General features: G+C 42.8%; 4 protein-coding genes across 9 annotated transcripts in view; 2 read left to right on the forward strand and 2 right to left on the reverse strand.

Moving 5' to 3' along the window:
* Positions 1-24154: 24154 nt before the first annotated feature.
* On the reverse strand, positions 24155-42282 carry LOC116244152 (protein POLR1D). 2 transcript variants are annotated; one of them, XM_031615692.2, is made up of 4 exons: positions 42143-42278; positions 40377-40466; positions 33797-33871; positions 24155-25544 (listed from the first exon to the last, which is right to left on the reverse strand). In XM_031615692.2, exons 2-4 carry the CDS (start codon positions 40388-40390, stop codon positions 25259-25261), a joined length of 375 nt encoding a protein of 124 aa, XP_031471552.1. In that variant the 5' UTR covers positions 40391-40466; positions 42143-42278; the 3' UTR covers positions 24155-25258. The 2 variants fall into 2 exon arrangements, with proteins under 2 accessions (XP_031471552.1, XP_031471551.1); XM_031615691.2 differs by lacking the exon at positions 40377-40466 and having other exon boundaries at positions 42143-42282.
* A 105-nt stretch (positions 42283-42387) lies between these two features.
* On the forward strand, positions 42388-101582 carry LNX2 (ligand of numb-protein X 2). 5 transcript variants are annotated; one of them, XM_090133754.1, is made up of 11 exons: positions 42388-42641; positions 43977-44057; positions 76191-76711; positions 84725-84951; positions 86597-86796; positions 90099-90479; positions 92179-92325; positions 93921-94098; positions 95623-95854; positions 97527-97685; positions 99832-101582. In XM_090133754.1, exons 3-11 carry the CDS (start codon positions 76311-76313, stop codon positions 99965-99967), a joined length of 2061 nt encoding a protein of 686 aa, XP_089989880.1. In that variant the 5' UTR covers positions 42388-42641; positions 43977-44057; positions 76191-76310; the 3' UTR covers positions 99968-101582. The 5 variants fall into 5 exon arrangements, with proteins under 5 accessions (XP_089989880.1, XP_031471499.2, XP_089989879.1 ...); XM_090133753.1 differs by lacking the exons at positions 42388-42641; positions 43977-44057 and adding exons at positions 62084-62495; positions 62604-62741; XM_031615639.2 differs by lacking the exon at positions 43977-44057 and having other exon boundaries at positions 42389-42641.
* Positions 101583-134716: 33134 nt separating this feature from the next.
* On the forward strand, positions 134717-140086 carry MTIF3 (mitochondrial translational initiation factor 3). Its single transcript, XM_031615722.2, has 4 exons — positions 134717-134793; positions 137394-137857; positions 139046-139191; positions 139877-140086. The coding sequence occupies exons 2-4, from the start codon at positions 137395-137397 to the stop codon at positions 140084-140086; spliced, it is 819 nt and encodes a 272-aa protein (XP_031471582.1). The 5' UTR covers positions 134717-134793; position 137394.
* Positions 140078-143543, reverse strand: part of GTF3A (general transcription factor IIIA) — a 4313-nt gene continuing 847 nt past the window's right edge. Inside the window, exons 4-9 of the mRNA XM_031615721.2 lie at positions 143314-143402; positions 142646-142719; positions 141340-141423; positions 140724-140953; positions 140596-140649; positions 140078-140358 (exon numbers count right to left, since the gene is read on the reverse strand). Coding sequence (XP_031471581.2) covers positions 140197-140358; positions 140596-140649; positions 140724-140953; positions 141340-141423; positions 142646-142719; positions 143314-143402 — 693 coding nt within the window. The 3' untranslated portion in view covers positions 140078-140196. The remainder of the gene's footprint in view (positions 140359-140595; positions 140650-140723; positions 140954-141339; positions 141424-142645; positions 142720-143313; positions 143403-143543) is intronic.

A 143543-nucleotide genomic window follows, 5' to 3' on the forward strand; every position in this document is an offset into this window, starting at 1 on the left:
TCTTAATTAGAAAAAGTCTAAAATCTAAATGATGTTAATGACGACAAGCATGAACATTTATTGCAAAGACGCTCTATCCTTGGTCAACATGGATGATTGATAGTCAAATCTGATAAACTTCCTTAGAAAAAGCTGAAACGATTTGCTATGCATTTGTCCAATCCAGATATTTCCATGCATTTTATCAAATGAACAATACTAGTGTCACTATTACTCTTTTGGCCAAAGCTTAAATATTTGTGCAAGTGATGTGTTGTTCCACACCGTCTCCTCATGGCTTCATCTGGTTTGCTTGGAAAGCCTAGTTACAGCTCTAATATAAGTAAGAACACTCTGGATTATACCTGCTTTCACACTAATCTTGGAAATGATAATGTTTCAGAACAAGTGTAGCAATCTCATAGAAGAGCAGCTGATGGCATGGAAGAGAGAAAATTTAACTGAAGACAAAATACTGTTTCAGCAAGCACCCTTATTTCATGTTGTCTTTCTAGAGGGTTATGTTGTCTCTAACAACAGGGTGTTAAAGCTCTGGGTTTGTCTGAACCAGCATTTCTGATGCAAATCCTGGGAATTAAATGCTGCAACTTCAGTAGAATTACTTCTGATTTATACTCATACAGGAATGTACATAAATCTACATTAGCCTCCTGGATTATTGGGCACAGGAGCCCACATTAGTGTACCATACATGGCTTTAGCTTTCTTGATGACTGTCTCTGGGGAGATGTGATAAAAAGAGTTTGAGGTAGCCAAAAAAAACACATGATGATATGGGTGGTGTGACAGGTCATGCAGGAACTGAACAGTCTGGAATATTTCCCCTCCTGGTTCTTTGAGGATTTCTGTTGGCTCAGCTTGTCTCAGTTCAACTGCCAAGCAGTATGGGCTGCATGAGCACACCACTGAGGTGGCCCAAACACTTCACCTGCTGCCTGCTGCAAGGTCTTGGTCTTTGTCCAAGGTTTCTGTGACTCAGCCACAAGTTATCACAAGGATTAATTGCTCTCATGGTTATGACAATCACAGTTGAGATTTGCTTTTATAAAGTTTACATAAAGCACTCATCCATAGTCCTCTATGCAAAGCAGGTGGGAATAATTTATATTTTCAGCACAATCAGAAGTCTCACACTGCTCTTAATGTTCTTGTTAGCAGTTCAGTAGCTAAGAAAGAAAGGAAGAATGAATGAGGGCAATTAGCTCAATTTCCTGATCTGGCACTTTAAAAACCTAGGGCAATCTATAGAACAAATATTTAAAAGAGTGCCAAGACTTATGTAATTCTGAAGTCCCACTGCTCAAGATATAACACCATAAAATCATACCTGAGAACAACAAGGCAACATAACAGCCACTGTCCTTGCTGGAGGTAGCTGAAAGAGGTGATCTGGCACTGCAAGCCCTTGACTTATCTTCTTTGAAAAGCAGAAGAGATCAGCGCTTTCTATGTGGCTTCCAATACCCCATCACTGTACAAGGGAAGGATGCTTATTATGGGCAGTGCTTCTCTCATATAGGTTGAGTACCATCCCTGGATGTGTTTAAAAACCGTTTGGATGTGGTGCTCAGGGACATGATTTAGTGGAGGGTTGTTAGAGTTAGGGTACTATGGTTAGGTTGTGGTTGGACTTGATGATCTTGAAGGTCTTCTCCAAACTGAGCAATTCTGATTCTATGATTCTGATTCTGAGTAGGCCATGTAGGAATGCACCTTTCTTGCACAAATGAACAAGCAGAATGAGTAAGAAGCATTTTTTGTTTGTCTCCAGCCTCTTATATGGGAGACTGGAAGTAACAGGACATGAAAGAACATGGTAGGAAATAGGGAGTATTCAGATACACTAATTACATCAACTTCTAAAGCAACTGAAACACCCCTGAGAATGTTCTGAATGTTTGGACAGTTGGACTAGAAGATCCTCTCCTCTCCTCTCCTCTCCTCTCCTCTCCTCTCCTCTCCTCTCCTCTCCTCTCCTCTCCTCTCCTCTCCTCTCCTCTCCTCTCCTCTCCTCTCCTCTCCTCTCCTCTCCTCTCCTCTCCTCTCCTCTCCTCTCCTCTCCTCTCCTCTCCTCCTCTCTTCTGTCCTTCCACTTTCTCTTTCACTTTATTTCTCTTCTGCTTTCTCTTTTGCTTTTTCCATCTTATTATTTTAAATTGTATTTCCACCTGGTTAGTATATAGTAAATTATACGGCAATAAATACTACTCATAACATCAAGCCAACTTTTAGCCACCCAAAACCAAGTCCCCTCCCCTTCCCCTTCCCTCTTCTCCCCTCCTCTTTCCCTTCCCTTCGCTTCCCTTCCCATCATTTTCCCCCTGTACTCAGCTCTGGTGAGGCCGCACCTCCAGTACCGTGTCCAGTTCTGGGCCCCTCACTGCAAGAAAGACATTGAGGCCCTGGAGCGTGTTCAAAGAAGGGCAACAAAGCTGGTGAGGGGTCTGGAGCACAGGCCTTATGAAGAGCAGTTGAAGGAGCTGGGATTGTTCAGTCTGGAGAAGAGGAGGCTCAGGGGAAACCTTATTGCTCTCTATAACTACCTGAAGGGAAGTTGCAGTGAGCTGGGTGTTGGCCTTTTCTCTTGTGTAACTGGTGATAGGACCAGAAGGAATGGCTTCAAGCTGCACCAGGGGAAATTCAGGCTAAACTGGAATTTCAGTTAGGAAATACTACTTTTCTGAAAGAATGGGCAGGCACTGGAATGGGCTGCCCAGGGAGGTGGTGGAGTCACCAACTCTGGAGGTGTTCAAGGAACGTTTGGATTTTGTGTTGAGGGACATGGTTTAGTGAGAGCTATTGGTGACGGGTGGATGGTTGGACTGGATGATCTTCTAGGTCTTTTCCAACCTTGGTGATTCTGCGATTCTGTGTGATTCTGTGATCTCTTCCCAGTGGGATTAGTAATGGCATCACTGCAGGCTGCTCCCTTATAAATAGCACTGCTCAGCAGTGAAATGGACTGAGGAACTTGGAAAGATCTGGATAGATATTCAATACTGCTGGGATAAACATGCTGATATGGGTGATTCTTTCTCCTCCAAAGTCTTTCCAGTGCAGACACAACCCAACTTTGCAGCTGAATATAGGCTCAGTACTAGAAATGAGCATAGCAGAACCTTATATCAAGGCTGTGCTGAAGCTACATTTTCATTGGTGCCTGAAACCTACATGTAAAACCAAAACAATCTCATCTTCATACTGACAAGACACAAAAAAACTTTGGAGGTGAACTTGCAGTTCTAAGTGTTACCTGTACTGCATTGACCCAGTGCTGTCCCACAGCATGGATGAGATACTTCCCACCAAACTGCCTGCTTCACATTTCAATGTTGCATGAAATTTTCTTGTCATTGCCACCCTCTGGGGGTAGCTGTGGTCTGTAGATGGACTGAATTAAGCTTGAAAGTCCTGCAAGATGCCCACAGCTGGGTCAGGACAGAGGATGGACTGAACTTATTCTCAGATTCATCGTGATCATGAAGGTTATGCTGGGAGAGTTTGGTTGAAAGAAACAGACACTGAAGATAATATAAGATTAAAAAAAGAAGACACCTGTGAAAATCAGCAATTTCTTTAGAAATTATTTGGCATAGTTAATAAGATGCACCATCTTCTTGCCACACAGATATCACTAACAGGGGTTACCAGAACACAAGCAGTAGCTGCTTATGGAGGCAGAGGAAAGATTCGGGTCAAAGCATGGACTGCAACCCTTAGAAGAATGGTTAGGATTAAAAACGAGAAGCTGTCACATAAACTGAGAACAATTTTGGACTGGTGAATCAAGTTGACTCTCACTGCAGGACTTCTAATGGAGCTGTTTTTTCCACTAGCCCATTTCAAAGCATTTACCACATTTTCCTTGAAGACTACAAAAGCCAAAAAAAAAAAATGCTGTTTGCGCTGAAACCCTGAGAAGGTCTCAGGCAAAACAGGAAATGTTTATCCAAACATCTGGTGAGGAGTGCTACAGGCTGTGCTGGGCCCCAGCTGACTCCACACTGCTGGGTGCTCCATGAGGCTTGGTACCAGCCTGGGTCCCACATGGCCAGGACTGAGGGGGACAAAAGAGTGAGAGCACATCCAGAAAACATGCTGCACAATGCAGAAATTGGAGCTGTTCTATTGTGCGCTAGGGGTTTCCTGATCATATTATTCAAATACGCCAAGAACTGCTGCAAAGATTGAAAAAAATACTCTTCATGACTATATATGACAAGAAATGATACATTTAACTGCAGTGAGAAGGTTTCAGTGAGAGACCAAAAACACTTGCTAATGATATAGGCAGTGAGGTGGAGGAGTTGTGCTAGAAACGTGTGCACTCTGTGTCACAGGAAGTGCTTAAGGACAGCATGGAGAAGCCTCCATTCAAAAGGTGAGAGTGGTCTTGTCTTGTGGTGATGGTCTGGACCAAAAGACTGCTTGAAACCCTTCCAACATTACTCCTGTGCTTCACTTTTTTGCAGACTTTCAGAGCAAGTTTACTTTGGTGACTTCGACTGCCCAGAAATTTTTGTCTTAATTGTGTAGAGTCACCGTATACCATGCATAAGGATATCTGCACTGGTTCGTCTCCGAAACAAAAAGCAACAAAACAACCTACCAACGAAATACAGTTAAATATAGAGCTGCAGCACATGGTTACAACTCAGCTGGGTATAATAAATCTGTGAAGTCTTGCAAAGAATTTGGTCTCTGCAAACCAAATGCTTTCTTTGTAGAAAAAGGTAGACTCGTAGAACTGGTAGACTAAAGGCAAAATATTCCAAAAAAAAAAAACCCAAAGTATTTCAGCAGAAGAAAAATCACACTACAGAACTCTGCACATTAGTTTAAAATTCGGCAGAAAGTGAATTCATTAGCAAAGTCACTCAAGCTTGACTAATGAGAGTTTGAGCCAGAAAATCTAGCAATTTAAAGTAAACCTTTGGCTGTGAGCATAACTCGATACTTATGATGCCAGCTGCAGAAATTGCCATTTCAAACCTCGCTCTGATTGTTGGCACAAAGGGAACAAATAGCTCTCAGCTGCAGGTGAAGCCTACCAGACCTTTCTCCTCAATCTTTGTATAGTGTCAGTTCTTCTTAAAAAACAGCCATTAAATTATCGCCATTGTCTTGGGGGAATGGTGATTGATGCCTCTTCTTTTATGCTAACTCAGCTTGTCTCTCTGCTCTAAATGGCCTTGTCTTTGGCGTGGATGTTGGTAGTACATCATTAGGTTGTGGTCACAGCTTGGCAAATGCGGCTGTTGGGCGACGTGGCCATTAAGTGGATTAATGCAACTCTCCTGAACTCCCTAACACAATAAGCCATGAGCTCCCACCTGTTCAGGCTGTAACAGGGTGCTTTGTACAGGGTGTGAAAGAGAAGGTGACAAGGTAAAACAACCCTCTTGGCACTACTTGGCAGCATCCTTGGGGCTCCATCCCAGCTGCCATGGATGGACTGGAGCAGCACTATGGGAGATCCTCAGAATGGCAGCAGAGCCCAGTGAGCCATTCCAGGTGCTTATGTCCAGAACAGGCACTACTTCTCTGTTGTCCTCTTGCAAATGTACTTCTTATGTTTCAGCACACCATCGTGGATGGCCCTTTTTTCATGCATAGCTGGTTGCAACCATATATAACCATATATATAACTCTCCTTTGGACCCGCCCCAACAGCTCCACATCCTTCCTGTACTATGTCCAGGCCTGGGTTCCCAACACAAAAAGGATGCAGAGCTGTTGGAGCAGGTCCAGAGGAGGGCCACGAAAATGATCAGGGAACTGGAGCGCCTCTTCTATGAAGAAAGGTTGAGGGAGCTGGGCTTGTTTAGCTTGGAGAAGAGAAGGCTCCTGGAGAAGAGAAGTGAAACGTCATTGCAGCCTTCCAGTAATTGGGGGGAGCTTACAAGCAGGAGAAGGACTGACTACTTACATGATTTGATAGTGATAGGATGAGGGGGAATGGATTTAAACTTAATGAGGAAAATTTAGGTTAGAGGATAGAAAAAGAATTGTATGCAGTGTGTGGTGAAGCACTGGCACAGGCTGCCCAGAGAAGATGCGGATGCCTCATCCCTGAAGGTGTTCAAGGCCAGGTTGGATGGTGCCCTGAGCAGCGTGAGCTGGTGGGTGGCAACCACCTCATGGCAGTGGAGTTCGACCTAGATGGCCTTTGAGTTCCCCTCCAACATGAGCCATTCTGTCATTCTATGATTCTATGAGTTTGTGGAGCAGTTATCCTCATGTCACCACAATGGGTGTTTACCATATGACTTCTGAGAGCAAAGGAACATTCCTAAAAACTGCATAATGTTCGACAAAAAGATTGGGATGGGGTATGGAGGGAAAAGATAGGAGTGTTTGCAGATGTTTCCGTTGTGTGAAAAACCTTCCTTCTCCAAACTATGAACTTGGAAAGTGAAAATACGGGTTTTACATCACCCTGGTCCTCTCTATAACATCTCCCTTCACTCTGCTTCTTTTTCCCTTTTCTTTTATGGCTACAGGCTTCCTGACATGTCGGAGCTGACATAACATATCTCTAATGCTGACTGTGCTTTGTTAAGGTAGAATGAGTCTTAAACAGCTTTATCTTTTCTTTTCTGCTCCTTAAACATGGAATTAGATGGTTAGCAGGCAATATCAGTGGTAGGTGGATGCTTGGACTTGGTTTTAGATATCTTTTCCAATGATTCTATGATTCTAATTAGCTATAATCTTCACAGTGGATAGACTGCAGACTCGAAAGTACAGACACTAAATAGTGAAATGAATACACATTGATATGTTAGGCAGTTAAAGAATGAAGAGAAACCTAAAGCCTTATTTCTCCCTTACAATGAGTACTGGAAGCAGATGGAGTCTCTGCATCTCAAGAAAGGTGTAGCAAAGTCAGAGGACACAGTAAAATCCAATGAAAATAATTGCAAGGAATTGAAATGTCCATCTTCTATGGAGCCTAAAAAGACTCTTCAGTTTAGGGGAGGTTATGTACAAATCCCACAAAACCATGGGGGTGATGGGAAAGGCGAATCACTACTCACAGATCCCTCAGTGCGAGCATTAGAGAACACATGGGAAATCAGTTTAAACACAGTCAGATAGTACATGGTTGATGGTAACTGTTTGGAAATGCCATCCCTGGGAGGCTACATGGGCATATTGTATCAGCAGCTTCTGAAGGAGATTAGACATATTTAAGGAGAGCAGGTCCACAGAATGGCTCTGAAGCCCATACAGGTACCTAATGTTGAACATCTCTTCAACATTAGGACCTGGGAAATCTCCTAAGTAATGCAAAGAATGTGATGAAAATCCTGTGCTCTGTATTACAGCAGCTCCTACTGCCACTGATAGTGACAGAGCAGAGGGTAGGATACCACTGCTCTGAATCTTGTAGGGTGTTCCTCAACCTCACCTTCTGTGGTGCTCCCACAGCGCCCCAGAAAAAGCTCTCACTGCAAAGAGACCACCATGGGCTGGCAGGAAGGGGGAGCATGCCATGAACTAGATGGTTCCCACACCACTGGATGTGGCCCTGGAGTTACTTTTATTCTGCCTTGGTGGCCGGGAACAATACCCCTTTATTGGAGACACTCAGTTTTAGAGTGACTCTGTTTACAGACAACTCCAAACAGATTTTTGCAAATGTTTTTCCAAATACAAAATAATCGCTCTGCTTTGGTGGCATTCAACTCCTTCATCTCATTCCTTTCCAGAGATGTGAGAGAACATGGTTTACAAGGATGCTCATGGACGCAGAGGCTCTGGCAAACACGATCCTCCATGAAGAGTCACAGTAGGAAGGGATCATCTGGTAAATCTTCAAAGCACCAGGAATTGTCCAAAGTGACTTCAGAAAAAAATAAGTCTCTAAGTTACCAATTATGGCCCACTCACAAAACATAAAAAAAAAAGAATCTTAGGAATTCATAAAACAATAGACGAGGAGTCTGCAGAACATCCAAAGACTGTCTAACTGTTGATCAAATAACTACAGGTGAATAAGAAATAAGAAAATAAGATCATTTTATAGATATTTTTCCAAAGAAGGAAACGTCACATCAACTCTCCTTGGCCAAGAGTTCTGTTCTATCTTTTAGAATCTAGAATTATGCCTGTAGAATAAAGGGACAAAGACTTCTGTAGTTTTCTTTGGTTTAAGTTTTCTTTTGAATATACACTGTGACCTCAGAAGATGCCAGACTAATCCTTCTCTTCTTTTTAAGGAACACTTCTTCCAAAGGCTAAAGAAGCCCTTTTGCCTACGTTTTTCCACTCAGACTTTCTATAAGGTGACAATCTATCAATACACAACACTGAAGGCTTTCCCTGTGTTGCTTCTGCTGCTTCCTCTCCTCTAGACCTTTTAGGTGGTGAGGTTCAAAAAATCATAATTACATGGTACTAGAAATGATTTATATACTCTTATATTCTTCAAAGCTCCTGAAAACACTGATGCTCCAGAAGGACATAGCAGGAGAGAGAGGAGATAGCTTGGGATGGCCGAACTCATTGAGCAGGAGTCAAGACAGTACTCACTCCCATCTTGCCTCTCTGCCTGCTTTTAGAATCATAGAATCACTGAGGTTGGAAAAGACCTCGAAGATCTAGTCCAACTGTCCAGGTACCACCAATGTTGATCACTCAATCACATTCCTTAGTACCACATATACACATTTCTTGAACACCTCCAGGGGCAGAGATACCACCATCTCCCCGGGCAGCTCATTCTAGCACCTGACCATTGTTTTTGGAGAAGAAATTTTTCCTAATATCCAACCTGAACCTCCCTTGGCACAAGTTGAGGCTGTTATCTCTTGTCCTATCACTGCTATGTGGGAGAAAGGGCCGACTCCCTACTTCATCACAATGTAGAGAGCGCTGTAGAGAGCAATGAGATCACCCCTGAGTTCCCTCTTCTCCAGACTGAACAATCCCAGTTCTCTCAGCTGCTCCCTATAAGACTTGTGCTCCAGACCCCCCTCATGGATTCACTGCCCTTCTCTGGACATGTTCCGGGGTCTTGATATCTTTGTTGTAGTGAGGCGCCCAGAACTGAACGAATTACTTATGGTGCAGCCTCACCAGAGCTGAGTGCAGGGGATGATCTCTTCTCTGCTCCTGCTGACAAGACTATTTCTGGTACAAGCCAGGTTGTCTTTCTTGGCCACCTGGGCACACTGCTGTTCAGCCAAGCATTAACCAGCACACCCAGGTTCTGCACATGCCGTGTGATCTCACTGAAAATGATCCTGCCTCCTGGTCTATTGCTACCTGCTTGCCACCACATCTCTGAATTCTCTACCTCAACTTCTCCTAGCTTCACAGCTGCTCACTCCCACAAAGAGATATTGGGATAGAAGTGGATAAGATGTGACAAATGAAGGGTCAGGTTGTAATATAAAAGTTCTGCAGACCCAGTGGAAGTGCACTCTGAGAGCCATTCTTTCCAGGCACCAGTTGAGAATGGAGCCCATAAGTGCAAAGGGAAACAGTAGAAAGGGAAGAGTAGACCAGATCTCGGCAGGAATATATCATGATGGTATTTCTGCCTTTCAGTATGAAATATGACAAAGAAAAAGACACTGAAGTCACACAGTAAACTTTTTCTGCATATAGTTCCTTGTAATTACTTTCCATTGGCATTCTCTCCCTCTCCTCTTCTCCCACGGATTACAAGACTGTATATTATTTGCATCAAATAATAATAATAAAAACCTGTGTAAAAAAAAATCAGATTTTCCTCAGCTGTCTGCAGAACAACCTTCAGTTTGTCTCTCTGTCCAAAATCCATACTCAGCAGCTTCTGTGAGACTTGTTGAAAAGCTCCACAAAAGATTTCTTCAGCAGAAAGGATCCCCCACGTTTCTTAAATGCACTCATCCCTCATCTTTTCAGAGCCTGCCCACCAGTCAATCTGTGTGCAGGCTGATGTGCAAGCTGGTGAGACCCCAAGGGGACTTGTCTATGGGTCACTTGAAAGGGGAAGTACAAATTTTGCAATTTTGGTATGAGCCTTTAATCACATAACCTTGCACCTCTAGGCAGCTGAATCCCACTCCTTATGTCAGTCATGAAAATAACAGCTTCTGGAAAGCTGTATCAGGTATCCCAATCCTTTTTATTTAAATTACAATCTTGCAGACCTTCTCAAAGAAAGTTTTTGTCTTTGAAAATATACAAGAACTGCCATTTGACTAACATTTACTTTGATATTTCTAATTTATTTTCCTTTTATCCCACTGTTCCTGAGCGCTGAACCTCAGCCATATGTGAGGCAGGATATAAAGTCACCAGTCTGCCCCAGCTTTGCACAAGTAGGCCCTTGGTCTGCCCATTTTTCCACATCCCAGCAAGGCAGGACCTCTCTGGTCAGCCTGGTCTGTCCCTGCTGTCTGACCGCCTGTCCTTCTGAGGGGAAAAGCTGCACTGCATGTAAAATGCATCCTTACCTTTAGGAAGGCTTATTCTTATCCTTCTCACACTCACAGCTTGGGATGGGGTCAGCCACGTGCTGAAATGCATCTTGCATCAAGTGATGAACTCTTTTGTAGTGATGAATGAAACCTCCAGATTTTGAGCTTTTTGATGTTAAGTCCTAGTTTAAAGCTATATGAGATGCAAACCTCTATTTTACCTCTAAAGGCCTTGGGTTTTACCTGCACTCCTAAACACCGGTGCTGAAATTTAGTCTCCATATGCAGAAGAAGGTTTATTTCTTCACACATTAAAGTTCTTTTCCCCCAGTATTCAGTTGACCATGAGCACATCAAGAGTCTGATGTAAAGCAAGGACCATCATCTCTGCCTCTCCATGTGCTGGAGATATAAATATGCTCTGCCCTGTTAAAAAGATGCCTCTGAGCAAGAAAAAATGGTAAGTAGAACCGTCTGCAAGACTCAACTTTTTGTCCTCATTTAAGAGAGAGAAAGCTCTGATGAATCTCTTTAATGCTCTTGAAAAAACTGGACAAAACTGCCACTCCAGCAATAGCCCACATTTCAAATGGCCATGAGATGGCCTTTTCTGAATGTTACACAGTTCAAGGAGGCAGTGAAGTGCTCGGTGGAAGATTTTGTATGGGAACTTTAACTTCCCATTCCATTTGACTTTTGGTCTTTAAAATACAGGTCAAATCAATGAATTTAATGAAGGCCGTGGAACACAAAGGCTTTGCCTTGCATTTTGACCTAGATAAAGGAGAGTCAGTCCAGGTCAAAAGGCTTTAGCAGCACTTTAAGTGGTTAGTACACAAATGTGACAGAATGTTTAGACTCTCAGAGACTTGCAAGACCCAGTGACAAGCCGTTAAAAGTATTTGAAATAGCTGCTTGAATGAACTTCGATAAGGTAGCGTTATTGTCTTCTATTGTTTCTTTCTTTTCATACCAAAACACCCCCAAAAGAACAAGAGTCAATGAATGTATAATGCAGTCCAACTTTTACTGGATTTGGGGATTCTTTCGGCCTTTTGGACTTTTTTTTGGGAACTTTTTATGCCATTTTCATTCATTTTCCCTCATTAAACCTTTCTCAGACACTAGTGATTAATGTGACTTGTCAGTAAGAGCTTTTAAAGTGCAATGATACTTTCAGAAGCTATGACATGTCAGTTGAACCCAAGATTAAGATCAAATTAAGATTAAATTTACTCTTACTGAATCTTCTTGCCAGATGGAACTAGGCTCATGAAGGTGGTAATAGTGCCTCCAAGCTTCCATGCTCCACAACAGGCATCTGAAGCAAAACTAGCACAGAGCAGCAGGCCCATATGTCAAATTCTGGATTCACACCCTTCCTCTCCATGGGATAAAACTGCCTTCTGAGATAGTCAGACACTTAGCACACGTCTGTGTACTTTGCACAGCATCTAAATCAGAAGGTGGAAGTCAGCTGGCCGGTAAAGGTAAGTTTCTGTTATCAACAATAAACATACTTTAACGGTGGAAAGCATAAAATCAGAAAAGCCACGATTGAAATACATGCCAGAAAACAAATCTCCATTTAAATACATAATTATTCTCCATTACTAGAAAGCAGTTGTCTAAGGAAAACTGGTAAAACGTGTAACAATTCATAATGCAGAGCTAAATTTTGTAGAAAGACCCAAATTCTGGTTGATTTGTCCAAGCAAGAAAGATTTAGTTTTGTTTTGCTTTTCAATTTTGCAGTAAAAAGTCTGCTTCTTGAAAGCTTTCCAGGCCACAGATCAGGTTCCTCCTTTATAATGGGAGCTATTAATGCCTGAAATGGGCCGCTCTAAAGAACCACATGGCGGTTTCACATGGTTTGATAGTTCCAAGATTTTGCTCACTGTGCTTTTGGGACTTTTCTCAGTATTCTCTATAGCGAGATTTTTATTGTATTTTACCCTTTTGTCTGGTTTTTGTGTTTGAAAATTTTCCCTTATTCATTGACTACTAACTTTCTGTCACCCATCTTTGACTTTTCTTCTTACATCTGCATTAAAGCTGTCATTTACTTCTGCTTTTTCCCCTCTCTCCATATTTGACAGCAAAAGCCTTCATCAGCTTTTATCCCTTTTTGTTCACATTATGACATAACCTGCGCAAAGTGGCACAGCTCCCCAATTCTTGTATATAAAATTTGCAACATTTTTTGAGACGGGTCAATGCCCATTTTTGGGATCCTTTTCTTTATCTGAGTACCGTGTTAAAACTTTTTGCAGATGTGAGCTATTCAGGAGCAGCCTGCGGCTGCATGCAGAGATGGGGAAAAGAAGAAAAGGCCTTCCTATTTTGTGATTGCCATAGTAACTCAAACATTGCCAGTGTGTTTGTCGGTTTGGTAGGGCACAGCCAGTGAATTTTATTTCCTGTGCAATCAAGCCCTCTACTGGAGATCATGGCTTGTATGACACAGGGTTACAGAGAGGACAGTGTGCTTGTTAGGCCTGGTATTAAGCATTTCACTTTAAAATAATACCCATTTGTATCCATTTTGTTCAACGTTAACAACAGCTGCTGTCCTGGGGATGACAGGCTTGCCTTTTTAGCCAAAGTCTCATATGACATTTATGAATGAGGCAGGCTCCATTCATTTCCACTCTGAATTCTCAGTGGTTATTTTGGGTTGAGTCTTTTTTTTTTCTTTTTCTTTTCTTTTTTTTTTTTTTTCCTCCTAGGCGTGTGGAGATATTCAGCATTGTCTCAAGTAATTACATTCACAGTTTATGACAAGGGAAAATTCACCTTTTTTCAGTGTCAAGTTATCACTTTCATTAACTTTCACGTTAAAAAAAGAAAGAAGAAAGAAGCAAGAAAGCATCCTGGGGCAGTGGAATGGAAGCTTTTCATTTGGTCAAGAAATAGGGATGAAGAAGCCATACAAACCTCCCTGCAACAGGACCTGTGGGCTTCAAGTTCAGCAGTTTCCTGGTTCTTTTGGGGTCAGAAGGAGGACTTGCTGCTCCAAGCAACTGCACGTTTTTCTCTGCTTGGCAGATGCCTCTGCTTCTACTGCTTTGCTTCCAGCCCCAACCACCCCATCCATGGCTGCTGCCACTCCACAGCTGCACAGCTTTCACCTGCCCATGGCTTAAGGAAGTGGCGACATCTCTACAGACCTCAATGCCTGGCCACCTTCTGCAGCGGATCCTATCAGAGGGCTGAAGATGGACGCACTGGTGAAAAATCATAGAATCATTTGAGCTGAACGGAACCCTTCAAGGTCATCTAGTCCAACTCCCTGCAATGAACAGGCACATCTACAGCTAGATTTTGAGAGTAGCTAAAAGACAAAAGGAGGGAAATAACAGCTTAAGGGGAAGCTCCATCAGTCTTGGTCTCAAAGGGAACTCAGTTTTCTGCTGCTTGATGATGGCCATGCTAAGCAGCTCTAGTAGTTACATGCCCATCAGAGCAATAGGAAAAGGATGAGAGATATCTTGCCTTTTCCATCATTCAAAGAATGGCTTGCTGTATCACTCTGCGTCTTTTCTTGAAGCAAGTAAAAAAGCGAGGACCACATTGACCCTTGCAGTCAGTTTTCTACCTGGAGGAAGCAGGAGAGCTCCACAGCTGTGTCTCTTGTGGCCGTCAGCCATGCTGAGCACTCACATGGCTTTTGGGTAAGAGTACACCACTGTTTTATTCAGACAGCAATTGCACTCCTACTTCACACAGTGCAAAGAAGCGAGGGCAGAGTGAATCATGCTGGTGGTTGCATTTTCCAACCTGGGTTCCTCATTCCCACCCCTCATGCAACGAGTCCCAAAGCTGGGACTGCCCTGAAGTGCCGAGGAACTCAGTCCCATGTGTTCCACCAGCTCCTCTACCAACCTCCCTGCTCCTGCAGCAAGGCTGCCAGAGTCTCCCAAACCCTTTTTTGATGCATCTTTCCAACCTCAGACTTTGCATTCCCCAGAGACTTCTAGCTCCATCTAAATGCCAAACAAAAAAAAAAAAAAAAAAAAAAGTCAAAGTTCTTGAAATCTGGCACACTGTGAAGGTGTAAAGGAAGCCTCCCTTGTATAAATTCTGAGGTGAATCTTGGTTTTGCTTTCTCCCAAGATATATCCCAGGGAAGACAGTCACACTGATACTTCACTCACCACCAAAGTTCTAATTCACAAGCTTTCCTGACCTGGGTCAGAGAAATTGCGCAGCTCAGCAGAGCCTTCCTGTTGACAGAAGTTTTCTGCAGTGCCTTGCAGCTATCTGGAGAAGAAGCAAGTAGGAGTGAGGGGAAGGAAAGTGCTCCGTCAGGTAATTGGAAAGCTACCCCTCTGCCTTTGCTATCCAGGCTTTTAATTCCTACACCATAAAAGGCCTTGTACAGAGATCTTGACAAATTAGAGGGCTGAGCAGTCAGCAACCACAAGAAGTTTAACAAGAGCAATGCCAGATTCTGCATCTGGAGGGGGAGAGGCAGCTGGAGAGCAATCCCACAGAAAGGGGTTTAGGGGTTCTGACTGATGGCAAGTGGAACATGAGCCAGCAATGTGCCCTGGGGCACCCCAGGCACAGAAGTGCCACCAGCTGAAGGGATGGATTGTCCTGCCTGCTCTGCGCTCTGCAGCCTCACCTCCAGCACTGGGTACAGTTTGGGTGCCACAATGTAAGAAGGACATAAAGCTATTAGAGAGTGTCCAAAGGAGGGCTACAAAGGTGGGGAATGGTCAGCAGGGCAAGGTGTGTGAGGAGCAGCTGAGGCCCCTGGTTTGCTCAGCCCAGAGCAGAGCAGGCTGAGGGGAGGCCTTGTGGCAGCTGCAGCTCCGTATTTTTGGCTCAGAGAGGGATTTTCTCTTGCACTATACATGTTGTAAAGAGATTTGAAATCTGATTTGTTTTACTTTGTCATTCCTGAGTGGATTTACAGCTGTGAGATTTGTAAGAATGTCCCACACTGCCATGTAACCAGAAAGGGGAGCAACTACAGCCACTATCCAAATGAGCTTTTGGTGATGGAAATGTCTGGACTGAGCAGATGTCACCCAATAGCTGACAGTCTCTATGGTTATTTACCCAAATAAACCCCAGGAAATACTCCACTGTGTGTCATGGGATGCTCCACAGCTTACCCTGCAGGCTAGAGTAAAGCTGGTGTAGAATGAAGAGAAAAAGAAGGATGATGGAGTGGATGATCTTAAGTCTTTCTTTCCATAAAGCTTCTGTTTTCAAAATAAAAAGGTGAAGATTAATACTCATCATAGAGGGCAGCTTTGAAAGAATGCCTTCCGTTTTATGATGTTGGCCCACAACATCAGAGGCAGATGTTGGTGGTACAGCAGTAGAGGTTGAACCTTCCCATCAGTATTCCTTTATATGCTGTTACCATGTGACAGATGACAGCAGAGGGGCAGTGTGACAGAATGGTGTCTGACATGCAAGTGTGTATGGAGCAAAGGTATGTCTGAATTCCACCATGCAGAAAAGGTGGCACCCACTGACATTCATTGATGCTTGCTGAATGTTTATGGAGACCAAACCTTGGATGTGAGCACAGTGAGGTGATGGATGGTACATTTTAGCAGTGGTGACTGTAAAGTGAAGAACAAACCATATTCTTGGTGGCCATGCACAGCTATCACACTACAAAATGAAGAGTGTCTCAATCAGCTCATCCACGTGAACCAGCAGATTATGACCAGGATGCTGTGTACAGAGATGAACATCAGTTTCAATTTGGAAATGGTGGTGGCAACACTGGAATATTGCAAAATTTGCACCAGATAGGCCCAACAAATCTTCACATAGGAACAGGAAGAACACAGTATGCAAGTTTGTCAGCACCTATTGAACCAATAGGAGACTGAAGGTGACAGTTTTCTGGACCACACCATGTGACCAGATGTGGTGTCATCACTACGAGCCAGAGTCAAAACATCAGTCCATGGAGGGGCGACATGCGAATTCCTCATCGAAGAAAAAGTTCCAGGTGCAGCCCTCAGAAGGTAAAGTGTTATGGGATAGGAAAGGGCTGATCCTTCTGGATTTCCTGGGACCCAGACAAACCATCATCTCTGTCTGCCACATTGCAACACTAACTAAGCTGAAGGCTAGAACTTCCAGGATCAGGTCAGAGAAGAGGTCAGTCTTTCTCTTGCAACATGATAAACAGGGCCCCATACCAGTTTGGATACCATGGAGCACATTGTCATTCTTGGCTGGACTGTCCTACCACACCCACTGATAGTCCTTCTGACTTCCATCTGTTTGGGCCAATGAAAGATAGACTGCACAGGTAATAGTTTCCTAGCAACTATACATAGCAGGTGTGAAACAGTGAAGATCTTTATGACTGCAGCATGCAGGCTCTTGTTCATCACTGGCAAAAATGAATAGATAATAGTGATGACAATGTTAAAAAATAGGATTTGCACAATGAAGTAGCGTGATTGTGCTCTTTGTAGCTGTTGCAGTTTCCATGGAAATAAATAGGAGGCATTACTTTCAGAGCAACTTACGTATTTACACACAGTGAAATCAGCCACACTGTTATCAATACAGGTTTTACCAATAAAAAAACATCACAATATAATAACATAGCACTAGGATACTATGCTAAAGTCTATGGGTTTCCACAGATGTAAGATGGGAATCCTGATCAAGTCACATGGTTCTAAAATAAGAATATTTTTAAAGGCCAGTTAAATACAACAGTGCATGAAAAAATGCTCTTGTAGGAAGTTTCACATGCATGCCATGTCATGCCATAAATAACTTACGTTATTTACAACAAACTCAAATTTCTTTTTTTTCATGTGCAGCTTAAGTTTTACTTAAGTTACTTGCAGTTTAAGTTTTACTGGCCCAAGAAATTCAGAACATTTTGTCAGTGTGGCTGCTTCCACCTTGCAAACGTGGCTCAGGTTTGGTGGGACACTCCTCTCTCCTGTGAGTCTCAGCTCACTGGCCAGCACTGGGCACTGGGTCTGCTCCTTGCCCTTCTTCCAGCACATGGATTGGGATGGTAGGCGTGTGCATTTACCCTCACAAATAGGTTAGAAACAAGATCTAGAGGGTGGGGATCTTTGACAGAGTGATGTAATATGTCTTGTATATGAATTCCCAGATCTGCTCTGGAGGAACAGCTCCATGCAGCTTCATTGCCCCTGCTTGGGAAGGATGCTCAGGAACACAGAAGAAGCAGCCTGTGCACTATCTGTGGCATTTTTGCAGCCAGATCCGGCCTAGGAAGGGTTAAGGGCTTTGTGGTGAGGTGGGACAAACTTCACTTTCCCTCAATTCTGTGGTGAGCAGCGATTGTTTTGACACCTGCACGATGTGAGGGATGGCATGGGCTCCTTTGTGGCACATAATGGCACATCTTCATTATTGTTCTAATACTCTTAAGAAAGATCCCTAATCTTTCTGCGGTGCCAATGACTGTAACAATGCTGGGACGTTTTATTTGCTGCTTGCTCTCTCTTTCCCTTAACCCGCTATTGTTGCCATAGCCACGATGGTGTGGTACTGCTGGTTTGGGGAAGTTTCTGTACTGTACCGCTCTGAGCTTATTGTTTAAATCTTTATTATTCAACTGTTCTGAAGATTTACATTTTTAATGGCTCATTTATGTAATCCCATAAATAAAGTAGCAGAAAAGCATCCCACACAAATGAGTGAATTGGGGTTTGAAAAAAGCTGCTGAAGCAGGTCACCCAGGGTCTCAGCTGCGGGGCCTTGATTGGTATCAGCGATATAGCCACTGTGGCAATGGACTTAAGACCACCCAGTCAGCTCCAAAATGGTGCATTACCAAGGAATAGTGGAATGGTGCTATAGTTCAATCTCCCCTATTTATCAGGGAGCAGAGTTCTGCCGCAAAAACCATTTCAGCCCCAGACTCATTTACCTTATTGCTTTGACAGCTGCACCTCTCCCGCAGCAAAGTTTGGATGATTAGCTTTGCCCTGCTAGCAGCTGATGTAGATAGTTTCTTTCTTTTTTTTTTTTTCTTTCCTTAACCAGTATATTCCTGGGGCTGATAAATTCCCTCTAAAGAGGCTGTGAATTCAAGCACCTGCCTGAAGAATTTGTTTTATAAACCAAGTGCTGGGATGGAGAAATGTCCGAACAATTTGCTTCTGCATCTCCCTCCCTGTGCACAAACCCTCAGCAAACTGTGAGTCCTCCATAAGGGCCAACACAGTTCTAGCTGGAGCTGTGGTCATGGAACATGGGGAAAAAAGATAGCTTGCATCAGTTCTCACCCCAAAATTATGCTTTTAGTTTCTAACTCAAAGAGTGGCCTCATAGCCCCTGTGCGTCTGTGCCATAAGGCATAGCTTCCTCTTGCTTGGGAGGACAGGGAGGAGCGTGGGGCTGATGCCCCACATCCAGCACTCTGATACGAGCTCGTCAAGGTGTCTGGCAGGAGAGACCCACCTTGTTGGTCCAGCACTGTGGTTGGCTGATGCCAGCACTAATGAGATCAGAATAATTATAATAAAGTACCGGTGGTGTGCATTTATTTATATATCAGCATAGAACATAGGGAGGTAAGGGCAAACTGGATGATACCATCTTGGGTGAAAAAGTGAGGAGATGCTTCCAGATTTGAACTCAGTCTGCACCTCGCCCACATCACACAGACAGACAGACAGACAGACTGGCTGCCTCCCACCAGTCTCCATGTCACTCATCTTAAGCAGGGACGTGGCCCTGCATAGGCAGCGTCCCCACAGCGGAGGTCCCCAACCTGGCTGCCCCACCACTGGACCATGTCACAGCCACCATGCCCACACGCAAGGAACGAACATTTTCAGTGCAAAGACCCCGTTCTGCCCGGCTGCATGGCACAGAGTCAAAGGAAGCTGCTTGGAGAAGGAGAGGGAGAGGAGACAAAGGCGGGAGAGCAGCAGCCGGCCAGAGGAACAGTGGGGATGCCGGTAATTGGGCTGCCTGCACTCGGCTTTCGCCAGGCCCGCAGGTTTGTTGTTCCCAGGCTGCAGCTAGGGCTGAAAGAGAGGTGAAATTGTTAAAGATCTCAACCTAGAGGAGTGTAAAAAGGGGGTGGGGGGGAGGGGGGGGGGAAAAAGATGTTGGTGGTGGCTGGAGCTGAGGGTGTTGTGGGGGACAAGGGCAGGGCTGGCTGGGAAACGATTTTCATCAGGCAGAGACAAATGGAGTTTGAGTAAAATTCATCCCTGTGGATTTTAATTATTGGTTTAACACGTGTTAAAGCTAGAGGGGATCCTACCAGGCAGAAAACACTAGGTCCTGCTATGGAAAGATGGAACTGTGCTTCTCCAGCCCCCTTCTTGTTCAGCACTGCGTGCAGCGATCGCAGTCCAACAGAGCGGCTGAGGAGGCAGAGCTGGGTGCCTTTGGGCACAGGGCTCTGTGTCAGGACTTGCCCCAGGCAGATGCAGGCAGGAGCCACACGTCACAGCAGCTACATGCAGGGGTACAGGGTTGCATTGCTCTCCTTCAGCTCAACACTGTGCTGCTGCCACTACACAGCATCTGGGAAGGCCGGCAGAGATTGATTATGCCAACCACTTTGCTTGGCTTCCTTTTGGAATTGCTATTACACAGGTGTCTACTAACAGGAGGTCGGAAGAAAACATTAAATATGAATATAATATCCAGAATAAAGAAATAGCATATACAGAGCTTTGGTTTTCTTCATACGTTGTGCTCCTCTCCTATATTTTTCCTCCCATGAGCGCTGTTGCTGCTGTCCCTTATGAATCAGCTGCTTGCTGGCATTTTCCTCTGTCTGAGACGTTTTGAATGTCTCATCCTGTGTGAGATGATATGAAAGACACGGGCAGTTCCCCTCCAGAAGAAGCTGAGAATTCAGATGACACAGGATATCATGCAGAGCACCAATCCACATTTCCCAAAAGCAGACTTCCCTTGTTTTTACCCTATTAATTTTCAGCTGTATGTATTACCGCTCCTTTAGCAATTCCTGCAGCATTCCCCATTTCTGTCCATGCGGACAGGAAAGCACAGGAGGCCAGACAGACCAAGGACATGTATGGCAGGAGGTGAATGTCAGAGTCAGCTATCGAATGCCCAGGTTTGTGCTCTTCTCTTAAAGCTGATAAATATGAATGATTGCCTTTGCACAGATCTGCTGCGCAGGAGAACATGAACTGAGTGGGATGTGATACCTCGGGCTCTTCCCACCTGAAGCAGAATGAGCAGGTAGATGGGAGAGAACAGGAAGAGCAATGCTACCTTTCTTCTCTTCTAGCAGGGGTCTCTGGGGCTCTCTTGTTGTACTATCAGCTTCAAGTCCAATTAAACCCTGTTAACATTGGTTTTCTGAATGGTCCAGAAGCCTTTTCTCATTCAGACCATCAAAGGTAGCATTGCCTTTACTTTCTGGAAAGTTCTGATTAGGATTTACTAAACAGTCCTCAGCAAGTGATACAGAACACCTGAGATTACCAGCGTCATTACCAACGTGGTGATACAATTTTCTCACAGCGTTCCTCAGTATCTACACCTGTGCATTCTTACACTTCAAATCCCCATTTACAGCAAAAAAGTCAGCCCAGAACCCATCCTGATCATTGCCTGAGCTGCGGTGCCCCTGGCTTGCCCACATCCACAATCAACTCTTGGGTCTGGAGGAACCCAGATGTGGGACCTTATTGTACACCAACATGGCAATATCAGCACGTTGACAGCCACCTGCAGAGCAGCTGAGAGGACCAAAAATGGGTGAGAAATACAACGTAGAATGTTTATGATCCTGCAAAATCTTTTATCTAAGGTAAAAATATATCCACACACAAGAAATCTGTAGACTAGAGACCCTACAGGGGATACAGAGATACCCATCTCCAGGGTATCAGACTGCTGCCCGCACTTTTGTTTGTCACCGGCTCCACGTGTGGCTCTTGGAGCTATCTCAGGGCACAACATGCAGGATACTATCAGAACAATGTGTAACTTACACTGTACTTAGCTTTAACTATTTGGCTTGACATTCTAGTCACACACACACACAAATATTCATTTGTTCCTTAATTTCCTTATGAAAGTCTATTTTATTGCAGATAGGTGGAAATTCAATGCTTTCCATTTATATATACAGTCTTCCAGAAGCATCTTATAAGGTACAAGGTAATGTCCTGACAGTTACTAAAACTGTATTAGATATATAGACTAAGCAATACCAAACTGATCTATAAATTAAAAACAATGACATATCTACAGTGTTGATTTGAGACATTGAGAGGCTGCTAGATATTTGACATAAAAGTGCTTGTGTTTTTTTCCTAACACTACTCTACCTAGAAAACTAAAAATGACTGTGCATATATATATAATTTGCAACTTTTAAAGATCTTTTTTACTTAATTGGAACCATGTCCTCTTTAACATTTACTATTGACAATTTCCTACTCACAGTCAATAAAACAAAGACTGTATATTAATGCAGAAAAGAGTTTCATTCACAGAGCATGAGCTACAACAGGATTATTTGCAAGAGCAAAGATCACTCACATGAATAAAGATTTGGTGGATCAGTTACTCTACTGATAAAATGAATGAAATCCTTCTCCAAACACCATCCAAATATGTTTTCTTGTCACTTACTGAAGCGAGTTTACTTCTGTGTTGTCCCAGCTTAATTAACTGAAAACACATAATTATTAACGAGAACTCTGATAGGGCAGAAGTGGAAACATGCTTCTTGGTGATGAACTTGCAGCCGAAACACAAAAAACAGTTCTGTTTGTGCAGGAAAAGCAACCCCCTCCTGCTACATTATCCCATTGATCTAAAAACATTTACATCTCCTTTGTTAACTAGTTGTCAGCAGAAATTTCATAATCACTCAGGAACGCCATTACAAGTGCACCTCAAGAGATCTTCTGTGAAGATTCTATTTTTGCCTCTAAGTTTTGTACATCGTATATCTTAGGCTTTTATTGCACATTCTGGGCTTTCATGATTCATCACAAATAATTCAAACTGGATTTACAAAAGGGAAGAGGGTGTACAATGAGCAGAGGAAGTGCACATTATGCTGCCCATTTAGTCAAAACCAATTAAAGTACTTCGTAAAATCCAATCATAAGGTATTTTCTCCTCCTCTTTTACACTTGTAATTAATGCTTTGTGATTAATATTCAGTGTTGGCGTGGTGAAAATGTACATTTTGGAAAACTTCTGTCCAAGATAATAATGAAGTCTGATTAAACAGCTCTTCTGACTATGGCAAGAGCAATACTCTCACCTGAATAAACTTTGTTATCTGTACAATACACATTGAAACTAAACAAATACAACATTAACAGCTTACAGATAAACAAGAAACTCCTTTGAAGTATTTACTGCAGCAACATTAACTTAAAGCACTGGGCTGCAATGCACTACTATGGGAAGCTGACTGTAAGAGACAAAGAATAAACTTTATTTTATTAAGAACTAAACACTTTTAGAGGAAACAAGTGTTCAATTAGAGAAGTCTATAACAGGCTTTGAAAAGCCATGTTCAGCTTCAACCTTTAGCCTTTAAATCCTATCTTCAACATACTTCATAAAAGTGATGGTACTGTCACATATTATGAGCAGACAATTAATACAAACCTGGCTTCATATGCCAATTTTGATTTTCAAAAAGTGATGAAAGGATGAAGGTTTTCCTTAAGAACAGTTAAGAAGCAGCACAGTTTTTGTTTTCACTACGTACTTCTGGAAAAGGAAGCACTGATATATGGGCTAAACCTATGAAAGATTAACACTTCATAGATGTTCTGTAAGTGAGAAGAAAATAGCACTGCATTAGAAACTACCTGCACAAATGAAGACAGGCATTTTTCAGCTATCTGATTTGGTTTATGTCCCTTGGAAGCACTGCCTATCAACAATCCAGGTTAATTTTGAATGAATAATTTCCCTACCTCGAAAGTCCAGTTTACATTGATGCAGAATTAACAGCAGGCCTACACTGGGCATACGAAGGCTCACACATGGAAGGCTCTGAGGAAACCACCATAAGCCTGACTGGCAAAAGTTCATGGGAATTTGTCCTGCAGGACATCTTCAGACCCAATGCTGAGCAGTGGGGAAAGGAACTTGCTGCTGCAAAGCCAAACATATCCAGCACTGGCATTGCAGCAGAGGCTGGTTGGAATTGTAGGTGCTGCCCCTCAGAAGAAATCGCTAAGGAGACAAAAAGCAATGTCCAGAAAATAAGGACTACAAACAACACCTGTCAATTTAAACCAAAGATAATCCTTTGTTCTTCAAAGATATTACTTTTTCTTTGGTCCCACTTAAGTCATTAGAAATTTTCTGAGGTGGTGGGATTTCTACTGTAGTGCTGCAGTTCCTGAGGAGAAATATAGGAAAACAGCTATATTCTTCAGTGGAAATTCAAAAGTACTCCACCTCCTTGGATGCACTGACCCTGGCAGCAGCAGCTGGCCTCAGAACCAGTTTAAATACCTTCCTATTATTCAGAAGAGTAATTCTCAGCTGGTACATCAAAATTCAGACACGCTAAATCTCCACGTTGATTTCCCCATCTCCTAGTTAAACACGATCCTTCCAAGAGGGACAGGTATGCATAGCAAGACAAGGTATAGATGTGCCCATAGGTGGCACTCTTGTCCTGACACAACACTGAAGGACCACCAAGTGTCAGTGCTCGTTTCTCTTAGTCGACAGGGGCCCAATTCAATTAAGAAACTTACTAACACCATAAATATCACGAAGCATTTCTAATGAACAATTTAAATTTTATTGTCAACACACTCAAAAACCAAAACCTATGTGCAAAACAAACATACTTCTGAGAACATCCAAAATACAAAATATTTCACACCAAAGTTTGTTACTGTAAAACAAACAAACAAAGAAAGACATAGAATATGCTGATGTATATTGTACATGCTCAAAGTCACAAGCTTAAGAACTGTACTACAAAAAAATTGCCACACAGTTTTGGAAAGCGAGCATTTGATTGTTTTTAAACATCTCTGCATTTCTAGTTCTATACTTTTACTTGGAAACTTCTTAGCAGTGGACAGAGACATGATAATTTTGTCTTCAAGGTTTGTTTTGAAAGCACCATGACAACAGACTGTTCAAACTACTTCCCTACACAGGGAAGTCTAAACAGAGACAATTATTGCATTTATGGCTTTTTAGGGATAACATTTATTATTATCTATGATAGGTTTGTGAATACACAACACACAAGATCAGTATTTCCTAGTAGTCCTTCCTGGAAAGCAAAACTTGTGCTTTCCAGTGTTGCCCACTTAAAATCTGTTCTTTTTATATACTGTCTAAAGAAACCAAACTCTCATACTGTATACAAAACATACGTGCTTGGCCAGGCATTGACCAATTTTCCCTTCTTCCAGATACTGTAAAACTAAATGAATCCAAACAAGCAAAACTTCTCAATTGGTTAAGCAGCAAAGAAGTTTTGCTAACTTTATACAACAGATAGACTTATGCTTAATTTAAACTTATTTCCAAAAGGGTAATACGACTAAATAAATTGTATCAGACAGTGACACACATATTATGCTCCATTACCAAGACCCTAAGCTTAGTCAGAAAGGGAGAGAGGAAAGGAGCAAAGGGAAGGGAATGTCTGTTCTCAGAGAACTGAAAGATTTATGCTGCACTTCACTTTTCTCTTAAAGGTCCTGAAGAAAAGTTTTATAAAGCTACCTCTAACTACTTCTCACACAAGAAACCAGTTCAAAAATCTATTCTGAACAGAATCTCCTTCTGAAAAGACCAAAACATCCCTGCAGTCTGATGTCTAATGACATTCTTGGCTTGTAACAACACATATTCACCTCTCTTCATCGTTTGCTAGATCGCTTCTCATACTTATCCTTTGTGTGCTGGCTCCTGCTTCGGTGCCTAGGAGGAGAGTAGCTGACTCTCCTTCTGGACTGAAAGCTGGGTGTGTATGGGTGAATTCTGTGTTTCTTTGGTTTTTCTTCTTTCCTGCTTTTGTTTGCCTCTGGCTCCTTGCTGACTTCCTTTTGCTCACGTTCTTGGTCTTGTTCTTTCTGAGACGGTAATGTGTTTTTGATGGTATTAATAAGAAATCTTTTGTTTGCACCAGCAAGAGGACATTTCAACCTGTAAAGACATATAAAAGCAATCAAAAGACAAGATTTGTCCTGAGACAAAACTGAGAGTTTAACTTCAATAATTTTAAGACATGTTCGTGTTTTGGCTTTCCTTGCATGCCACCTAGTGTAAACTCTCAGTACAGAAAGATACACTCAAGGTTGTCTCCATTCTTCCTTTACGTTATTTTGTAGAATAAAGGTTATTTTACTTCAATGCAATGAAAATCCACGATTTTCACAAGGCAGCAGGAAGCAGATGGGGCAATGCTCATGTTTACCACACTGTTTGTAAGGTGCTAATGTATTTGTTTGTCAGTGCTTAACTTAGCTATTCAGGAATCAAATATTTAGTAACATTCTAAGTCAAATGAGAATGTTTTACAAGACTGTACTGTAGTAGATTAAATAAACTGAAATATTTAGGAAGTAAAAGAAACATTTGCACGAAGAATCCAAATAACTGTAGTAATCAAACAGATAAAGGAGGCATGCAAATTTTTACCTACATTTAGCAACCACCAAATAAAATGTTTTATTTCTTTTTCTTGAATAGAAAAGATATGTAGTAAATTCTTTCCCATTGTTTCCAACTTCTTTTCCTTTTTGCACGTAATTTATTAGCCTGTTTTAGTAAACACATACTCTATACTGCATTTATCCTCTTGGTATCATTCTACACTACTTATTCCCAATTTTTCATCTCTCAGAGAAAGGAATGAAAACCATACAGCTTTGAATATATGCCTTTGAACTGGACATTGTATTTACCTCAGATCTGCCTATTAAGCACTACTTGTTCTTGTCCTCAAAGAACTTAGAGCCATTTTAGAGGTATGCATTAAACAACCAAATTGTTTCATTTCTGCCATGTTTCTTGACATTTTGACATCGTAGTTAGTTTAGAGTCTCATAGATTTTATCCATATAAATCTACATTATTTTCATAGAGTAAAAAAATGCTTTGGATTGGAAGGGACCTGAAAGATCACCTAGTTCCAACCTGGGGGCAGGGCTGCTACCCACCAGCTCAGGCTGCCCAGGCCATCCAGCCTGGCCTTCAGCACCTCCAGGTACCCACAGAACTCTGGGCAGTCTGTGCCAGTGCCCCACCACCCTCTGAGTAAACAATCTCCCCTTGTTTAGTGTCAAAGCTGTTCCCCACTGTCCTATCATTTTCTGCCCAGCCTAAAAGTTGGTCTTCCTCCTGATTATAAGCTCCTTTCAAGTACTGCAAGTTCACAGAGAGGTCAAATCTAGCTTAAAGAAAAAAAATAATAATTAAGTTGCTTTGTGTAGATGTTTTGTAAACTAGGGAGACAGTCATTATGTATTAGGTGTATTACTGAATGCAAGTACACAGCTAACATTTGTCAGTAAAAGAGTTTCCATTTCAAGCTACATCAGCTAAGAACATGGCAAACAAAATGCCATGCTACACAAACACCAGCCAACATTCAAGTCCTCTGTATGTCTTATGCCAGCATTGAACTGTTGTATTTCAATGCTTCCTACCAAGCAGCTTTCCCTTGGATGCATTAAGGTACAAATTATTTTACATTTGTCTCTTTCCTCTTCCTTTTCTTAAAAGCCAATGTATTGATTAAGCACTAACATATATAGCACCAGAATGAGATAGTCTGCCCCAAATAAATCCATTTTGCTGAAGTATTTATTTCTTTTTGGCACTAGGAGTGCTGCCTGAGCTATACTAAGAATGAAAACTGATGAGAAACGCAGGAATTCAGGGTCGGTTAAGAGATGCCATTAATTCACTATCACAGTGATAAAGAACGAGCCCCTGGGTTTTCATGGAGCAGCAGTAAGTCATGGCACTGAAGAGAAACAGCAGTTTCACTGACCTCAGACTTTAACAAAACGTATTCTGCCATTAAGTCTTGAAAATAAATGAGATCATGGCATATGAGAAACACTACACATGCACACTCATAAGTCCAAAACGTTTACATATATACATGGCACATAGTAATGGTGAAAATTCACAAAGAGCTGTATTATTAACTCATTGATGTCCTTCACAGCATTTCCGAAAGTAAGAAAATTGTAGAGTACTTCTACAGCACACTCCTAAAGACAAGCCTTTGGCTTGCTGCAGCTCTGATCCTGCAGTGCTCAATGCCACAGCTTTGCCCTCCATGTACATTGTGAAGTATTGGGAAGAAAGCTCAGCCTATGCAAGGTGGATCACAATCTCCTGGCTAGTGAACTGTGCCACAGAACAAACTGCAAAAGCTTCGAATAAGTAAATAAAGGCATTAAAAGAGCATTAAGATTTCAAACTCAAGCTTGCCTGAAGCAGAACTGCAGGCATGACCATGAATGCACACTACAATTCTAAACAATCTAGTTTACAAAGCAGACTCAATTTTGCAGCAAAGCATTCACTCAGTGTAACAGTTTACCTGCTGTATTTACACGAAGAATCCTATTTACCTCCAAAGACAAGTCTTACATCCCCTCACATTTCTCTGCTATGCAGTGATGAAATGGCAACTTCACAGTTTAAGCAAGAAAAAGAGACACAAACCATCCTTGCATACATACATCAAGTCTTACTCTTCCTTTTGATGTTTTCAACCAACTTCTATGTAACAATCATCTTACTTTTCAGCCAGTGCTGCCATCAAGTTTAGCACAGTAGTTCAGTACACAAGTGTACATTATGGCTGCTTCTCAGCAAAACTCACTAATACTGCTTAAGATGCTGAAGTACACTGCCAGTCTCCCCTCTGCTGTGTAACTGAACATGCCAACAGGCTTGGCACAGTCAGCCTCAGTATACAAATCAGATCATCAGATCTTTCAAGAAAACAAAGTTTTTTATGCATGAACTTAGAAAAACATTTTTACCACTTCCAAATTGCCATGGAAAATACAGTATTTAACAGAATTATAACTGAAAGCACAAAAAGCAGCTAGAGGTTGTTTTACAGAGCAGTTTGCCAAAGCAAGTAATCTAGGCTGCTGTCCTTTCACAGGGGATCTCACAAAAGAGGCTGCCTGGAAGCACACTGCAAGCTCTTACATACGGTCTTGGCAGCCAGATGCACCAGGCAAGACTTTGCATGGGAGGCTGTGCTCTGATCCTAACAGTTTAAAATACTTATGTCACAATGTCCATCTGTACCTCATTCCTCCACCTCTTCATATCCAATGAAAAAGATTCTGTGGAATCACATCGCAGAGTTTCTGCATTATGACACAACGCCCATTCAAAGACAAGATGCAACATAGCGTATCTCTGTTTCTGTATCCTCAAATCTTTCTTATACTTATTATTTCACATTCTGCAATGTTTCTGGCCAACTGATTTGGAATTGGGCAGAAAACTATATATAGGCATGAAACTAATCTCAGGAGTACTCTGCAAGAAAGAGAGCTAAAAATAATTTAACGCTTCCAACATTTATCTATTCCTTACAATTTCATCTGCTCTGACAACGCAGAGCTGAACAAGCCATCCTAAAATATCCTGTTTTCCATATCTTATCTTAGGAAGCCAGTTTAGCCTTAATTCACTTGATGCCAGGATCCTTGAAGAACAGATCCATACACCAGAAGAAAAAAAAATAGAGTCTCCAGAATGTGTCCCCACATTTTTTTTTTTTTTTTGCAGTATTTTAATTGACATTCTCAAAGTGGAAAAAGCCCTTAAAATGAGACCTGACTCCACTGCTATTAGGAAGCTTAAGAATTACATACATAGGATTGACAAACTCTGTAAGAAAATCTGAGCTTATAGCTTGATTCTACCTGAAGACACACAGTGCAGATCTCCAGATAGAGCAGTGTGGGGTACTCTGTCTGTGTCAATCATCCTCTGATGAATCAAGAATATCTGCATGCATCAGCACAGGTTGGGGGCTGACCTGCTGAAAAGGAGCTCTGCAGAGGAGGAGCTGGGTGTTCTGTTGGGCAGCAGGTTGTCCACGAGCCAGCAGTGTGGCCCTGTGGCCACGAAGGCAAATAGGATCCTGGGATGCATTACAAAAAGTGTGGCCAGCAGGTGGAGGGAGGTGATTCTCCTCCTCTACACTGCCTTGGTGAGGCCACATCAGGAGTGCTGTGTCCAGTTCTGGGCTCCTCAGTTCAAGAGAGAAAACTTCTAGAGAGAATCCAGTGGAGAGCCACTAAGATGATTGGAGCCTTGGAGCATCTCCCATACGAGGAAAGGTTGAGAGACCTGGGGCAGTTCAGCATGGAGAAGATAAGACTGAGAAAGGATCTCATTCATACTTACCAAATACTAAAGGACTGGAGTTAAATGGATGGGACCAGGCTCTTTTCTGCAGTGTGCAGTGACACAAGGGGAAATGGGCAGAGACTGGAACACAAGAAGCTCCGCATGAACAAAAGAAAGAACAACTTTACTTTGGAGGCGACAGAGCAGAGGAATAAGCTGCAGAGAGAGGCTGTGGAGCCTCCTACTCTGGAAATACTCAAAATCCAGCTGGATGCTTTCCTGTGCAATCAATCCACTCTAGGGAACCTGCTTTAGCAGGGGGCTGGACTACATGATCTCCAGAGATCCCTTCCAACCTCTATAACTGTGTAATACATTTATCTATTTCAAGTGATCCAACTCTATTTGTCCCTAACTTCCTATCTTGGATCCAGCTGGTCCTTCAAGTATTAACTTCCAAACAGCTGCTCTAATGTCTTTTCTTATCTCAAAAATTATATAATCCTAACAGTATCACATAAAGTTACCTACTTTACCTACCCATCTTCACATGGACATCTTCAGAAGAGGATCCTCCCTTTCCCTACACATTTTCTTTCTTGTGATTAGGTCCATTCATGTTTGAATCAGACACATCACCAGCAGGTTCTACAGCATCGTAAGAATCAACAAGAACCACTGAGGCCAGAAAACACATATGAATGGATGACTGAAGGAATTAGTAATAGTGTAGTGCTAAGAGCAAGAATCTTTAGAACATCCAAGGAATAAGTCAATGCTCAAGAGTCAGTAAAGCAAAAGCAACAAAGAACATCAAGTATTTCTTGAACAAATCTGTCATGGATCTACACACCACCAATTTTAATTGAAGTGTGGAGGCCAATCAGCTAGATCTCTTAATCAAGAGCTGATGCAGACCATGTTGTGGTGGTTTAAGGCCAGCAAATACCCTAGCACCAGCACACTACTCTCTCACTTCCTTTCCTCAACAGGACAGGAGAAGAAAATGTGATGAAAAAGCTCACAGGTTCAGATAAGGACACAAGTAAAACAGACTCAGTGTAAGGGAAATTAATTTATTGGCAATCAGTAACAAACAAAAGTAGTGAGAACTTAAAGGAAACTACAAACACCCTCCCTCCCAATCTAACAGCAACATTCTCAAACTGGAAGTAACCAGCAACAGTGTCCTATATTTTCAAGGCTGAACTGTTGTCTCGGAGGCCCTAGGCTGAAGGACAACCACTTCACACATCTTTCTCCTGACTGTCAGCTACACTATGCTTGATGTTTGCAATTCAAGCTCAAACAGCAACTGACTACCCACATCATATGAGGAGACTGCAAAAAGCTAGGTAGGGATGCCTGGGGATCTTCTTTAAGCACTATACTTGAGCTGTGGAGAATTAATCACTGTGTACAGTAATGGAACAGTTGCATAGATCTGAAAGCAGTCCCAAAGCAGTGTTCAGAGGCTTGCTAAGGTTTTGCTTCCAGCAACACCCACCACGAGACTCTACTCATTTGTAATGGTATGCACAACAGTTTTCTGTGAACAGCACCTTGACACACACTTCCCTTTACTAACTAATTCCTGTCAAATACCACTGATGTATATTTCCCCATATCCAACAGCTGCTGGAGAGCAACATAAACTGGAATCTGTGAAGTATGAGCAGCAGCTGCATTTGCCTCTACTCATCCAAAGAAAGATGGCAAAACCAATCTTCTTTCCATAGGTCCAGTCACTTCCACTGTCCAGTGCCCATGCAGGATTGATGGCCTTATGGTAGATCTTTCCAGAGGTTCTACATTGCTCCTCCAAGACTCCCATGACAAAAGATTGAGGCAATCCCACAGGTCTTTGTGTGTGAACCACACCTGTAAGCATTTTGAGTTTGGCAAAGAAGGGAGGATCTGTGTTCCACCCATTAAGACTGTGCTTTAATCACGTTGGTGATGATCTCATCTGTTCGCTTCTACCAGTTTATGCTTTCCTGGATTCAGTCTTTGAACATATGTTTTCACAAAATTTCTTGTTCACTTCATTCAGCATTCACAAAACTCAGGACAGCAGCTATATTCTTTTCAGTAGTTTACTGTCGCAAGAGTATACATCAGTACTGAATGTAATCTCTGAAGCCCTTTGGGATTTACTGTTTAGTGTTGTTTACATCTGATGGTATTTTGCTGCACTGCAATACTCAGCTTAGTACAGTCTCCAGAGATTTTTCTCTCTTTGAGAGAATTGTCATATGCAAAAATATCACCTGTCAGAGCAAAATATCCTGAGCTGCAGGCTGTTAGAGCTGGAACTGTAAGGTGAGGATGTACTGCTATTTTCTCATATAATTCTTACCCCGTTTCCTAGACCCTAACTATTGGTCACCGATGGAGACAGGGCAATGCAGAGATGGATCCCTTGTTTGAGTCAGTACAGTACAGCTATTCTTACATTTCTCCACATTTAAAAAGATCCTTACTTCAACAATCTCAGTTCAGGTTATCACTGTGCCAAACCTCATGTCAATAGCTTTCCTCTTTGTGAAGCCTTCTTGGCAGTCGTCTTCTACGTCTTGAGCACAACTCTGGCCCAATCAACTGCTATTCCAAAGAACAGGTCACCCTCTGCTACGCCTCTGGGCACTGGGTGTTTGTAAACCATATGTTAACCCCCTGTACCAATAACTATAGCTGTGTGGGACCTTTGCTCTCACACAGACAAGGAATAAGAAATGGCCAGGAGTAGAGGCCCACACACACTCCAGGAAGATATTCCAGACTGCACAAACGGCAGCAAAGTCAAGGAGGTATGCCAGAGTATCGTACAGAAGAAATCCTTCACATCTGGAATTAACTTGCAAATGTTTGGGTGCGTATAACTCTTCATAGTGCTAATTATCTGCATAGGTTTACCTGGTAAATTAGCAAGGCTCACAGAGGACAAGCACGCTGCACAAGAAAAACTATAGCCACTCCGGGGGGATTAAATCAATTTAATTACTCTCATATAAAGGGTGTAAATTGCATCCCTAGCAGAAATATTGGGTAAAATACACACACACACACGATTTGTTTAAAAAACATAAAGGATTGTCTTTTTTGAGCAAGACAATTTTCATCTCTTCAGAGCTGCTAAAACAAACGTAGCTAAGAAATTAGCCAAGAACATCATAAACAGGACAGGCTTATCTTGTAGTGCTCTTGGTAGAGGAAGCCAGACCTTATCTACAAATGAGTTTACCACAGTCAATTGGTGTACTGCTTGCGTGAACATCCCTAGATCCAACAGCCTCTTATCAAAGTCATATTCATTATCTTAAGATGAATGACCCTTTTCACAATGTTATTTTTTCTTTAATTGCAATTATATTCATTATATTCCATTATAATCTACCTGTAAAACCTGAAATATTGCATTGAAGATTTCACATTGGATTTAAATACTGATACCTTTTTCCCCACTTGCTATACAATTTAGCCTCAGCATTATAGATTTTTTTAGTACTAAAAAAAAAAAAAAAAATGGTCTCCTTCCAAAAGCCAGGTTATAGATTCAGTTCATTTTTTAGCTGAAATTTATACATGGATTCTGCGCTAGAGGATAATTTATTACTTTTATTGTTTGAGGCTAAGGCTTCTTTTTCTGTGCTATCAATTTTTTTAATTTAAGCAGGATCCAACCAAGTAACATATGGCCAGTATGAATGTAACATATATATAGATATATTCATATTTATAAAGACTCAGAGAGTTCTGATCTAAACTTCACACCATAATTCAATCTATGGTAGTAAGGAAATACCACTCCAGAAGCGACACCCAGCTCTCCAATTACTTTGCCTTCAACACATTCAGCCAAGCAATTTTATGCTGGCAGAATTTTCTTCAGCTTCTTTATTATCTGGGCTCTAATTTTGCCCAGACAAATTAATACCTGGATGAAGAAAAGAAAATATTTAAACGCGATGCAAATTAAAACATAAAGACTTCTGTCACCCATTAAATACAAAATCTATTTTGGCATCAGTCATTCACTTCCTTTTGGCACAACTTACCAGCCCATCGCTCCCATTGTTTCAGCTCTGGTTCTCCCACGTTTTGCCTCCTTCAGTAACTCTTCCACAGCCTTCCTAAACATGAGGAGAGGAAAAGAGTTACCACTTGAGGAAAACAAGAACTTACTACTTCACGCACTTATGTAAATAAAGTGGAAAGCTTTTTGTTTAATTCATTACAGGGAAGAAAAAGGAAATGTAAGCACAACAACTGCAATACTGACTTCAATTCAAGAGTAGAAATAAAGTGCACGGAACTGGTACACTACTCTAAAAAGCACAGTCCCCAAGGCTTTTGGGAACACTCTCCCCTGCTGTCAACTTTGGTTCTTCCTCAAGTCCTCCAACCATAGCACATCTGTTTCAAACACAAATAGACACCAGCAAAATACCAAGCAGCCAGCTGACAGTATTTCTACCGGTTATTAAACCGCACCAGTTCTAGTTCAGTGGTGGAAGAAAGAAGCTTGTCTATGTGCTTATGAACAGCTGCCATTCAAAAAGGACTTCATATTACCAGGATCTTCTAGTACAAACCAGCCAGATTAACACTAAAGCAATCAAATAACCACGCTCACTTAAAAAGTCATTGGAGAATGCAACTTACTCAATTATTAGCTAACTCCCGCACTGTCAATCTTTTCAGTTTTCTTTACACATTAATTTCAATTTCAAATAAAACTTTAATAACTGCTCAACAGTACATGGTTGAAGTCAATGGGAAAGCCAATAAGGAGATAAAATGAGTCATTTATTTCATAAATTGGATGCATAAGCTAACAATTGGGTTAGTTAACTGTAAGCAACTATAGATGCCATCCAGTAAGAACTGTGAGACAGAACAGGAGAGCTATGCACCTGGCTGTAAACCCACAACATGAACCTAAGCATTAGCAGCACTGATATGGGTAGGACTGAAGGTTCAAGGAATTAAAAGCAGGAGGTAACTGAGAGGGTATGTACTGCTCAGCTCTCCCAGCTGTAGTGAGGCAGAATGGCTGCTGGCATCAAGCCAACCAAGAGCATCACCATTCGCCTACTGCAAGAAAAGAAAGGGTGAGTTCTTGAGCTTTCAACTCAAGGTGCAAAGAATCCGTGCCCTATCACAATGTTACATCCTAAGATTCTGCTGCTTTTCTGTAACAGATTACAAAGAAGAAAAAGCCCTGATTATAATTTTTGATGTCAAGCCAAAACTGGGACTAGACAAGTCAAGGCTCATCATCTAACAAGCAGCAGAGCCAAGACAAAAAGCAAGCAGCTTCTATGGTAGGTCCACATGAGGATATATTGCTGGGCTCTAAACATCTAACACAGTTGTTTGTTACCATTTAGGTTACTGAAGCCTGCACAGAAAAACACAAAAGGTCTTAGCTTTAATTGCATACACTGCACATGAATGAAATAAAATGCACAGGAATTAAAACTAAATAGTACCACATTTCCTTCAATATCTAACAAGAAAACTTGATGCAGTCACACAGCAGTCAAACTCTACCCCTCTTCAGTTTGCTATGGTCTTAACATATATTTTCCTAGCTCCATTCATTAGGACTGGTTGGTGACATTTTGTATGCACACACACACATTTTCTTTTGTATTGCTTTTGGGCGTGTTTTGCTTTTTCCTGGTGAGAGAAAACAAACTGCTAAACGGGTACAGTGTAACATGTACCAATGTACAGCCACCCTTTTTACAGCTACCCATGCAGAACTGCAAGCAGAGTTGTCAAATTTTACACTTACAGTAATCATTCATTGAGGTAATTCCTGACTTCAGAGCAATTTACAGCAAGTACCATTTTTACTGAAAATTTCTAAACAAACTTCTGGAATCTGCCATCAATCCTCAAAGAGCATGGAAATAATCCTTGACCAACCTGTCTGTCTGAATAGAGTCCTTCATTTCAAGGGGAAACGATTCCATCTAGAAAAAGAGATCTATGCCAGGCAGATACACAGATACTCACAGATTACAACTTGCATTTGAAGGGTTTGCAAAACAAAGAGCCCACAGAAACAACAGCAGGGAAATGCACCACAAACTGTTGTGTTATTTGTCCATTCACTAATTTATTAATGCCACATTGGCTTAAGGTCTCTCACAGAAGTGCCTCCAAGGTTATCAATATGATCTGAGCAGCAGCTGTGCTTGGGGTACTTCAAGTCCCTTTTTAAGCACATATTTCACTGCAATGACATTCAGCACATCTGCTCATTCAAAGAAATGGAGTATCAGCACAGTAAGCTGTTGTGTCAGTTATGTGCACCTAGATGCAGCACTGCCCTCTCAAGCCAGCCAGGTACAGCTGCACTCCCAGGCGAGAGCAGAGAGACATGTGGCACTGCAATGCCCTTGTACTGCAAGAACTGTAAGAAACACAGGCTCAGCCACCAAAATGTAGCAGATGTCACACACTTTGTGAAGTCGAGGCAAAATGCATTTTTCCTTCCAGACTTAGAATTTACCACCCGAGCAGCGTGAACTAGCTCAGAGAGAGCACAGCAGGAGCACACAGCCTCTGAAAGCCTGTCCTGAGCCTTCAAACAGAAGCACCAGACAAAGGGCAGGAAAGAGGAAAAAAAATCCTCACTGTTACTACTGTAGCTGCCAGATTTTGTGATTGTAAGAAATCTGTATAGCAGTCTGTACAGATTAAAAGCCTCTATATCTGCCACTATTTTATTTAAAAAATCATAAACCAAAGCATTTCAGCTATAAAACACTAATAAAATGCACACATAAATATTTTAAACAGCTGCAGTTCAGCTTTAGAGGAAACATCAGGATAAATTAATATGGTGACATCAATTCTATTAACTTGCGTAGGAATTATAAGCCATAAACTATGAGATACTATTTTGCAATGTTTATATCATAGATCAGACTGACTTGGCATCTGCCTCAGCAACCTGAAATCAACATCTTCAGCTCTAACAGAAGTTATGGCATAATACTGTCTTTTCCTATTGTTATTATGCCTAATCACTGCATCTTTACAAAGACCTTCTGATGTGCACAGACCAAGGGAAAAAATGCTCAGATCATCTTTGAAATGATGTGTTTCCACTCACAGAACCCACATTCTCTGCATAAGTAAGTTAAAAGCTATGCAAACAGGGTTTTTGCTTTGCTTTTAAAGGCCTCTTGGGACTCAGCATTCCTTGCTGTCTTCATTTTTACAGCTTGGTTACAACTCAAGCATTCCTGCAGCCAGCAGATTCAGCTCCAAGCACACAGCTTTCACATGAGAAGAAACTAAAGAGATGGAAATCAGGAGTGGAAAATGAAGCGCAGAGGCATATTTAAGAGCACAGTAATCATTCTGGCACCTTTCATAGCAAGGATAGCAAGCACTACTTTGAACTTGTGGCAGTTCTTTTTGAGCAATCACGTTTTGCTAAACAATACAGTAACGTGAGAGCGCAGGTGTACAGATGCTTTATATCTTCATGAGTATTGTCCAAGATCTTATTTACATTTCTGAAGGATAAGACTTTGTCATCTATATTCCAAGGCCACAGGCAAAACTTCCACCTCATAAACTCTAACAACTTGCATTATAAAATGCACATGCCCTAAGAACGGAAGAATGTTAAGCTTCGACATCAGGCAAAAATCACATCTGTTTTCTATTCTTCATCCAGGGACCGGGCTTCATCATTCTTCTGAAAGAGCAAATTTATAAACTGAAATATGAACTATGGATAGCAAACAAGTACATGAGATACAGCTACAGGCAATGAAAACACCATGTAACTAGAGACTATCAAATGCTTTTAATTATAGACAAAACTGTAAGGGGAAAATACATCATGCTGGGTCCGACAGCCTGGGAGAGCCTCACAGCTCTGTGCCCCAAATCCAACTTGCAGCAAAGCTGAAAATCTGTACCCAGCAGGCACACACATACACTGCAGGCATGTGGGTCCCTTTCTCATTGCAGTGGCTGCCATCCAGTGTCACCCACTACAGCCTCCCCAGGTGTTGGGAGCAACCTGCCAGCTCTTGGTTCCAGCCCAGCTGCTGGCACCACAGACACAAGGCCCCTCCAACCCTGCTCTGACTCAAGGTACTGCACTCTCATAGCCCCATAGAACAGAGTCCTCACCCAGGAAAGGGCTGGAAAGGAATTTCAGGCAGGACAGACTGTGCTGGTCAGGCACAGGGCACGACCAAGCACGTGTTACTACCAGCAGCCTGTTCATAGGTGACCAGTCCTTTTTATTCCTTTACTCATTTATTTTTTCCACTCCTCCCTAAATCATCTATATCAATCCCTTTCCCTGTCTTTGGTTTCTTCCCTAAACATCCCATAATAAGCTTTGTGCAACCTTGAAATGCTCCTCCTCACCATCTCACAATGTGTCCCATATCCCAGACAGCAACTTCCTTCAGTCCCAAAGGTGCTGCAGCACTGAGTCACTGCAATAGGGCACCAGGAAGGAGATGCTCATCCTTCCAGACCTGGCCTGGGGTTCCTGGTGTCCTGCACCGCCTTGGGCCTCTGTCAGCTGGTGGCACCAGGAGTAAGGGAACTGGAGCAGAGCTGTGTGTAAAGCCTCCTGCTGTTGCTATGCCTCTGCAAGCACACAAGTTAACTAACCCTGCCATTGCTGCTCATGCCACCGTCTTATTGGAGATCTCAAAGAACTGCAACGGCAATGTATTTACTGGAACTGCTTCACACCACACAGCTGACTATGAAACACACAGACATGCAAGCAGAAAGGCAATACTGGCATTCAACAACTGAAGGAAGAGAAGGGACATCTTACCACATGCAGCTCTGCCAAAGACCTTCAGAGCATCGCTAACTACTTGCAGTCTATACCATAACCTGAAAGGGCAGGCTGCTTCGCTGCTGGACCCCCACATCACTGAATGCTCACACCTACCTGCTGGGCTCCTGGTCCTGACAGAGAGCTGCAAGACCCAGAGAAAACAACAGGGCTCTTTTTAAAATAGTGTTATGCTGACAATATAACTTATTTCTGGTCATGTGTGGGGCTGGAAATAGAAACAGATGTTGGGTGTTATTATATCCAAGTAATTGTCACCCAGACCTTCAGTTAATCAAAGGTCTGAAGATACTGCTTTCTACAATGGAGGAACAGTAACGAAGGCCAGTGTTATTCATAATGAACTCTTATGAGCTAGTTTGTCCTGTCTGCACACTTATTGATGAAAAGGGATGCCAAAAAAGAAGCCTAAGCCAGACCATTCAGAGCAAGGATAAAGAAATACACAATACAAATACACCCCAAAATTCTCAATGTAGAGCATCTTTGCCTTTCAACATTCACGGGGCATGCTGATGCTCTCATCTTTCACAGATCAAGATTGTAGCTTATTTAAATATTCTATTTATCGGTCTCACAAGTGCTATTTTCAGGACATTTCCATGCTGATATTCTCGATGGCTCAACCTGAAACAATGGTATCAGCTTGCAGACCAATTTCTGCCATGGGAGATATGACAAAAATGGGAAATAATGACCTAATTATGACATTTCTAATTTAAATGTTAAAAACAATAGTAAGAAATGTCAATTTCTCCAAGGTGCAAAGCTTACTTGTTAAGGAGTGTAATTGGGACATCCGTGCAGCAAAATAGTGGGCTATCAATTCTCAACTCAACAAGAGGCCTCTTGTTACAAAACCCAGTAATGGTCTTTCTTGGAATTCAGAACAGTATCTCCTTTAGGAAACACTTATTTCCAAGATGATGCTCCAAGCAGGCTTGGTAGGCAATTCTAATAAGATTCTGAAATATTTATAGCTAATGAGAGAAAGACTTGACTATGGAACAATTTGGATAAAATAAAATCTCTTCCTTTACACTGCCAGGGGAACCTCATTTTTTTTTCTGTGCTTCCAACACAGACACCAAGAACAAAGACCGTTCAGGAAGAAGAAAAAAAAAAGATGGGGATATTTAGTAGAAATTAAGTAGCAAAAGCAAGTACACATGCTTGCAGCAGAAACAAACAGTTCCTGGTAGCTGATTTGTAAGGCTTTTCTTTACAGTGCTGTCTGTTGGGTCATATATCTTAACATCACCATTATACACTAACAGAATTTACCCCAGGATTTCCAAGGGATCACAAGATACCTCTGGCTTACAGTCTGGATCTGCACTGACATACCAGAAAGTTCAGAGGAAAAAACACCAGCTCAGGCTTCCAACAAAGGTTATTGGGTAAAATGCGAAATAACTCAGTAAAATGCAGGGAACAGTAATATTTTACTGATTTTAAGACTAATTCATTTTTTAAATCCATAGTATGCAACAGTTGCACAGTAACCTGCAGGTCAGCATTCCCCTTCCGCAGCGACTCCCGGTGAAGAAAGCATCAGACACAAGATGAAGCATGAGTCAGACACACAAAAACGGGGCAGTAGGGACAGAACAGGACAAACTGGATAAAGACTCTTCCTAAACAATTACAAACAAGTAGCACAGTCTGCTTCTCTTAGCAGATTCCAGTCTGAAATGCTAGGAAACAAAATTCACTTCAGAACTGAAAAAAAACATACAAAAACAGTTAAGTTCCACAACACAGCCTCATGACCTCACCATTCCGTGCCCATTTTCTAACACGCTGCCATGGAAAGAACAGTGGGTCCCAAAGCAGTCTGAAGCAGGATGGAATTTCAGAAGGGGTTCCTAGAATAGAGGGCAGCCTGTTTTAACCACTGTATGGGGACACAAGTCCCCACCACAGCAGCAGCAGAAGGCAGGCAGCACAGAGTCAAAGAATCACAGAATGGCTTGGGTTGGAAGGGACCTCTAATCCCATCTAGTTTAACCTCCCTGCCAAGGGCCAGCTGCCACCCAGCAGCTCAGGGTCCCATCCAGCCTGGCTTTGAGCACCTCCAGGGATGGGGCACCAGAAGTTCCTCTAGGCAGCCTGTGCCAGTGCCTCACCGTACTCTGAGTAAAGAATTTCCTCCTAACATCTGACCTAAGTCTTTGCTCTTTTAGTTTAAAACTGCTCCCCTGTCCCACCACTACCTGCCCGTGTAAAAAGTTGGTCTCCCTCCTGCTTATAAGCTCCCTTTAAACACGGGAAGTACAAAATACTGGCTGCAAGTGAAAAGTGCTTGGACTGGCACAAACAAAAACAGCATTCGTGCCTATATAAAAAGAAGCTTTAATATTTAAACTGGTGATCTGAGAAAAGAAGTGCCTTACCTAGAATTAAAGGCTTCTTGGAAAGCATTACACTCTCTATCCTTCCCACCATCCCAGCAGCATCACATGTATCTAATTTCAAAGATGTGTCAGATCTAAGCAGAAAGAAGCGACTTAACATAGAATCACTTCCACTGGAAAGGACCCCTAAGGCCACCTGCTCCAGCCCCCTTAAATAAACAGGGACACCTAGAGCTATATCAGGTTGAACAGAGCCCTATCGAGCCTGGTCTTGAGTACTTCCAGGGACAGAACATCCACCACCTCTCAGAGCAACCTGTGCCAGTGCCCTACCACAGTGATTGTAAAACAACTTCTTCCTTGCATCCAGTCTGTATGTCAGCTCTTTTACTCTAGAATCATGTCCCCTTGTCCTATTGCAACAGACTGCTAAAGTCTGTCCCCTTCTTTCTTACAGTCCCTCTTCATATACTGAAAGGCCACTCTCAGGTCACCTTAGAGCCTTTTCTTCTCCAGGCTAAACAGCCCAGCTCTCAGTCTGTCCTCATAGGGAACTCGTACCATCCCTTGGCTCATTTTTGTGGCCCTCCTCTGGATGCACTCCAACAGCTCCATGTCTCTCCTGTACTGAGGACTCCACATCAGGACGCAGTACTCCAGGTGAGGCCTCACAGCACAGAGCAGAGGGGCAGGATCACTCCCTTGGCCTGCTGGCCACGCTGCTTTGGACACAGCACAGGATACGGTCGGCTTTCTGGGCTGCGAAGGCAGCCATGTCCAGCTTGCGATGCAGCAGCACTCCCAGGTCCTTTTAGTCAGGCCTTCCACTCTCAGATACATCTCTTCGGAGTTATGAGACAGAACCACGGGACCACTTTGCTGTAACGGTCCCACGCAGCTGCTTGCAAAAAACTCAACCTCTTTTCATTAAGCAAATAACTTTAACCACCCATTTATAAGACCTTTCGCTCTCGCCTCTAAATACCACCCCAGGAACGCTCACAGCAAGGATTACGCAGCGATGTACGCTATCGCCCAGCGAGGGCTCAGAGCAGCGTGCAGGCCGCACACGCCGGGCCCTGCAGGCCAGGAGCCGAACCTCGGGCCGGGCCCGAGGCCCCACAGCCCCACCCGGCGCCAAGGAGAAGCCGCAGCCCGACCCTCAGCACAGCGCGGCCGCCCCTCACCTCTCCAGCTCCGGATCCTCCTCCATAGCGGACTGCTGCGCGGCTCGTCACGCTGATGCCGGCGCCATTCCTGCTCTCAGCCCAGCTCCTCAGGGCGGAGCGAGCAGGCGCAGACGGCAGCGAGGATCCGGCGGGGAGGGGCGGGGCGGGGCGGGGCGGGGCGGGGCGGGACGAGCCCCCGGGCGGCCGTGCTCCCCGCCCCGCCCCGCCCCGCCGCGGGTTGCGCTCGGGAGGGCGGCGGTGTCCTCCCGGCCCGGGGCTGTTGTATGTCCCGCCCCGGCCGCGCTGCCATAGGCTGAGCTCGCCCCGCGCCCGGCCCCGCGCCCCGGGGCTGCCGCCGGAGTGGCGGAACGCGGCGTCACTTGCGCTGCCCCGGGGGAGGCGGGGAGCGGAGCGGGGCCGGGCGGCGGGGAGGCGCTGCGCCGAGTGCCGCCCGGAGTTCGGCCGCCGCCGGGAGGAGCCGGGTGTGCAGCCGTCGCCGCAAGTCCGTGCCGCCGCGGTGAGTCCGCGCCCCGCGCCGCGCTCGGTCCCCTCGGGGCGGCCCGGCCCCGCGCTGCCCTCCGCCGTGGCCGCTCCGCGGGGCGGGTGCCGGGTGCCGGGGCCTCCCCCGGGGCAGGGCCCGTAACAAGTGCGGGAGGGGGGGAGCGGCGCGGGGCCGCCGGGTCGCTCCGGGGCACTTCGCTTCGGGAATCGCGTTACCGCTGCGCGGGGAGGGCGGGGCGGTTGGGACGGCCGAGGGCAGCGCCGGGCTGTGTGCGCGCCATGCCGCCGCCGGAACGCACGCCTCGGCGCGGTGCGGGGCTGCTCTTCTTTCCCCCGCTCGGTTACGCCGAAGGTGCGGCTGGAAAACTTGAAATGCGGCGCCTTCTGAACTTTCCCAAGGCGTGCTGTGACGCTGCCGGTGCTCCTCGCTCCGTGCTCGTGCTCAGCCGAGCGGGGAACGAGCGCTGTGGCACCGACGGGCAGGACGGCACCTGGGGCTTCTGTGACCGCGCGGGGCGTTGGTTGTTTGCTGCTGTGGGAAGCCACTATTAAGTACGTCTGAGCTTTTTTTAATTACGTGATCTCGTTGGCTTGAGTTGGTCTCTGTGTGCGAAGTGAAAATGTCACGGATCAGCTTTGGGGCGTGTTTGATGGTCTCTGGATGCACATTCGTGTTCATAAACGCATCAGAGCTCTCGCTCAGCATAGAACCAGCTCTGAGCTGGGCCTCCGTTAAACAAACAGTGTAAATTACTGATTTCTGTGCATCTGCAAACCATTGTCTTCCTTTTGGCTCCACGAAGCTTTGCTCTAAGCTTCAATCCCGCCGCAGATCAGGGAGCTTAGGGGGAACATCAGATGGCTCCAGTTAGCGGCCGTCCGCTTGGGAGCAAACCCGGCTGTGCCATATGCTGCCATGGCTTCATTAAAATCCCTTCAAATGGAAACAAGATTTACGAGCACCTTTGGGAACCACAAAACTGATAGGGATCTTCTTGCGATGACTTCTAGAGTGAGGAATTCCCTCTTCCCCGAAAACAGACTCCAAATTCAGGAAATTGTAAGGATTGAATCATAGAATCACAAGGTTGGAAAGGACCTACAAGATCATCTTGTCTAACTTCACTACTATTGCTACCACAAACTACTAAACTATAGAAAAAGCCATTGCATTGTGCTCAACTATGTGTTGGTTTGTTGGCTTTTTAAATTCTTTATTTTAAAGAAAAATGTCATGCTTTTAAGTGCTTGTATTATTAAAATTCTAAAATCTTGGAATAAATGCTAATAAAATGCACAGTTTTTTAACAAGAGTCTTCTGTAATGGACTTCTTACTCTCCTGGCTTCTAGCTCTAGTCTGTGACTTCAGCAAGAGATAGTCCAGAGCCTTGGACTCAGGTCTATAATGACAAATCAACATTATTGCCTAAGGTAGGTTTACATCTTTCATTAACCAAAGCATCATTTAACATTAAGCTGCAGCTTAGGGATGGACTTTGCCAGAGAAATGCCAGCAGCTTCCTGGGTGAAAAGTTTTGTCCTCTTGAGACAGTGAGGTTCAATTAAAAATTAAGCCTGTGAAAACCTATCACGTACAATTGCATAAATGCTGGCTTTGATATCACAGGCTTTTGTGTATGATGGGCATCTGCTCTCACAGGAGCCTTGGTGACCTCAATGAAACTGGACGTTGTCATGAGCCTTCACCTGTACTGCATGACCTGTGTGCCTCAAACTGGGTGTCTGTGAGCTTGCCTCACTGAAAGCAGCAGAGGTTTGTTGGCTTCCAGGTACAACTGTCTACTGTAAAACTCCAGAAAATTTCCCCCCCCATTTTTTAAAAACCTCACTTTTTCCTGTGCTCTTAAAATATGGCTTGATGTAGCTGAAAGCAACTGTTAAGGAGATGTGGTACCGATGATGTCATTTTAAAAGTGAACTTTGTAAGCATATGATATGTATTAGATATTGGATTAATATAAATTGGTGTCATAAATCAGCCCGATGCTGCTTGCTTAAAAAGCTGTGAGATATTATGGTCTGCAGTGGGTAAGAAAGCAGCACTCTGTGTAAAATGCTCCCTGCTGTAAGAGGTGCCTGGTGACAGATCAGATGCAGCAATGGCCTGTCTCTGGTATTGGAAAATTCTCCGTTTGTTTGGTCTGCAGAAGCAATTTAACATGGCACTGTCAAGTCTTGTGGTTCTTAATTGTTTTATTAGGTCAGTGGTGTTTGCTGAGGAACTGCGGGCGTGTTGCAGATGAAAATTCTTTTAAATATCATGAAGTATGTACTTGCTACACTGCAGTGTCCACAGAGCAATAAAACCCCACAGAATTGTGGTGTGTGCTTTTTCTGTCCCCAATTCTACAGATCTGTGTACTTACATATGTTTAATTCTAAACATCCAAGTATTTCTTTTGGAATTAGTGGGCCTGTTCTTAGGCTTAGCGCTAAGCCTGCATGTAAACGTTTTCAGGGTCAGGATTTATATTCACAAAGTTCATAGGCTAAACCTGTCGGGTGTTTTCATACTGACCGTGTTCTCTTTTGCATGAGACAGTACAAGTGGCTGGTGGCATCTGGCTTGGCACCGAGGGATGCTGCCTGCTCTGTGGGTGCAGGTGGGGCTGTATCAAGATGCTCTGCAGTGCTGCAAGCAGCTGCTGCATCCATCAGGTGGTTGTGGTGGCACAGGCTTGCCTGGATGAATGCCCCTTTTGTTCTCTCAGCTCTTCATTTTATTCAGCCCATCCCTGGCGGTGCTCGAGGCCAGGTTGGATGGGGCCCTGGGCAGCCTGAGCTGGTGGGAAGCAATCCTGCCCATGGTAGTGGGTTGGTACTTAATGAGCTTTGAGGTCCCTTCCAACCTATGCCATTCTATGATTACTGATAGTTTTTGCAATTCCTTTTTTAGAATTTGGGCTGAAAAGAGGAGAGTCTCAAGTTGAGTCTGTTAGCTGTGCATGAAATGCTGAAAACATAAGATTGTGTATGTGTGTAGTTTAGTATTGTATAGAAACTGCTAGGGCACTGCCTGAACCAGTGATTGAGAACTTGGAGGAGCAGCATGGCCAGCCCTGGGATTACAGGTGTGAGCAATTCACTGTGGGTCCACCCCTCCCTAACCTTATTTAAGGGCTGGCTGCAGGAGGGGAGCTCTCTCTACTTGGTGATCTCTTCCTTCTGAGAGTTTTACAGTGAGCCGTTATCATGGGAATGGGATAAGCTATTTCTTTCTTATTACTAGCTTGCAGTTAGTATCTTTATTGGGTTATCCTAGAACTCCTCAGAGGCAACTACATACCTCTATTTCAATACAAGTCTAAAATCAAATAATCTGAAAAGGCAAGATTCTAAGTTACGTTTTCCCATTCTGTGATTTGTCCCACCCAATTCACAGCAAGACTTTTTTTTTTTTAATGGATCCTTGTGGTAGCTCAGCTTGATATTTTCCATTTCCTTTTCGTGATGTTGTTCTGGATTCCCAGTGTTTTGTTAAGAATATCTAGATGATGTCGTTACAGCAAAGCAGACCAAATCCCTCAGTGAAGCAACTGTGAGGTTATAAATGTGTTGGATCAAGGAAAATATTTTTTACGATCAGGCTGGTGAGGTACTGGCACAGATTGCCCAAAGAGTTGGTGGGTGGCTTGTCCCTGGAGGCATTCAGGGTCAGGCTGAGTGGAACTCTTAGCATCTGATTGAGCTGTAGGTTTTCCTCCTTGTTGCAGAGGGGCTGGACTAGATGATCTTCAAAGGTTCCTTCCAACTCAAATAATTCTGCGATCCTTTGAATATTATGTTCTAAGTTAATATTTGCCTGCTAGTGTGTGGAAAGGTGGAGTTGCTTTGCTTTGAGTTGAGGGGTGGGTGTTACATTTGTCTGGCAGTTTTCCCTTCATTCCACAGTAAGAAGTGTCTTCACATTTCCTTGCAGGTTCTCCAACGCTTAACTGCTGTTCAGTGGAGTGCACAGAATGGTTAGGAAGAACTGTTGCTTTTAGAGCAAAAATCAGTCCGACTGAGGAATATATCCAATGCTGTTTTAAAATGCTGTAAATAAGTTGCTCTAGATAATGAAGAACATGGGAGTAACCTTATTTGTTCTCGCTGCAGTGTTGCTTGGAACAGAGCACAGTTGGAGGTGATGTACATTACAGGAGCACACGCTCTCATCTGAGCAGAGAGCAGGGAACTGTGGCTGAAGAGTGGGGTTTTTGGATGGCATTGACTGTAGAGGTGTAGTGCTGTCACATTGGTCAGTACACTGGGGAAAATGGGTGGCCAGCTCCTGCTTCTGCAGTGGGACATTCTGTAAGGGGGAATGATTTTACAGTGTGCTCCCCCCCATTGCAGCCCCTGGGGATAACATTACAGTCTTGTGTTTTCATGATTATCTCCCAAGAGCTTACACGAGCCAGCAGAGCCCACTGGGATGCTGTTGTTGGTCACCTATGGGCTGGTGCTCTGAGGTAAGCACAGGTACCTACAGTAGTTGTATGGTATCCAGGTAAGCCAGCTTGTTCTGCCACAGGAATTTTTTTCGTTCTGTAAGGACCAGCACACGGTGAGCTGTTCTGATACACAAGCAATGCTTCAAAACCCTAATGTGTCACGAGTCTTCTGGCAGACATTCTAGGAGATAGGTGTGTGGAGATTGGTTGGTATCAGTGAGCCTTCTTAGTCAGTCCATTTAGTTTGTCACAATGTGAGTGTGCTTCTGTCTGGGTACCTTGTTTTACTACCACAGAAATGAGCTGCATCAGCAGATGTTCTGTGTTTATGTAATAGACCGATACTGACTTTTTTGCTGGCCTAGCGATGTCATCAGGATCATTCCCCTGACATTGCCACCTGCTACACATGCAAAACCAAAGCAAAACTAAGAATCCCCCCCTCTTAGGATGACCACATCCCAGTTGCAGCACAGGTAGCTCCTCATACGGTCTGCGTTTATGGATTTGATTTGACCTGCTTCTACACATTTGGAGGCTCCAAGTTATTGGGGGGGGAGGGGGAGAAGGGAAAGAAACAACTGTCAGTATCAGCTGTACTAACTCATTCAGGGGATGCCTTTTTGCTGCTTTGCTTATCAATGGTCCATCATCTAATGCATTTTTATTCTTATTTCCCTGCTCCACATCAGCATTTGCTCCAGTTGTAGTTCTTTTGTCGAGTTTAAAGTTTGTTTGTAACCAGACTGAAGCAACTATAAGTGAAAGCTGATGCATCGCCAGACCACAGATCCTCATTTCTTCCAGAGGCTTTTTGGTGTTTTTAAGAGTTTGCTGTGAACTCCCTTACATTCATATAGCTTTAATCATACACTTCACCCAGTGTGAAGCTGCCCTTATTTTTAATTGAAAGAAGGTTTGTTTGTTGTTGTTGTTGTTGTTTTTTAAAGCTTTTAGACACTTTTTTAAGTCAGGCATCTTCGAGAGCAGGTTGACTGGGACTGCCTGCTGTGCAGCCTCTTTCCTGTGTTTATTACTTGTTTGTTCCAGAGGAGATCTCTCAGCCTTTTGGGTGAGTAAATGAAGCTTACCTAACATGCAGATCCTAGTGAATCAATAAAATAGTTCTGCTTCTGTGCTAGATTCTACTTTTATGCTAACTAAAAATGAAAATAAGTCCATTGCAGGACTATTTTAGAAGTAGTCCATTACTGAGCTCTGATTGCTGCTTCTAATTAAGATGGAAACCTTAAAAATCACAAGTTGTCCTGCCTTATAGCAAAGGAGTATGAAATGCTCTTTGTTCAGCACTGTCTTCATTGCCTTTTGCTTCTGAACTATTCTAATGCCTTTAAAATGCTAAAAGCGAAGCTATTCTCAAGGTTATTACGTGGAGCTAAACATGCAGATATGTTTGTGTGCTTATCAATCTGTTGTGCATCGAATCTGAATGCCTTACAAAGATGTTTATTGGATCTTCACGTGGACATAATAAAGCTTCGTAAGAATTCAGAGACAACCAAACAAATGTTTCCCTTTCAAATCCCCTATTAAAATTCCACTTAGTCTGGCAGATAACCGCTGTGCAGTACCTGTTACCTGCTGGGTGGCTCAGCATGTCTGCTCCATGCTGATACATCATATCCTGCAGCTTGTGCGATGTATCTGTCCAGTTGGAAGTGAGAGGTGCTGAATTAGGCATCACTATCTGTAAAGCAGTAAGCTCTCATGGTGTATTCTAACAGTGTGGGCATGGTTCAGTATAAATAATACTTGCATTTGTAGCTGTGGGGAGTTTTCCCCCTCTGAAATCCATTTTGATTGATAGCTGCTGACTTACCTATTGACTGTGGTTCTTCTGCTTCTGCAGGGAAAATTAACTTTCCAGTTAATTTTCCAGCTGTTGTGGTTTAACTCAGCAGGTGGCTCAGCACCTCGCAGTTGTTCACTTACTCCCCCCACTTCCCAATGGGATAAGGGAGAGAATTTGAAAGAGCAAAGTAGAACTTGTGAGTTGAGATAAAACTATTTACTAAGATAGTCATAACTATTAGCCTTTTTTCTGTGTGTGTAGAACAAGTGATGCTCAAGCTATTGTTCACCCTGACCAATGCCCAGTTCACCCCCTGAGCAACAGAAAAGGGCCAGATGAACAGCTACCCCCTTCAGAACTTCTTCCACATGACATCATATGTCATCTTTGGCCAGTGTAAGTCAGCTTTCCTCATTCTATTCCCTCCTAGCTCCTTGGGCCTTTTGCTGTGAATGGCCTTGGCTTTGTCCAACACTGCTTAGCAGCAGCTATAAGCATCTGTGTTATCAAGCATTGGTTTTCTCCTAGAACCAGAACATGGCATCACAGCAGACACTCTGAAGAAAACAATTCTGTCCCAGCTGAAACTAAAACGTCAGTAAACCAAAAGCGAAGATAAATGAGTAGCAGTAAAAAGGAGAATCAGCAGCCCAGAGTGTCTGTGCTCTTGTCCTGAACTGTCCTGCCATGTAAGCAGAAAAAGAGAATCTATGAGAAAATTAACATGAAAGTGAGTGGTAATGCAGAATTCCCGGTTACTGGAGTGTGAAATGAAACTGTTACAGTTCTTACTTCAGCAGTAAGAGATGTGTGCCATGCTAGTACAGAAATGCCACAGAAGTGTAATACTTTCCTAAATAATATTTTGAAAAGTTTGGAAAGCTGTGAAGCCAGGAAATTTCATCGCTAGGTGTCATGACATTATGAAGTGCAGGATGTTTGATGAAGAGCTTTTGGATACAGTTTGACGTGTTATTTCCTATAAATTATTACAACAATACAGATCTGGCAACAGCTCCCATTTGTCTTTAAAGAGCAATCTCAAGTTTAGTGAAGGCAACTTGCTTTGCAGAGCTGCAGTGCAGTTAGGGTGCAGTAATGACAAGATGCTGTTTCAAAGAGGGAAGTTCTGTCTGAGCTGCAATATTGACTGAGAGTAGAAGAGGGGTTTTGCTCTAGTAGGTGAAGCAACACATACTATAAAACCTTTTTAGGCTAAATGAGATGGAAAGAGGGAGAGACTTCCCTACAACGTACTAATAGGTGTTAGGAATAGCTGCTTTCCCATATTATATATGCAGATTTTTAGATGATGCATCACATACTGAATAATACTCAGTCATCCCTGGAATTTGATTGTACAATTTAATCCACATCTGGGACTCCATGAGATCCTTTTGTGGGCACAAGCATCCTTCTGTCTGGTCCTGCTTTCTGCAGGAAAGTCACTGAATTCAGCCTCGTTATGTAATTATAGCAAGGCACCCATTATAGGATCCCTTTGCTAGGGCTGAATTGCTGCTGGTACAAATCTCATTAGCATTCTACGTTTATTAGAATTTTATATATAGTAAGTTTCTACATATTTATATATAGGCATTTGTTAATAAAACAAAGATCGTGAATGAAATTAAAATATAATAGGTAAAGGGACTCAACAGAAATGTGATCCAGACTGTTTTTTACCAACTTAAGTGCTGTTTCCACTGTAGCTTTGCTTTTACTTCTAGTTGTGGAGTAACTTTATTCCTCTGGTGCTGTCAGCAGTTACAGTGGTGAGGAGCTTCAAAGACGTCTTCTTTAAATAGGTGATCTGTATAAATATTAGCAACATTGATTGTAGAAAATGTCATTAACCAGTTTTATTGGGGGAGGAGGTTCACATAAATCTCCACAACAAAAGTTTGGAAAACAGTAAATTAGTGATGGGAAAAGTAATAAACTTTTTACGAGGTAACATAGGAATTATTCTCTTCATTTTCCATCTGATGCGTAGGTGCTTATAAAAAGACATCGGGTTGCTTTTGTTAGGAAAATATGTAATATGATGCTGTAGTCCAGATGTTAAGTTCTGTCTTAAAAAAAAAAAAAAAGATAAGCTTTGTAGTCTGACTTAAAATAAACCTGTTTTTCAAATTCGAAATAAAATTGAAGCAACGACAAAAATGGTGAATAACAAATTGTTTCATCAGAAGCAGTGGATACTGGTCACAGTGGCTCAGTGACCAGATGGAGACCAGTGATAAGTGGTGTCCCTCAGGGTTCAGTACTGGGACAGGTGCTTTTCAACATCTTCATCAGTGACACTGACAGTGGGATCAGGTATATCCTCAGTGAGGTTGTGGTTGGCACCAAGCTGTGTGGTATGGTCAACACACCAGAGGGATGGGATGCCATTCAGAGAGACCTAGACAGGCTGAGTATTGGGCCCAGGAGAACCTCATGAGGTTCAACAAATTCAGGTGCAACATCTTGCACCCGGGTCACACCAACCCTTGCTATCAGTACTAGCTGGGGGACAAAAGGGTAGAGCACAGCCCTGCTGAAAATTACTTGGAGTACTGGTGGATGGCAAGCTGGACATAAGCCAGCAATGTGTCCTCGCAGCCCAGAAAGCCAGCTGAATCCTGGGCTGCATTCAAAGCAGCATGGCAAGCAGAGCAAGGAAGGTGATCCTGCTCCTCTGCTCTGCACTGGTGAGGCCTCACCTGGAGTACTGCATGCAGATGTGGAGTCCTCAGTACAGGAGAGACGTGGAGCTGTTGAGTGCATCCAGAAGAGGGCCACAAAAATGAGCTAAGGGATGGAACAACACCTTGTGAGGACAGACTGAGAGAACTGGGGCTGTTCAGCCTGGAGAAGAGAAGGCTGTGGGGAGACCTCAGAGTGGCCTTTCAGTAAAGGGGGGCTGTAAGAAAGAAGGGGACAGACTCTGCTAAACAGTCTGTTGTGGTAGAACAAGGGGTATGGTTTCAAAGTAAAAGATGGGAGATACAGATTAGGCATAAGGAAGAAGTTCTTTTACGATCAGTGTGGTGAGGCACTGGCACAGGTTGCCCTGAGAGGTGATGGATGCCCTATCCCTGGAAGCACTCAAGGCCAGGCTGCACAAGGCTCTGAGCACCTGATCTGGTTGTAGAGTGTCTTTGTTCATTATGGGGGTTGGACTAGCTGATGTTTAAAGATCCCTTCCAATTCAGTATGGTTCTGTGATTCTATGACAGTGAAATATTAAAATTTAAATGTGTTTAAATATTTATTTATGAAATTGTATTTAAGTACATTGATAAAACTCTTTAGTGGAAAAGTGTTCTGCTTTAACATGAATTGGAGAGGATTAGGATTTAATAAAGTGAAATACTGTTTGTGTTTGAGGGGAAAACTATTTTTCCCCAAGGTTTTGATTTTTAAAACTACCATCTTTCTTCCCAGATGTTCTAGAATGCATTATTCATTGTTTTAAAACAACTCTAATCTTTAATACGATTATCTGTGAACTTCCTTTGTTTACTGAGGGATTTTTCAGATTATCAAATCATGCTGTGTACAAATCCTACTCTTCTTGGTGCGCACTTTTGAGTCTCCATTACATTCACCAGGCAGTGCCCCAAATGAAGTTGACTAATGTAAATTATTGATGATTATTGTATTCACACTGGGAGGTGAAATTGAGTCTCCTGTCTTGATTCACAGCTCACTTGCAATACAGAGTAATGAGAGCAGGTACACCAGGGCACCAGAGCATCCGAATTGATTTGCAGTGTAAATATAGACAAGTCATTTATGAGTATAAGGAATTCCAGAGAGAAAACAGTTGCAGCTGAAGTTGTCATTTGTTTTTGAAGAATATGCTCAGTATGTTTTTCATAATAACCATGCACTAAAGCGAGAATAACTATTGTGGCAGTGTGGTGTTTCATTATTCTGGGTCTTGTCATAATGCTTAATAAGTGAGGGGAATCTCTTGCATCCCACTTCTTCATATAAATTTTTCAAATACCTGGGTGGAATTTCTTGGAGGGTGCAAGCTATGCAGGCACGAGGGTTTTCTCTTGCTTGAAACTGTCAGAATCTGCTGTGGGGGAAAAATGTCAGACATTCAGATGGCTTCTTCTCCAGCAACATCTGTCCTCCACATCCTTCCTCCTTGTGTGCAGGAGTTTGCATGAAAGGCGTAGCAGCAGAAGTGAGCACAATAGGATGCACCTTTGAAGGGCAAATCAGTATGGTGATAGCTGCCTTTGCTGGCAAAACCCTGAGTAAGCAGGTGGGCTTGGCGCTGTGCCCATAGGTGAATGTGTTCCAAGCCCTTGGTTCTGCCCGCAGTCTTGAGAAACATTCCTGTGAGGGCTTTAGCTGCCCTCTGTTGCTTCACCTTGGATGCCGAGAGAAAAAAAATGCCCTTTGGTAGCTAGGACCAAGGGTATGCATGGCTTTAAAAAAAAAATAAAATCAATTTAGGTAGTATCAGTTGCATTTAGAAATGTCTCAGTTTCTTTTGTGCGTGCTGAGTGGCAGGAGAGATGGCATTCTGTGTCTGTATTTGGCACTCAGGGCAGCGGGAAGGCTGGGGCAGGACCTGTCCTCTGTGCAGCTTCATTCTTGTTCCTTGGCCTCCCTCCACACTAATTCCCTGGCTCTTCTTTGTGACATTCCCTTATGGTCCCCCCTCAGGCACCAAAGCCAGAGCAAGCGATTAAAAAGCAGTTGGACACCCAGCTGTTTTTGGAGAGGAGAGCAGAGAAATAGCAGATGGAAGGACAAGCTGCTCTCCCCAATGCCCACAGCTGTTCCCTGTGCCTTTCAATGTAGTGGCTGGCCCCAGAAAGCCTTCACAGAATTGCTGAGGTGGAAGGGACCTCTAGAGGCACCCAACCTACTTGAGCAGGGACACCCAGAGCAGGGTATCCAGGTGGCTTTGGGAGATCTCCAAGGAGGAGACTTCACAGCCTCTGGCACCCAGTGCCAGTGCTCCATCACCTCCACAACAGAGAAGTGCTTTCTGATATTCAGAGGGAAATTCCTGTGTGTTCCTTGCCCACAGTAATGGTACTGGGCACATCTGAGAAGAGTCTGGCTCCTGCCTGTTGGCACTCTCCTTTCAGGTATTTAGACACTGATGAGATCTCTCTGAGCCATCTCTTCTCCATTCTAAACTGTCTCAACTGATGTGTCTGCTAAGCCACTTTCCATTGTATTCAGAAAATCATGGCTTGAAAGTCCCTAGTGTCTGGAAAAAGGGAAATATCACTCCCTTTTTTTAAGAACAGGCAAAAGGAAGAACTGGGAATCTACAGGATGTTGAGCTTCATGTCTGTGCCTGAAAGTCATGGAATAGGTCCTCCTGGAAACTATGTTATGAAGGTGCGTGCAAGACAAGGATGTGATCTGAGACAGGTAGCACAGCTTTACCAAGGGCAGATAGTGCCTGACAAATACTGTGACCTTCTGTGATGAAGTGACAGCATCAGTGCAGACAAAGGAAGCACAACTGATGTCATCTACCTGGACTTCTGCAAAACCTTTGATGTGGTTCCACACCACATCCTTTTATCTAAATTGGAAAGATATCAAGGTGGACTGCTTGGAGAGTAAGGAACTGGATGGTTGGTTGCAGCCAAAGGGTTGTGGTCAGTGGTCTATGTCCAGGTGGAGGCCAGCAATGAGTGGTGTTCCCCAGGGGACCAGTCTTGGGACTAATGCGCTTCAGCATCTTTATCAATGACCCGGATAGCAGAATTGAGTGCACCCTCAGCAAGTTTGCTGATGATGCTAGTATGCCTAGGTGTCTCTTGTATTGGAAGGCCCAGGACTGGACCCAGCACTCTGGGTCTGACCTCGTGCGTTTTGACAAGAGGGGAAGGATCACCTCTAGGCCAAGCTTCCACAAGTCTGACAGAAAAAATGGAAAGGCACATGAGAGCAGTGCTTGCTGCTTGCTGAGGTGAGTTGCCTGGTGACAGAACTCACCACTTCTAGCTTTGATTATTGCTGCAAATCTGCCATGCATACCCAGTGAGCTCACCTTGTACCTTTGCTGCTGTTCTGTGCTGCTGAGGTTTATGGTGCCCCTGAGGCTACTCCTGGATGTCAGGAAGAAAATCAGAGAAATACTGCCAACGTATTTTTTATTGCTAACGCAGGAGAAGTTTAGCTGAGTACAGACAGTGATATTCTTAATTTTCCAGGCTGTTGCTATCTTATTCTCTAGCTGTCTCTAGACATCCTCACCATTTTATGTTTCCCCTCTAATGGCATGAGCCAGGATGTCATAATATCCAAAATCAAATGTACCAGAAAATATAATAAATTAGAGTTGAGCTAGCAGAGTAATTGAAGAATAAACTGAATTTTAAACAACACAAGATTGCGTTATGAACTGATTGCTATGCACAAAATGCACTGGAGGAGTGTGACTTCATGTAGATTTACTATTGATGGCAGCATTTCCTAGATTGCTACTGGTAATAAAGAAATGAAAATGGTTTGAACTTTTGAGTTAGTACCACAAAATAATGTTGCAGCAAAGGAGGAGTACCATTCTAGTTATGCTGCAAAGTAATTCTGGAATAAAAATTTTCTCAGTGTTTTATTTAAGAGGTTTCTGTGAGTTTAACAGTCCTGATGCGTATAAGGCTACAAAGTGAAGGAAGGTTTTGCGTGGAAAGAACTAAATTTGTCCTCAACTCCTAATGTACTTTTTTTTTTTTTTAATAAGAAATTGCATATAAAATGTACCTGGGGCACCTTCTGAAACTGAGTTTAGGGACATAGAATCACCAAAGTTGGAAAAGACTTCCAAGATCATTGAACCAACTATCCATCTACCACCACTATTTCCCTACTAAACCACGTACCTTAGTACTGCACCTAAATGCTTCTCAAATATCTCCAGGGATGGTGACTCCACCACCTCCCGGCAGCCTATTCCAGTGCCTGAGCACCCATTCAGAGAAGAAATTTTTCCTAATATCCCAACCTCCCCTGGCACAACTTGAGGCAGGTGGTTCCCTCTCATCCTATCACTAGTTACACAGGAGAAGAGGCTGACCCTCACGGCACCACAACCTTATTTCAGGTAGTTGCAGGGAGCTGTAAGGTCTCCCCTGAGCCTCCTCTTCTCATGTTGTGTTCTTAAGGAATTCTAAATTTGTGTGCCATGTCAGTTTTATGGCAGGTAATCTGCATCTTATTTGAATAATTTCCTTCTAATTTTTGTTTCATTAAACCACGCACTAAAACAGCCCAGAAACAAACAAAAAAAAACCCACAACAAAAATCAGCAGATAATACATACATAGGGCTTGTTAAAAATACTCCCCTTGCAGTGGCGCTCATAGAGATACTGGGAGACTGTCACATTTGTCTGAGGTGGTATGAGAAGTTCTGGTTTTGCAAGCTAGCAGGCACCTCAGCTGAGATGTCATAACTGAGCATGCGTGCTTCTCCTGCTCTCTTGAAATCTGAAATGAGATAATGCTGGTGAAAGCCACCCTGAGGCTGTTCTTACATCTCCAAGTTACAGGAAAGCCTGGGAAATGCAAATAGCTGCTACCAACTATTTGCTAAAAGATAACAAACGGTTCAACTGAAGAATGTCAGTGGGCTGTCCAGCACTCAGTTCTATACAGAAGAATTGGTGTCACTTTAGGTTGCTTGTGTGCAGAGAAAACCTGAAAAACATTTTGGACCATGCTTTATTTTCTATTCATCCTTGTTTTAAGGATATAAAAGAAACTTTATGTAGGGATGAGATTTTTGGCAGCAGTAGTTCTGCCCTCAAGTCAAGACTCTGTCACTTAATAAATTATGTTCTGCAGCAAAACGCCAGCTATTGTGGCATTTCATTGGTAGAAATCAAATGTAAGCCTTCTTCGGTGGCAGAGGGCAAGAAGTAAGTGCTGTGATTTGTGTTTAAGTCAGAAGTTTAGAGTTTAAAGGTTAAAGCTGTATTTAAGCATGAACTTCTTAGAATTATAGAATGGTTTGGGTTGGAAGGAACCTCAAGGATCATCAAGTTCCAGCCCCCCTAACACAGGCAGGGTTGCCAGCTGCTAGATCAAGTGCTAGATCAAGTGCTAGATCAAGTTGCCCAGGGCCCCACCTGGGCCTTAAACACCTCCAGGGATGGGGCATCCACAACCTCCCTGGGCAGCCTGTTTCAGCACCTCAGCACTGTCTCAGTAAAAGTCTTCCCCCGACATCTAAACTGAATCTCCCTTCCTTTAGTTTAAAACCATTCCCCCTTGTCCTGTAGCTATTTACCCTTGTAAAAAGTTGATTTCCCTCATGTTTATAAACTACCTTTAGATATTGGAAGGCCTCAGCGAGGTCTCCCCACAGCCTTCTCTTTTTCAGGCTGAACAAGCCCAGTTACTTCATGAAATTGTATTGTTTATGCTCATTATTCTTGTAAAATTTAAATAAGGTTGACTACCAGGAATGATAATAAAATACATTTTACTTGTAAGCTAATTTTTTAAAATAGCAAAAAAATAGCTGTTATGAGTTAAATAAGCAAATATATATGGTGAGCTTTGTTGTTCTGACACTTATCTAAAGAGTTGTAAATCTCTTAAGTTACTTCTCTGTGCCACAACCTAATGGAAGCAGAAACTAATCCAGGAGAAAGAGTTATTTCCATTATTTCCACTGTATAAGACCTACTTTGCCTGTTTGAGATGTAAAATGAACTTCTTTATGTATTTTGATAACTTAAAAACTTACCTTCTTGTATCCATCCTTCATTTCCATAGAAATGTGTTCAGAGATCACCAGGAGGCAAGTGCAAGGACTTTAGTGGTTGACTTCCCCTCCACGCTGCCTGTTGAGATAGTAAGTGGAAGTTCCACAAACGAGCCTCCAAACACCACAGCTCCAGCACTTAAAATCTGTGTGGCAGAAAGCTTGGGGGAAATAGGTATCCTTTAATTTGTTTAAAGATTAAAAAAAAAAAAAAACTTGATCAGTACAGGAATTTCTATAGACAGGTTTTGAGGATGTTCAGTAGTTATATTTCTACTTTTTTCAAATGTAAGTTTTGATAACCTGTAAGAATCAGAGCTCTCCTGTGCTTTAAGGACTATCTTTTCATTTTTCTCTGTTCCACAGCCCAGTTGACTTTTGATGGCTCTTTGAGACTTTTCCAGTGGAATATGACACTTAGAACTAACATTTTATGGTTAATCCTTCCACTTGCCCTGTTCTAATATTTATTACCTAGTTTACTTGGCATGGTGAAATCTGTGTGCCATGGCAGCTTACTCTAGGTGAGACTGCTTAAGAAAATTTGAGTGCAGTTGTTGGTGAGGATCGTAATCAATATAAAACAGTTAAGGTTGGAAAAGATCACGTAGTTCGATCGTTGACCCATTACCACCATGCCCACCAAACAAAATTCTTTTAAGGAGCTTTGAAGCATCATTTTCTTCCAAAATTTCTTAGCAGCGTGGCAGAAAGGAGGCAATTCTGATAAAGTTTATTGCAGTAGTAAATGGTGGGAACAAGTCAGCAATACTGTGCAGTCCAGATCATTTTGGAAGCTGCAGGCTGTTGAATCATGTATTACAATTTAAGCGATATATTTTCTCCAGTGTTTAGAAGCAGAAAATCTAAACCATTTTTACAGGCTGAATAAATACATCCTGAAAACATGCAGGAGTCATCAGAATTAACCACTGGAAAACAGCTCCATGTTCAGGTAAAGTGAGGTGCCTGCCAGTCCTCAGAGTAAGGAGGAAAGAGTGAGGGAGCACTGAAGTTGAGCATGGATGGACTGGGGCACAGGCAGCCTGCAGCTTTAGTGGGAGCACTTTTAGAGTTAAGATTTTTAAACTGGGAAGACTTAGAAAAGAGTCAGAAAAATGAATAGAGGTCTGCCTTATGGTGTTTATTTAAGAATCTTCCTTTCCTCCTCTAATTAGTAAATAAACCATGGTGTGTAGTAGTAATGGAAGGTTTCACACTTCAAAGGGCTGTTTAGGGGCACTTGGGACAGGCAGCAATTGTGTTTGGATTGTCCTGACCACGGTCTGCTGCAGTTTGAGCAAATATCGTAACTGTGAAGAATGAGAAACTCTCAGGAACAATTAACACAAATAGCTAGTACAAATAGTAAAGATCTCTGTTAGATGAAGAATTGTAGAAATGTATATTTAATGTGTGCAAGCAAATTCATTGCTTCAGTTTGATACATCCCACACTCATACTGCTGGGATCAGCTCTTAATGGTATAACTTGTATTATGAGACACTCTTGTATTATGAGACACCTGTGGCACATGGACAGAGAGCCAATGCCATGTGTGTGTCATCCCAGGGACAGGTGGGACTGGCGATTTCGGGCTGCTTTACGAGGCAGCTGCTTACATATATCCTTGCATACCAGGGCTGCTGGGAGGTCAGGCCCCTGCAGCTTGTTCTGTGGTGCTGCAAGTGAAGGCTTTTAGTCTGTGGATCCACTGAATCTTTACTGTCTGTTTTTCTTGTTAAAATTATATATGCTGCAAAACAGGTATGAATGCCTGCTTTCCCTGCATCCATTGGATAGGGAGATGGACAGCTTATAAATTCAGTTGTTACTGTTTCATATTTAGTCAGGTAGACATTGATGGTTATAAAGAAACATCACAAAGTCATCTTGAGTTTTATAAGTGCTAGCAGGAATACAGATTCAGTTTATCTAAAAAAAATAAAAATAAAAAAAATTTAAAAAAAAGAGAAAAGAGAAAGGCTTTCATGTATTTTGTTACATTATTTTCCTAGCTCGATAAAAGCTGCTCCTCTTCACCTTTAATAAAGGATGTAGCAGCCAAAGGGAAGCTTTCCCATGTGAAGAAAAAGATTGAGGATTGCAAAAGGAGTTTACAAGATCTTCAACAGAAATACTTCTTGGGGTTTATGGAGGATCTCATTGTATGAAAGTGAGAGAACCACAGGTATAAACCAAATCCCTGCATTAGGCAATATTCTGTTTGAAGTGGCATACCAGTTTTTTTTTTCCTCTCTTCTGTGCTCTTGAAGAGAGCTGGTGCTGTTGGTTTCAGACCAGGAATGACTTTATGTTGGTATTTCCTATTCATTCAGGGTGAGATGTGCCACAAACAAATATCTCTGGATGAGCTCATGATTTCCGTACATAAACTGAGGAAAAACAGCCCATCAAAAGAGTTCATAAAGGTTAAGACCTTCGTAGTTGCTAGTAACTTTGTGCTTCTTAGATAAAGGCATTAAATAGGTGGAATACATTGTGGATCTGTCTTGCGTGTTGTGTTGTTCCCTCACACTTCTAAAGTTAGAAAGTAATGAGTTCAAAACATTTTTCCTCATAATTATGCATAATGTAGAGCAGCACAATTGCTCAGCTAAATAAACAGGAACTTTTTCAATTATAAGGTGCTATTACCTTTGTGTGTTCTTGTCATTTATGAAATCAGCGGGTGGTTAATTAAATTGCTCCTTTGGACTCTTCTAAAGGCTGTGCATTAATTATATTTTGGTGATGGTGTGCAAATTTCTCAACTTTTTGATGAGGGTAAAAGTTGTTTACCTCTTTGTTAGGAAACAAGGTTGAGATTAGTATAGGATTTTATTTTTTAATGAAATATTGTTAGATATTCATTGGGACATTAAATGCATTGATCATGTGATGTGCTTGCTTGAAATCAAATCTGCATTCCCCTGATTGCAACACATTGCAAAATGTACAAAATCTGTGTGATGAGCTCCATGTTGATGGAGGAAGTAAGTTCATGCACAGAGAAAGGACATGCTGACCTAAACAGGACCGCTCCAAATTCAATCCCTATGTCTGAGAGCCCTGTCCAAGAGCTCCCTGAGCTCTGGCACTCGTGGCCGTGCCCACAGCCCTGTGCAGGCTGTTCCATGCCCACCGCCCTGTGGTGCAGACCCTTTCCCTCACCCCCAGCTGCCCTCCCCTGCCGCAGCTCCATGCCGTTCCCTCGGGCCCTGTCGCTGTCACACAGAGCAGAGCTCAGCGCTGCCCTCCGCTCCCTGTGAGGAGCTGCAGCCGCCATCAGGCCTCCCCTCAGCTCCTCTGCTCTGAGGCCTCAGCTGCTCCTCATGTCGTTTCCCCATTTCCCCATCCTGCAGTTGTTTTGTTGGAGTTTCTTTTGTCTTTTTGGTATTTTTCTTCAGTTAGTGACACTTGCATGCTAAAGAAAGCCCCATGTAGGTGCAGTGTAGGTGTGCTAACAAATGTTTTTCCCAGATGGGTTTATATTGGTTCCTCTGATGAAACAGCGTATTGCTGTCAAATGCTCAAAACCAGACAAAACTCCCTTAGCTGGGTGCAGGTACCAGAGGCCACCATTTAAGTGCCATTGTCATTAACAGACATGAAAAGCATCTGTAGCACTCCCTGGGTCTTTGAAACACAGCTGCAGGTTTTACCTTACTGAAGAGAGGGAATGGTCTTCACTTCTGATTTGTCCCACTTGGTGCTGGCTTTTTTAGCAAAAAAAAATTCTTCTTTTTTGTGCTCCTTATCCAACCTCATTGGTTTAGAACCATATCAAGGCAAAAAGGGTCAAGAAAAACACTTTCGCCACTTTTTCAGATGTGTGATTTGGTCAGCAGTTAGGCTTTCTCAAGCAGAGGAAGGTGTGAAGACCACCCTGAATCTATCTGAAGTTTCCACTGAGATTTAAACTGGACTCTTCTCATTTGGAGCCCACCTTTCTGCTGTGTATTTTTATCTTGTGTGTAGGTCCAGAGCTTTTTCTCCACATGATAGAGCTATATAAATGCAAGGAGAGGACAGTTTCTCGAGGGATGTGACACATTTTGGTGGCAGCTGACTCTGGCATTTGCAAATGGCATTTGCATTATGTCCAGTGAAAGTGGATAGTAACATTTAGGTATTCAGTTTGGAAATGGGAATACTGAAGCCCAATATACTGGGCTTTATAAAAGTAATGGAACACAGCAGTTTGTGTGAGTCTGCAAATTTTTCATACACCTAGTGTTCAGAAAGGCTACAAATGAGTAAGTTGGAAAGAGAAACACTGAAAGAACAATTTCAAGATGTGCACCTTCCGCACCATGTACCCCTCTAGTTTTGAGCTACTGAATTTTAAGGCTGCACTAACCTGAGAATTTTTCATTATGCACAGCTTTGGGAACACTTTCAATTTTTTATCTTTTGTTCTTAATATAATTTTCTTGAGGAGGAGGAGATAGGAAAATAACATGGCATAATCTGATGTTGGCTTTTTTGTTTGTTTGTTTGGAAAGGCTGTGACGGTAGTAGGATTTGCGTAAGGTTTGCAGCACATGGCAGCATGACAGAGCTGAGATGTCCTGTGTGTGCTGTAAAGCTGCTCTACTGTACGCATGGAGTTATTGTAACTATTTCTGTGTGGCACCCGCTCGTGCTCCCCAGGCATGCTTAAAAAATGAAAGCGCCAGATCCGGTAGACCTGCTTCATTATGCATTCAGGAGAAACTGCTGACGACATTTTAGCCCGCGGTTAATGTTAATGTTAGGTTTTGTGTTCGAAAAGGACGCAGCGTAAGAGCGGCGGTGTTCCCCGAGCCCCAGTTACCCACGTGAGATTGGAAATCAGATGAATTTACTGCTGTAAGTAAAGCAGACCCTGTGGGATGCTGCAGCGGCTACAGAAGGGGCTGGCCTTAATTGCCTGGTTTTAATTGCCTGCTGGTGAATTAATTTGGTTGTGTACAGCAGCACGCCGACAAGCTTTTTCCTTGAAGTTCTCCGCTGTCATGTGACAGACACCTCCTCCTCTGGGAGAACAGCGGCGTGTTCGCCCTGCCCTGCGTGCTGGGCTGCCTCCTCTCCTCCTCTCCATCTGGGAATGAAAGGGTAAGAAGCAGCGAGAAGGCGAGGGGCTGCCGCGGGCTTTGGGATGGGTGTGTGGTGCCGGCTGCCCAGGGGCTCACGGGGGATTGGAGCTGGGTGGTGAGGGCTCTGCCTCAGACAGATGCTCTTCTCCGGAGCTGCGGGCTGGACCCTCCGGCAGAGCTGCAAACATGAAATGCAGGAAATTCCTTAATTCAGCCTGTTTTTGGTGGGTAGGTGATTCTGTGACTCTGACCTGAAGCGTGAAGAGGCTTAAATTAGATGGGTTGTGCTGTTTCTTTTCTTTTTTTTTTTTTTTAATGTTTCTCTTTCTGAGGGTATTTCCTTAATCATATGGTTCTCTGATCTTTTGAATGAGGTTGATGTTTTGTAAAATGATTTGCAAATATGCATATGAATCGTTTTCTGGAAATATTTGAGAGTTCTAGCTCTGCTCAGTTGTAAAATCCAAGTTTAAAAAGGCATTTCGTGAATTACAGGAGATTTCTGACATGTTTTTAGTGAAATAAAATGAAATGTTAGCAGAGGTCAGTGTACGTTCTGGCTAAAATTAAAGCAAGTTCCTTTCTCACAGCTGTTTGTATTGTTTGTAAATGCATTAGATGGATACTGAGAGCGTGGCTGGGAAATAAGCTTTTAAATGTGAAAGCTCTTTGGTCTCCTAGGATACGTGCGTAGTAAGAGTTGTACTGATATCCATAAGGTTTTCCCGTAGACATGATAAGAGACTCTGTTAAAATTGTACCTGGCCTTTTTGGCCACCTTGCAAAGAAGGTTCCTGATTTCACTGTGCTCTGCGTAGTGTATGCATGCTGTGAGAAATGGGTCCTCAGGTAAAGACTTTTTTCAAAGCAAAAGGAGCGAGATGCTTTTAAAAATAAAATAAGAAATGAAAGATCACTCATGCTTCTGTTTTCTTTTTGTTAATTCTTTTCAGAATGCTTTGATAGGAATAAGAAAAGTCAGGAGCTATCGCATGTGTAGGTATTTTGAAGTAATCATATGTAATGCTTTCTAGTGAAACTGCTTGTCTCAGGCAAATAATTCCTGTTTCGCTGTTTTTCTGGGAGTTGGGGAGGGTAAGGAGGGAGAAACCAGAGAGTGAATGAGGTGCCAGCTCTGGCTGTTGGGAGGTTTTCTGATTTAAGATCTGAAACTGTTGGAAATGTCCAGCAGTTTTGTCAAGGTCTTATATTTTCGTTGCATGCTTTGACCTTGCTGGCATCCCAGCAGGCTTGCCCTTCTCCAAATCCAGTATTAAAAATAAATAAATCCATCTTCTATAGCCTATGGGAAAGTTGCAGTGATTTATTTTCATATAACTGGTGAAAAATGCAAGACTCTCTGTGAACCCTTTTAGGTACAGATTTACTTCCACTTATTTCTACTTGTAAGCGTTGGCTGAAGCGAAAGCAGCAGAATGTGTGAAAACAAAATAAGTATCCATTCAGATTTTAAACTTAATGAAGATCTCATGTTCAGTTAAACTGGTTTGTGAGGACAAATTGTAGAGCTCAGTTCACATATTTCTGCTTCCAAAGTTCATGAAGGGAAACGTACGCAAATTATTTCCCTTAGCCAAAGTATGCTTTGTTATTGCAGTAAGTTTCTAGGGTAACTTCTAGGTTCTGTGAAGGATTTTGCCATTTCAGTCTTAAAATTGTTCAGCTGGGATGTCCTCTTCAGTGCTCTTTTCCTCAGATGTTTTTCTTTACAGCAGCCTCATCCAGTACGCGAAAGCAGACTAATTGCCTGGGAACTTGTTTCTCTCTTCTTATTCCATATGATTAATAAGAGGCAGTGTTTTTTGTTAGCAGTTAACTGCTTTTACATTAAGATGTCTCCTTTGAATGAAAATCCCATTGTGTTCTTGACTGTATTTCTGGTTTTCAGGTTGCACACAGAATGAAGGCTTCTAATTATCCTATAGCCAACCTTTTGGTTCTTTAGATTTTAATTTGAATGATTCACTTTTTAACTCTTTAAGCCAGGGAAAATGAAGGCTGTTTTTAATTTTAATATTAAACAGCTGTTTACAGAAATGTAAACTTTTTTTTCCTGTTCCATCAGTGCGTCTATATGGAAGCTATTCACTGTAGAGCAGACGGGTAGGTTATTTGTTCTGTGGGAGATTCTTGTTTGTTTTGATGGTTTTCTTGCATGAATTTCCTTGCACTTCTCCTATTACAAGCATGATGCAGAAGGGACCTGTCTTAGGATAGAGTGCTAACTGACTTTCTAGCTATTCTGTTTGGTGACTTCCAGGTGAAGGTGACATGAGTGTAGTCTTTCTGACCTCCTGGACTGTTCCTGTAGGACTGTAGGCTGTCCTGAATCTAGTACCAGGTTGGAGTAATTTCTCACAAGGTCTGGAATCTGAACTAGAGTTTTGAGGATCAACTTCTTACTAATGCCCTACTTTGTATGTTATTCTGCTCATAGGGGCACAGAAATTTGGAAGTTTGCTATTTCCTGGAATCATGGAATTGCACAAGTTGGAAAAGACCTACAAGATCACCAAGTTCAACCATCAGCCTTAGCTACTGAGCCCCATTATTGTATGTTCCATGTACCACAATTACACATTTCATAAATACTTCCAGGGATGGTGACCGCACCGCTGCCCTGGCAACCTGTTCCAATGCTTGGGAGTATTTCCAAATTCACCATCACATTAAGCCACCCTGGTGCTATTAACACATTTGCTACCATTGCTGCTGCTGTTCTGAGAAGCAGGTGTCTGCAGCAGGGCTGGATGGCATGTAGCATTTCTAGGTCTTATCATCTGGGTGCACAGGACTGCTCCCTTTTCATGGCAAGAGTTTGATTTCTGCCATGTGGATATTGGTCTTTATCTCACAAAGACATGGTTCTCATTTGAGTTTGTACAATTCATAGTACAGAATTAGGCTTGTTCAGGCTTCCTGGATGGTGTAGCAATTCAAAAAAAGGATTTGTGAATTTTGAAAAATGTTTTGTTTGAGTATCTGGCATAAAACATGTGAAAACATTTAGCATGAGTTGGGAGTAACAAAGAATTATGGAAATACGTGAGAGTTTGAATTTTTATTTCCTTGAATCTAACCTAACTTGTTGAGAAGTGCTCGGCTTGAAAAATGAGTGCTGTGGTTATGGAATGCAAAGTGGGTAGGTATTCCTGAGGCTGGATCACTCGTCTCTTAAAGACCTTTTTCCAAAAGCGATGGTAATGAAGTAATATCCCTCAAAGTAAGGCTGGTATGCTAACAGCTGGTTCTTAAGGCTTGAATACATAGAATAAATGAGGAAGTGAAAACTGTATCAATCTCCACAGAATCTCAAATGCAGAGTTTTAGCATGCTGAGGTTGGGCAGTGGCAGGAGGAGGAGGCTGGCTCCTGCCCAAGGTGACACACTTTTGTCAGCCTCTTGCTGGAGCCATTTTGACCACGGTCAGAAAACCAGTGCCTGAAGTTAGGCTTCGGAGTGCCTTCTTTCCCCACTGTCTTCCCGAAGTGATGAACCAGAATTTCCTATTGAAGTAAGTGCCTTCTGTATGTTCTGCAAGTTAATGATTAAGTATCTGAGAACTTAGGTATATTTTTCTTTCGTTATACCGGGCCTTCTTTTTTTAATGGCTTAGCCATTGTTTGGTGGACAAGCAATTGGAAACCTTTCCAGCTGGGTAGCCTTCCCCTGCTTTTAGAATGAGTGCCCTGGTCTGAGCACTTCTTTTACTGGGTGACATTCTTCTAGTTTATTTCTTTGTTTATCTAAATACCTAATTTCTATAAATGGCTTCCAGTTTGCATAGATGCCACCTATTGTTTGTCTCTAGTGTCACTATTTCCTTTGATTTTATTGTAGTTCGCACTAGAAGGCAGTGATTTTGATTTGTCTGCTTTTGTTTAAGAATCTTATTTTTTTTTTCTGTTTAATGAGCTTAGAAAGAAAGTGAGCAATTCAGCAGTAGCTTCTCCATGTCATTCTTGTTAGGTGGAAATAGGAGATTCTTGTCAAATATTTAGCCCATCACTCATAGCAGAACTGTTGGGTTGCTTTAGGATGCTAACACTGTGAATCTTTGCTAATGCGTTCCCTTGAGTCTTGAAGGACTGTTTTCCAACAATTCTCCTACTGAAGCAGTTTCTTTCCAAGAATGCTGTAACAGGGAAGATGCTGCAGCAGCCAAACTGTACCTCAGGCACGTGCATGAAAGTACTGTTACAAAAGCCTCTCTATTTCATCGGTGCTGAAAACTGGTTTATACACATATATGTGTGTAATATACATGTGCGTGCATTTGTATGTAGTCAGCCAAGTTAATACGGAAAGGAACTGAAACAGCTTCAAACAGTTATACAGAAATAGAGAAATGCTTTAGGAAAAATGTGGATTTCTGTTTTGGGGTTGTTTGGGTTGGGTTTTTTTGGTTGTTTGTTTTCTCATTCTGTAAATGCTATCCCTGTTTATCTTTGTGGCTGTGGAATTACAGGGACTGAAGCAGAGATGCATACTTCTAGTTTGACTAAAAAACAAGCATAGTATTGTCTTTGCTTGCCTGTTCTTTGTCGCATTTATTTGTATAACCAGACTCCACAGGGTTAGCTCAGCATCCAGTCCCCTTTGGAAACCTGTCAGAAGGCCTTGGATCAAGTTCTAGCCTAACGTGTATGCAAAGAGCTGTTTAAATACAAAATATTTAAATGTTGTTGTTTAAGATCAGAATTGAGACTGCAAGTTGTATATCTAACATGCTGTTGTTATGTAAATTCTGATTATGCACAGAGCCAGTTATTTGCAGTGTCTGGGTGCAGAGTGCATGTGTCTGAGGTATGGTACATGCATGTCTAGAGAGCTGAAGCAGAAGGTCCCAGTTGGAGGCTTTTATTTTCAGACGGATGTTCTGTAAAACATTATGGGAATGTTTTGAATAAATATTGGAGAGTATGAGAGTAAGTCCTGCAACAAAGCTAGGTCAGACAACTGGGACTGAAGATACCTTCTTTGCTCAGATCCATAGGTACAGGTGTCCTCAGCAGAGCTAAACCCACAGGCAGTCATCACCTTAAAGATCTGAGAGTCCAACAACCAGTCTTACTGGTGACTTATTCAAGTGATATCTGGTCCATGGCATCCTCAGCTTCACCACTGCATACCAAAGCACAGCACTGCTCTCAGGGATAGGTGGTGGCTCTCAGGGACGAGTGGGGATGGTTTTTAGGTGAAGCAGGTTCTCTGTTGGCAGTACCCATGCCAACAAGCAGCAACATCTCCTGGCTAATTGTGCCTGTCTGGGAAGCTCGAGTTGAATATTTTGGCTGTGACATCAGAAGGTTGTTTTTTTCCTTCTATTTTGAAAAGCTGCTCCATGCTTATGCGGTGATGTTTTGTTACGAGGGAGCATGCGTGGAGGATGGAGGCCAGGCAGACTGGTCTGGGTGATGCTGTGGCTCAGGCAATTATGCTGGATGAGCCTTTCAGTCCAGACTGCCCTCTGCACTTTCTCATGGACCTGCTGTGGGACTTCCCTACCCCACCGTGCTCTTTTAGCCCCCTCCCCTCTGTGGTTGTATGATGACTGCCATGATCTAAGCGTTTGTACTTTTACGGGACAACTTTCTTCTAGTTTATTTTTGTGTGTATGTAAATACCTAATACCTGTTCAGCAGGGAGGACCTTCATTTTTTAAATATTTGGCTGAGGTGAAGGCTGACGTAGTAGAACTGTTGTTTAATTTGCAGAATAATTCTCCATTTATCACAGGGGCCATGGCTGGCAAGGGGCACCAGCTGTGCCATGTCACACATGATGAAGAACGGAAGAGTTGGGGCTGGTGTCTCTCTGAAAATAGTTCGTCCACCAATGTAATCACCCCAACAGCTTTTATCCCTCTGTCCTCACATGAACTCCTGGCTTGTCTTTGCCATCAAAGCCATTCTGAGAGCAATCGAAGAATGTTGCTGTCTCCTTGTTTTTTTTTTTTCCCCGTTCACACCCGTAGTGATTAGGGCTTATTATACAGATGAGCAGCAGGAAAGCAGGGAATGGGAATATGGCTCACCTCTTCCTTCTTTATTTTCCTTGAATTGCATCAGCGCCTTAAAATTCCTGTTAATCAAATCAAATGCTATCTGTGCACAGCCAGGAACCAGCTATGTTTAATCTAGTTAAGTGTTTTCTGTTCATCCGTGGAAGTCCTTGTTTCAGGGCAAAGAGCACAGGGGAGGGCTCTGCAGAAGGTTTAACATCTTGATCGACAGCTTTCTGCTGCTTTCATCTCTCCAACAGGAAGGGTAGCACGTATGTCAGGGGCTGTAGGACAGATTGCACTGCAGAAAAGAATCATACTGGTGGAACAAATGCTTTACTCTTTCTTGCCTTTCTCCTCTGCCCTGTAAGCGAGAAGAAAGTCTTCTGATTGACTACTTGCAGTTAACTGTTAACTGTTGGGCTACTTCTGTCACTGCTGCTGGATGTAAGAACCCACCTGTTACAGGAGTGGTAACCAAATACTGCTCTTGCTATGTTCTCTGCTTGGAAGGGAAATTTGTCTTGAGCTCTACTGCTAGGTAAGCATGTATCATTTCCACCTTCATTTTGCTTTGCTGCTTCTTGTTTATTTTTCACCATATCCTAAAAGGGATGCAGGGCCTTGGGAGATCTGGTGCAGAATCAGGCCTGCAGGTTGTGAATGTCATACCCATGGCTGGTACAAGACCTAGGAGCTGAGAAAGATGAATCCCAGTGCCATTGACAGCAGTGGCCAGCCCTGCCTATAGAGGAAGGAATAAACTTGATACCTTTCTCCTGCCAAGGGCTTTCAGAGCCATTTTCTGACCGTCAGACTGCACAGGGCTTCCTGTCCTGTAGCTTGCTTTATGCCTTTCGCTTCTTTCTTTTTTCAGCACTCCTCTTGTTTGGTATGAATATTCAAAGTTTAATCCTTGTTTGTTTGTTTTTTCATGTGTAGATGTATCTTCATTAAAGATTCATGTTCTTGTCTCTTTTTCATCTATTTTGAGGCGATTTATCTGATGTAGCCCTCTATTTGCTATAAAGAATAGGTTTCTCATATGGTTACAATCCTTATCCTCCCTGTCTTGTTTGAGACTGATTTGACTAAACTGAAGCTATTTTAATCTCCTTGTCCCAAAATAGAAGCCATTCCATTTGTGCTGTAGAAAATGGCTGCGTGATGTTCTTTGCCTGCTTTGAGGAAAAACCTTCTGGCTCCTTCTTTAATCTCTCAGAGTTGTTTCCTCCCATTTTGTCCAGTAATCAGGGATCTCCAATTTTTGGAGCAGTGGTTTTGGGAGATGGGCAACTATCCAATGGAGAGATGGCCCTGCACTTCCCAGAGCGTGTGGTTTCACCTCTCTTTACATCTTTATGTTTGTTGCTGAGAGTGATGTTTGGATCCCCAAAATCTCCTCAGTCAGAGGACGTAGCACAGATGTCCCCATGCTGGATGCCCTGCCTTGGCCCAAGCATCACAGCCCCATGCAGCAGGTGGCCTGCCAAGAGCCACCCCTGCCGAAGGGAGCTGCTGCAATTAAAGCCCATCATTCCTGTTGCTGTGGAAACGCAGCACTCCACAAACACAGGTTCATTTTTCCCAAATGCTCCTTTTTTTGCCAGCTTTAAGCAGGGCTCTGTTGGTGGGGATGCCGTGCCAGCACCTGGCGTGGTACAGGCGCTTGGGCTGCGCAGGCATTGCCTTGGTTGAACAGAAAGACACACAGAGGGGTGACAAATCTGCCAGCAGATGATTGTACTGTAAGCCCAGCACTGCCTTTTGGTGGTTCGGTTTTCTTCAGCCACAACTGGATTTAGTTTGATAATAAAAATTCTGGGCATTCTGCAGAATGACTTCAAAAATGTAGGAAATATAATCAGGATTCAGTGAAAGTGTTTCTGGTGCATTAAGAGAAATCCCTTCAAGTCTAATTCCTGTACTCATCCCATCTCCCTCTGTTTCCCTGACTTTGAGCTACCAGATGTCATCTTTTGACATTACAACATTCAGTTTTGTTTGTGTGTTCAAAAGAGTAGGAGTCAAGCAGGATTACTTTCTCACAGTCTTGCATTGGAGTCGAGTTGGCTCTTTGTATTGGACAGCAGCGGAGCCCCTAGACATCTGGATAATTAACATGGATGTTGTGCAGTCGACACAAGTTGCTGGTTCTGCTCTGCTTGTTTGCTGTATGGCTTTAATCTTAAAACACAGATTGTATCTAACGAGCTAGGTCACGCTTTTTTGAAGATGTGGCATAACACTTTTCCCCTCTAAGGCTGCTTGCCCGCTATTTGTTCTCACCATATTTTTTATTCCCAAGTTTCTGCTATCTTATGTTAGTCCACTCAAACTGTGGTCTGCTTTGAAAACAGTTCTGAATCATCAGTATGATGCTGTAATTCCCGTGAAGGACACTGGACTGAGAACAAAGGACTAATTTTTCGTGTTATGATGTGGTTTAAAGCCATGAATGTGACCACTGTCTTGTTTCCCTCTCCCATGGCTTGTATTCATCTACTCCTGGCTGCTAAGGGATGTTCTTTACAGCTATAGCATTTGAGCAAGGGGAATTTAGAAAACATCAGATCTTTTCCAGCTGAGGTGCCTTAGAAGAGGGGATGTAGCACGAAGACCAAGAGCAGGCTTCAGAAATCCTGCAAATTTGTAAATCAAGAAAATTTTCCTAAAACTCAGCATGATGACCATGCTACCATCCAAATTTACTAATAGGGATATTGGAACAATTACGTGGCAAGTACAAATCTGTCTGACCAGAAAAGGATGAACTCAGGGTCGTAGGAAGCCTTTGTAGCAGTGATTCCTTTCCATCCTGTTGTTTTGTTTGATTGGTTGTTTATCGTGCCCATTCAGACGGAAGGAATAAACATCATGAAATGCAATGTAGGTATAAAGCCTGTCCTTTAATGCTTTTGGAAAAATGTGCCAAACTTCTCCAAAGAATGTTGGGTGAGCCAATAAATCAGACCTACGGGAGGCCTGTGAATAAGGCTGTCTCTTTCAATCTAAAATTGCCGTCATACATGTTCTGCATAAAAAATACATTAAAAATGCACAGTTGGATGTCCAGTCTTGCTCAGTTCCCAAATGAACTGTGATTTAAAACTGAAAGCAGGGCACTACCTGCACTGTTATGCTATAGTAATGAAGTCCCAGGTGAATTATTTTCTAGGGAATTGCTTGACTTGAAAACCAGTCCTGGCTGGCTCTTTTACCCTCCTCTTATTCCTTTTGTTTGCAGCTCTCCTGAGCTGAAATCATCCTGTGGAGCTGGGGATCTGCAGTGATATGAGAGACAGCAAACAACATAAGGAATGCATGAAGAGGAATGAAGTACTGTAATATAAATGGCAGGGCCCTGGTGCTGTGTATTTCAGGAATACAGCGCTTCTACGCCAGGGAAATTTAGACCCTGCCTGCTATCCTGATCATTGTTTGGACTATGAATACTGTTCTTGTGGCCTTGGTAAATCAGCTGTGAGATTTTGCACTGGAAACTGCCTGTGGAAAGCCTTGGCAGCTGTGGTATATAATCAATACAAATCCAGTGAATAATTCCTGTTATTGAATATGCTTGCCCTAAATGCAAAAGCAGCATACAGCAGTGCTGGAGTGATGAAGTCTCTAGGTTTTCTTTTGTTTGGGGTGGCATGTGTGTTTGGTTTTGAGGTTTGGGGTTTCTTTTGACATTCTGTGTTGTAATAGACCATCTGTTTCTTGCAGTGAACCCTGCTGCAACACTTGTGCTATTCAGGGGAAGAGAAATCAAGGCACAAGCAAAAGCTCGCAGGGGAAGATCAGCAGGGCAGATCTTTCCTTCAGAAGAGTTCTGCCAGCAAAATGGAAGCAGTCCTACACAATCAGGACATCTTTGAGCCACAGTCAGATGTTCTTATTTCAGAAGGCTGTGGCTTTGAGTTGTGGGTCTGTCATTCCCTTCTCACTGCAGCTTGCCACACCACAGAAGGGCTGGCAGATCAGCTGCAGAAGTGCTCAGGTTAGCTCATATGATCTCTATTGATCCCTGGCAGCAGCAGCACTGGGAAGCAGCTAGAAGTCACGTCAGCAGCCAGCAGAAATAGATCTGGTTCAGCGTGTCTGCCCACCCCAACCAGTGCTCTGCTGTCTCATTCCAGCTTGTCCTGATGATGTAAAAGATCACAGTGAATGCTGGTTCTCTCAGAAACTTTCCTTACTTTAATTTTCATTCAAAATCTTTAGTATATTGTTCAAAAAGGATTTAATTGCAACCTTCCAAAAACTTGGTGCTGGAATCTTTGATTGCAGCAAGTTCACCACAGGTATATTTGCTGTTCAGCACTGCATTGTGCTCTGTAGAAGGGTGTGATGTAGTAAACCACTTCACAGGGCAGAAATGCTATAAGCCTGTTCCTTTTAAAAGGGGATCTATCCCAAAAGATTTTGATTAGGTATGAGGAGGAAGTTCTTTACTGTGAGGGCAGTGAGCCCCTAACACAGGTTGCACAAAGAAGCTGTGAATTTCTCATCCATGAAGGTGTTCAAGGCCTTTCCTTTCATTTTCTGCCTGCAGCAGGAGATGAAGTTTAAGGTCCCCTCCAACCCAAACTGTTTTGTGGTTTTATGAATTTGAGGTACTCGCTGTTAGGAGTCTGTAACTGGAATGCACCTTGCTGGTGTAGAACTCGCTCCTTTCTTGGCATCTTTGTTACATGGAGAAGAAGTCATCCTAATTTTCATGATTTGGAGCAGTTTGAACAACGTATCATTGTCCACTTGTTTACACAACACACAGGAGGCTTTCTGAGCCCTTCTGCATGCCCAGGCCCTCTATGCTGGTCATGCTGTGTGGCACCTGTGTAGCAAAAAGATTTGGTAAAGCCCTGAATTAGTGCAGTTTTTTTTCTAGAACATGGAGCTGGTTTCTTTTGAATCTGCTAAGGAAGAGCCATTAGGTGGGTCTCATTCCTTTTGTGTTTATCTTGGAGCAGGAGTGTGTGGTTAGAGAGCTATGGTTTGTGCGTGAGGGCCCTATGTGCTGGGCTCCTTATCTGCTTGCCCGTCTGCGTTTTTACATAATACATTTAAGGCTGGTTTTGAGTAATCTCTTTTGGGGTCTCATTTTGCATTTGTATTCTCCAGTAACTAAGAACTGCTGTGCTATTCCCTCCTGAAATCCTTTCCAGAAGGTGCACATTATCTGCTACAAGGCAGGGCAATGAAGAGCATCAATTTCCACAGCAGAATAGAATCCTGGATTACAAATTACTATTTAATCCTTTTTGCGTCAAAGGATATAATAATCCTTGCAAAATGTGCTCTAAGTCTTATGCTTAGCTATGTGAGGTTAAAAGGCAAAAACTGAAACAGAAATTCTCTTAAAATGTAAGACATAGTAAAATGCATGTGTTCCATGTAAATTTTGGAATGCATTTATGACTACATTCAACAGCTAAAAATAAAGATTATGGGCTGGTGCCTAAGCTAGTGGTTTTCATTTCACTGCATGCTTGCTACTTGTCTGTTAGGATACAGTCAGTCTCTCTCTTGAGTGTTGTGAATTTGTAATAAAGAATTCAGGCACAAAATAAGCATCATTCTAATTTGATTTTTGTTTTTTATTTTTGAATGAGATTGTTTACCAAAACTAACTAATTAACAGGGCTGTTAAGAGTGTGAGAAAGTTTATTTTGTGTCCAAAATCATCCTGTTACAAGATTCAGAGAGTATTATTTTGTATGGGAGAGAAAGATAAATAACGTTGGAAGGGTTAAGGATTGTTAGTAGATTGATGGCTACAGTTTTCTGACCGTGCAGCTATTTTAAAATGGCAAATTTTAATAACTTACAAAGTTTAGGAAATAAATCCCATAGTGACAGAATCACAGAATTGCCAGGGTTGGAAGGGACCTCAAGGATCACAAATCTCCAACCCCCCTGCCACACGCAGGGCCACCAACCATCCCACCTAATGCTAGACCAGACTGCCCAGGGCCCCATCCAATCTGGCCTTGAACACCTCCAGGGACGGGGCATCCACAACCTCCCTGGGCAGCCTGTTCCAGTACCTCACCACTCTCTCCGTAAAGAATTTCCCCCTGATGTCCAACCTAAATCTCCCTTCCCTCAGCTTAAAACCATTTCCCCTTGTCCTGCTGTCACTCACCTTTTCAAAGAGTTGATTCCCCTCCTGTTTGTAGGCTCCCTTTAGGTACTGAAAGGCTGCAATGAGGTCACCCCGCAGCCGCCTTTTCTCCAGGCTGAACAAGCCCAGCTCTTTCAGCCTGTCCTCATAGGGGAGGTGCTCCAGTTCCCTGATCATCTTCGTGGCCCTCCTCTGGACCCTCTCCAACAGCTCCCTGTCTTTCTTGTACTGGGTGCTCCAGACCTGGACGCAGTATTCCAGATGGGGCCTCACAAGAGCAGAGTAGAGGGGAACAATCACCTCCCTGTCCCTGCTGGCCACCCCTCTTCTGATGGAGCCCAGGATCCCATTTGCCTTCCGAGCCACAAGGGCACACTGCTGGCTCATGTTAAGTTTTTCATCTATCAAGACCCCCAGGTCCTTCTCCACAGGGCTGCTCTCAAGGACCGCTCCTTCCAGTCTGTAGGGATGCCTGGGATTCCTCCGTCCCAAGTGCAAAACTCTGCACTTTGCCGTGTTGAACCTCATCAGGTTCACCTGGGCCCACCTTTCTAGCCTCTCGACATCCCTCTGAATGGCATCCCGTCCTTCAACCTTTGACTGACATGATTTTTGTCACACTGAGTATGCAGAACAGGTTAGTTGTTTGGAACCAGTGGCTTCATATAGTTCTTCTATTGTCTGTTTTTATTTCTGGCTTCTAAATTAAATCAAATGTGTCGTACTGGATAGAATTGGCCCCTCTCACTGTGTAGGAATTCACAAACAGAACCTGAAGGTAAAGGGTGGCATATACTCAATATTACTAATGGAAATAATAGGGCAAGCAATCATTTCTGTTATTTTTAATATGAGGTATTTAGACCTGTAATGTGTAATATTCCACATTAATATGAAAAAAAAAAAAAAGAAAAAAAAGTGGGATCAGATTGCTGAATAATTGCATATTGAAGACCACCTTTAATTACATAGTGTTCCACTATGGAGTGTCTTTGTGCTAGATGCTGACTGCGTGCATCTGGTGTGACACTGCATAATGTGATGTCCTTGCTCTCAGCAAACTGCTTCTCTTGCAGGTGAAAACTGTGCTCTGGTGCAGCTGTTACAAAGCTGTGAAATGTTTCTCTCACAAAACGAATTGCACTGGTGTATTTTTCAGTGCTTTCTTTCATGACAAATCTACAGGAAACAGAAATGTTCTCTTAATGGAACCGTTGTTCCTTAGTGGATTTTGGTAAACACAGAACAAGCTCCAACAAGAGCTTTCATACTTTGTGTCACATCAATAATTTTTACTTCCTTCTTTGTTGCAGAAAGTGACACTCGAGTGAAGAACGGAAGCCACCTTTTCCGAGGCTGCTTCCCTCTAGGATTTGCAGGAGCAGACCATCCTATGAGGAGGAGGAGGACACCTCAGCGTTCCTAGCTGCACGATGGGGACGGCAGGTGATGACATGGCTTTGGCGGAGCAGAATGCCTCCTTGAACCCCTTGTGCTTCGAGTGTGGCCAGCAGCACTGGACGAGAGAGAATCACCTATACAACTACCAGAATGAAGTGGACGACGACTTGGTCTGCCACATTTGCCTTCAGCCCTTGTTGCAGCCATTGGACACTCCCTGCGGACACACTTTCTGCTACAAGTGCCTAAGGAACTTTCTGCAGGAGAAAGATTTCTGCCCGCTGGATCGAAAAAGACTTCATTTTAAACTCTGCAAAAAATCCAGTATTCTCGTTCATAAACTGTTAGACAAGTTACTTGTTTTGTGCCCCTTCTCATCGGTGTGTCAGGAAGTCATGCAGCGATGTGACCTGGCAGCACATCTCAAAAACAGGTGAGCTGTGCAGATGATGGGATTGGTAGACTAATACTTACACAGATTCATATCTCAGGATAAAGTGGGGGACAGAGGGAAGCGAGGGTTGGTGTGGCTATGAAATCCACAGTACAGCACTGTAGGAAATGATACTGAGCCCAGCGATAGTGCTGAGTCCATTCTTGGATATTTCACAGCAAGAATATCAGGGAACATGTGGAGAATCATGAGAAGAACAAGGTGAGTCAGCAGGAGTCTTGGAAAGGTGAAAGGGTTATTTTAGGTAGAGGAAAATAAAGACTGAGTAGTGAGGAGTGAGGCAAATGCAGACTATGTCTGCAAGGAGAGAAGCAGGGCAGTAGGAGCAAAGGAAATGTAGTTCAGATTTTAGGAAAAAAAACCTTTTATAATGATCCAGCACTGGCATAGATTTCTGGGTAGGATTGTTGTGTATTCTCCATTTTCAGAAGCGTGCACAAATACGTTAAACCAGCTTTTGTCAGGAATAGTTACAGCAGCATGATTTTTCCTCGAGACAGGCAAACAGACAGGGTGCCTCTTGAGACTCCTGCAAGACCTATTTTTCTGTTACTCTTTTTTGTTCTGTTTTAAACCCGTTCACAGGTTTAGGAGCTTATTCTGAACTGTTAATCATTTTATATTTCTTTTCCTTTATTCTTTCCTACCCTAATCCTTTAAATAGTCACGGGAGGGCATGACAGAAAAAGAGGAAATAAGATCATCAAGTTCAGGTTAGAGTAATATTTAATGTTATGTAGACTAGTGCACTTCATTCTTCTGACAAAGAAAAGCATCCTTACTGTTAGAGGTACTTGCTACGTGAACATGTCTCATTCTTCTGTGTAAATCATGTCACTTATCTTGATGGACCAATATTAAGCTTGTTCTGAGGGGTGCATTTAACTGCTTTGGTTTTCTCTGTAGTTTCAGAAGGTACTTTCAGTAAGCAAATATTTATTATTTTATTATATGAGCCATTAACAAAAGTTTGAACATACCACTCATGCTAAAGCTAAAACATGATGTAATTCATGAGTCAGAGCTAAAAGATTTTCTGCACATCTAGACAAAGTAACATATTTTTAAACTGATTGGAGATCTAAGAAATTACAGGATGAGTATACAGGGGAATTAAGTTGAGAAGGAAATAAAGCATTCAAAGGAAATGCCTCTGCTTTCAAAGGATCCTGTTCACATGAATTGCTTCTGATATCAGAAAATATTTCCTGTGTACAGCTCAGTGTGATTGGTGCATTTTCACTTTCAATTCAGCTCACATACTGTGTTTAACTTGGAAAAGCTGTGTTCATTTTGCAGAGAGAGGTTTCAGAAAGGCATATAACTGTCTCTACAAAAAGCAACAGAAACGCACAATGCTTACTGTTCTGGTTTTGATGCATGTAGACAAAATGTAAAAGAAACAAAACTCAGTGTGTGAGCATTTGTCAGCAGTGTTTGTAAAAACAAGCACACTGCCTGGTGAGTCATAGCAAAAATGGATGGTACGTGGCCTCTTTTCTTCTCCTCAGTCACTGTGCTGAGACAAGAACTTTCTGTTTCCATCCCACATTAATTTAATAACAGGCTTTGCTCTTACATGCTTTGTTTTATTGTAGTGTGATACTTTGGTTTTTTTAAACCAGCCTGAGCCTCAGAAGTTGCCCATTTCGTGTAGAGTGTTTCCTTGCTTGGTAGGTCCCTGTGTTTGTCCTTGGACACCAAGATACCTGCAAAGGCTTCAGAGCAGAGGCCCAGATGGAGGAAAGCAGTGGCTGCAATGAGCACAGGAGAGGTTCCCTCTGTCTCTTGTTGCTCTCTAAAGTGCAGGTGCTCTTAAGTCATGGGCCTCTTTCTTCTGCCCTCAGTTCTGTCTAGCTTGTCCTACCTCCCTGGCCACAGTGAGGCTTTGAGTAAATAGCGATAATAGCTGCAACATTCCCCAGCATCTGTTGCAGACAGGAGCTGCACCTCAGGCCCTGGTGCTGAGGAGGCTTGGGAGAGGCATGCTTCAGTCAGATACTGTTTCAGCATAGCCCCTTCCATCTTGCTCTAAGCCCAAAGACCTGCAGAAGCTGAGAGGCCAAGAGGACCGTGGCCGTGCAGTCTGGGGTGTGAGTGCAGCTGCCTGAGTTTTGTTGGTGTTTGTACCCACTGCAGGGACATGCACACATGCAGCATCCTTTTCAGAGAAGTACAGGTAATAATGAGTACCGTTTCTTGTTCTTTGTGGGTTTTTTTTTTCCTTCTCTAAATTTCCATGTTTCCATGTTATTTTAGGCATGTTCATTTCTTCCAGGCAGATGACTTCTGATCTATATGATGACTTAGAGGGAGCTGGAGAGACAACCTGTTAGGTTTATAATCCTAATATTAAACTGCTTTGATTTTGATAAGAGCCAGAGTGCTAGTAAGACTCTTGCTGCGATATTTGATTTATCTTCTGGTTTCTCACTGACATTTCCCTCAGCTTTTCAGTCCATTTTCCTTGTCTGCTATCTTTTTGAGTGACATTAGGTCAGTTTACTTGTATTTGGAACACTGCGTATGCTCCCTTCAGATATATATTAAATGCTCATTTTCCTGATGCATAAGATTATTATGAAATCTGCATGAGCTGAGTCACTGGCTTTTCCTGTTTGTCAGATGAAAAAAAGCTTTCAGTTCAGAAAGCTGCTCATCTTGAATTCCTTCTGTTGTCTCAGGATGCTGATGTGCATTTTGAGTACATGGTGATTTTTGGTTTTCAATTAAGTGTATTTGCAAACATCTGAACACCTGTAAATTATCATTGCTGACATAAGGTGTGTCATTAGAATTTGATTTTGTATGGATTAGTGAATCCAGTAAAATGTTATTACTGATTATTAAATGGAGGAAAGAAATATATAATTCAGTATTATTACAATTTTCAGTATAGATTAATATAAATGAGTCTTAGTAAGCACTGAAATAACTAGCTTGTATTTTCAAGAAATGAAATATGATTGGTTAGTTTTGGAGGTTAAAAAACATTCTCATCCCAGTTGTCCAGGGTTACTGCGGTCTGCTCTCTTTGAGCATAAAAGCTTGAGGACGTGTCATAATATCCACCAGGCAACTTGGAGTGCAAGGTTACTGCAAGTTGCTCTGGAAATAAGAGGCATGAGACAATAATTCAATTGCTTCATAATCACTAATTGCCCTCATGGTACCTCAATGCTTAAAAAAAATATTCTTGATTTATTAATCTTTCAGTTTTGTCAGCTTCATTTGGGAAATGTGACTTTTTTTGAAGTTGAACACGGTGTAATTTGCCTTAAAGGAAACAGTGCACAAATAATGTCAGGCTGTACTGTTTTGCCCTTTTGTCACTCGATCGATAAGTGACAGGTAAGAAAAATAGGTAATGTTTAGCAAAGTAGGTGCCAATTCCACTTCTAAATATCACAGGCAGTTTATCAGAACAAAATTCAAGGAAATTCATAGAGCTTTTTCTATTTGTGGTTTTGATTCAATTAATTCTTACAGATAAATCAGTCCTGAACAAAATCCATTTCATCATACCAAACAGTATTCCTAAATTTGTACAACTTTTTAATAGGAGGGTTAAGTATCCATTTATGCGTTCGTTTTGAGACAGGCTTCAATTTTCTTCTCTTGTGTTCTGCTGTAGTGGTTTAAGTTATCATTTTGGATGGAGGCATTTTACCAAATGTTTTCATGTTGAGGCCAACGTCCAGGCCAGTTTTGTGGAAGGCTTCATTTGAACTTTAAAAGGGATTATGTTTTTTGAAAATGATGAAATGTTTGAATTATTCACCGTGTCTTGATCAGCATGCTTAGTATACAAATTTAGAGTAAGAAGATGATATGAAAATCATTTGTATAAGTAGAAAACCTTATCATTCAAAAGTTTCGAAATATCAGTTATTTTAGTGTTCATTATAGTGCTTCTGAGCTATTTTTTCTCATGCTAGCTGTCCCTACATTTCTGTTTTTAACACCAAGCAGATTGAAGAGCATATGTAACATTTAGCCTTCTTCTGGGCTGTCTTTCCTTACACCTAAGTAGTAGATAAGCGATGTATTCAGAGCTTCTCCATATGTACCCCATGGATTCTCTCCTTTGCTGGAAAAGAGGAGGATCTGTCTGTGGTTGGTTTCTGCTCTGAAGCTACCTGGTTTCCTATAGGCTCCTCAAATCATTAGATGGGAGAGACAAATACACAACAAAAGCCCTCTTCTCTGTGTGTTTCCCTAGGTCTTAGTCTTTTTTGGTTCACAAGTATAGTGCCTTCTTTTCTTTTTTTTTTTTCTTTTTTTTTTTTTCTCTTTTTCTCCCCTGGCAAAAGAAAAACAAAACCCAAACACTTAGCTTTCCAAAGAGGCAACGTGTTTTACTCTGAATTGCAGCTGTAAATCCTGCCAAAATCACTGTTTAAGGTCATTTTGTTGGCAAAGTTTTATGAGCAATACCACAGGCATTTCAGCTGCTTCTTTGCAGTCTTTGGAGAGCGATTTAGTGCAACTGTTTTGAGGACATTTGGTGTATTTGCTTTTATGGAACCTCTATACTGGGCAGAAACTGATGGCCCGAGTTACAACGAAATCTTTCTTTTCAGTAGTCACTGAGCAAATGTGTTTTTCAAGCCCCTACTGTTATTCCATGGAATACATTGTAAACTACATCTTAATTTTGTGTGAAAGCTCTTTTCTTTGCAGAGGGAGATTGCTGCTAGCGTTCCAAGAATTCAGCTTTTAAATAAGACACAAGCAGACTTGGCTGTTTAAGAAAATAATCTTTTTTTTTCTCTGTCTGATATTGATTAAAAGAGGTTCAAGGTAAAATTTACACTCTGTCAACATCCAGAACTGAGCTAAAGCCATTCCTGCTGCTGAGTGGAGGAGAGGAGGGAGTCAACAAGAAGCTCGTTTTACATCCCAAGAACAACTGCCCTTCAAGTTTCCCGATAAATAGCATCACTGATGTGCTCTAGCTGGTTGCTTCAGCTTTCTACTCTTAGGTATCTAAAGTCATAAATTAATCACTCACAAGTTCTAAAAAAAAACAAGCATTGCTGTCTTTTCACTCTTATTCAAATTGTTCTGACTTTGTAGGTAGATATGAAATGCCATTCCTGGAAAAGATATTTCAGTTTCAAGCTCTTATTTATGCAATTTGTTGTAGGAGAATGAGTTCCTGTATCCATAAAAAGAATCTTTGATGCTAGCTTTGAACCTGAGGCATCCATCTGTGTTCACGAAGTTGCTACAGGACTTTGTCCTAACTGCTCTTTATCTCAAACATTTGGCAAAAATAGTGTTAGTAAGGGATTGCACCTTTAGAGATTTATTGGCGCTTGTTAACTGTTACAGCTGCTTTATGGTCTCACTGTTTGTGAATAATGCATTCCTACTGCTAATAAATATATTTTTGTGTTGCAAGTGGAAATGAAAAAGCATCAACTTATGTGCTTGAATACCAACACTTGTTTTTGTTGCTTGGTGTAGATGGCATGTCATGTTTAAAGACCTAGCAATTGGCATGGTGTGACTTGATGTGTCTGCTAGACAGCTACTTTCAAGGCCGTGCAGTTCCACAGTACCAAACTGAAAGTCTTAGTCCTATAAATCACCAATTCATTTGGGGAAGAAGGGAAGGAATCTAACAGAGTTAATTCTGTATTGTTTTCTTTTTTTATCGGTTGCGTAAAAGCTATTCTGTTGAGCTAAGTAGGTGTGCTCAGGATGTTCTTTACATTTCTTGCTGTTAGCCTTTGAAATGATAATGAAATATCATCAGCAAAAATAAACCTCAAATCTATTTATATTTCATATGACAGCTTTAATCAGCTGCCAGACAATGATGGGGGAATGTGCTATGTGAACAAGGGTGGGGAGAACCTGTCTATGATTTGGAAAGCTTTGACAGAAACAGGACACTTCCAAGGATGGGTTTGTTCTGTCCTGTCTCATTTATTTATATTTATTTTTGAACAACCCCCACAAAACTCATAAGTTTCCAAGGTGAGTTTTGCTACCTACACCAACTCCTCCATGATCCACAGGCCTTGTGAACAGGCTGCATTAGGGCTGGCAGCACGCTACTATTTTGGTAGAAGATGTGGTAGAAGGAAGTATCATGTTCACAGAAGTGGCTCTGATCTTCTGTGGGACCGAAGCATCGTAGTGTGACAGTGTCAATTTTGAGCAATTCACCTCTTTGCCTAAAATTAGCACTCTTGTAGCAGAGCTGTTGAGGGACAGTACAGACATGCAGCATAGGATGGCTTTGTCCTGAACTTGTCAGAGCTTGCAGTGAACAAGATGTTTCTGCAGGAGCCTTCACACATTGCTCAAGAGGTGAATGATGTTGGAGTTTGTGCTTCATTCAAGTAATTTTCATCTTTCATGCTTGAACTTTCTGAAGTTTAAAGAGCAAGATGTCCAGCAGGTGTGAAACTCAGCACTGTCTTGAGGAAAACCCCAAGAAATGATTTCTTAAAAGCATAATTTCATGATGTTACCTTTTAGGCTCTCTGTTTATGCATATTTCACATTTTGGTTATTTCATTCTCCTGAACATACATCAGTATATCTATATGTATACACACTCATATATTCACCTGTAAATATCAGTGTCAGTTTATGTATGTGTAACTGCTGGAGTGGGATGTCACAAAATCTGCATGAGTGTTTTTCAAAATTCCTCAGATCTGAGTAGCTTTGTTAGCATTTCTTCAAAATCCCTCATGTCAAAACAGTCTAACCCTGATTACAATTATTACATCCTTTTCGCAGAATATCAGTACATTTTGATTCTCAGACCACCCCAGTTTAACAGGTTAGAACATCTAGACTTCTGATGTCTTCAATCTTGTAAACACATTCCTTATCCTTTTGCAGACATGAATAATTTCTCCTTTTGTTATAACAATCAGTCAAATTCCCAAACAAGGAGTTCTTTTAAGTTCCATTTTTTTCTGACAGTGCTATGGTATGAACATCTTTATGTGGCCAGCAGCTTCCAAAGCAGATGCTTTAGGAAGGACATCAAATACTATAAGACATGAAATATCAGAAGCTGACAAAATTGTGTGACACAGCAAAAGGAAGTTTGATGTCTACATTAGTCATTGCAAATAGATGTAAGACTGTTCAGTAAATGAAGGCTTTCTATCAATTTGCAACGTTGCAGCCCTTCTTTACAGAAAAACTATTGTAGGGTTTTAAGCATAAGTGAAGAATCATTGCCTTAAAATAATGGGAGCTCATGAAAATTAGGTTATCATGGAAAGAACAGAATGTTGATGGGACATTGCTGCTTGGGAGAAAGCAAAAATTGGACCTCCTTTGTGAAGTCAGGAAGACAAAAAAGGTGAGGAGGAGACCTCAAGAGGTCATGAACAGAGAACTGTTACTTATGTCAAACTTTTCACGGAAACTCATGGACAGGTGTAATGTTTTTTAGTATTTTAATACTTAGATGACAGTTTAGGTAAATTTTGTTTCTCTCTTTCCTTCCTAAGGTGGCCACAAGAAAATGTAATGCTTCTTTCTTGGCTTAGTGGGGCCAAGAGTCATAGCTCCAGTGGGTGTCCAGATATGCCCTGAAACAGGGCTCCTACTCTCTGGGGTTTTGGGCTGAGCCTGTTCAATCTTTTCAGAAAGGTTTATCTTCCAGAAGCTGAAATATATATAGCAAAAAAAGTCCTCATTCAGAGCGAATCACAGCACATTTAGTTCCAGGCCAGGAAGCTACATAAGGGAGGTTCTGTGAAGTAAGCAGTATCATCTTGGTCTCTGTCCACTGACATGTATTTTGGCATTAAAATCATAGGTCAAAAGGGACCTTAAAGATCATCAAGCTCCAACTCCCTGCCATGAGCAGGGTTGCTTGACACTAGATCAATCCAGGTTAACATTCATGACTCGTTTAAAGCCGTGGCTTTGAGGAAGACTGACGTTGCTTGATGGAGAACTGGCACTGTGGTTCTTGCTGCAGATTTGATGTCCATGTTTTCTTTGCAGGTGCCCTGGGGCCTCTCACCGAAGGGTTGCCCTGGAGAGGCGGAAAGCGAGCAAGCTGCAGGCTGAGGCTGAGGGTGAGGCTGGGCCGGAGCAGCCCAACAGCGTGTCCCCAGATGCAGAGCAGAGCATCGTGCCTGCTGAGCAGAGCTTTACTCCTGCACTGCCTGCTTGGGCAGATGAGCCTGGCATCGACAATCCTCCTTTTGAAGAGAACACAGGAGCAGACAGTATGTCCTCAGTTATCTTTTCAGATTGCTTATCAAGTGTAGGAACGGTTATGGTGTCAGAGCTTGTCTCTTTGGAAGACTGAATGCATGTTTGTTGGCTTTTTCTTTTTCTTTGCTCTTTTGCAATTGAATGCTGGTAGGTTTCGGTTATGGGCAAGTGTGCAGCTGAGCTAGAATAGCAGTTCAGAAGGAAAGAAAGATGTACGTGTGTGTGTGTGCTGGATATCACAGTGCTGTATGCTACACTGACACCCATACATTAGAATCACAGAATCTTTAAGGGTGGAAAAGACCTCTCAGATCATCGAGTCCAATCATCAGCCCATCCCCACCATGCCCATTAACTACATCAAGGAGGTTGTGGATGCCCCATCCCTGGAGGCATTCAAGACCAGACTGGATGTGGCTGTGGGCAGCCTGGTCTGGTGGTTGGCAACCCTGCACATAGCAGGGGGGTTGGAACTAGATGATCATTGTGGTCCTTTTCAACCCAGGTCACTCTATGATTCTGTGGTCCCTAAGTACCACATCTACACAGTTCTTGAACACTTCCAACCACTTCCTGGGCAGTGTGTTCCAATGCTTGACCACTCTTTCAGACAAGAAATTTTTTATAATATGCAAACTGGCAAACGAATCTTCATTCCAGTGCTCTGAGGAATTCTCCCTGTTCTGCTGAAAACAGGAATAACATGTAAGAAACAAGTCTATTCCAATCCAGGAGCAACACTTATCACAGTCTATAGAGATGCGGCAGCTTTGCTGCGTGGTCAGCCACTACTGGAGGTTTGTTATGTCCTGTGAGCAGACAGAGTAGAAATCTGGTCATAATGAAACTCTCTCACTAAGATAGTTCATGTCAATCTAGTGGCAGTGAGGCTGAAGCCATGTGTTTTCTGTAAAATTGCAGCAGTTGTTATCTAAGACGAGATTTCTTCTCCCTTCTCCTTTGGGTCCCCACTGGATCTGCAGGCTTCCTGCATACCAAATGCTGCCCTGCTCGGCCCAGAAAGTAGCTGAGTAAGTCCTGCATCCACTCACTCTGAGTTAGCAGTAACACCTCTAGTGTCTGGGATTTTAGAGAGGAAGCACTCAGCCTTACCACAGGGGAAGGTGGTCATTTCTCCTTCCTTCTTCTGTATATCTACCATCCCTTAGCATCCTCCTTTGTTGTCTCCATGCTTGCTTCAGAAACGGGCTCTTTCTTGGTGCCTGTTAGCTCAGTGGAAGCACATGATTTATATAATAGCAGCTAATGAAGAAACATAGTGAAGATGTGCTGTGGGCTGCAAACCCAAATGAATTTTTGCTGTTGTCATCATCAAATGTGAATGCACTTGATCAAATTGGAAATGTTTATTATAATAAAGGCCAGGAGCCAAAAGGTTCAGAATATCATTTTCAAAAAAAAACAGTTAACCTCAATTTCACGAAGCATAGATGCTGCTAATTTACTATTGATTATTTCTAATGATCTTGGTGAACCAATGAATAGCAAAACTAATACTATCACAGATGTTTAGATTGTGAAACCATTGTGTGCCATGCTCTATACAGTCCTCTGGCAATTTGCTTTATTGAAAGTGGATGAGCTATAAAGGATATTAATCATTTTTCTTTCTTTCTTTTTTTAAATAATTGGCAGCAAATCAACAGCCACCTACCTTGCCTGAGGGAGAGATAACTACTATTGAAATTCATCGGTCCAATCCTTATATTGAATTAGGAATTAGCATAGTGGGTGGCAATGAAACGCCTTTGATCAACATTGTTATTCAGGAGGTTTATCGAGATGGGATCATTGCCAGAGATGGAAGACTTCTTGCTGGAGACCAAATACTTCAAGTATGGAATCTAATTACATATTCTGTTTGCTTACTTACCATTCAGTCATTGCAGAACTGCCTGCTAAATGAGATGGGAGATTTTCCTTGTCTGACTGTGTTGTGTAAATGTTAGCTTTGCAATTATCAGTTAGAAAGCCAATTAATATTCAGAGCAGAGCTCGTTGTTTTAGCACTTTTGGCTATGATGTTTTGTGTGGTTCACAGGATCAGCCCCATAGAATTCGTTTTTCTCCTCTTATCAATTTTTAAAACATGAGCTTAGTTTTCTGAATTTAATTGTTGTGGGGCTTGTTCTTTATCTCTACTTTATGCATGCTTTCCAGAAAAACTAAAAGATGCTTCTGGCTAACAAGCTAGCAATGTTTGTTCCGTGTAAAAAGCAATTTATATTTTCTTAGACGGACTTTGCCGAAGTTGTTATTTTAGTCTCATTTCAGTGCTATTTTTGAACAGCCCCAGCAGCTGATCTGCATCTTTCAGTATTTGTAAAAAGATAAAATCAATAGTATCCTTCACTGACATTATTTGAAGCAAAGTGCTCTGAGTATTTTTTTTTCTAACATTTTTACAAGTGGTTAAAATTTAGGCTGCTTATGATATAATGTGTATTTTTTTTACAGTTTTAAGTAACTAGCCAAAGATGGTGTAAAAGGATCTAATTCTGTTGATTTTATCATAGAGGAAGGAGCTAAATGCAGTAATCTGTAGACGGAGTAATCTTTAGAAGAATGACAGTAATTGGATTCTACATAAACAACGCAGTCCTCCGCCTTTTTTCTATTTTGGAATCATTCCACCTGAAACAAATATATTTCCATCATTTAAAACTGACTTCACTAAAAATGCTTGCTTTTGATGTGATAGCCTGAGATCAGTCCAAAAATAGCATCAGCCCTTTTCATTCCCATTTTTTTTTTAAATCTGGGAGAGAAAAGTAGCTTAAGCAGCGCAATTATACTTGGAATAAAATTAGTTTTCACTTCAGAAAATAGAAGTCCCTTTTGAAAAACATATCTTTTTCCTCTTGTTGGTTGTTAGTGGAGTAGCTGGCCAAGAGTAATGCGAGGGTCTTCCAAAATGTTACCTTCTTAGCAAGCAGTTGCAGGCACTGATTAAACACTCCCCAATTTATTCCCATACTCAAGGGCTCTCATTGGTTGCAGAATAGGGACCTTACCGCCAAAGCTTTGGAAATTCTTGCCATTTGGGCAGGTGTCAATTATAGTTTCCAAAGCCTAAGTGGCAATAAGTTGACTATAAATAGGATTTATAAGCAGCAGTGTGTTCTCCCTATCAGCATGCTGACACTGAAGCTGTCAGATGCTAGGAAGGCGTTCGTCAGAGTCCTTTTGTCACGATGAGGATGAAGTGTGGGAGGTAGAAGCCAAAGTTTTTTGGAAGATACAGTGTCTTTATAGTTTCACAGTTGCCTCGGCTGGTGCTGAGTTGTATTAAAATTACCAGGCTTGGTCTGTACAGACTGTAATTACGTACAGAGTTAGATGCAGTTCAGTACATGCTTCAGCCAGTCATTTCTGAAAGTGTCTTCAAAGACTTTCATGAGAGGCAAAGTGCTGAAATAATGCCAGAACAGACTGCAAAGTGAAGCTTAGCATTTTACTTGTCTGGTCAAACTAGAAGTATTACCCTTTTAAGATGTAAGAGAGCAGCATTTAGTAACTGGTACGTACATAAAAGTGCATGTCGTGTACAACATACAGGTAGGTGCCTAAAAGTGCTCTACAAATGGACCTTTTTGTGCAGGACTGTGACAGTAATTCACCTAAAATATGTTCTAATGAGAATCTGTTTTTACAAGGAAAACGAAGTCTGTTTTATTCTGAAATTGTGGACTGCTTTGTAGAAAGAAGAATTAAATTTTGTTGCATACATTCTTCTATGCCCTTTGCGTGATTCCATATTTTATACATCTACTTTAGCAAGCGACAGCTAAAAATAAAACTAAATTTAATTTGAGGGCTCTGACAGATGAGCCCTGGTGGATTTTGCTGGTAGCAGCTTTAACTGTTCTTTCTTCAAGCTGTGCCTCCTCTCCCTCTGCTCAAGGTGACAACCTGTCTAGGGCAGCACTGGACAGGATATGTCCAAATTGTCTGAGATTGGCCTCTTGACACCCACCACCACCATGGTGGAAATGTCATGGTTGTTGTACAGAAATGTCTGAGTCCTTTCTCTGCCTAGCTTTTGGTTGGTGGCTGTTTTTTTGTTTGTTGTTGTTCGGGTTGGATTTTGGGCAGGGGTTGGGGGCAGGTCAGTATGTGGGTATTTATTTTTTGTAGTTCAGTATATTTTTTTGTATTTTGATAAATACTTGGCATTAACTTTAAAATTCGGCATGCTTTTTTTTTCCTAAAAAAAAAAGTATTTATTTCTACTAAGATCATGAGGACAAGGGCTCTTCCATCAGGGCACAGAAGTATGAGCCAAGGATGACATTTCAGTGTTAACTTTCAACCCCTATATGATACACATACTGCTTTTGTGCTCATTTTTGTGGTGGACCTATTTTCAGTTAAATCTTATTGTACTATATGTTTTTGTCTTGGCTGTAGTAGAAGAAACGACTGCATATAACTGATCTTTGTATAAGTGGGCCACATAACAAACGATTCTTGTGTACAGGGAGGGAGGGCTTAGTCTGTTTTTCATTTACAACTGACTTTAAACAACATAGGCTGCAAATCTGAAACTTCACTGAAGTCAGTGGAAGAACTCCTAGGTTCGTGCTGCGACTTCCCTAAGGCCGCCCTTTCTTTTGCCTTAGTGAACAAATTTAAGTTTTCTGAATTTCAGTTCTTTCGTTAATTTTTCGCGTTGTGGAAGTGCTGCGTATTGTTAGATGTTAGCCTTCCTCAGAGACTTTAATGAATTGTTTTTAGAGCTGTCGTTTCATAGATTTAAGTAATACTGGGCTTGCTGGTGAAAGCATTCATGAAGTTCTTATTCTGGAGAACAAAACAGGAAAAGATCTGAGAAGTACAGGAGACCAGGGGGTTAAAAATCGTGTAGAATGAGGATGGAGGGTGTTCACCTTTAGAGAAATGTCAGCTTTGTGGGAAGTAGCTTTGTAGACTGGGCAGGATGCAGGAAAGGATGGAAGGAAGAGAAAGAAAGCCCAGTACAGGCAGATAAGTAGGTTCTCCAGGTGGGTTTTCTTGAGCTTTGCAGCAAATGTAGCTTGGAATGGACTTCATGTTCGTAATTTCATTATGTTCATAACGAGTAGTAATTAAAGCCATGAGACCGCTATTCTGATCACTGTGATTTATTTTTTGGCAGGTGAATAGCTTTGACATCAGCAACGTGTCTCATAACCACGCGCGAGCAGTGCTGTCACAGCCCTGCACGGTGCTGCACCTCACCGTGCTGCGGGAGCGGCGGTTTGGGAGCCGTACCCATGGCCACACTGACACCACCACCTCCTCCTCCTCCTCACGGGATGACAGCTTCCAAGTCACACTGCACAAACGTGACTCCAGTGAGCAGCTTGGCATCAAGCTGGTCCGCAGGACAGATGAGCCGGGAGTCTTCATTCTCGACCTCTTAGAAGGAGGGTTGGCTGCCCAAGATGGCCGGCTGTGCAGCAATGACCGAGTGCTTGCCATCAATGGGCATGACTTGAAGCATGGGACACCTGAGCTTGCTGCTCAGGTTATACAGGTAATTTCCATTCCCAAAGTCTTAGCTTGGCTCTGTGTCTTAGGAGAAGAATGGGTGGAGTCTATCCAGCTTGTGAGTAATACCTGAAGTATGCCTCAAGTTGCACCAGGAGAGGTTGGATATCAGGAAAAACTTCTTTACAGCAAGAGTTGTAATCAGTGGAATAGGCTCCCCAGGGAAGTGGTTGAGTCACCATCCCTGGCTGTGTTTAAAAACCGTTTGGATGTGGTGCTCAGGGACATGATTTAGCAGAGGGTTGTTAGAGTTAGGGTAGTATGATTGGGTTGTGGTTGGACTTGATGATCTTTAAGGTCTTTTCCAACCTGAGCAATTCCATGATTCTAAAAGCCTGTGGCTGTGCAATTGACTGTGATTCGTGTTCTGGAAATAATACAGCAAATCAGGGTCTGCTTTGGCATCTTGCAGGTGAAGTTTATCTTGGTAGAAGTGAAAAGTGAGTTAGTCTTCCCTAGCATGCAGCCTGAGTGTTAGATGGCTGCTTATTTAGCCTATTGCTTAACAGGAAAAAAAAAAAAAAAAAAAAAAGATTGTTATTATATTTCTGTGTGTACTGTAGGTTTAATTTCTTGTCTGAGTGAGCTCTATAAAAGTGGGCATTGATTTGCATTGATTTACCTATACATGGCATTGGTGGGCCAGAATGGGACAGCAAATTGCCAGACTTCATAGAAGCAACAGACAGCAGCTAGAAACAAAAAGTCAATCTTTCATGAACCTAGTGCAGTAAAACTCATTTCCTGAGCATTAAGGAAGAGCTGTTCCAAATGAGTGGCTCTGCTCTGGACACAGATATTACCCAAAGCATGATGCAGTCAGACACATGATCCCTACCTATTCCTGCAAGAGAAACTCTACTGCACATCTTCCTCCTAATCTGTAAGGAAACAGCTGCATTTCTTCTGATGGGATGTTGGCAAAAACGTTCCTGTTTTGGTAAAGTTGGGATAGACCAGTAGCAGGTTCTTGCAGTCTAGTGCAGTTAATTCCCTTTGCTTAAACTCAAGTTCCAACACCAAATGAGAAACAAGTTTAAATGAATAGAAAATATATACTTCAGGTATCATTTTAAGAGCTTCCATTGTAGCTAAAGGAAAATAACAGTGATTTGGGGGTTTAACACTAGTTTGTAAGTTTCTGGATACGGTGAAATAGTCAGAATTTTACAATGGGTAACTTTTATCTCTTGAGGTGTGTTTTTGCAGTAATGGAAAGAGTTGATATTTCATTTAATAACTCGTATCTGAGTCTCCTGATATTCCCAGATCTCTAGGATTTAATGGTCTGCTCATACATAACATCTTTCTCTGAAGTCTTTGAGAAACACAATGTTCAGAACTTTTGACAAAACGCTGCAGATCCTGGATCCATCACCTGCATATTTCTTGTATTGATAGAGGTTGCAGAAATTCATAGAGGCTGCAAATGGAATTTGTTTGTTTGAAGCTTTATAACACTGAATCAGTCCTTTTTGCAAAGGATTTCCAAGTGAAGCAGATGTAACATCAGGAGTAAAGGAGTGCTAGTATTCTGTTTGTTCTAAGGGGAATTGCAGCAAGAATCAAGTAAGGGACTGACAACTTCACGGTGCCTCCAAGAGCTGAAAACCAAGTTCTGCTGACTTCATATTTCATCATGTAAATCCTACAGACTTCTTTATTTTGTTTCATATATTTGACAGGCCAGCGGGGAGAGAGTGAATTTGATCATCTCTAGACCCATGAAGTCACAAACGGTCAGTATTATCCGAGACACAGGGACTCACAACAGCAACCCACACCAACACCAGTCCCAGCAGCTGTTTCACAGCAGACCCAACTCACATAAGGTTGGTGTCATTCACGAGTGTTCTTGTTTCTGCCACTGTGCTGGCTGCAACCAGCAACAACAGGACATGCAGTGTTTACTATCCAGCATATAAAGAGCTTGTTGGAGGATGTGTCCTCTCCTCTGTGAGCCAGCAATGCTGACTGCAAGACTACAGAATGGGAGAGAAAGGCAGAATGTGGAGATTTTCATTAAGTTAGTATCAGATTATCTGTAGGACTGTAGAAATAAAGCCTGTGCTTGAGTTCTAATTACTTCTTCTTGTTAAAACAATGTGACTTCTTACTGTTCAGATTTTGTGAAATAATTGTCCCATTGACTGTGGCAATCAAGCCACCTTTCCTCCTATCCAGTCTTTGAGCATCACTGTCTAATGTCACCCTTCTACTGGGAGGATTTACATTTTTAAGTTGGTAATATTTTCTTTTAGATGTTTAGGTACTATCTTTACTTCTCTCTCACTGATCTGTAGTTTGTGTAGATGTCTTTGGCTTAATACAAAGTTTATAGAACTGCATGGCACCTGTCAGTTAGTCCCAAAGCCTGAAGGCTTAAGGAGGAGCTGTCTCTAGAAGCTATGAGTTGTATATTATGTGATTATCATGAATGTGCAAGGAGCAGACTCAGTCAAAAGAGGCACGAGGCATTCAAAGTAGAGGGAAGCAGAACTTCCAATTTCTAAGAGAAAGCAGGGGAATAAAGAAGTCTTAGTATTTGGAAGAATCTTCCAGGTCATTTCTTCTGTTATTTTGGATTCTTTCCGAGCATTTTGTTGATTTAAGATGTCATTGCAGGTGTGTGTGCAGTGATTTCAATGTATCACTAAATAAACTGAAGAGGAAAGATTTGGGCAAGTGAAATAACCTGATTCATGTCTAAATCCTTAGATAGAGGAAAACTAAATATGCACTAAACTTTAGAATTCACGTGTTAGAAAATGAAATATTTTCTTCTTGCTTCAGGTTTGGGTTATCATTATGGTTATTAGGGAGTCTGCTCAATGCATCTATTAACAGCCTATATATAGCATTTACTGACTTTAGTTGCTCTGTGCTCAGAGCACATACCAGATGTAAAAACAAACATGACAAATGAGATTTTAAATGGCCTCTCTGTGTGATTGTGAAAACACACATTTTTGTTTCTTATAGAGCTTCTTTGTAGTTGTGGGCCATGTTCTACTTATGAGTAAGGTAATGTGATGTTCACCAAGACATCAAAAGATTTGCTTCTGTTTGTTTTCTCGACTTTTGGCCATATGGTTTCATGGCACAGTCTTAAAATTTAGCCTATTCCAGTCTAAGAGCTAAAAGAAACTTGTGTGAGATTTTCAAGGTTGGCCTTTGTCAACTTTCTGTCTACAGTTAAGCATCTCCATGAGTAGCTTTTTTATTTTTTTTCTGACCTGGAGGAAATCCAACTAAAGCCAATTTGCAGTACAGGCTTAGTCCTTTAAGCCATTCTGTTAAAGCACCAAAATATAGCTTTGAGGTAAACTTAGTTGCATTCTTTCTGTTTGTTTTTTCTGTGTGTGTGTTGGTTTTTTTTTTTTTTTTTTTCAAAGCTTTAACTACACTGTTTATTCTTGTCAAACAGGACCTCTCCCAGTGCGTTACATGCCAAGAAAAACACATTACTGTGAAAAAAGAGCCACATGAATCTCTTGGAATGACAGTGGCAGGAGGCAGAGGCAGCAAAAGTGGCGAATTGCCCATTTTCGTGACAAGCGTACAGCCCCATGGGTGTTTGGCAAGAGATGGCAGGATTAAACGAGGTAGGGCTTGGCTTTCCTGGTGTCATGGATGACCTCCAATTGTTTTTTTGATGAGTACATTCACTGAAATCACGGGGTGTCATAAAGCCTTTTAACAAATGTAACAAAGCAATGATGGATGTTTGCCTTAGTGTTTCAATAATGGAAATACAGTATTTAGTATCACACTTCCACCTTTTCTAGGAAAGGGATGTTTAGAGAACGATTGCAGGGAAGTGAACGAGATCAGGAAATGTCTGGTTACATTCTCTACAGCTGACTGTAATTCCCTGAGCTGAGTGTCTCGTGTGATGCTTTGTACTGTAGTGTACTGTAGTGCATCCTGTTTTTGTGTTTCATTTGGTGGGATGGGCTCCATTTCTGCTTGAGGAATCCTCACTGTGATATCTGAACAGCTCACGTGTTCCTGATGACAGGTAACCCACCTGGAGATTACCTTCAAAGCTTCATCTGCAGTGTCTGTGGAACCTAAACGTTATCTTGTCCTTTGTTGCACAGCCTGGTTTCGGTGTTTTTCACGTATGCTACAGCACCCACTCCTGTTCCTGAGCTTTGCAGAAGGTACAGGGAACCTGGAGACACAGCATAGAGAGCACAGTCCTTGCTGATTAGCAGCTAAGCATTGGTGATTAGAATATATTTTGTCATATGTGAAGCAAAGACCATGTATGGGACCTTGGCAATTCGGAATTCACGGAATCTCAGATTGTTTTAGGAACTAAATTTAGAAGGAGGGGGAGGGGAACTTCAGAAATCAAAATTGAAAAAGAACTGCATGGGAACCTCCTTCTATGCTTCTGAGATGGGGAGATTTACACCCACATACCACAGTATACTCGTAAAAAATACAACTGACGTAAGAATCACAATTATAGTTTCATTATGTAATAATAAAGGATCCACAGCAGCCACAAAAATGGTTTTAAGTTGTGCTGCACCTCAGCTTTAGCTTTCCTTGAGAGGCAAAAACTTTTAAGAAATGCGTCTCATTCCAAATGTGGCTCAGGTGTTCACATGTTTGCTTTGGTTTTCCTGGCTTTCATCAAAAAGTGAGACATTGTGTGAAGGAGGAGATTCTTACTGCTTGAGCAGTAAATTACATTTTTGTTTTCACCCTGAGGCATTTTGATATTACTCTGAAATACAATAAAAATTGTGGCAATTTTTTTACTGTCTTGGACTCTTTCCAGATTATTACCTTTGCACAGATGCTCATTTTTTCTTCTGATGGATTGGATTTTGCACCAGCCTTTCCAGTTGTTTTTGTATTCATTTTTGTTCTCCTAAATTGCAAACTCAGAAAAGCCAAAAACCTAAAATGCTCTGTGGAGCCTCACTTATCTATAAGATATAATTGTGGTGCCTGAATTGTTGCTTACTGAGCCAGTGTTGCTATTCACATTCCCAAGTTGTTCGTTCAGACAGTCTTGGCTCCAGAAAATTAAAATATTAGGTGAAGTCCTGGTCAGAGAGGTACTACAGATCATGACAGGCTGCTGTGTTCTTACTTGTGCCTCTAAACAGGTGATGTGTTGCTGAACATCAATGGCATCGATCTGACTAACCTCAGTCACAGTGAGGCTGTGGCCATGCTGAAAGCCAGCGCTGCCTCCTCGGTAGTCGCCCTGAAAGCGCTGGAAGTTCAGATTGTAGAAGAACAACCCCAGGCCAATGAAGAACAACTGAGTACCATCAGTGAAAATGAATATGATGCCAGTTGGTCACCATCATGGGTCATGTGGCTGGGACTCCCAAGGTACTGAATTAACTAATACACTAATTAGTTATCTGTTTTAAACTAAGTCAGGGAGAAATACAAAAGCAAAGACATTACAAGCTGCAGCACATCTGTCCTTATTTCTGCCTGCCTAACCAGTTCAGCTGTGCTCTGTTGTGCTCATGATGAGGATCATGAACAGGAGCAACATTCTCTTAGGAAACTGGAAGGTGAAAAGACTTGGTTTATCTGTTCAAAAACAATAGTAACTACTCGCATGGATTCTTCTCATTTAATAAAACTCATCTTTTCCATTGCTTAACCGTATCATAGTTTCCAGCAGAGTATCTAAAATCTGAGAGATAATCGATAATAACACAAAGTATTTATCCATATGTCTTTGTGCTGGTTTGCTACTTAAATTTACAAGGCCAAACATACAACTTTGGAATATTGGATCAGACTTTCCATTCTCATACTTTTAACACAAGTCTCTTCCACACAAGCCTGGAGTTACAAATCCTCATTTATTTCTTTTCAAGAACCCACCACCATCTCTGCCAAACGCAAAAGCTCTTCCAGGTTTGCAGCTCCCTCCCTCCCCATTCCTGATCTGCAGTCTCTTGACATCATCATGCTTCATTTTTACTGTTCTGTTTTTCAGTCTCTTATGGCTTCATTCTGGCATTGCTCACTATCAAGAAGAGCTCCCACTACAGTGAATAGTGTTGGTAACTTCAGGCAGTGTGTTGGCTAATTCTTTTCCCACTGATGGACTTAACCAAAGTATAAAACAATAAAAACATACAAGCATACTGTTGGCACAATATGTCTGAAGATAACAAATATGTCTGAATATAACAGAACTATGAGTTATCCAGTGTCAATAAACTGCTTTCAGCTTTGGTAAATGTACTTACTCTCCATGCCTTAGTAGTGATTTATTCCTTATATGCTATGGAAGATGATGTGTTGCTCCTATGTCACTCCTTGTGCTGCTGCTCTTTAAAGAGCATTGTATATCAGTAAAGAACTTTGCATCATTATGGCCTGGAAGTTAATTTCTAGGGCTTTTTGTTTCTTTGCTTGTTTCAGTTACAGTCACTATTTCACTGGCAAGAATTAATTTTCATGAAGGAGGTTATTAAATATACCAGTACAGTTAGTGGAACATGATCTGGATTGTTTACCTGCTGTGTATCAAAATGGTTAATCCTTTATATTTTCATTGCTGATGGTGAATCAGTTCAGATTCAGGGGTAGAGAAGGTGACACATGAACTTCTAGATCTGTACTTAAAGTGGAAAAAGGCTAAATTGACTAGAGGTGGGAGAAACATGCACTGCATTTTTGACTTGCAAAGTGAATAGGTTGGATATACATTTTCCACCCACATTCTTGCCACCTGTGAAATCCCTATAATGCCATGTTAGTATTGTCAGTTTACAGAGTTAAGTAATTATTCTAGCTTTGCATTATTTCCTTTTAAACATTTATGTCTGAAGAATGTGGAGATATTTTTTTTTTTTTGTAACCGGTCTGAATACTGCAGAATTACTCTGTGGGCAGCATACTAATCACCAGCCTTCCCCTTCTTCTCCCCGCTTATTGCAGCGGTGATGTGAGAGAGCAGGTGTTGTGCCTAGTATGGAAACACCTACGTGTGGTATACACAGCTTTTCTCTTGCTTTCCTGTGCTTCCATTCCACAGCTGCCTGCATAGCTGCCATGACGTAGTGCTGCGGCGGAGCAATTTAGGAAGCTGGGGTTTCAGCATTGTTGGCGGCTATGAGGAGAACCACACAAACCAGCCTTTCTTCATTAAGACCATTGTCCTTGGAACTCCTGCGTACTTTGATGGAAGATTAAAGTAAGTTAAAAAAAGCAGTAATAGTAATCATCAATGCTTGTAAACAAGCACATGATAATGCAACTAAAAGCGTAATGAACGATGGGGTAGCACTTGGTGCAGCCCACTAGCTTTATCCTTTCATAAAGCTTACTGAAACCACTGCTGAAAACCCTGGTACTGAAGGTGGATGCTGCTGCTTTAATAGAAAGGTGTGAACGTAGGTGATCTCTGAGGAGATCATTAAGGAATAGTGCCCTGAGTTTTTGGCAGGCAGAAAAAATGTGGACAAATGGGATGAGTTCAGCAAAGGCCTCTAAAGTGATGGACCCTTCTGGCTTTAAAGATTAAATGATTCTACTTACAGTCTACATTTGGATGTAATTCCCAGGTGTACTATTCATAGATGCATTTGCTTTATGTAGGGTTATTTCAGAATTAGGACTTACAATTCCTATTAAAGATTCTCTTGTTCATAAACTGATTTAGTTTTTGTAAAGGTAGAGGTGAAAAATATGCCCTGGATTTGTAAACATTAGGTGGCTTGAAGTTTTACAGCATGATTTTTATGTGTAGATTTACTTACATGATAACTTAAGAAAAACATGTGCTTATGCCTAGAGCCTTGCCAGTAATTGATTTTTTGGCTCAATGACTAAATAAATAAATGAAAAAAATAGTTTGGCTGAACACAAAATTACATTTTTTTGGCCACTTTGAAACAGTTTGAATTAAATGAAAGATTTCAGTTCAATCCAAAGTAAATAATTTGAGATTGGGGAATTAATCACTATAAGTCTTAACACAGATGGAAATTTAAGCATCATTCTTACAAAGGGAAGAGTGCTTGTGGTCGTGCTTAGTCCTTGTAAGGAATAGAAAAGATTCTCTTCTGTGATACTGCGATGTAGTAGGTACTCTATGCTCACATCTGTTCTCTTACTGAGACTGTGGACTTAAAAAAAATAGGCTCTCCCATCAACAAGTGAGAGCTCCTTAGAACTTGCATAATGTATTATCATGGGACCACTCTTTTCAAGCTGTTCCATTTGGTTTAAATTATCTGAATGTTTTGTTAGGCTAGAGGGAAAGTTGGAAAAAAAAATCACAGTCCAGTAGTTAAGACTGTTTTCTGCCTACAGAATCAGTCTGGTATGACTTTATAGCTGAAATGGCTTCAGCAATTGGGTCAGTGAGACCCAACTCAGTCAATTGTAGCATTGTGGTTTGGATGCTTTCTTGGGTGATGGAATACCTGGTTCAGGCAGGTATGAATGCACATTTGACCAGCGCTGGCCACACTGCCTCCTCTTCCTTCGTTCCGCCCTAGTGGAGGGTGCTGGGAAAGCCCAGGAGAGCACCTTATTGCCATCCACCGTGGTGCACCCGATAACTGGAGGGATTAGTTACAGGGAAAGTCCTGTTCAGTCTCCAGCATCACATTCCTCTGCTCCGAGGGATCCCAAATAGTCTCAAGTTGTACAGAGGAGATATCAGCAAGACGGAACGTAGCCCATGTAAGAAGAACATAGGTGCTTTTCTGAAATTTTACTTGAACTTGTAAAAACTGAAGCATAACCTTCAAGAACGTTTTTTTTCAAGGCCAGCAAACAGCACCCTCCCAAATTTCTGTTCCCTGTTTCAAAGCACAGAACTGCTAGAGCTCCTCAGTTGAACCATCTGCTACAGGACGTCTTAAGTCACATGGTTACCTTTGACAAAATTGTAAGCCATTGAAAACAAGGTTCTTGGTTGGAATGTGGTTGGTAATGGTACAAATCTTTACTTACACCTTCTACATTAAAGACATGTTTGGTATGAATGTGTTCCAATTCACACAAACAAAAATGCTGTGACATATACATGCTATCTTGTTATCTTGTCTTGAATGACGTAGATCTTTCCAGCTCTCTCTTCTCACATTTCCATCTGGGTCAGCTCTTAATGCAGAACTATTTTGTCATTAGGGTTGAAATCCAGTGATCTGAGAATTTCCCAGATTAATGTCATTAGTAAAACAGACTGAAAATTGAACCCTTGTGTTTGTTTGTTTTGAGCTACAGTTCAAACCTAGTGGAAGCATGCCTCTCCAAAGATAAAGTGCTGTTTGCTGGTGTGTGACAGCAGAGCAGCACTCATCACTGGGTTTTCTTCTTGTGTTTTTTAGGTGTGGTGATATGATTGTTGCTGTAAATGGACTATCAACGGTTGGAATGAGCCATTCTGCACTTGTTCCCATGCTGAAGGAGCAGAGGAACAAAGTAACTTTAACTGTGATTTGCTGGCCTGGAAGCCTCATCTAGATTTATGAAATCATTTTGGTTCAAGCAGCTTCATTTTCTGGATAATTGGCACAGAAATCTCCTTTCTCTCTTTTTTTCCCCCCTATTGATACAGCTGGTTATAAGCAGGGCCAAAACTGCTGTATTTGCTTTCTTCTTGGCTCTTTTTTCATGGGCTTTTCAGACTCACTGTACGTATCTTTCCATCCTGAACTAGCCATTTCTGTTTGCTACATCCACTGCTGACGCAAATGCAAATACACACATGATCACACAGAAACTCCTACGTGATACAGCTCTCACTGAGCCTTCCCAGTCAAGCAATAGTCTTACAGTCAGCAGAAGAACCCACCTGTTGGTTGGGTTTCTCTGAACAGCCCTACATTGCTATGTACTGTAAAAATGTAACAGCCACGTACCCGTTCTTTGAGAAGAGAATGTGTGTCAGTGATGCAGTGATGCATCTACCTTCTGCTGTGAGTCAGAACCCGTTTCCAAAGGTACCCCTTACACTTTGTAAGCCTTTCCATGTTTGAGTCAGTATTTCAGACTCCCTCAAGGAATCCATCTTACTCCTGAGTAAGTCCCCATACTTTTCCTTTCAGGGCATCGGTGTTCACAGGAAAGTAGGAGGAAAGCCTGATATTACTGGAATTTTTATAAAGTGCAATAATTGGACTCTTTGTTAGGAAACTTTAATATATTACAGAGTTTGTATCCTCTAACGAACAGAAATCTGGAAGCAATTACTGTTGCAGTGCTGGCAAGAAGACACGTGCCCAGGGTCACCTTTGAGTGAATGGCCCGCAGTGTTAGACTTTCCTTTACAAATGAATGTTTTGCTATGTCAGGGAATTTTGATGAACATTTTTACTAAGATCATTTTTACCGTTTATATTGTAGTTGTCGGCTCTCTTGCTCCACGTGTGGAAGCACTGCATTGTCTTGCACCTTGTAGATGAGAGAATCACTTACAGAGAAAAGCCCACTGTTAAGAAAACACACGAGGTGTGCAGGTGGGCAGGCAGGAAGGACGCCTCTTTTCACTCAACTCCCAGCTGGAGAGTAAGCTGCAAGGTTCACTCTTCTCCTGTCACGTCCTGACAAATGTGCAATGCCTTGGTATGAATGCTGAAACATTTTGTCTTGCATTGCAGGATTTTTCTTTCCTTTAGAGAGCACCTGCTATTAAGATGTCAGTAAGATAAATGCTATTTATCTTGGATCGTATTTAGTATTTTTAAAAACAAACCTGTAACTTCTAGACTTTGCCTTTCCATGATACTTGCAGGCTAAGCACCACCCATTTATTTAAAACAAAGAGGAGTGTGGCACATAAAGCAATGTGCTGACTTGGAGCAAAACCTACGGGTTGTCAGTGTTCTGCATAGCTAAAAACAGCTTCATTTATAAACCAGGTTCACACCTGAACTGATTTTCTGAATGACCTCTGTATTGTATTATTCATTACCAGAGAATGTATTGGGGAATCACAGCATATATCAATTGTGAAGCATGAACTTTACTTTCACACTTAGCCGTTGTAATATTGGGGCATATTATCGCATGTCATTAATCCCAGTAGCTTTGTTTTGAAAAGAAAAGTTCCTCTTTTGCAAAGGAAAAAAAAATAAAATCACATATGAATGAAATGGTTTTATTCCTCTCTATGATGTATGATAACGGCTTAATTTCACAATACCAAAAGAATGTCCTGTACAGTATATTACTGTATTGAGAACTTTGTTTCTGATGCAAACACCAAACTTCTTTGATACGCTGGCTGATTTGAGAAGGAGTTTCTTCCCATTCCAAAATGGTGTTAAATTGTATACTTTGCTCCTAATGCAGTTTTTTCTTTTGTAAAGTATGTCTTAGTGTAGACTTTAGGAAAGACTTTGACATATGTACTAGATCTAACTTTTTTATTGTTATTTTCAGAGTAACACTTTTCATTCAAAGCCCTACAAGAATCAGATTTTTAGTATTTTTTTTCTTTTCTGTATACATATATATATGTACCAAAAGCATGGGTTAGCTTAAGCAGTGCAGTTCTGTTTGTGTGCCGTAGCTTCTGATCAGAATGTTTAGCATTAAAAACTTTTCTCTAACTCAATTCCTTTCCTGGATCTTTTTTCCCCTTTCTCTCATAGCTGCATAGTTGGGTTTGTTTCTCCGTGCCTTCTGTTTTAAATTATTTCAAGGTTTTTTTGTTTCTGTTTTTTTTTCCAGATATTGCTATCTAATTGTATGGTATTAATGAAGGATGAATGGAAATAAAGTTCATTCTACTTATTGTAATAACTCCAAGTATTGTCTCACTCTTTGCAGAAGAAACGGGTGCCTAAATGCAGGTTGAGTTGAAGGATTTTTGGTTTTGATGTGACTTTTCACAAACAACACATTCAGCCAGCAAGGGCTACCTGTCAGCTGTTTAGGTAGTGAATGCAGCATGGAGAAGTATCATAGAATCATAGAATCACAAGGTTGGAAACAAGCTATAAAATCATCTAGTCCAACCATCTTCACACTACCACTGCTGCCACAAGCTACTAAACCATATCTCGCAGCTCCTCGTCCAGACTGCAGCTCCTCATCCAGACAAGTGTTCTGAAGGGAAGGTAATCTTTCTGCCCTGTGGTCCTTGACCACAAGCAGCATTCTCTTGGTCTCCCTCCTGCCAGCTGGTACTGATCAGCCCGAGGATGTTCCACTGCACAGATTTGATGCAAGGAGACAGTCTTGCTGGAAACGTCACATTTTTGGGAACCCGGGGCTGTAATTTGAGCCTCCTGGTAATCAGTTCCCATCTCCATCTCCTGCAGGGAACTGTGCTCTATCTTTAGACGTCTGCTAAGCCAGAATGTGTCTTAAAGCAATTTCTGGATGATTTGCCATAAAGTTTTTACTACTCATATTGCCCAGAGCTTAGATTCCTGTCTTCTGCAGTAGTTAGGGCTAAGAATAAATGAATCCCCTTAAAACAAGAAAAATGTTTATGTGCAAAAGTGCACAATGCTGCAGTGTTTGCCAGTGGCTTCCTGGCTCTTGTGCTTCTGTAGTGGAAGGGTCGCAGTGTGAGGGCTCTGGTTTACAGGCAGATTAATGGTTTTGTTGTTGCAGCTGAACGTGCACAGAGCTGTTCTGTGGGGAGCTGGACTGAAGCATCTGTGTGCTACATCTTCATGGGAGGAACGCCTTCCCCAGACAACCATATGAATCTTCAGAATACAGAGCAGTTCATTCTACTTCACCGCATGCCAATGAAGCAATGAAAACACAGTAGTTTATTTGCTACTCTAAGCTTTCTTTTTAGACTCAGGAACAACTTGAGAGGAAAATTCAGTATTAGAATTTAGAGTCCTTTCATTTGCAGATTCTCTAGTGTATTTGGGCTGGGTATAATGAAAATGTAAGCCTGTCTCTCTAGTATGTTGTGCCAGGTGATAGTGGGAGCAAGGCAAGTTCCATTCAGTCAAGAGACTTAACCGTTTACTTCTGAGGCAATTTTAATAGATAGTGGAAATTTGTTAGGGATGTAAAGTACAATATCCTGATGAGGTGAATAACGACTATTCTGGGCAGGTCAGCAGTGATGGTGAATGTGGAGGTAAGGCCACAAGGCACCGTCCAACAGCACACAGCCCAGCAAGGTGTTGCAGCACAACGGCAGCTCAGCAAGCATCCTCATCCCAGTTCTCATACAACTTCCAGGCAAACTTTCACCTAGGAAGTGGACCTCCTGTCACACATAAAAAAAAAAAAAAAAGCTCGTGACTGAGAGAGGGGCAGAAGATGATTTGCAGTGACCTATAACATCAGCATGTTTTTGCCCAGAGGATAGTGAAAGCCTTAGACTTCACACTTCTATAACAATTCCAGTAATTTTTGTATGGATAAGATGCTAAAGGATGATGCCCTTAGAATCATAGAATCACAATACGGCTTGGATTGGACGGGACCTTACAGCCCATTCAGCCCCAAGCCCCTGCTATGGGGAGGGTCGCCACCCATCAGCTGAGGCTGCACAGGGCCCCATCCAGCCTGGTCCTGAGCACCTTCTTGGATGGGGCATCCACAGCTCCCTGAACAGCCTATGCCCATGTCTCACTGACCTCTGAGTAAAAGTCTTCCTCCTCTTGTTCGTTCTCAGTTCACATACATGGATTACCTGAATATTAGCACTGCAGTATGGGTACAGTACCCATCTTAATGAGGCATGGCAATTGATACAGCTGTGATTAACTCCCTTTGGTAGAGCAACACTGGAAAATTCTGCCATCCAGAAATGGAAGAGGTCTGAGAGCCTGGCCAAAGGCACACAGCCTGCTCAGCATCAACCCTTTAATCTGCTGGGCATGTGTAGAAGGAGAAAGAATGTGTTTGGGTTTGGAGGCTGTTTTTCTTGTTAAGCTCTGCAGGTAAAGGCTGGCTGTAAGAATCTGGGGGCTGCAAGCACAGCCCAGCAGAAGCAGCACACTTCTCAGCAGGGAAAGCACTACTGGTTTTGCCAAAGGAGGGATGAGAGGCAACCGCATATGAGAGGAGGAATTGGACATGGGATAGGATCATCAATAATAAGAACAAACATTGCATCCCTGGGCTGTGCTGAGCTGCTGCTCTCCACTTGTGCTCCTGAGCCTACCGTGCTGCCTTGGCTCCACAAGGGCTGGGAGCAGAGGTGCTGGAAGCTTAGCCACATTGTGTCCCCTGGCAGCCAGCGGCTTTCTGCTCCACTGAATTTACACACACGTATATATATGGGTGTGTGTGTGTATTGTGTGTGTGTGTGTATTTATATATATTTTTTTCTTCGAAACTTTCATCTTCCTGACAGCCAGCAGTCGTGGTCTGGTTGGTAATGGAGCACTGTGTGTCCCGCGGAGAGGCAGCCTACAGACCCACCACCCCCTGGGCTGCAGCTGCAGGGCTTCACACGAGCAGATGGGCAGCACAAGTGTGTGCTCACACTCCGTAGCTCCAACCTGAGAGGAGCCTGGTGCTACAGATCTGCAGCATGCAGCACACAGAGACAGTTTTGCTGTGTGAGGGTTTGCCTGGAGGCTTTGCTTTGCCCCGGAGCACAATTTGGTCTAACAGAGCCTTTCAGTCATATGAGTGTTGGAGGTCTTTGAAGGAAGAGAGGAGGTGGGTTCAGTAAAACCAAGCTCTCTCCTCATGCTTTTGCCTCTACGTGCAATAATCACATTCTCTGCAGCCCATTTTCTGTCCTGTACCTTTGCATTTATAACAGACTGTGGCTCATGAGCACTAAATGGCCATGGAAATTAGAGCTGGATGTGTGCTCCCGCATTAACGAGTGTTCCACTGGGCTGGACAGGTACTTCACGTCCAGGAGATGGTATCATAAGCAAAGAGAGAATTTAATTACAATGATGAATTTAATGCTGTGATGGGTTTTAGATGCAGCAGTGACATTTGCTGCTGGCAGTTACTCCATTGCTTAGCAACGTCAGTGCAAAGCAGCAGCCCCAAAGTGCTTCTCTCCTTATAGCAACAGAAGGTGGGCAACCCTTTGGCTTTCCTGAGCCATATTGAGGGAAGAGGAATTGTCCTGGGCTGCAGATATGTAGGTTGAACCAAAACTAATGCCTCCTGTTTATTTCCATGGAAACTGCAACAGATGCAAAGAGCACAACAACACAATCTGATAGGGCAAGTTCTCAGCCACACAACACTGTTTTTCAGCATAGTCACCACCATTAGCTATGCATTTTTGTCAGAGCTTAACAAAAGCCTGCATGCTGTGCTACTGAAATGCACCAACACTGCTCACTGTCCTCGCATCCACTGTTTGGTGTTCATCAACACTCAGCAAGCACTGATGAATGTCAGGGGATGCTATCTTTTCCACATAGAAGAATTCAGTGACACACCTTTGCTTCATCTGCTCTTCCATGTCAGACACCATTCTACCAGACTGCCCCTGTGCCACACCACAACAACATGTAATGGAATATTGGGGATGGTGGGAAGGTTCAGCCTCTCTTGCTGTACCACCACCGTGACATCATGGGCCAACGTCACGAAACAGAAGTCATTGCTTTTGGAGTAACCCTCATATATAATACAGCTCATGTATATTAGTAATCATTTTTATTAAAAGGTTAAGAAAATGAGAGCAAGAAAACCATAAAACTTGTGGAATATGTGACCTTGTTTTGGGGAAACTAACGCATCAGTCAGGCTCGTGGCGGTGTCTGCAGTTCTGAGTGAGTTCTCCAGGTGTTCACCAGAGATTTTTGACATGATTTTACTCTCCCCGTGTTTCATCCTGGACAATAATCACTCACAAGTGTCTGTACTGCCAAAAAGCAGTGATGTGAATAAGGCGTCTGTGAAACGAGGGCTATTTACCTCTGGTAAGAGAGGGCTTATGGAAGTCAGGTGAAGAGACACAATCTTATTCTTGAGTTGAACATTTGATTGCAAACCTACACATTCTGCTTGTAAATAGTTAGGTAATGTATTTTCATTGTTTGAAAATGGAGTCACAAATATATGAAAAAATTGATTTTTTAGCAATCTTGAAACCTGTTCTCAAATTCCTTTATCGAAAGGGAAAGCACAGCTGCATGTATTTTGCAGTTTACGGGACTGTTTGGTCAGTTGCTGTGGTTTAACCCGGCAGGTGGTTCAGTGCCTCACTGAGTTCACTCCCTCCCTCCCTTCCTGGTGAGATGGGGGAGAGAATCAGAAAGGACAAAGTAGAACTCATGGGTTGAGTACTTACTAACACAGAGAAAAGGAAAAGGATAATAGTTGTGACTATTTATATACATAACAAGTCATGCACAAGCAATTGCTCATCATCCCCTGCCCAATGCCCATCTCATCCCCAAGCAGAAGAGCCAGATGAAGGGCTACTCCCTTCAGAACTCCTTGCACATGATGTCATATGGCATGGAATATCCCTTTGGCCGGTGTAAGTCAGCTTTCCTCTCTCTGTTCCCTCCCAGCTCCTTGGGCCCTTCGCTGTAAACAACCTTGGCTTTGTCCAACACTGCTTAGCAGCAACTGTAAGCATTGCTTACAGTTATCGACATTGGTTTTCTCCTAGAACCAGAACATGGCATCACAGCAGACTGAAGAAAACAATTTGGTTCGAGCTGAAATGAAGGCAGGCGCACGCACAGCGCCGGTGGCCTGGCTGCCAGGGTTTGCTGTAAAGCGATTGCAGCAAGCTACTGAGAAGCATTTTAATCAGATTAGGATAGATAAAGAGTATAACCCCTCGGTTATACAATTGAGCTTTCTAATCATATTAAACTTTAATACTGGCATCAGTGCCATATTGGAACAACAATCACGAAGAGCTACAAGCATAAAATATTACAGATCCTTAAACATATTACAAAATGTCATCCACTAACGTTGAAAATGTTATCATGGTTGGGGAGATGTGCCAGCTCAGAAAGATCCCCGGCGCCCAAAGCCCTCTGTGTGCTCAGATTCAAGATGGCACAGCAGATGCATGGCCTGGTCTTTTCCTTTCCTACTTTTTTTCAACTAAATCACTTTCCAAGCACTACTATCCACCTCAGTCCTCATCTACCAAGGTGCAGAGTACGCTTGGCTCTTCGTGAACTCAATTAAAGGCTCCCAATTAGAGGCACTGGGACAGTGCCCTTGCTTGGGAACATGGCCACAGGGTCCCCTGCATGCGGGCAGAGCAGCCCCAGGGGCAACACCAAAGCACCGTTGTGCCTGGGCCCACACGTTGTCCTCCCATGCTGCCTGGTCAGTGCGTGTGATGAGCACAGCCAAGGGAAGAGGCTGCTGGATGTGTCAAACATTAATTGTGTGGTCTCTGCCATCCATACTTTTCCCCTGGTCTGAGTGTCCTCTGTAGCTGGGACTTGGCCTTACAGGTTCACTACAAAGAACCCCACTTGGCAGCTGTGGCTGTGATCCAACCTGATCTTATTCTTCTTGAGCTGAGCAGTCCCAGCTCTCAGCTTCTCCACATCAGAGATGCTCCACGCTGGTCAGCATCTCACTGGTCCTCCCTTGGGTTCTCTCCTGTATGCTCATGTCTCTCTGGTACTGAGGGACCCAGAGCTGGACCCAGCACTCCATCTGCAGCTTCACCAACACTGGGTAGAGAGGAAGAATCACCCATTGACCTGCTACCCTTACTGTGACCAATGCAGCCAAGAACACCATCAACCAGGGCACACTGTGTCTCATATTCAACTCCATGTCCACCAGAACCCCCAGGCCCTCAGTTGGGTCAGCATTTCCCTCAGTTTCAAGTTATCTATGAATTTAGTGAGGGTGCACTCCATCCCATTCTCCAGATTATCAATAATTTGCAGATTACTTCTTCTTTTCCAATAGAAAATGAAATGCTGCTTCCAGTTTTGTTCCAGGTGCCCGCTTGAGCAAACACATACGGACCAAATCAACATGGGGAAGGCAGCCACCAAGCCATGGCATTGGGCTGGGGGCTGGATGCAGATGGTTGGGATGGGAAGGGAGTGGTGCCCCTTACATGAGCATCCCAGTGTCCACTGCTCCCCACCCCGATGGGGCTGGGTGGGGACTGTCTGCTGGCAGCCCTAAAGTTATGCTCTTTGTGTTTCTTTTTGGTTGACGCCACACTAATTAGGCACTTGTGAAGACATGTGGTGTAATCATACCCTTCTAAAAACACCTCAGATTAAAAGCTTTTCCCAGGTCTTTAGGTGACAGGCCCGCAATTACAGAAAATGAACTGCATTTTAGCTTTCCATTGAAATTAATAACAGTGTTTCTCCAGTTGACTCTCTGAGTAGTTAATGGAACAAACTGGATGCTTCACTGTGAGATGGGTTTTAAAGCTATTTGAGAGAGATTCTGTGTTTCAAATAGGAAAATAATTCACATGATGCAAAACCATTTTGCTGGTGTCCTTGTGGTGCGATGGCTGTGTGTTGCCCAGAGATGTGATCACTCATTGGGGTGATTTCAAGCCCTGGCTGTGTAGGGTAATAGCCTGCCCATATTGCCTTGAGGGAGCCTTGGAAAAAGGAAAGTAAGCCAGAGAATTCATGTTGCAGAAAAAAATGTATGGCTCATCCCAAGCTGCCCCAGTGACTTCCACCATAAAGCCTGAAAAATGTATTTGTGCGACTTCACACAGAGGCAAATTAGAATCATATCATAGAATCACAAGGTTGGAAATGACCTATAAGATCATCTAGTCCAAATATGCCCAGACCATTAGCAAACTTTGAATGCTGCTGGAGGGCTACACCCATCACAGAGGTGCCAAGGAAAGATCTGCCATCAGCTCAGACACAGTTATTCTCAGTGTGTATATCTCAGCTGGAGCAGCCTGAGCTGCAATCTAACGAAACTGAGTTTTACAAAGAACCTCTTAAAGGAAAAAACATGCTCCTTTTTTGTGTCTAAAGGCATCTGCCAGAAATGCATCGTGCATGGACAATTATTTTACATCTCCTGATCCCGTGTGCTCAAAGCATGGTGGTGATGGGTTGACTGGAGGATCTTAGAGGTCTTCTCCAGCCTTAATGATTTTATGATTCTATAAAAAAGAGCCCTCCCCAGCCAATGGCAACATATATGCTGCATGTCAGCAGCCTTCCTGGTGCTGCTTGGCCAGCATTTCCAACAGTGTGCTCTGAAGCCCCAGCCCTGAATCAAGCCCCCTTGCAGCACTGAGACTGAGGCTGGGAGCATCCTGGTTGGAAGGAAGGTACACGGTCAAACAAAACCATGAGTCAGGGAACTGGGAGCTGATTTCCTAGTATTTTTTATAGTAATACACACTCTTTTATGATCTATATATTACATATTACTCATATATTAAAACCACTCATATAATTAATTATAATTACCTAATTATTATAGGTAACAAATTATAGAAAATCACCTGAAAGACTGCAGCCTGTTGAGTGACCTAGCATGGACAAGACTGAATTTGATGCACTGGCTCTCCCATTGTACAGGAGCTCCTCACAGCACATCTCTGCCTCCTCAGAGCTGTGAATTGCTCAGTGGGCAGGAAAACACACACATTTTATTGCAATTCCTTCTCTCCCAGCTCTCCTTCTCTCACCTGTTACCAGATCTAAGAGTAAATCCCCTTGGTTACTTCTGTTAATTGGGTAACTCTAGCAGGCTGTTGGGTCAGCGGGGTCATTGCATGTGTTCAGCATGCTACATCACTGCCCCATGGTCTCCCATTCACAGTGGGGAATAAGGAGTGCACATCCTGGATTGCACGGGGGCTCACTCCTTGCATCCAGTGTATCACTGCCAGGAGAGCTGTTGGCTTTATCACAAGGAAGGTAGGCTGAGCACGAGCATCCATCTTTCAGTGCAGATGTTCCCCTTATTTGATGGGATTTTTCCATGTTGCATAGAGAAAAGGTAACCAGGAGTTTTGGATTTAGGATGAGAACAATGTTGATAACATCAACATGTTCACTGTTCACAGTGCCAAGGACATTTCATCTCCTCACTCACACTGCCTGGCCAGTGAGGGGCTGGGGTGCACAGGGAGCTAGGAAGGGACAGAACCAGGACAGCTGACCCCAACTGGCCAGCAGAATGTCCCATAGCATGTGGTGTCACGCTGAGCACTGGGGTGGAGGAAAGGAGGGACATTCAGAGTGATGGTGCTTGTCTTCCTAAATAAGTGTTACTTGTGATGGGCCCTGCTTTGCTGGGAGTGGCTGCATATCCACCTGCTCATGGGAAGCAGCAAATGAATTCTGGTTGGCAGGTAGGGAAAAGGTCTGCACCAGAGAGTGTGTCATGGTTTTATGATTTTTGGTTATCGGTATTCCACATCATAACATCACGTGGTGCACTGGGAGTTAAAGTGTTAATGCTCCAGTTCTGGGTACCTGTCCCCAAAGAGAAGAAGAACTGCATTCCCCAGAAGACTGTTCGCTGTGCCGTTACCATTTCTGCTCAGGGGGAACAGATACAAGGCCTTGGTAGGTCATCTGACATTCTCTCTTCTTCCTTTGTCTCTCCTCCCTGCTGCTCAGCCCGACTGCGTGCCTTGGTGTCATGGTGAGGCCTTTCCACCTTTCGGACACTCTAATTATATTTGATTTATTAGCTTCAATCCTAATTATATGTTATTACAGTGTGTTATCATGCATTCCGATACCATATTTAGTAAATTAGCTTGTTTCTCCTCAGATCGTTGCCACTGTTTTTAACTATTTTGGGGTCCGCTGTTCCTCTTTTCTGGAGGCGCAGATTTGCAAAGTCCCTCTGCCCTGCTAGTCACGGAACCGGGCCGAACCAGCCCGTAAAACATTGACAGGGCAGGTGGTATGGGACAGCCTGCCAGGGCAGTGGGCATGGAACAGGCTGCCGAAGCTCAGGGAGCGTTTGGACAGCGCTCTCAGACACAGGGATTGGATTCTGAGTGGTGCTGTGTGGAGCCAGGGGTTGGGCTTGGTGATCCTTGAGGATCCCTTCTAACTTCTATATTCTATGATTTACGGTTCCACAAACTCCTCGATTTGTTTTGCTTGTGAGTGTGCCTTTTGCTTTACCTTGTGAGCTGTCCTTATCTCCACCCATGAGATTCATTTTTATCCACCAATCTCCCTGTCTCACCTGGGCAGAGCAAGCAGGGGTGTGGTGCTGAGCTGCCATCTGGTTAAACCATGACAATTTCTTAGTGGAGGAGCAATGAAAAACAAGAACAATTTCCAGAGAATTCAGAGTGCACAGCTTCATCCCCAGAATTTTAAAAACAAGACTGGCACATCTGGGAAAAAAAAGGAAAAAAAAAGAAGAAGAAAATAAAAGATTTTAAATTAATGGGGGCAGCCTCATCTGGTGAGTGGCAGCTCCATCCAAAGCAGGGAGTTGGGACTGTAAGAACCCTTCCAACCCAAACCATTCTATGATCCTATGATTCCATGAAAACAGGAGCAGCAAAGTAGATCTTTGGGGAAATCACAGCTAACCTTCAGCACAGATTTTGAGAGAAACACATCAGGAAAGGCTCTGCAATACATCACTACATGAGCCTTCATACGCTGAGGCACAATCCCAGCTGTAACTCTGCAATCCTGAGCTGTCCAGGAGCACCAGGACAGAGGAGAATTTCCCCCATAGTGGCTCACCTACATGAGTCGAGTGTGGGAATCCCTTCCATGGCAGCCCTGATTCTGGCACTGATGCTTTGCCCGGATGCAGCTGTTCATCATGCTGATGCCTCATGTTTACACAAGGGAGCTTAGGCTCTCTCTTATTAATGGGGAGAAATTGGCACTTGTAGGTGCTGTTCATCTCCTCCTAATGCAGTTGTCAGGAATATATCAGATAACCTGTTCTGCAAATGTAGCTATGTCTTTTGCTGTCTTGAGAAGGAGCAAGATGACAAGCTGAGATAGGGCTTGGGCACTGTGCTCCTCTGCCACATGTGCCCATGAGGAGTTGCTCCTGTCCAATGCCAATGGCCAGCTATGTATTCAGCACTTTGTATTCAATCTTCTGAATCTGGGGAAAAAGCCTGGGGAAAAGGAAAGGTCTGGTTTGTTTGTTTGTTTGTTTGTTTCCCAGAAGTGCTGATTTTTGACTTCTCAGCAGAAGGGAACATTGGCAAATCTGCTTCCAAAAACTAGAAGCAATCCACATTTCATGCGAGTGGCTTGATGGTGCATGAATAATAGGATCATAGAATCATCTGAGCTGGAAGGGACCTTTAAAGGTCATCTGCGCCAACCCCCTGCAAGAAGAGGGACACCTACAGCTCCATCAGGTGCTCAGAGCCCTGTCCAACCTGCCCTTGAGTGTCTCCAGGGACAGGGCATCCACCACCCTCTGGGCAACCTGTGCCAGTACCTCAATATCCTTATTGTAAATAACTTTTTCCTTATATCCAATCTAAATCTCTCCACTTTCAGTCTGAAAGCTTTTCCCCTTGTCCTCCTGATAGAGAGTCTGTCCCCTTCTTTCTTACAACCCCCCTTTAGACACCAAAAGGCCACTCTGAGCTCCCCCTGGAGCCTTCTCCAGGCTGAACAGCCCCAGCTCTCTCAGCCTGTCCTCGCAGGGAGGTGTTCCACCCCTCATGTCATTTTTGTGGCCCTCCTCTGGCCACGTTCCAACAGATCCATGTCTCTCAAGAGAAGCATTAGTGCAGTAGCACAGTTCCAGACAGCACCAGCCAACACCAAACAGAGGGGCTCTTGCAGCTCCATGCCAAGGACCCACTGGTCCCACCACTGCTCCAGGTGGTCCTCCCTGTTGAGGGGATGGAAGGAGATGCCTAGGAGAGCCTCAAGTGGAGGAGCACTCAGAGGGATCTAAGCAGCTGGGGAGAAGAGGATGCAGATGTTGGTCAGATGTAAAAGTAAAGAAACAAAAGGAGAAGAACCCAAAGTAATTTCCAACCGATGGGAAGCTCTGTTTGCTCAGATCATTGCCATATCAGCAAACCCACACTAAGGTAGCATTAATGTTCATACTTTCCCAAGACTAATTAGGCTTAAATTGGGTAGAAAATATTGTGTGACTAAACAGCCCCGCACACAGCCCTCTGCGAAGTTTAAGCAGAAGTGGCAGAAAAAGAGGAAAATAATTTTTATTAATGCATTTACACCTTCTTAGAATCTCCCTGAATTGTGTTTTACCTTTGCTATAAAAACGAAAACATTTAAATTTCTTTAAAATTACATTTGACTTAATTATGGCCAATCCCTAATACCAGCAAACAACCCATTTTGCCTACTTTCCAGCACAAATAGCCACCAGCCTCATCATTTCATAAAGAGTTGTTTTTCTACATGATGTTCTCTATGTGCAGAATGTTAATAGCTACTATAGCTGAATATGAATAGGCTTTGTAGCTCCACTTGAAATATAGAAAAAATGGCCCAGACATTAAAAAAGATAAAAGGGAAAAGGGCAGTAATGAATTTAGAGGAAAATGAACATTAATGGTACTAGCATTACCTCATGTTCCACATAACAAATTATTGGAAATCTGTCAAGCACACCAAATTATCTACTCATCTGCTGTTGTGGGGCCCTTCGGAGCCATCCAAAACCAGCAAAAGCAAGACAATTTAAGCTAATTTTACTATTTATAACAATAGAACAGACCATTAAGATAAATTAATGTCATTATCAAGTTTCTATGAAAATGACAAATACCGCTATTTCAAGCAGCTTTAGAAGCTGTTGACTATAATGAAATCTGCTGTACAGGTACTAAAAAGAAACACTCCAAGTAATTATTTTCTAGTAGCTTGTTTGTTTCCTTCACATTCATTTACTTTCACCACAATTAGTTCTGTACACAATATATGGTAACTAAACAGTCAACACTACGCAGCATTAGGACTAATTGGGCAATTAGGATGCAGTTTTCAGCCTTTTAGGTCCTAAAGAGAGCCAGGAGTAAACATTTTAGAGGCAACAATAGCAGTGCTGCCTTCAGTTTTGTTGTTGGAGTTTAAAGGAATACCATGCCAGCGATAAATGAAGGCAAGGAGAAGGCTCTACCTGCAGCCCAGGGAGGGAGGGCACATCCAGTGGTCTGACAGAGGTAACAGAGCAATGGAGGGGCCCTGGGGACTCACTTCTGGAGGGATGTGGGGCTGTTGGAGCGGGTCCAGAGGAGGGCACTAAGATGATCAGAGGGCTGGAGCACCTCTCCTGTGAGGAAAGGCTGAGGGAACTGGGATTGTTTAGCTTGGAAAAGACTCTGGGGAGACTTATGTGGCCTTCCAGTACTTGAAGGGAGCATATAAACAGGAGGGGGAACGGCTGTTTACGAGGGTGGATGGTGATAGGACAAGGGGGAATGGTCTTAAACTGAGACAGGGGAGGTTTAGTTTAGATATTAGGAGGAAGTTTTTCACACAGAGGGTGGTGATGCACTGGAACAGGTTGCCCAAGGAAGTTGTAGTTCCCCCATCCCTGGAGGCATTCAAGGCCAGGCTGGATGTGGCTCTGGGCAGCCTGGGCTGGTGGTTGGTGACCCTGCACATAGCAGGGGGTTGGAACTAGATGATCATTGTGGTCCTTTTCAACACAGGCCATTCTATGATTCTATGAAACATCTGCCCTGTGGACAGTGGCATCCTGCCCAACCCTCCTCCTGCTATGTGACCCAGTGCCAGCAAAGGCACACTGCAGTGCTGAGGGGACACCACATCAGAAGCTGTCCCTTGGCCATTTCCCAAGGAGGGCAGGAGGAGGAATGGGTGCTTACTTCCATCCCCGGGATCCCATTCACTTTCTCCAGATGGCACTGAATGCATCTTCGGCTGCCAAGCTTTCATCCACTGCCAGCCACATAATGGCATAATTTGTGTGCTCATACATCATTTCCACACCTCTTCAGAGCCCCACACTTGGGCATCAGCTGGAGAGGCTGTGCATGGAGTCCTGATGGGGATCAATGCCAGGGCCAGGGGATGGGGACAAACCCTACCTGCCTACTCTGGAACTGGGCATAGCACACCCTTTTGGGCTCCCATCTCCCTGGGACAGGCATCAAACATGAGCATCCCACATCCCATATCCTGCATCCCTCATTCCACATCTCACATCCCACATCCCACATCCCACCTCCTCCCCTGGCCAGCCCATCCCAGCCACCACTGGTGGCTGCCGATCAGTTCTGCATTAATGACAATGAAAGGCAATTAGTCTCCAAAAGCATTATCGCAACATTCATTGCATTTATGACGTTTTATTAGTACTATCAGTCAGAGATTTTATGAAGCAGAGGTTTGCTTTTTAATTAGACATTCATGACAGAATATCAAATCTGACAATCCACTTAGTAATTTATTACAGGATAAAGACACTCCAGGTGAAATCCAGCTTTTGCTTACACACCTTGATTTTGCACTGAACGTAACAGGAGCTGCATCTGTTTCCAGCAGTGTCCTTGGCTCAAGGGCCTGAGCATGCTCATCGGCCCAGGAAGATTGAAGGGACAAAGACCTCTAAGATCATCCAGTCCAACTGCCAGCCCATCCCCACCATGCCCACTAATCACATCCCTCAGTGCCACATCTCCACATTCCTTAAACACCTCCAGGAATGGTGACACCACCTCCTCCCAGGGCAGCCCATTCTAAATGGATGGAATGATGGCTGGAGAGAGCTGGGCAGTCTGCCTGGAGCACTGCAGATTTGTTTACGTGGATCTGCAGCTGTTTTCACTTCTTCCTGCTGTGGGCCGTGTGGGCATCACTCCTGTCTCCCCTTCCCATGCGATCTATCTGTTCCCTCCACTCCCAAGCCATGCCCAGTGAGCTGGGTCCCAAATCCCCACACCAGTGGATAGTGCAGGTGCTCTTGGCTTGAGAGGTACGGGCAGAATGCTTACAAACACTGTGATTTACAGCCTGCTCCCGACAAACCACATTAAAATGGGCAATTATTTGATCCAGAAATCTCTGGGGCAAGATAATAGAGGATGATCACCTCACCAAGGCTTGGAGGCAGGCATGGGGCACCAGCTTAGCACAGTGATGTGCCATGCATGCCTCGGCTCACAGGGAGAACAGAAGCATCGCCTTCATTTGGTCCAGAGTGAGGAGAGGAAAGGTACAAATGCACAGATACACACAGACTGCTGACACAGAGAGCTGCTAAGCAACGCTGGCTCTGTCCTGTGCATCGCCGAAATGGCTCTTAGCTGAAGAGCCAAGGGAAAAGTGTTAATGCAAACGCATTAGGATGCCTCTGAGATGTCTGAGCCTGAGCATTCACTGCTCATGGCTGCTCACCTGCGTGTGGGGCATTACCCAGTGAGTGCAGGGCAGGGTGTGCTCTTTATATTTTATTTTTTTACCATAAGGGTGGTGAGGCGCTGGCACAGGTTGCCCAGAGAGAGGTGGGTGCCCCATCCCTGGAGACACTCAAGGTCACAGACAGGGCTCTGAGCACCTGATGGAGCCGGGGGTTGGACTAGGTGGCCTTTAAGCGTTCCTTCCAACTCAAATGTTGCATTTGCTTCTGCTCCCTTCTGCCAGCCCTCATTTGTGCAACATACGGTGACCAGGACTGCTGCGCTTGGAGGAAAGATCACCCACCTCTGTGCAAAGTCATTTTTCAGCTGTAGCAGCTCCCTGGCTTCTCTCAGCACAAAGCTGTGGTGCCAGCACAGCACAGGTGGCAGCATGGTGGGTGGGAAAGGAAGGGCAAGGCAAGGAGAGAGAGCAGTGACTGATAGAGAGCTGCCTCCAAACACGGCTGGGTGTGGAGCAGAACGCATCCCCTCACTCCTGCAGCATGCTGCTTCACCTGCCCAGTGCTGTAACATGTCCTGACTTCGGAGCAGCCACACTACAACTGGGACATGGCACTTGGTTTCACCTCTAAAGCACCTGAGAAGTATCTATTTTTAGACCAGATCAGATTTTCAGCACAAATTTGCAGCACAGATATGGTTCCTGTGTATTTCAGTGAGCACCATAACATAGCATGTGCTGGAAGAGGGGGAACACAGCTCCTGAGGCTGTGTGGGATGGGGATCCACTGATCCAGGTGTCTGTGTGAACCAGGGAGCAGCACAACAAAACCACAACACTGTCCTACTCCCACTTCTAAGCTTAATTAGTGCCACTTCTCTTGAGCTTCTTCAAGGACTTGGGTTTCTTTTGGTACCAGTGTGCAGCAAGCAATGCACGTGCTTTCCTCTGCACTGAAGGCCAAGGAGATAACAATGGCATTCAAACCCTTTTGTAACGTGGCAGTCCTTTGCCTTCAAGTAAATTAAGCTCTATCAATAAAAAAATATAAAAGCTGCAAAGGAGATTCTAAAAGAGATCGCTTTGGTTATTTGAGGTAGAACATAGCTCTGTTTCCATCTCCCAAGACCAGCCCTTGGCCAGACAGCAGCATGGGGTGAGCCTGGCTCAGGGCTTTCCACCAAGGGAGCACAGAGAGCCAGAGAGCTGTGCCCTGTCTGCTCACATTGCTGTGCTCTTCCAGATGAGAAATCAGTCACCTCCTCCTGCCAGGCGCACCAGGGTGAGCAGTGTCCCCCCAAGCCCTGCTCCTCCTGGGAGGAGGCTGAGTTCTCCAGGCAGCACAGCTCCAGGCTCACCCTTCCCACTGGCCTGAAGGACACAGGCAGGTCATGACTAAATCGTGAAATGGCAGCTTGAATTAAACAGAGATTCACCTCTTTTACAGCCCATTAATAGCGAACCTTCTCTAATTGCAATAATTTGCTATCATAAATGACTATTAATACCAGGCTTGTCTGGGACGAAGATAATTTGCTACCCAGAATGAGGGACATGAAATGATTTTGTACTCAGGTGCTGCTTAAAGTCATGGTTTTGGATTGCAGACAGGGACCATCACAGAAGGTTACACCAACTGGAGTGGAGCTTGGCTGGGACTTTTACAGCAGAACTCAAGAAGTGAAGTATCCAAGGCTGCAGTAGCTGTGGGTGGAGGTCTGGAATTTTGCACCCAGCATTATTTACAGAGTAAAAGATTTTATTGGGATGGGAACTGCCTGGAATAGATACAAAAGCGGTACTGTGAACAAACAGAGGCACTTGGGCTGTTTGCCATCCATCCAGTTGTTCCCACTGAACGCAGGGACAACTTTCCATTTTTTGTTTGCTGAAAACCAAAACCAGACCCCATTCAAAAATCAAAAGTTATGTTTAGACTCTGGCAAGCCTCTAACACCGTATACTAATGCATGCATCCCTCATATATGCTTGCAGACATAGGAATGTAGAAAAACTGGTATCATAAGGGACCTCTGAAGCACGAGTTCATCTAATCCAAAGCTCTGCTCAAACAACAAGCAGTTGGATTGGGTTTCTCCAGCCAGGGGCTGAAGCACTCCAAGGACTGAGGTTCCCCAGCCCTTGGCTGCCCAGACAACACCACTGCTCCGTGAGTACTTTTAACCCAAAGGGTTGTCTCACATACTTCATCTCGCTCTCTTTTGCTTGCATCTTATCTGCAGGTTTTGAAATGCTTACAGTGAGGTGAATAGGACCTCGAAAGCACCTTTCCCTCCACAGACAAGGATCTTTGTGCCATCGCTTCTTCAGTTTTCCAAAAATCCCTTGCTCAGGGTCCTCGAAATGGAAGAAATGGAGCAGTCATAAGAAATCCTCCTTTGAGGATTAATAACTAACCCAGAGTTATATTAATTAAGACACGAAAGGAAAGATGGGAAAGTTGAGGTATTTTTTCACAGTGATGGAGATAACCACCAGGGAGCTGTGCTGGCCAACATTTTCATAAGTGATTTGGACAAGGGGTGAATGGTGAAGGGAAAAAAGTTTGCTGAAGTTGCAAAATTGTCAGGGAGTAACAATGACAACTGGCTCTGAAGGGCTGCAGAAGGGTTTTAGGCTGCAGAGTATCTTTGACAATGAGATGGAAGATGAAATTCAGCATTGGTAAATGCTAAGTAATGTGCATGGGGGAAGCAGTCCTAACTGTGCATGCTCAGCGATGGGCTCTAAATTAGCTATTATCACTAGGGAAGAGATCTTTGTATAGCTCTCTGAAATACCAGCTCATTATTCCACGGTAGTCAAGAAGGTAAATAGAATGTCAGGAGTTGTTAGGAAAAAAACAGAGAGCGAAACAGAAAACATCATTATGCCATAGTGTAGATGTACTCAAACCCTGAATCCTCTACACAGCTCTGGTCTCTGGTCTTAAAAGCATGGGCTAGAACTCACAAACAATGAGAGAAGGACAGTAATGACTGGGAAGGACAGTAATGGAATGACTTGTTGGGTGAAGTGACTGCCAAAATGAGGACAATGAAGTTTGCAGAAAGAATGACTGAGGAGGACAGTGATCAGTTAAATTATGAATAGCATTTAGAAAACAACAAAAAAGAATGCTTATCTTCTGCTTCTCAAAGAATAATTCAGTGGGCATGAGTTTTAAAAGAAATAAAAAGAGAACTTGCTTACTTAAACCGTAGAAAACGTTATCAGAAGATATGAGATGTAAAAGCACGGATGAGTTGTAACAGAGATTAAATACCAATTGCATAAAAAGGATAAAAATAAAAATGTCAATGAAACCTCCAGCTTCAGGTTGCACTGGAAATACAGAAATGTTTCCAATGGAAACAGTGGAAATTTGCATTTAAGCAGAAGTAACAAACAGGAATGGACATACATCCATGCAAACATGCACACTAGCACAGCAATTCCTACAGCACAAGGACCAAGAAAGAATGGCCCTACCTGCTCTGTTCATAGAAGGTGCTTCTCTAACCACCATCACCAGTCATTGCCAGGTGCCAGTGTCTCCCAGGGCTGTCCCAAGCCCCACTCATGTGCCATCACCTGTCACAGCTGTCGAGCCCTGTTCTCTGCCTTCAGGTCCTGGCTGGAGCTGATGGTTCCCACGCAATCAGTACCCAGTGCTGGCAGCTGGCTTGAGCTTTCCAGGAGGGAAGTGCGTGTGCAGGTCAACACCTCTGCTCAAAGAGCAGCACCTGTGTGTTAATGAGAAAGGCGTGGTAAAAAAGTAATCTACACATCACACTCAGAAGGAAACTGAATTGCCTGAAGTCTTTTGGGATTTCACAGATAACGCTTTTTTATCCATCCCAATCTATTAAGATTGGAAATCTAGCATGGGAAAAAGGTTATTCAATACCCTGTTTATGGAGGAACCTGGGCCCTGCTGATGTTTGCTAGTTCTTCACATCCTATATGAATGCTTTGAGTTTAATCATCACGTTATGATGTCTAACAGCGAGAATAACAAACAGCTCACCTTTCTTCTTTCCAGGACTGCAAGACCCCAACAATATCTGGAGTCAGTGGCACAGCATGGCACAGCACAGCCCTCCTCCTGCCCAGCTGTGCTACTCAAATCCTACATGCAAGGTAGGACCGGTGCTTCCAACCCAACGTTGTAATGTGTGTCAGGAGAGGGTCGGGTGAGATATCATAGAATAATAGATTGGCTTAGGTTGGAAGGGACCTTACTGCCCTCCAAGTTCCAACCCCCTGCCACGGGCAGGGACATCACCCACCAAATCAGGCTGTCCAGGGCCCCATCCAGCCTTGAGCACCTTCAGGGATGGGGTACCCACAGCCTCTCTGGGCAGCCAGTGCCTAATTTTTCCCTTTTAGTTTAAAACCATTCTCCACTGTATTACTATTATCAGACTGTGTTAAATATTGGTATCCCTCTTGCTTGTAAGCTCCCTGCAAGTGCTGGAAGGCTTCGATGTGGTCTCCCCAGAGCCTTCTCTTCTCCAAGCTAAACAAATCCAGCTCCCTCAGCCTTTCTTCATAGGAGAGATGCTCCAGCCCTCTGATCATCTTAGTGACCCTCCTCTGGACCCCCCAGGCTTAGACACAGTGCTCCAGACGGGACCTCACAAGCAGAGAGAGGAAGGGGAGACAATCCCCTCCCTCTCTCTGCAGACCACCCCTTTTTTGAAGCAGCCCAGCATAAAGTTGGCCTTCTGAGCTGCAAGAGCATACTGCTGGCTCATATTCAACTTTTAATCCATCAGGACCCTCAGGACCTTCTCCACAGGGCTCAATGAGTTCTTTCTTCTTCCAGATTCATATTCGTATCTGGGATTGCCTTGACCCAAGTGGAACACCTTGCCCTTGGACATGTTAAACTTCATTAATGTACTCGTGTGCCCACTTTTTGAGTATGTTTGAGTATTGCATCCCTTCCTTCTACTGTCTCAGCTGCACAAGTCAGCTTAGTGTCATCAGCAAGCTTGCTGAGGGCACACTCAATCACATTGTCTATATCATTGATGAAGATGTTGAAAAGCACCAGTCCTAAGACCTCTCAGGGACACCACTTTGACCAGCCTCCACTTGAACACAGAGTCGTTGACAACAACCCTCTGGCTATGATCATCCAACCAATTCTTTATCCACCAAATAGCCCAGCCTTCAAATCCATATTTCTCCAGTTTAGAGATAAGGACGTGGTGGGGGACCATTCCAAAGGCCTCGCACAAGTCCAGGCAGATGACATCAGTTGCCCTTCCTTTGTCCACTGATGCTGTCATTTCATCACAGAATGCCACCAGACTGGTCAAGGACTATATTCCCTTGGGAAGCCATGCTGGCTGTCTCGGATCACCTCTTCATCCCTCATGTGCCTTAACATCTCTTCCAGGAGTATCTATTCCATGATCTTCCCAGGCACAGATACGAGGCTCACTGGTTTATAGTTCCCTTGTCTATCATTTCGAAAAAGCTTATAGCTCTCAATCACAGATATTAGGCAAAGGTTCTTCCCCAGAGGGTGCTGGGCACGGAACAAGCTGCCCAGGGCAGTGGGCACAGCCCTGAGCTGCTGGAGTTTAGGGTGTGTCTGGATGATGCTTTCAGACACAGGGTTTGATTTTTAGGTGATGCTGTGTGGAACCAGGGTTAGACTTGGTGACCCTTGTGGTTCCTTCCAGTGTGAGATATTCTATGATTCTATGCTCATTAGCCCGTGTCACCAACAAAGTGAAGGTGCTGTTGTTGTCATTCTCTATTACAACACACAACAAACCTGTGGCCTGAAACACTTCACAGGATAAGAATGGCTGAAGCTGCTCTAATGACACCGCGTGTTTGTTCCTGCCTCATGACTCAATGGACAGAACTGGGAGCAGCAAACAGAAAAGGACACCACATTGTCAAGTTGTTGAGAAATGAATAATGTATCGGGGAGCAAACATAAGCATTATTCCTCTTCTAATCTGTATCATGAAGCATATTATAAATTAACCACTTTCCCCAGACACTTACTGTATTAAGTAGCTCTAGACTGAGCCCCTCTCAGGATGGACTGTGCCATCTGCATTTAGAAAATTGCCTATACATTTATTAAAGTGAAATTCACCCATTAATTTATCCTGTCAGCATTTTCCCTGGAAACTCTCATTAGCACACTGAGCTAATTACTACAACTAGCGGCCCTAGTGGTGTGCGTCTGTGCAGGCTAGGGAGGAAGGAAGGTAATTTTAGCATAATAAAAGATATCCTATTCTTCCATTTGCACTGAGATCAAATTGAAACCAGTCAAAATAACTTTGGACCAATATAAACTTGTCATGTTATTTTCCTTCCATATTGGATCCTTGGTTGCTGTAGGAAAAATATATTCAAAAGAGGACGGATATCTTCTGAAGCTGATGAAAGTTAGAAACATAGAATCACAGAATACCCTGAGTTGGAAGGGCCCCACAAAGACCATCGAGTCCAATCCCTGGCTCCTCATAGGACCACCCAAATCCAACCCCTATGCCTGAGAGTGCTATCCCAACACTCCCTGAGCTCTGGCACTCATGGCCGTGCCCACAGCCCTGTGCAGGCTGTTCCATGCCCACCGCCCTGTGGTGCAGACCCTTTCCCTCACCCCCAGCTGCCCTCCCCTGCCACAGCTCCATGCCATTCTCCTCACTGAATCACCTTGCCAACACACGTGATTGCCCTCAGCTGACCAATCTGCAATTTTTTTCCTGAATTTGATATAAAGGAGAAAGCATTGTTTTAACAACTCCTCCTCCTTACACTTGTAGCATTAACACAGATACGATTGTTACTTCCAATAACTCCACCAGCACAGCCAAAGTGGTCAGAAAGGGGAATGACAACAGGTATATCACACAGCCCTGTGCTGCTGGACCAGCACTGCATCCAGCTGTCAGTGCTAGGGTGTGTGTGAGTGTGACAACCACAGCAACACCGCAGACTTGGGATTGCCAGAACCACATGGCAAAGAGAGCAGGATTTCAGGGCATGCAGACACTCGGAATGCATTAAATATTCAGTTGTCAGAATCGACACGTGTTGATCTTTTAAAATTTTTTAAATTCAAAACTAGTTTGTTTTTTTCCATAAGCATGAATCCTCAAGAGAGGAGAATCAACTTCTGGTCATTCTACTTGTGCACATATTACATCAGTCTCAAAACGGAGGGTCCTCTTTCTCTGAATATTACACAGCACAGGGCATGTTTTGTGAGAGAGAGTCTATGTTAGGTCATTGTGAAAACCATCCCACCCCAATTAAACATGCTTTGTTCTTACTAATTTTACTGTAGTACATATTTTGTAACTATAATTATCTAAAGCTCCAAGCAATGCTACACAGAGATACTGAACAGTGAGCACATCTGCAGTCCCAATTCTTCAGCACACTGCTGCATACATAACTTTCCCCCGGCCTTTTATCTCTTCAGATTCAGCAGGAGGATGGTCCCTGTGCAAGAGCAGCTCTACACACACGCCTTCAGAACCAGACCTTAAGTAATGCTGTGTAACCCCAAAGGCATTCTCTATTTAATGAAGAATAGTAAAAATTGTTCCTTACTCAATAAGGCAAAAATACTTCTAATAAAATTAGGACCCTGACCTCAAATAGTGAATGGGATTTTTTCAGCTTGCTAAGGTTTTTTTCCCAGCTTTTTGATCATATCCTTCCTTGCCCTTTAATCCCAATAGAGTTCAGCTGTATTCCTCTAGTAACAAATGGATTCTGCTGTGGCTAAAATGATTGTATAAATAGGGATGCTAATGCACTCCCTTTAGCTGATTAGTACCAACTATTAGAGACATTGAGTTCAGCTTGTATTTGTATTATAATTTCTATTAACTTCTGTCCCCCGTCACTATATAAAGGTACTCTGGCACAGACATAACATGAAATAGTCTGAGGATGTAAAGTAGTTCTGTTTTTAAGAAGGAAGGGAAGAAATATTTAAAGAAAAGGTTCATTTGTGGCATTCGCAGCAGATGGTTGCTTATTTAAATGATCAAGTTAAGTAAGATGCATTTAGGGCTATCGTGTTTAATTTGGTTATTTAAATGAATAAACTGCCTGTAAGGCAGTGGTTTCTACAAATATAATCAGGTCACATTCAGCTCTGATTCATGGTTGCTGATTTTGATATGGTTAGATCCAGAATGAATTAGCTCATCATTTCTCTATGTGGCTAAACTGTTTTGCTTACACGAGGGATGTTTTAGATCAGATGAGAATTACCGTGATGCATTGATTGATATTATGTTAATGCATAGCAGATTAATGCTCCCGCAAATTTGCATATAATGAACATGGCCCATAACCCTTTGTCCAAGTGCACATCCCTACGCGTCTGCCCCAGATAACAGGACCTTTCTGTATCAACAGGAGCCAACAGAGGGGGAAAAGCAGCTCCTGTAATTCCTCTTTTACGCATTCAACAGAACTACCTTTGCCACGGAGTTATCAAGTAGTTACTGGGATGGCAGTGATTATGCAAATGATATGCAATTTTAGTGACTGAATTAACACTACTGAGGACTTGCTCAGTAGAAAGGAAGCATCTTCAACCCATATAAGTTGCAAGAAAGGTAAGGGCTTATATGGTAAATAAATTGTATTGTTCTGCCCTTTTTCTTGGCAAACTTGGGGAGCGCTTATTACTTAGAGCTTGTCCGTTTTTCCCCACTTAAACAGCTCTGTGGAAAAACTCCATTTAAAACTGAACAGCTTTTTATTGTTGCTGAAAGGATGTCTTCAGCCTGTGAGATACTCTGCCTATCTTGCCTCAGTGACTTCCATATAAACAAAGCCTGAACACTCATTGGGATCCTCTTCTGGGCTCAGCTCATCTGCTGAGGCACAGCTTATCAAAGGCAGTCATTTGTGCACTTTGTGAAATGCACTGTGACCAGAAAACCCAGCCTGGAGAGGGTAATGAAGGTACAAAGCACCTCGGGGCACTTCCATACAAATGCACATAGGTCTGTAATTTGACAAACTCATTTTAAAAAGCCAAGGAAAACATCAGTAGCTTTGTTCACTGTGCAAAAATGTCTCAACTGCCATTGAAAAGCTGGTAACTGAATTTCATTGAAGATATCCAGATCTGGAATATTTGCATGTTTTTCCATCTATTCTGTAGTAAGTTGATAAATAGTGGGGGAGGACTGAATGGGAAAGTGGAAAACCATGTTCCAGAGTGATGTGAAATGGATGCAGTGAAAACTTGGGCCTGCCACTCCCTCCTCTTGGGCTTGGATCCCACCACAAAGCCTTTGGCTTCAATGTAATGCAACAGTTTTTGGAAAACTTCATTTTCACAGTTGAAAGTGCGACTTTAAGATCACCTAATTCCAACTCCCCTGCTATAGGCAGGGACACCTCCCTCTAGACCAGGTTGCTCAAAGTCCCATCCAGCCTGGCCTTGAATGCTACTAGGGAGAGGGCATCCACAACTTCACTGGGCAGTCTGTTTCAGTGTCTCACCATCCTCACGGTAAAGAATTCCTTCCTAATATCTAAGCCAAATCTACCTTTTCCCAGCGTAAGGCTATTTTTCCTCATCCTGTTGCTACATGCCCTTAAAAAAAGTCCCTCCCCAGCTTTCTGTAAGCTCCCTTCAGGTACTGGAAGGCCGCTGTAAGGTCCCCCTGGAGCCTTCTCTTCTCCAGACTGCAGAGCCCCAGCTCTCTCTGTCCCCATAGGTGCCCCAGCCCTCTGATCACCTTAGTGGCTGTCCTCTGGACCAGCTCCAACAGCTCCAAGTCCTTCTTGTGCTGGGAGCTCCAGAACTGGACACAGTACTCTGGATGGGGTCTCATGAGAGCAGAATAGAGGGGCAGAATCACCTCCCTTGACCTGCTGGTCACGCTTCTCTTGATGCAAGTCAGGATACAGTTGGCCTTCTGGGCTGCATGTGCACACTGCTGGGTCATGTTGAGTCTTCCATCAACCAACACCCCCAAATCCTTCTCCTCAGGGCTGCTCTCAAGGCATTCTCTACTCAACCTGTATTTGTGCTTGGGATTGTCCTGACCCAGGAGCAGGACCTTGCACTTGGCCTTGTTGAACTTCATGAGGTTGGCATGGGCCCACCTCTCAAGGCTGTCCAGATCCCTCTGGAGGGCATCCCTTCCCTCTGGTGTGTCAGCTGCACCACTCAACTTGGTGTCATCATTAAAATGAAAATGTTCCAAAGAGTCTATAGCTAATAGCAGTATAAAAATAATGGAAGGAAATATATATACTTATTAGACATTTGTTATATTTACTCCATAAAAATCACTTTGCTTGACTTATGGCTATTTTAGACATAAGAAGAAGCCACTTACCTTTTAGAGTGTCACTTAATTATACTGCATGCTAACAAAGTATAGTTGTTTCTCGTTACCCACACAAGTAACTGTAAAAGTAAATGTTACTGTTACAACACAGCATTCCTCCTCAAAGTTCACGAAAGCAGGATGAGCTAGTGGAAAAAATAACCAATAAACAAAGCATCAGCTGGCCTAAGTTTGGGCCTACTTTTATTTTTCGCCCCTTTTTTGGCCTTTTAATAAAAGATACTGCAATTTTTCCATTTTGTTTTCACACAAAACAGGCTTAAAAGCAGCAGGTTAGTAAATTAGGATTTTTTAAGTTCATGTTATGTTCAGTAATATTTAGAGAAATGCTCATTAGAACATTTCACAGAGCACTTTTTTGTTTGACAAAATTATATAGGATGAATGCATGTGAGATGTTACAGTATGAATAAACTCTCTTTGGTCTCTCCAATACTATATATGCTTGTGAGTTACCAGATCATAGTGAATACAGGAATAATTCAATTCATTTCTGAGTAGAATTCTATGTGTTCATGCAGAGCTGGTTTCTGAATTTTCCCTGAAAACCATTACCTCCTGCTGCTCTTTATAGAAACAACTATGATTCATTTCTTCTAGCTCTAGCATCTGTGTTTAATTTATGTAAATACCACTGATATGAATCCAAATACATACAAAAACTACTCGGAATGTAAAGATGTCTCAACACAATTAAACTGTTTAAGAATTACAAATAATTCTCAAACTGCCACTCAAAAATAGAATAGTTGTTTGAATTTCAAATGCACCGAGCTTGTAGAACTGTAATTGCTTCTAAGAAAAGGTATACACAAAGGCCCCGTCCTGCATTAGAATGTGAAAGAGCAGAATCTGAAAATATTTCAAGTCCTGCTGATTCCTGAGGTTATTCACATAAATAAGTAAGTAAGTAAGTAAGTAAGTAAATAAATAAATAAATATTAGTATTTTCCCATCAAGTTGAGGTCCTAATGTAAAATTCTGGATATGGCACTGGAATAGATGACCCCCTGAGGTCCCAGCGTGCATTAAGCTGTGATTCTACACTTTTGTCAAAAAGTAGTAAATTCTCTCAGACAGCAGTTCCTCCTGGAGCTAAAAACTTGTTTTTATAATCACATAAAAGAAGGACAGATAGGAATTAAACAACAGAATGTTAATAGCACACTGTGGGGTCTGGAATTCAACAAAGAACGAACTCTGGGAACAGACATTTTACACAGGATGCTGAAATTTGTCCTAGCTGTGAGAGGTTTCTTGTCTATGCTCTCTGAGAATAAATCTGAGAGAATAATAAGAGAGAACTGTAGGAATAGGTGAAATGCAAAAAACTCTGGATGATGAGTTTTTCATATGTATATCTCCTAAAAGAGTCCAGTTCAAATTCCAGTTGGAAGGGAAGGACCTTCAAGGAAAGGTATGCAATGGTATGAATGCTTTGTTGATGAAGCATGTCAAGCTATTTTTCACTAGGGTATAGTAATTTTTTATTATTTTTTTTAAATATGTTGGCATCTTTGTAAAGAGTTGACTTCCCTCCTGTTTGTAGGCTCCCTTTAGGTACTGGAGAGCTGCAATGAGGTCACCCCGCAGTCTTCTTTTCTCCAGGCTGAACAAGCCCAGCTCCCTCAGCCTGTCTTCATAGGGGAGATGCTCCAGTCCCCTGATCATCTTTGTGGCTCTCCTCTGGACCTTCTTCAACAGTTCCCTGTGTTTCTTGTACTGGGGGCCCCAGACCCCCAGTGATGGAAGATTTAGGTTGGATATCAGAGGAAAGTTCTTTACTGTGAGAGTGGTGAGGTGCTGGAACACGCTGCCCAGAGAGGTTTTGGATGCCCCGGCCCTGGAGATGTTAAAGACCAGGTTGGATGGGGCCCTGGGCAGCCTGGTTTAGTATTAGCTACAAAGGTTGGCTGCCCTGCTTGCGGCAGGGGTTTGGAGCTTGGTGATCCTAGAGGTCACTTCCAACCCAAGCCATTCTATGGTTCTATGATTCTATGATTCTATGATTCTATGATTGTTTGTCCTGGTAGAGGAGCATCTACACTGGTGACTGACCTTAGAGAACATACACAATTTTGCAGAGACAATGAACAGAGCCAGTAATCCTCAATGTTATGGAGATACGACAGAGTAGATTTCATGTGTACTGATTAATTATATCAGGAGGAAGTTTCATTCCTAATTCTGGACACATGAACTGCATCTACACAAAAGGGCAGAGTTAAGGAAAAAATACCAAAATGGTTGAGATATAAGGAGGCCTGTTGTCTTATAAACCAGTTCAACAAAAAACTACACACAGTGAAGAACTGAAGCTACCACCAAGATTTCAAGAAGAAAAAAAAAGTTATCAGTAATTCAAAAAAGCATAAATAATTATTTCCTATCATAATTGGTACTTTCCCATGTTAAAGATGCTACACAAAAAGCAAGTAATAGATCAGTAGGCAAGAGCTCTCAATCTTCTGAAGTATTTTATTTTATTAAGACTGCCAGCTCTGAGGTAACAGGAGAGCCCTGGTGGAGTATTTCTTTACTGTTCATTAGGACTACAGCAGCACCCGAGAGCACAGCTCCCCAGCAGTAGGCATGGCCCAAACATAGAATTAGGGAAAGATGCTGCAACAAAGTGGGGGAAGTGTCTAAGTGGGTAAAAAGGTGAGAGCAGCACAGAGGTGAAATGATTTATCTGAGTTCACAGGGCACAGTAGCAGAACTGCAACCGTAACTCCTATCTCCTCCCTCTCGAGACAAAAATCACCCAGCCTACTCAAACATGAGGCAAAGGATGTCGGTGAAAATTAGACTGTATAGATCAGGGCTCTTTGGGTCACGCTAACTCTTCTTCCCTGCTGCTCCACCATTTGAAAAAAGCCACGTTTGGTGAATTGTAATGAACAAATAACCTTGCTCTGGTGGGTCTGCAGTTTCCATCCACATAACTTACTGTGTGATTCTTCTCCCCAAGCTTCCCCCCAGCCCATGCCATTTGATGCCTGCTGCCTTTGTGCAACTTTTGAAATTATAGCTTTAAAGCCCATGAGAGCAGTCCAGAAGGAAACAAATGGCAATTTTACATTTTTCAAAAATATGTTCTTACTCTACTCACAGCCGAGTTTTGGCTGCAGCTTGTGAGCAGAATAGTAAGTGAGAGTTCTAGTAATGTATTTCCAGGACAATTTGTCTGGGTTCTGAGAGCCATAACTTCTCTTCTTTGGTTCCTTGGTTTTTCTCTATTCCTTTTCTGGTCAAGTATCTATTCACAGGTCAATACCAGGTGTCTCTGAACTCCTGCTTTGGGACCAAAAGCTACCAAGAGGTGTCATGCCAGGGTGAATAGACTTTGTGAGCCAGCCAAATACACTTTCTCCAGAATTTAGTCTACACTAACAAAGTTCACACTGATTTCAGAAAGAATAACCCCAGAACTGTCAAAGTGATTACATGCATCTCAGAGGACAAACTTACCCTGCTAGAGAGCAGTCAGCTTTCAGTGTACAGCCAAGAACCCAGAGTAAATCTGAATTTGTGCCACAACCGTTCGATGACTCTGTGAAGTTGTGTGGGATGACAGGGCAACCCATACACGTACTGCCTGCTCAGCTGGATGAAACCTCCTGCCAGAACAAGACATTAATTTGAGGCTCTTTCCTTTGTTTAAATACCAATTATCACAATTCCTTTTTTGAGAGATGTGTATTTACAGCTATTATAAGCAAACTGGGCAGAATTGTCTAAGAGACAAAAGCTGTACTGAACAAACCTGTAGTAAGACAGATAGGTAGGCACAACGATCCCATAAGCTTATTATTTTTTTCCTTTAGAAAAACACATTAAAAAGAAAAAAAAAAAAAAAAAAAAAAAGGAAAAAAATATTAGAAAAGTGCATAGTTTACACTTATGAATTCTTAACAGAGTTAATTAAACTGTTTTCAGACCTCAGTTCTTTACTTTGTACCAGGATAAAACAATAGTAAACCACAGTTATCTTATGAATTAATTTTGAAGATTGACTGGCAGAAGATAAGCTATCGTGCAGAAACACGAGGAAAATCCTCCTGAATGTATTCTTTGTTTTTATTTTTCCTGAGTAGTTTTCAGAAAGATTCAAACTTTCCTCCCCTTTTTATTCCAAGAAGCTGAATGAAGGCTTTCCAGCAGAGCTACCCACCAAGTGCATTCTGTAGCTTACTCTCATTTACTGAATTGGGGAAAAAAAAAAAACACAACCAACCAAAGAACCAGCACGATGTGCTCTGCACTAAAAAATCTTGATTATCAAGGTTGTTTTAAGGGGCATTTCACTTTGATCATCATTAGAGTGAAATTTAAAAAAAAAATAGATTACCTTGGGAAAAAAATACATACCAAATCAGTCTGATTGTAATGCGTTCCATAAAGCACTGCTATTGGCAAGAAACTCTGAAGGTAAACAAAACAAAACAAAACAAAACAAAACAGCTCCTCTCTCCATAACATGCATTTTTTTAACATTTACAAATTATTTTTGACTTGGCCACGCGGGGAGCCTACTTTCAATCCTCAATTTGAAAATCATGGAGGCTTTATAAAGTCTTCCACCTGCATCTCTTTTTTGCATCACGGTTCTTTATCCTCTAAAGGATGAAAACCCCAGCATATAAAAACTTTGTTAAGCTGTCACTATCAATAGAGTAAAAAAAAAATAATGGTTGACAAAGAAGAAACAAATTGCATCTTCGAATAAGTTTCCTTCATGCGCTTGTTAAAAGCTATAACCTCTGATGTTAACTAAATTTAACCCATTCTGACCCTGGTGCTGGCCCTTAACCTCTTCTTTATTCTGCTTCCTGTGGTTGCTGAAGAAAACTGGCCCAGCGCTTGGAAAAGCTCTCTCTGTTGCACACAAAGAGGCAGCCTCGCTGCTTGGCTGTCAGGAGGGATAGAATAGACGGGGAGGTCAGCACCTGTGCTGAGAAGCAGGTGACAGGGAACTGCTTGGACCATTCTAGGGCAAGTTGTAATAGTTTCTACCCTTTAAATATCGCACTGTAGTTTCGGGTATTCAAGGCAGCGAAGTTCACGTTTTCTTTGTGAATGCAGACTTTAAACAAATTAATCTATTGCTGTTCAACTGACTGTAAAATTAGTAGATTTACTGTTGCAAAAAAAAAAAAAAAAAAAAAAAGGGAGAGCTTTCACTTCCACTTTAATAAGGTCACGGATGTGTCCTAGGCTGCCAACAAAAGCAGCTTTTAAAATCTTCGCAGCTGAACCCAGCAACTTGCAAAGGCTGTTGAACAATGTCTTAGATGTACAGTGGAAACTCCTCTCCCTACAGTCAAGACGTAAAACCAGGCATTTAAAAAACTTACCGCACTGAGAAGTTTTAACTTTAATTGTGCCTCGCCACAGGGACCTACGGGCTGGCTTTATGATTACCATTTTAATAAATTCAGCCAGCCTTGCTTTTCAGGGAGCAAAATCAGTTCCTTGCCTGGATTCTTTAAATCAGACCAAGCAATTTAATGATGGCATGCATCTTCAAAAGAATTGTTTTAATGCACAGAACAGAGACAGACCCTTGGAACCAAACAAAACTGTGGCTCTTTGGCTATTACATTCTGTGCAGGGCTCTGCTAGCAGTGGCCATTCTTACCACCCAACAGAATTCTGGGGTTGCTTTTATTTTTTGCTGCTTTGTTAGAGTGAAAATAGAGAAGTGTGTGTATTAAGCAGCTTTCAAAAGCGGGGGATGTAAAGAGAGTAAGCGAGCTACTGCAGAACCAGGAACATGTACCTGCGGCTCACCCAGAATATCTGTATCCTTTATGCATGCATTAACTCCAGTATGTTCTGCAGCATGTGGCAATGCTCAGCTCCGCACAAGGGAGTTTTTGTCTGAGTTATGTGATAAAGTCTTCATAGAACCGTAGAAGGCCTGGGTTGAAAAGGACCTCATCTAGTTCCAACCCTCCTGCTATCTGCAGAGTCACCAACCACCAGCCCATGCTGCCCAGAGCCACATCCAGCCTGGCCTTGAATGCCTCCAGGGACGGGGCATCCACAACCTCCTTGGGCAACCTGTTCCAGTGCGTCACCATTCTCTGGGTGGAAAAACTTCCTCCTAATATCTGACCTAAACCTCCCCTGTCTCATTTTAAAACCGTTCCCCTTTGTCCTATCACTATCTGCCCTTGGAAACAGCCATTCTCCCTCCTGTTTATATGCTCCCTTCAAGTACTGGAAGGCCACAATGAGGTCTCCCCAGAGCCTTCTCTTTTCCAAGCTAAACAAGCCCAGTTTCTTCAACCTTTCCTTAAAGGAGAGGTGCTCCAGCCCTCTGATCATCTTAGTAGCCCTCCTCTGGACCCATTCCAACAACTCTGCATCTTTCTTGCACTGGGGCCCCAGGCCTGGACACAGTACTGCAGATGGGGCCTCACAAGGGCTAAGTCGAAGGGGACAATCACCTCTCTCTCCCTGCTGGCCACCCCTTTTTTAATGCAGCCCAGGATATAGTTGGCCTTCTGGGATGCAGGCACACACTGGCTCATGTCCAGCTTCTCATCCACCAGGAAAGGTCTTTGGCCAAGGTCTTAGGTCTTTGGCCAAGAGTTCCAGGCATTGCATTAGCCCAACAGTATCAATAACAAATTCCTGAGGACCTTGTTTGGCACTTGAAAAGTTTTGCACTAGATGTTGGGAATCAGATCTCCAGTTCAGGAGTAGGGGAGAACTGTGTCACCCATACAGCAGCATCCTTGCTCTCTGCCAACTATAAGCACAGATCCAGCCCAACAGAGCGACCAGAACCAGCACCCACCTCCTCAGGGACAAATGAACCTGCAGACCCCCAGAGTTGGGCTAAGAAGTTGAAGGAAGTTTCCCAGTAGCATCCTGAGCATGTAGGTAATGCCCACACCCTCAGGTCACTGCTGCTCAGGGAATTGCTGCAGAAAGCAGCAGTGCCTCGGAGCATTTCCTGTGTGAGGAAAGGCTGAGAGACCTGGGGCTGTGCAGCCTGGAAAAGAAAAGACTGAGAGGGATCTTATCAATGCTTATAAATACCACAGAAAGGCCAGGGAAGGGACCTCAAGGATCATGAATCCCCAACCCCCTGCCACACGCAGGGCCACCAACCTCCTCATTTAATACCAGATCAGGCTGCCCAATCAGGCCTTGAACACCTCCAGGGACAGGGCATCCACAGCCTCTCTGGGCAGCCTGTTGCAGCACCTCACCACTCTCACAGTAAAGAACTTCCCCCTGACATCCAACCTAAATCTTCCCTCCCTGAACTCAAAACCATATCAAAAAGATGGGAGTCAAGTGGCAGTGGATATGTCCTCTGGAGATACTCAAAACCCATGCGGTCGCTTTCCTGCACAACCTACAGCAGGGAACCTCCTTTAGCAGGGGGTCAGGCTAAGTGATCTCCAGAGCTCCCTTCCAACCCCGATGGCTCTGTGATTCTGAGGACCAGCAACCTCCACCGCCATCCCTGCTCCTTTTAAATGCTCTGGATTATCCACGCGTTGGTGCACGGACTGGCAGAACAGGCCTTGATTTGGCACGAAAGAAAACAAAGCGGCTTTGCTTAACCAGCTTGAAATACAGAGCACACCGCACAGCACGCACCACCACCGCCCCGCGGGCCGGCTGCGTGCGCAGCCCTCGTGCGGCCGGGAGGGGGAGGAGGAGGAAGAGGAAAGGGAGGGGGAGGAAGAGGAAGGGGAAGGGAGGCCGGGCTCCACCCTCCCGGCCGGGGCAGGTAAGGGCGGCCCGCGGGGCGCTGCAGGCGCGGGGGGGTTGGACGATGTGTTCCTCCGGAGCCGGGTTCCGCTGAGATCAATGCGGTTTTGGTGCTTTGTGCCTGAAGGGGCTCGCGGTGACAGCACGAGGGGGAGGGGCTTTAGGCTGAAGGAGGAGAGGTTTAGGTCAGGTTTCACGGGAAATCTTTTCACTCGGAGGGCGGTGAGGCTGTGGGTCACACAGAATCGTTTGAGTTGGAGGAGACTTTTAAAGGTCATCTACGCCAACCCCCCGCAGCGAATGGGGTACCTACAGCTAGATCACACTGCCCACGGCTTCATCGGCCTGACCGTGAGTGTCTCCAGGGACGGGGCATCCATCACCTGTCAGGGCAGCCTGTGCCAGTGCCTCTCCACCCTTATTGCAAATAACTTTTCCCTTGTAACCAATCTAAATCTTCCCTCTTTTCATTTGAAATCATTCCCCCTTGTCCCATCACAACACACTCTGCTAAAGAGTCTGTCCCCTTCTTTCTTACAGCCCCCCTTATATACCAAAAGGCCGCTCTCAGGTCTCCCCACAGCCTTCTCTTCCCCATTCTGAACAGTCCCAGCTCTCTCAGCCTGTCCTCACAGGGAGCTGTTCCATCTCTTGGCTCATTTTTGTGGCCCTCCTCTGGATGCACTCCAACAGCTCCATGTCTCTCCTGTACTGAGGACTCCACATCTGGACGCAGTACGCCAGCTGAGGCCTCACAGCACAGAGCAGAGGGGCAGGATCATTCCCTTGCCTTGCTGGCCACACTGCTTTGGATGCAGCCCAGGATACGGTTGGCTTTCTGGGCTACAAGGGCACATTGCTGCTCATGTCCCGCTTCCTATCCACCAGTACCTCAAGTCCTTTTTGTCAGGGCTGCGCTCCTTTCTTACATCCCCCAGCTTGTACTGATAGCAGGAATTGCCACAGCCAGGTGCAAAAGATGTTGCACTTGGATTTATTGAACCTCAGGAGATTCTCCTGAGCCCAGTGCTTGAGGTGTCTCTGGATGACATCCTGTCCCACGATATGTTGACCACACCATACAGCTTGGTATCATCTGCAAACTTACTGAGGGTGCACTCTTTATACTGAAGTTTTTGCAGCTGTTAAAAAAACCACACAGATGATTTCTGAAGTCTGTAATAAAATGAGAGGAATGGTCAGGTGTTACTTGTTTTTCATTCCTTGTATTGCAGAAAAGCCTTACCAGTGCCTTTATTTTTTGCCTTTTTTTCTGCAAACTTTTTCAGTATTTGAGAAAAAAGTCTCATCATCATAATTTTTACCAGATGGTCTGCTGGAATGTCTGCCATAAACTGCACTTTCCAAACAATTCATGCAGCATAGGTATATAGCTGTATGTAAGAAATCTTACTAGTTTTGACAACTGCAAAAAACCAACCTGCTCAGCTCATTATAATTATGCCACCCTAAATTTAATGTTTGTGTAAAAAGAGGTAATAAATACTTAAAATAGTATTATGCCTGATAAAATAGATGTATAATGAAGGTATTGTTTCAACTTTGGGGCATGGCTGAATGTAAAATTCAAGTTTAGAGACAGCGAGCCCTTTTTGCTTTTACTGAATCACAGAATCACAGAATGGCCAGGGTTTGAAGGGACCTCAAGGGTCATGAATCTCCAACCCCCCTGCCACATGCAGGGCCACAACCTTCTCATTTAATGCTAGAATTTAAAATAAAAATAATAGAAAATAGAAAATAATGCTTCTAGGTTATAGAAATAATGCTGTGCTTCATCCATATAAAACCAAGTAACCATCTGGATTATTTGCATGAAATGATCACTGGAAAACTTGTCTGAGAAAGACACACAATTTGGGGTTAGCTTAATTAGAAGCAAGTTGCATGTATCCTAGGAAGAGTTTTCAATGCTGGGATAAAACATACTGTCAAGTGTGGTAATGTTTGCTTTGTCCCACAGCACGGTGAATATTGGGCATGGTAATCTTGTACTGTATGGTTAAAGCTTATGAAACTTGGCAGATGTTGGGGTGGCTGTTGATGGGCATTGCATGGAGCACCACTTCATTCACTGGGTGACTGAGGCAGATCTGAAGCAACATGGCTTAAATAAAATGCTTCCCAAAGAGTGCCAGAAGAAGTCCCAGTGTTGTGTATTTCATGAAAACAAAACCCTGCACTCAAAGTACGCAGCTTTAAAAGTGAGACATGTCTTTTTATTTGACTGCTTTCTCCCTTTTAACCACTGGCTAATCTCTGCACAGCTGTGTCACAGTAGATACTCATGTGAGGAGAAATGAGCTGAAAGTTTTGGAGTCTCTAAAGGGATTCAGGTTCAAATATTAAGATACTGAAGATAATGTCAACTCTATACATTTTCTTTCATTGTAAGATTTTCTCTCTGGATTAAAGCCCTCTTTGTTACTGGAAAGCTCCTGTTAGTTGCTCGTTTTGTAGAGTAACACTGCATCTTTTCCAAAGAGTGGTTTTAAGGATTGGGGTTTACTGAATCAAAGTTGGTCTTTCTGATAATGCTAACTCAAAGAATCTGACAGTTGGAGGTAACTTGTTTTTTTTATTCTTCCTGTTCCTCAGAATGACTTCCTTTTGTGTGATGAAACTTTTATGTCAAACAACCAGAAGTGAGGCTAGATATGCAAAAAGATTTTGTGGTACTCTCTTGTCACAGACAACACAAAAGGGAGTTTTCCCTCCATTCTGGATGGCAGTACCTGATCCTAGAAAGACAAATGTGCTTGTATTTGCTCAGCCATTTTGTACAGCTGAAAAATCTCACAAAGATCCAAAGAGGAAAGCAGCATTTGGAAGCGTTGGGCGAAGAATTCCGTATCGGATTTTGCATGTAATCAACCATGATGGAGAGAGCTTAGGAGATATGCACCGCGCAGATGCACTCAGACTGATGGATGAACATAACCTGAAACTGGTTCTGCTCCGTGAGAACGCAGAACCTCCTGTGTACAGACTGATGACTGGGCAACAGATTCATGAGGAGAAGCTGAAACGTGCAGAGAAAGAAAAAGCAAGTCCAAAAACAGGTACATACATTGTTAATGTTACAACACTGAGCACTTTGAAAAATGCTGTATTAAAAGTGGTTTCAGCAGATTAAATCCTCTTACTTGCATTTGTGTAAATCCTGCAACGTCACTGCAGTCCATGCTATTAGGGATTTGCACTGGTGAAAATAAAATTTTGGATTAGTTTAGTCTTCTCCACGGAAGCCTACTATTGCCTTCTCAGGATTTACTACTTTGGCATCTGCTGGCTTTTTTTTTTTTTTTAAAGCTATTTTTATTTAAGTTAATACAGCTAGACTCTGGTTCTGTAAGGCTCACTGAATTTCTCTTCTACTAAGGCATAAATGACAGACACTTTTTACAAATCTGTGTACCACATACACAAACTTGCCTCCAGTGATCATGAACTGTGGTTGTGAAACTTTTTCTTCATAGCCTGCTGCTAGCAGGAAAAAGTCTGGAGTCCTTCCTTTTAGAGATGAGGCAGGCTTTTTTTTTGTTTTGTTTTTTAAGCCAATCTGCTTGAGCAGTTGAATAAATTGGCAAGGATATTTTAGAAGACATCTGACCTTGATTGTTGACCTCAGGCTAAAGAAGGTATCTGTGCTCTGGGCAGAGTTCTCATTTTAGAGAGCACTACTGTGGTAGGGAGTTATTCTGTTCCAGAGACTACAAAAAGATTATGCATGTGCTAACTAATTTAGAGAATTCTTATGGAGGAAGAGAGCATAACTGTACTGTACTTCCACTGGATACTTTACTGTACAAGAAAACAGGCTTGAGATGAATAGATATTTATTTTAAAGCTTTCATATTCAGCTACATGTGCAAAATGTAGGAGTTTCCACACTAAGTCTCAAGTCCAGATCCAATGTTTGCCTATTTATCTTTGTTAGACCTGCGTTGTGGGTGGTATGAACAAAACTGCAGTGAAAACAAAACTACTTTAAGCATTCTGAACCTGAAGAGACTTCCGTGCGTGCTCTAAACACGCAGTCTATCTCCCCTTTAGAGCAGTGACTGAAATACCAATTACCCCTTCTAAGGTGAGAGTGGTAAGTGCTGACACAATGAGGCTGGGATGCTCTATGTATGAGAAAGCAACATGGCGGAAAGGGAGTTAAGCAAAGTACTGGAGGCTGCTGAAAGAGAGCAGATAGTTTCTCACATGCTATGCTGACACAATCTTAGTTCTGTTTTAAACAGTGCTGGTTCAGAAGGAGTTATCCTTTTCTTCAGCTATTGCCAAGAATGACTTGGAGACCAAGACTAAACAGATAACACACTGGATTGAAAAGAAATACCATGTTAAAGTGACTATCCGACAGGCAAGGGATAGCAATTCAGACATGGTAAGTGGACAGTCCATTTCATGAAATAGCTGTGTTTGTATTAACTTCTCCCATACCGTTCTGTCTTCTGATTTTAATGCACCATTTGGTTTTGATGCAAATGTCTGTGTCCCATGAAGTTAGCTGTCACTTCACCTGTTCAAACACTTCAGTCCCATAGAGACAATTCAAGTACTGTGCTTTGTTAAGAATGCAGGCAGAATAGTGGGCTTCTTTGTAGCACCACCTTACTAAATGGGCTGTAAAATCATCCCATCTGTACCTTAAGCCAACTGAGATATTTTGCAATAAGGTTTATTAAATATTTTTGTGTTTTAGTTGGATAACTTAAATAACTTACCTGTTCTTCTGAAGACACTACTGTGTAGAAAGCTACTGGAATTGTGTTTCAAAAGTGGCAAAGTAAATATCTATAAAGATTTTAGGGCTTCGTGTCTTGTCTTGTGCACAAATCTGGGCTTTTTGTTTGTTTGTTTTTTAAACCAAAACAGGATGAATTAGTAATTTAATCTAAATATTAGGAAAAGGCATAATGCTGATGACTTTCCTAGACCTATTTTAATGAATAAAGAATAAATGGTTGGGAAAAGAGAAGCTGAAGTGTTGAAACCAAAACTAGCACAACAGCCTGAAATGTTTTTCTAACCATTATTGTGCATTTTATCCTATTTTTTCCTCATTTCAGTTCACGCTTTTTGATCAGATTTTGGAGGCTATGTCTGACAAAGCCACTTATCTTTCCAAGCCTAAAGCCATTAAGGAAGGAACAAGTATGTGCATTCTGAGACACATGTCTGACAAAGAGTTGAAAGCATACCAGAAGATGGAAAAACAGAAAAACAGTATGGTAAAGAAAGATGAAAATGAAGAGTCAAAGTCAAGAGAGTTGCATTAAGGACTTTATGAGGAGGTACAAGCAATACTATTACAAAAAGGACTATAAAATAAAGTTTTTTTGCTGGGCTTTGCACTGGTCATTCCATGAAGAAAATTTGCAGTTAACTTTTACTGCAGAGTCAGAATTTCAACAGTTGGTATTCCGTTTTCCATGGGCTGATCTGTTGTCTCGCATTCTGTCACAACCACATCTTTTCCTGGCTGTGTTTTAGGGGGAATGTACCCACTCAGACGAGAGGCTAAGCTCCTCTTAGGGCGAGAACGCTTTGCCTGGCAGAAATAAGTACAGCATTAGCAACTTCACGTGTGGAGAATAACAATGGAGGTGCAGAAAAAAAAAATGGGGAAAAGGCCAGCATACAAGACCTTCAGATAACAAAAATCTCCCAAATTAACTAGATAGCTGGCTTGCTTTCCTACTTTTCCACATTCCAAAACACTTAATACTAGCCCACTCCAACTGTATTTTGTCACCTCAAAGAAGAGGACTTTAAGAGTATGACTTACTTTTAGCTTTTTCTTTTCAGGATCGTGGTGAACTGCATGCCTTGCTAGGCTCTGCTACAGTTACAAAGAAGAAAAGGATGTTATTTCAGATTATGCAGTTCAGAGTAGGACAGTGTGAAAATACATACCTTCATTGCAAATACTTTTCCACAGCCAGGATGATCACAAGAGAATGGTTTCAGCTCCTCGTGAAAAGAGAGGATATGGCTTTGAAGGTTAAACAGAGTTGTGTAAGTTCTGTCACATCCTTCTCTTGGGCATCGGCAGACTTCCCTCTCCGCAGCATGTGTTTTTTTATGCTGCTTGAGGTAATCTTTGCGTTTAAAAGTTTTAGAACACTCTGAACAAACAATTGGCTCTGAGTAGGGGAATGAAAGAGAGGGAAAGAGAGGCAGAGTGTAAGTTAACAGCTTCTTGCAGGAGCTCAGAATTAAACCCTAGCAATCCTCTAGAAGATTGTGAAAACTCACATGAAGGGAGGGAACTCAGATACTAGAAAAGAATGTGAATTATCCAGATCCCAAATCCTATATTATGCAATTATTCACTAACTGAATCACAAATCAAAGTTAGTATACCAACATTGTCATCAGTCAAAGGTCTAGCCAGAGTGACAACTATTTTACCATTAAGTGCTAGTCAACAGCTGGTCTAGGCACAATGACAAGGTAGTGAATTCAGCAAGGCCTACTCTTCACATATGCATTTTGTTTCTTGTTGCTTGCTAATGCACATGAAGATTACCTGCATGGCTTTCTTTATTATGTTTCAGAAGCTCACTCCAAGTTTTTCCAATATATGAGCAGTTTTCCTTCTTGCATGCATAGCCTGTTAGGGACAACAGATGGTTACAGTCACAAACACTGGCAAACAGTCTCATTTTAAAAGGGTGAACTCCATTTTCAGTATTTGAAAATTAGAGGTAAGTTTTCTTCATTTTCCTCTTCATACTATGTGGTAGAACAAAAGGCAGTGGACACAAGTTAGGAGATGAGAAACTCCTAACAGTTTTTATGAAGAAACCTTTTTTCTGACACGAGTTGTCCTGAGAGGCTGTGAAATCCTTGCCCCTGGAGACATTCAGTACGTGACTGCATGCAGCCCTGAGCAGCTTGGTCTAATGAAGCAGATTTGAAGCAGATGACCTCCTTTCCAACCTAAATGGCTTTATGGAACTCCACCTCCCTCTGTCTTAAGTAAAACTTATATCCCACCAACCATACACTTTCAGTCAAATATATAACCATAATAATGTATTTTTATCTAAATATTTGTATTCCAGGAACTTGACTATAATATTATAATATTTCCAAGCCTAAAGAGACTACCATTTTATCAAGCAGACAAAATGACTTTTAAATGAACCACAGAAAGTTGATGCTATTTCAATACCAAGACTGGAAAGATCAAAGAGCTATAAGCAAGTCTTAAGAAAGGACCACAATATGAGTCACAGGTTTTGGGATACTCTTCCTAGTTGCAGATTTCCTTGCTTTCCATGTTAGTTCAAAACAAAACCAACAAAGTTAGCTGTCAGAGAGTACTAAAAGAATGGATAGCAGCGTAGCAGAATAAGCTCAAACATCTACATGACCACCTCCTGGCAATTCTACTTAAATACTTTTCACATGAGAACAGTAAAAATGCAAGCTTGCGTTTTTTTTGTCAATGTTGTGTAAGAAATGTGCAGCAGAGCTGGCAAATAATGTTAACTTGTGGACATCTAGGTTAGAGCCTTAACCATTAGCTGATCTTCTCTCCAGAAGATAGATTATTGACAAGGAAGCACTTGAGAAGTCAAAAATGACTTCTAAGAGAACTGAGCTGGGTTCAGCTGGCCAGAAATAAATACATCGTAACTTGAATGATGCGATGTCCTGAAACTGTAACCCAAATGGCAACTCAGAATGGTACTCTGGCTTTGTATGTCTAAATCACTAGCACAGAACACTTTCATGTCTGTCACGCACCAGGACGTACCAACCACATTGGAAAGAGTCCTTTTTCCTTTGCCAAAACACAACTGAAGAAAAAAGAAAAACTGTATTACCTTCATGTATCTTCTTGTGCCGCTTTAGACTATTTGGAGTAGAAAAATTCTTCCCACATCCTTCGTGATTACATCTAGGTAAAATTACACTGGTTTAACTCCTCTCATTGCACCCGCATAGCTTTTCTTCAAGTCACACACAATTAAAGAGGGCAAAATAACCCAAACTTTCCCTTGCCCAGAGATCTGTTCCGCTTCATCCCTAGTATAAGTCAATTCCATAATGTTTCCCATTACAGCAAGTTAAATTTTAGCTGATGAATCAAACTTCATCTCCCTTCCTACATAGGGAGCTGTCCAAACACACAGCAGGTGGAAGCTTCAGGTGACTTGTACAATTCTAGCAGCTAGAGCAGCCATGCAAGCATTTACGCTCGTGTTTCAGACTCTGTAAATTTAAAACTTGTTTGATTATCCCATGAACCTGTAATAAATACTAGGAAAAGTGCCTGGAGAGCTGAAATTACAGTGCACCGTGACTGCTGCTCAACAGTTTGCTGGGAAAGCAGAGAACTAGCTAAAGAAGTGTACTGACAACCAGAGCAATATTCCTGCAAGTTTATTTTCAGGTTTTAAATGCCCCATCAATTAAAAGGTTGAGAGAAGGCACGTATTTTCAACACTAGTGTTCAAATTGTTGAAGTTCATTAGCAAAATTATCTACCTACTTGAAGGGTGGTTCATTGGTGTGCTGACACAGGTGAACTTTCAGTTGCTGATGTTTCCTGAAGGACTTGCCACAGCCTTCAAAGTTGCACTGTTTAGGAAATCAAGTTATTATCAAGCAAAACAACGACAGCCCAGTCCACCCACGCTGGGTCACATGGACTCATGCAAATTCTGTATAACAAGCCCAGGGATGTCCTTAGGTACCACACAAGCCTCATTCTGTAGTGCC

This window comes from Phasianus colchicus, chromosome 1, assembly GCF_987193195.1.
Source record: "Phasianus colchicus chromosome 1, bPhaCol1.hap1.1, whole genome shotgun sequence".
Lineage (NCBI taxonomy): Eukaryota > Metazoa > Chordata > Aves > Galliformes > Phasianidae > Phasianus > Phasianus colchicus.

What these genes read in the sequence shown, in the direction of transcription:
- LNX2 (XM_090133754.1), top strand. Translation starts at nt 76,311, where the DNA reads ATGGGGACGGCAGGTGATGACATGGCTTTGGCGGAGCAGAATGCCTCC. An exon ending in AGAGAACACAGGAGCAGACA is followed by an intron (nt 84,952 to 86,596) that starts GTATGTCCTCAG and finishes AATAATTGGCAG; the next exon opens with CAAATCAACAGCCACCTACC. An exon ending in TTGCTGCTCAGGTTATACAG is followed by an intron (nt 90,480 to 92,178) that starts GTAATTTCCATT and finishes TATATTTGACAG; the next exon opens with GCCAGCGGGGAGAGAGTGAA.
- MTIF3 (XM_031615722.2), top strand. Translation starts at nt 137,395, where the DNA reads ATGACTTCCTTTTGTGTGATGAAACTTTTATGTCAAACAACCAGAAGT. An exon ending in AAAAGCAAGTCCAAAAACAG is followed by an intron (nt 137,858 to 139,045) that starts GTACATACATTG and finishes TGTTTTAAACAG; the next exon opens with TGCTGGTTCAGAAGGAGTTA. An exon ending in GGGATAGCAATTCAGACATG is followed by an intron (nt 139,192 to 139,876) that starts GTAAGTGGACAG and finishes TCCTCATTTCAG; the next exon opens with TTCACGCTTTTTGATCAGAT.
- LOC116244152 (XM_031615691.2), bottom strand. Translation starts at nt 42,168, where the DNA reads ATGGAGGAGGATCCGGAGCTGGAGAG. An exon ending in GAGGATCCGGAGCTGGAGAG is followed by an intron (nt 33,872 to 42,142) that starts GTGAGGGGCGGC and finishes CCTCATGTTTAG; the next exon opens with GAAGGCTGTGGAAGAGTTAC. An exon ending in ACAATGGGAGCGATGGGCTG is followed by an intron (nt 25,545 to 33,796) that starts GTAAGTTGTGCC and finishes ATGTCTTTACAG; the next exon opens with GTTGAAATGTCCTCTTGCTG.